Below are 144,179 nucleotides of genomic sequence, written 5' to 3'. Positions count from 1 at the left end.
AAGGTTGCCCCCGACCCAGTGTGATGGTATTGCACGCCGAGGATGCGTAGAGCTCTGACCGTTGGTATGGGCTGGGCGTCGATGGTAACCGTCGGGTCGGGGGTGGGCTGTGGGCGGCGCCCGCTAGTTCTGTCACGTAGTATTAGAAGAGCGGATTTGCTGTGTGAGCAGCAGAGCCCACAGTTCCGTAAGTAGTGCGTGATAGTGTCTGCGGCCTCTTGCAGCCGGTCTTGCTGGTAGCCAGGAGAGCCTTTGCGAATCCAGAGAGTAATGTCATCTGCATAAAATGCATGAGAGACATCTGGTATGGAGAATAGCAGTGGTGGGAGACCTGCCAGGGCAATATTAAAGAGTAGAGGCGATATGACAGAGCCTTGTGGTGTGCCCTGCGCTGACGTGTGAAAGCAGTCACTTTTGTGTGGGCCGATGCTCAGGGTAGCAGTGCGGTTCGAAAGGAACGCTCGGGCATAGTTGTATGTTGCGGCGCCGCATCCGGTGTGTTGGAGCTGAGTTAGAATCGCTGAGTGAGTTACATTATCAAAGCCCCCTTTATGTCTAGTGCTAGAATGGAGCTTGGGTGGTTGGTTGGTTGGTTGCCTCCCACCATGGCACATACCCACGCGGGGGATTGGCCAAGAAGTTTTGTGCCTAATGAGGATGTGACCTATATTAATTTAGATCCCAAAATTTAGAAAAGAAAATACCCAACAGATTTTTTTAAATATGTATAATATGAAAGTAGATTCAGGAAGAAAAATGAGGTATGTGTGAATGTTTAGCTGGCTAGCAGGAAAACCTGCCTGTCGCCACAACATAAGAATGGAGGGCAAACACAACATCCCTGTGGCAGACTCCTAGGGCGGAAGCGCCTAGTGACAGGACCTCGTAACTAGATAGCGGAAGGTTAAGGCCTTGCTCCGTTTGTCGATGACTTCTTCTTTAATTTGGAGGTGTATGTCCTGGGCGGAGAGGTTGGCCCGGAACCCGAACATTGTGTGGGGGAGCTGGGCAGTGCTTTCGAGGTGGGCTGTGAGCCGATGGGTGACCAGGCATTCCAGTAGCTTGCCATGATGTCAGGGCGATGGGCTGAAGATTGTCTAAATTGATCGGCTTGTTGGGTTTTGGGAGAAGGCTGATATCTGCATGGCGCCATTGTGGTGGTAACGTGCCGCGGCTCCAATGGTCATTGTAGTATTTGAGGAGGGCCTCGAGATGTTCGTCGTTGAGATTTCGTAGAAGTTTGTAGGTGACTTGGACATGTCCGGGTGCGGTATTGCGGGTGAGTTTGGCGAGGGCTTGAAGGAGTTCCGTGCTGGTAAAAGGTGCGTCGAGGTCCGGGTTTTGGGCCCCTTGGTAATCCGGGTGATGGGGTGGCTTCACAGGTGTTGGGAAGAGTCGTTGGCGGAGCGTGGAGAGAAGCTGCGCTGGGGGTTTGCGTTGGTTGTGTATCAGACGTGCGATGTCTTGGTTGGTGGCCGTTTTGGAGGAGGATGTGCCCATGAGTTTGCGGAGGATGTGCCAAGCCCGTTTGGTCGTTAGAGCCCCCGCTAGTTGATCACAGAATGAGCGCCAGTTCTGTTGTTGAAGTTCTCTGGCATATTGCTGTGCCGATTCTGTTAATTGAGCGATGCGGCGTTTTAGGTTGCGGTTGTGTCGATTGCGGCGCCAGCGATTCAGGAGGCTTCGTCGTGCTTCCAAGATGTGGTTGATATGGTTGTCAGCTGCTGGGAGATCCTCTGTTAGGTGGATGGTTCTGGTGTGTCGAGCCTGGGTGTCGATTATGCTTCGTGCCCAACGGTCCAGGTCTTCTGCTGGAGTGGTGTGGGGGAGTGAGTCCACGCGGAAGGCCTCCCAATCTGTTAGCTTGGCCACACCTATGCGGTGTTTGTGATGGGGAGAGGGGATGGAAATTTTTATGATTAGGTGGTCGCTACCCAGGGTGTCTAACTGCGTGGTCACTTCTACCGATTTTATCCTCTACTCGCTTATTTTGTCCACCTGAGACGCATGTGCTGCTGCACATATAAACTCTCCATAGCATCATTAATATGTAATATTTTTTTACGAATAGCGTATAACAAACAAAACTAAGATGGTGCAGGCTACCCTTTTCTACTAATGCACTCTTCATTTGTAGAGCATCTAGCTTTCTGCTGCAAACGCGACTGGCCCATCACGCAACATTACATCTAGAAACGCACCTTTCGGTTAAGCAGACCGAAATTTCGGTTAAATATGCTTTAACGAGTAAATGGTCACAAACATAACGCTAAATAATTTATCCGGAAATCATGTATACCGGAGGATAACGGTCCAACTTTATGGGTCGTGTTAACGTCTGGGTCACTGCGTGCTTGAAAAATAAAGGGTAAAAAGAGTTCAAAAACAATAAATTGCGAAAGAATCAACTCCAACTAGTCTCTTGCTCAAAAAGAGGTTGTGCCAAAAAATTTTTTGAATGGCAGACTTAAGAAGTACTATTGGTTGTAGTGATGTTTGCGTTCGAGGGATTATTTGAGGGGTCCTTCGGCTCAGGTGCAGCGGGAGCAGGTACACAAACTTCGTATGTGGGATCGTCGACCAACTTGGAAAGTGTACCCTTTATCACTCTAAGCGCAACATTAGGATCAGTATCGCGTGTTATACTGAGCTTGCGATGCGAATGTAAGCTTTGCAGTTGTGCCGCACTTGTCTAGATCAGCTTCGCAATGCTCGCAGACCTGAGCTCACTTTGCACATGGGGGCTTGAAAGTGCCTTAGCCGGAATTTTCTCTTTTTTCATCTTTTTGCCTTGCGAGGTTCGCATTGAGGCCACGACTGACTTAGTTTAGAACCTAGATAGTAATGGAGCTTGCGACACTGCGCTAATTCAACGCCTGATCGTTGCAGCTGCTGAATTCACCCGTCACTTTCAGAGGGAGGGCTAAATGCCTCTTTTGCCTCTCGAACAAAATCCTCAAAGCTATTATATGATGTTTTCCATGTCAGCTAGGCGAGCTATATGGCCACAAGTAATTGCAAATTATGCTGTGAACATTTGCAATATTACGATGATACGTTTCCATTTGGCTCGTACTGAATGGAAATCTCTTCTTGATCTGTTCATCTCATCTGCCCGTCTAGATCAAGAATTTTCCCGGTCGTAGTTAGCAAACGACCGAAATAATTGGAGATTCAGCCTTCTTTACCCTACAGTGGGCGTAGATAAGATAATGATGATGATGAATTGAAATATTCAAGTTGTGGCGCCATTCCTATGGGAAATTTATTTAAATTGACTTTCAAGAATTGTATGATGGAGTTTTGGCGGATAAGGCATGAAACATATGACAGGGACACAAGTACACATGAACAGCAGGTGCGCCCTCTTGGAAGCAACAGCAGGTCTTCCCGAATTGTTTTGTAGGATCATTTTCTTGATCACTCCTTAAGACAGTCCCGAAGTAAGCAGGCTCTTCCTTTCCTTCCCATGTATTTTAAAAACACTTCACAAGAAAGCTTCTCATATGTTCTTCTTCAACTTAATGAAGTGGCCGTACCCTCAGAGAGGGAGGGGGGGGTTGCCAAGACTTGTAAGCGGCGGCTAATTCGCGAAGTACTAAAATGATAAATATGGGAGTAAAAAAATAGTCGTGACTTAGCTCGGCTATGCCAGGATATCCGTGGCGTGAGCTAAGATTCAGGAATCCAATCCAATCCACTGCAACCCAGTCCAATCCACTCCAATCAAGTCCAGTCCAGTCACTCCTCCTCGCGCATGCTCAGCATGGCTCTCGAGGAGCCACGTGAAACGGCTATCAAGCTGCTCCGGCGCAGCGTCAGACTTGGATACTACGCAGTGGAGGCGCACAGCTAGGCTCGCGCCGACGCAAGTGCGTCTGCCGCGGCTATGATGTCACTCCTCTGGAGTGCGCAGACCGGTGAATCTGTAGGCTTAGTTCTCTACACTCCCCTATTCCAATTGGATTGAATTGCCAGTCCAATCCAATACAATACTGTTTAATTCAATCCAATCCAGTTCAATCCTGTACTATACAATACAATCCACTCCAATCCAATCCGATCTTATCCGGTCCAATCCAATGCTCCTCGCGCTTGCGCAGCACTGCCCTTCAATGTTCACGCGAAACTGCTCAACCTCGGCCAGTGTAGTTTACGCTACAATGAGTAACCTGATTTTCTCCGCGGGTACGGGGAAGACAAGATGAAATTATTGTTTCACGTCTCTGAAATTCGTATCCTTCACTTCTGTTCACTTTGTCGTTGACGTCTTGGGACAGATCTTTCGCTTATCTCTTAAAAGCCATCAGAGTTCATGATAAGCTAGCTTCGGAAAGCAAGAAAGTCTTCTGAAAGTCGCACCAAAAGCAAATTCCCATTGGGCAAATGAATTCGGCTCATTTTGATCCGTACCACAGCAGGATGTAGCTCATTATCGATACGAACAATGAGCTGCGTACACATTATCAGGGTGTTATCTCACCAATTTTCTTGCCACCTCTTTTCTAGGGGAAGTTGCGAGTTTGTCTTGTCACTGCAGTTTTATCTGACTTTGTTTCGGTTTGTGTATTTGGCTCTTTTTGAAAAAAATGCTTTATTTCATACCATCAACAATCGATATGTCGCACTTTTCATACAGTAGTTTCGAAAATAGGATTTCCCGTTCAAAATTCGTAGTAAAAGTGAGTGATTGAAATGTAATATTGAAACCAAATAGGTACGTTATCGGTTATAACGAAAAGGGATATACCGTATTTAGCTTGTCGTAATCTCATAACAACCCGCGCCCCGGTGGCTTAGTGACTAAGGCGTTGCGCTGCTGAACACGAGGTCGCGGTTTCGATTCCCGGCCGCGGCGGCCACTTTTCTGATGGAGGCGAAAAGCAAAAACGCCCGTCTGTACGAGATTTCGGCGCACGTTAAAGATCCAAAGGCGGTCAAAATTAATCCGGAGCCCTCCACTACGGCGGGCCTCATCGCCTACGTTGCGTCGGCGCGTTAAACCCTACAATCAGAATAAATCAGAATCTCATAACAGCTTGTGTAGATAATTTTAAAGGGAAGTGAACATTGACATGGCGTAAAGATAGCTTCTGACATCTTCCCTGTTTCGACTAACACGACGACGACAGGTATTGCTCTATCCGTACGCGCCTCGAACGCGATGCTTGCTCGCCCACTGTTGCAGCTGCCGCAATAAAATTTGGCCTCTATGCAGTAACCATCTAGACATCCTGGTGGGGAATGATTAAAACTTTATAGCGCAGTGATTACATGGAGTGGTGAAACCGATACATTTTTGTATTCACGGGCCGTTCTGCAGGGTTTAACACTGCTCAATTCAAGACCCACCTCGCACTTTCTTTCTGTCTCGGCATACTCTCGCTAAGCAGGCGAGTGGTTATGCGAATGATCAGGCGTTGCCAAGCAACGAAGATGATGGCCCGACATTTATTTAGTTCATGATGGCTTAGTTAGTCAACATGACATGTTTTCCTTATGAGGCTAAGCTTACGCTCGTGTGCTAAAAATATCGTAAAACACCTCAAACAATCTTTTTCGGCACAGAGAGCGACCATGCTTTTTCTTTAAATGCAACCTGCCCAAACGGTCTCAGTTTTAGTTAGGTTTCGGTTTCACAACTTTAGTTATTTCCGACGGCGTTAAAATACAATCAGGTTAATATACGGACGAGGGTACCAAAGTAAAAATACTGCAATGGGATTCTCACTTATTTATTCATTATCATCAACGACACCAGCCTAATCAGGTCCACTGCACGTAGAGGGCTTCTCCAATTCACTTTCAACCACTCCTGTCCTACGCCCCTCGAGTCTACTGTTGGCGACCTAATTTCTCCTATTTCATTCCTCAATCGTGTTATCGGCCTTCCCCTTCTTCTAGACCCATCTTTGGGTATCCAATCTGTTACCCTAATTGTCCACCGGTTGTCGGCTCGACTCACTACATTGCCAGCCAAAGTGCACTTCTTTTTCTTTACTTCAACTATTATATATTCTACTCTAGTTTGTTCCCTGATTCAGGATGCTCGTTTCTTGTCCATAAGTGTCACACCTAACATTATTGGTTCCACGCACTCCTGAGCCGATCTAAGCTTGCTCTCCAGTTGTTAAATTTGGCGCCAAGTCTCAGCTCCGTATACGTCATCACCGGCAGTGGCACTACTTGTACATATTTTTTAGTGATATTGGTAGCTTAGTCTTCATTACTTGAAATTGCACTTGCCGAGTGCACCCCAACTCATACCTATTCTGCGCCGCATTTCTCTCTAGTGGTTGAAATCGACACGAACCATCTGTCCGAAGTAGCTGTATTTTGTTACTTCTAGCATTTTGCTTCATAAGCTCGAGAGGACGTTTTTCGCATGCTTATTCCTCGTTACTTAGATTTATTCACATTTATTTTTGTCTCCAGTACGGTGCTTTTCTGTTGCATAAAGCATTTTTTAGGTGTTTTGCAGTCTCACTCAGCAAGACTATGTCGTCTGCCAACCTCAAATGACTCAAGTATTATCCCTTTATTGTTAATCCTGTGTTTCCCCAGTCAACCTTGCTGAATAACCCCTCCACACATGCGGTTGTTACGCCCCCGATACAGGTACAGCGTCGCGCTAGCAACTAGGTGGGTCCACACGGAGTTGAGGGGAAAATAGAAAACACAGGTTTGGCTGTAGAAACAATTTATTAACAACGAAGTTGGGCTGTTGCCTACGCGTTAACTCGGCGAGATGATATGACTCGTAAGCTGGCGCTGAATATCGGGGGCAGGGCCTCTCGTTCTGAGGCCGGGGTGCACGGGGTGCGCTTGCTATGTAGTTTTGCGAAGGTCGGGACTCTCATTCCGGGGCGTGGTGATATCCAAAGCATGCTGCAGAATCGTGTGGTGGTTCTGCTGCGAGCTCGGGGTCTGCGTAGATAGGTACGAGGGATGACCGTCATCTCGATCTCGGCCGGGATGCGGGAGAGTGCTCTCGGGCGGTTTCTATATGGGCGCCGACGACGGATGGTGGCGAGAGTCATCAGGGGGTGCGCGGGGCTCATTACCCCTCCACTGTTGCGAGGAGGGAAGGCAGAGCGGAGTACTGGTTCGTCGTTGGGCGCTCAGCGCGCATACGCGACGCCTCCAGCGGGAACCTTGCGGTCAGAATGGAAATGTCGCCCAGGGACGGTCATTGCTGAAACGCGAGATGGTACGCGCATTGGCTCTTTCGTATTTCGGTACACGCCGAAACCTGCCGGTATGAATCTCCGAATGTCACATTGTAAACAGCTCTGGTGAGATGGTATCTCCGTGCTTTACTCCCTTTGGAATTAGGACTTTACCACTTTGATTGTGATCCTGCCTGTACATTCCTTATATATTCCGTCTGCAAATCTTATGCAAGTTTCCTCCATTAACTAGTTTGTAGTGCTTTTAGCACGACTGCGGCGTGTACTGTGTCAAACGCTTTCCCATAGTCTATGAATGTCATGCAAAGGGGTTTAGATTATTGTGCTGATTTTTCTATCCCTTTATTGACAACATGGATGTGATCCATGGTTGAGCACCCTTTGCTAAACCCAGCCTGCTCTCTGGGTTGTTCAAATTCCAGGCTGTCACCTATGCGGCTAACTATAACTTTGGTAAGCGGCTCTAGTACAGACTTATACAGATTTATCAGAAAATATAAAAAATCAATAAACTCAGCAAACATGAAAGACACCCAGTTCGAATTTATAATTCTACTGGATGACATTGTGAAGAACACTGTACCTTTACTATTTCCAGATCCTCCTGCTCCAACAGATCTGGATGCAGCCCAACAGTCCCAAGACGCCGTCACTTTGTCTTGGAGGGCCCCCTATCCTCCGTACGGTGTCCTAATCCAATACCAGTTGTACTACAAAATAACAAACGGAAGCCGATACACAGAACGAGTCATCCAGCCCGCCCACTGCAGCAGGAGTGAATTGAAGCATTGCTACACGGTGAATGGCCTCGAACCCAACCAACTCTACGTCTTTAAGGTGAGCATAAAGGGTGAATTCCTCTTGCCTCAACTACTGCTCTATTCTGCTACACCGCAGTTTCAACTTGAGCAACCACTTTGCATTATGCAATATTGTTTTCTTTTTATTAACACAAGAGTAAGCAAGGGGATTGCTTCTCCCTAGCAGCGGTAAATCACCTGTTTATAGCGGCAGATAGAATTGCGATAGGACAAGGGCTGCTAAGAATGTTTTGGTTCGGAGAAGCCGCAACTGGAATTTGAACATCGCTACGCTTAATACCCTAGTTACACGGGCACACTTACCATGGTTAAGCAAACCGCGATCAGACAGAACCGCAGTTTTCTCAGCAGCGTGACACGGTAGACGAAACTGCGGTTATCCCGCTAACCATGGTTAACACAAACCCAGCTTGGCCACCTCAGTTCGGTCACGCTAACCGCTCTTGCATACCGGAAGGCGTCCCCGATCCGAGCTCCATCGTCTCCGTCTTGCCAGTGGTAGCGTGGTGAAGCGAGCGGCCAGCAAGTGTTGCTGCCTTGAAGATGACGGCAAGAACACGAAGGCAAACTTAACTGGATTACTGCATGGCGAGAGATGAGCCGAAGCAAGACAGGAACAATGCCCCGACGGGCGAGGTTACAGTATAGGACGCGAGCGCAGTGAGATCATTGATTCACTGCTCCAACAGAAATTAACTTCTGCTCTTTTGGGCGTCGTATTTATACCCAAAGCGCTAACTGGCAAACAAGCCTTCCCTCTGGTTTTTGCACACGACGAGACATGGTACAGACACACGCAACGCTCTTTCCAGAGTTCGTGAGGGGTCCGTATTACTGGCGCACGCTGCGTCCGAGAGAGGGGAGAGGGGAAGTATCCGCATCGGTGCCCGCGTCTTTGGGGAATGTAGAGACACGACGTGTTTGCCGCTGCGAAGTTTGAATCACGCAGACAGCAAGGCGCGAGCGATCCGGTCTTTCCCAGGAGCGTTGCGGCGTGTTGGGATCCGATGTTTGTTGCGGCAAGCCTGAATTTATGGAAATACAGAATAATAACGAATCAGGATGGGACGACAGAATAAGACACACCACACACAATGATTTGATGAGGCCTGAGTCATCGGCACAGAGGCGGCCACTCGAAAGGCGCGCTTAGTGGAGGCTCCACCACAAAGCAGCAGAGCGCTGCACGAAGATTGAAGCACAGTGGCACGCTGATTCGTAACACCGCAGGCGCCGCAGCCGCAGTGTTAAAAATCGCACAAGTCAGTTCGGACACCAGTGATGGCACAGCAGCGAAGACGAAAAAAGAATCACCTTGCATGCGGAGTATACGCGGGTACCCCTAAAAGCTGTTTCGAACAGGATCTTACGCTCTTTGCGTCACTCTCGCAGTCAGCGCGACTTCCCTTGACAACGACTGCAGCGAAAGCAGCGGCTCGTTTCCCGATCCACCAGATCAACTGTGACAATAGCACTGCTACATTTGCAAATTACGCGCGTCGTTCGCCAAAAAAAAGGATAAAGATAGAAATCACGACGCGTTTTCATCCCTCGGAAACGATTATTAGCGCACGTCGGGCGTGCCTTCGAACACGCCGGCGCGCCTGCCCGCACGGCCATGGCAGTGGCTCCAACCGGCCCAGACCACGACAGCAACAGGCTTTCACCGCTATTCGAAGTCAATCTGTTCGCGAAATAGGAGACCTCCAGTTGGATTTTTGATGCATAAACTATGCCTCGTAGTGGGGCGTAATTTTTATTTATAAACAAAATGGTGGCCGTATTTCTCATCAAGTTGAACAAAAAATAGAGTTTAAGGCAACACAGTTTATCACGCCAACACCCAGCTACGCGGTAGGGTTGTTGACACTTTTAGGAAGATGTTCATTGGCAATGAATCGGACAAAAGTTTAATGTACGATAGCATTGTCGGCTTCATTGCCGAATTGGGCAAAATCAGGACGTGAGGATGCAACTGGAAGCTTCGGTTTTGTTAGTCGATCTTGATTGTCGACTTTGCCATAATAAATGAATGAAAAATATTGAAACCTTTTTCCGCAAACGTAAGAAATATAAAATTGACAAGACAAAGCCCAGTGGTTAAACAAAAAATGATATTGACTTTATCCTAAATGCTAAGCCAAAGTTTCAATAACATTGAGGTACTTGGAAAAGCATTTCACATTGCCTTGCTTCTTTCGAGACATGCAAGTCAATGTCATCAGAAATAGGGATACAATAGTTACTTAGCCAATGAGCTCTATAGAGAACTGTTCAGTAGCCACGACATCCACGATAACACCTTACTAGGAAGAAGTTAAGAGGAGATAGACATCCGACTAGTAACGACACGAGAAGGAAAGAAGGCTTTGAAAGAAATGAAGGGGGCAAAGCACCTGGTGAGGATCAGATAACAGCAGACCTCTTAAAGGATGGCGGAGAAATTGTACGTGAAAAATTGGCAAACCTGTATCCGCTAAGCCAAATGAGCGCAAGTGTACCTGAATCTTGAAAGAACGCGAGCATCATTCTAATTCATAAGAAAGGTGATATGAAGGACGTGAAAAATTACAGGCCGATCAGCTTACTGTCAGTCATCTACAAGGTACTCACCAAAGTAATCGCTAACAGAATTTCTGCGACCTTAGGTTTCAGTAAACCTAATGAACAAGCAGGGTTTCGTAAAGGCTATTCAACAATGGACCATATCAAACGATGAATCAGGTGACATACAAATGCGCAGAGCATACTCGGTACTTAGCCTTCATACATCATGAGAAAGCATTTGGCTCTATCGAAACCTCAGCAGTCATTCAGGCATTGCGGAATTAGAATGTAGACGAGCATTACGTAAGATTGCTAGAGGTTATCTACAATGGGTCCACAGCTGCCATCATCCTTGGTAAGGAGAGCAGTAAAGTGCTTAAAAGGAAGGGGGTTATAGGAGGAGAAAAAATCTCTGCAATGGTATTCACAGTATGTTTACAAAAGGTATTCAGAACATTAAATTCAGATCAGGTGGACATAAAGTTTTACGAAGAATACCTCAGTAACCGGAAATTTGCTGATGGCGTTGCTTCGCTAAGTACCTCGGGGTACAAATTGCAAAGCGTGATTACCGCACTGGACAAGCTGAGTAGAATCGTGAGCCTGAAAGTTAATATTCCAAAAAAAAACATTGGTGCTGAATAATATCCGGAGAGCACACCGGTTTGAAATAGGTGGCGAGGCAGTGGAAGTGGTAAGCGAACTTATCTACTAAGGACAAGTAGTGACCCCGGATCACAACAATAAGGCAGAGATAATTAGAAGGATAAGAATGCGGTGGAGTGCGTTCGACAGACATTCTCAGACACTGAACCTCAACCTGCCATTGTCCCTGAAGAAGAAAGTATACGAGAGCTGCATCTTACCGGTACTCACTTACGGGGCAGAAACTTGGAAGCTCACTAAAAGGGTTGAACTTAAATTGAGGACGACTCAGCGTGCAATGGAACAGAAGATGATAGGTGTAAAATTAAGGGACAAAAAGAGAGTGGAGTGGGTCAGGGAAAAAACGCGTGTTAAATACATACTAGTAAAAACTAAGAAGAAATGGACATGGGCAGGGCATGTTATGCGAAGGCAAGATAACCGTTGGTCATTAAGGGTAACAGAGTGGATCCCTAGAGAAGGCGAGCGGGGCAGACGGGGACAGAAATTTAGATGAGCCGATGAGTTCAAGAAGTGTGCGGGGATAAATTGGTCGCAGTTGCACAGGTCCGCAATAATTGGCGATCCATGCAAGAGTCCCTTCCCCTGCAGTGGGCGTAGATAGGCTGGTGATGATTACTTGGGAAAGCCAAGTGCACAGATTATAAATAGCTAAGGGTCAAAATAGAGAGGGTTCTGAAGTGGAAAGAATGAAAATTATTGTAGGAAAGAAAGAAATTTTCAACTCAATCAAAGAAAGAGAATGAGAATTTAAAATAACGTTTCAGAAAACATTCGGAGTCTTCTCAGTAGACGAAGAAGATACCGTGGATATGTCGAAGGGCAACCTGACGAAGATCACCCCAGAGTGGCGCTGGCTGCGAGAGGGGAAACATTTATTCAAGAAACTAGCAAACTGTCTCAGAAAAAAATGCCCGCATTGAACACCGAAAAACTACGGCAGCAGGAACTGCCAAAGAGCGAGTAGATGGGGCGGAGTTAACTTATCCAATTCAGTAGAATAAAACTGCAAACACTCGAGCAAACAACAGGACACAAAATTGCCGTGGAGTTGGTTGTATCTAAGAAAGCTTAAGCTGGACCAACAAGTCATGTAGCAAAGAATTATAGAGTTAGCTCTCATGCATAAAAAAAACTGTGGAATGAACTAGGCAACGAACTCGCGTCGAAGGCATTTTGTGTAAAAGTGAACATCAAAGGTGGGGCTGGTGGGCCATCCGCTTAACGCAATGGATAACAAGAGACGACAACCGCATCTCGGGACGACCAATGACCTTATGAAGAAATGAATTGCAAAAATTTTGGGACACAGTGTGAACTCGACAATCTCTCGACAGAAGTGGTTGCGAATGTCCGGGAGAGGCTTTTGCCCTGCAGTGGAAACAAATGGGCTGTGAATGATAATGATTACGAGTTTAAAAATACAGCTTACCTTCAAGGTGCGGTTCTTATAATGCTGCCGTTATTAGGCTCATTTTCTGATTTTTCTGTAGAACCTAGCCATTCTTTATCAGTTGTGCTCATGAAGCGTCCGTGGAAATGCGTCATAGCTAGAACCCAGGACTAGAGCCCAGAATCCATACCAGAACCCAAGACTAGTGCAGCCAGATACCATGGCTTGTCGGAATCTGGAGTAAAGAACAGTGGGAAGTGGCTTGTGATTGATGATTGATTGTAGGGTTTAACGCGCCGACGCAACGCACGCGATAAGGCGCGCCGTAGTGGAGGGCCCGGATTAATTTTGACCACCTGGTGTTTTTTAACGTGCGCCGAAATCTCGTGCACACGGGCGATTTTGCTTTTCGCCTCCATCAAAAAAGCGGTCGCCAGGGCCGGGAGTCGAACCCCGGGACCTCGTGCTCAGCAGTGCAACGCCTTAGCCACTGAGCCACCGCGGCGGGTGGTACTGGATTGTGAAACGAAGGACAATAACAATACATCGAAGTCGAACGCAAAGATACGTCATTGCAGCAGGTGCCGCCCCTTCACAGTGAAGTTCGTTCTACGCCTTGATGGTAGTAGCAACGCCCCCACCACACCAAAGCCCCTGTCCCGCGGAAAATATTTCCGGCGCCAACGTTATGTCACCTAGCTAAAAATGCTAGCAAAATTTAAACGCCAGGCCCTCAAACTTCAAGGAAGACCTAGATTATGACCAGAAATAAACTACCGTGTCAATCGCTGTGACTTCATTAACCTCATACATGCAAGAACGGAAGAAGCGGAAATTGAAGCCATCCTCGTGTCGATCCACCTTCATAAAACACTTCATCATAAAACACCCTCAAAGGCCATTAGGCAGTTGGCTGCACGCAGAGTACCAAGAGGCCTGAAAAGGATTCTTCAATCTGCGATGATGAACGTTCACACCACACTACACTAGTACACGTAGGTCTGGAAGCGACCAACGCAGCACACCAAGATTCATGCACGTGAACGGAAATACCGACTTCCCAGCGACCACGACTACCAAATTCCCTTCTTAAAAGTATGACGAACGTTTCCTTATCCTACTCCTAAGAACACCACCCTTCTCAGTGCCACACGGAGATGTCAACGTCATCATCATCATCATCATCATCATCACCAGCCTATCTACGCCCACTGCATGGCAAAGGCCTCTCCCTTTATTCTACAATTACCTCGGCCCTGTGCCCACTAAGACCAATTTATACCCGCAAACTTCTTGATCTCATCTGCCCATCTAACTTTCTGCCGCCCCCTACAACGCTTACCTTCTCTAGGGATCCACTCTGTCACCCTTAAAAACCAGCGGTTATCTTGCCTTCGCATTACATGCCCTGCCCACGTACATTTCTTTTTCTTAATCTCTACTAATAAGTCTTTAACACCAGTTTGCTCCCTGACCCACTCCGCTCTCTTCTTGTGCCTTATGTTACACCTATCATTTTCCGCTCCATTGCCCGCTGAGTCGTTCTCAATTTAAGTTGAACCCTCTTAGTGAGCCTCCAAGTTTCTGCCCCGTAGGTGAGTACCGGTAAGATGCAGCTGTCATACACTTTCTTCTTCAGCGGCAATGGTAGGCTGCTATTCATTATTTGAGAATGTCTGCCATATGCACCCCACCCCATTCTGATCCTTCTAATTATCTCTGCCTCATGGTTGGGATCTGGGGTCACAACTTGGCCTAAGTAGATATATTCGCTTACCACTTCCACTGCCTCGCCACCTATCTCAAGCTGCTGTGCTGTCCCGAGGTTATTGATCATTACTTTAGTTTTCTGCATATTAATTTTTAGGCCCACGGTTCTACTCTGTTCGCCCAGTGTGGAAAGCATGCTTTGCAATTCGCCCCCCGAGTTACTTAGCAAGGCAACGTCATCAGCAAATCTGAGGTTACTGAGGTATTCCCCATTAACCCTTACTCCCACCTGTTCCTAATCCAGCGTTCTGAATACTTCTTGTAAGCATGCTGTGAATAACATTGGATAGATTGTGGCTCCTTGTCTGACACCCTTCCTTATAGGTATTTTACTGCTCTCCCTATGGAGGATGATGGTAGCTGTAGACCCATTGTAGATATCCTCTAGTATTCTTACATAATGCTCATCTACCCCCTGGTTCCGTAATGCCTGAATGACTGCTAGGGTTTCGACCGAGTCAAATGCTTTCTCATATTCTATGAAGGCTATATATAGGGGTTCAGTATACTCAGCGCACTTCTCTATCACCTGATTTATTGTGTAAATATGGTCCATTGTTGAATAACCTTTACGGAACCCTGCTTGTTCTTTAGGTTGGCTGAAATCTAAGGTTGCCGAGATTCGGTTAGCGATTACCTTGATAAATACCTTGTAGACGACTGACAGTAAGCTGATCGGCCTGTAATTTTTCAAGTCCTTCATGTCGCCTTTTTTATGGATTAGGATGATGTTCAGGTTCTTCCAAGATTCCTGTACCATTGCGGTCATTAGGCATTGCGTATACAGGTTTGCCAGTTTTTCAAGTGCAATTTCTCCGCCATCCTTCAAGAGGTCTGCTGTTATCTGATCTTCACCAGGTGCTTTGCCCCCTTTCATTTCTTTCAAAGCCTTCCTTACATCTTCGGTCGTTACTGGTGGGATGTCTATCTCCTCTGAACTACTGTCTCGCTCGGCATTATCCTGTATGTCCCGGCTACTGTGCAGATCTCTATAGAACTCCTCGGCCACTGTGACTATTTTATCCCTATTTGTGATGACATTGCCTTGCTTATCTTTAAGTGCATACATCTGATTTTTCCCCACGCCAAGACGTCCCTTCACTGCTTTCAGGCTACCTCCGTTCTTTACAGCGTATTCGATCCTCTCCATGGGGTGCGGCCGGACCCCGGCGATCATTGCCGGTAATGCACTCCCTCACCAGAGCAGGATTGGCCACCCTGGTGTAGTAATGGCCACAACCTCCCATGAATACGCCAATGTCAACGTCGAAGCATCCCAAACCCTGCGCTGGATAAAAACCAGCGCGTATACCCGCGAATATGAATTGGCGAAAACGCTTGCTAGGCAATGTCCGCTGTTAACTTCAAGATTTGCTGAGATACAAGGAAACGTAAACCTTGTTCCACGCAACCTGCTCGTCTCTAAGGATATTTCCAGGGAAAAAAACTCAAACATTACAAAATTTACTTCTATGGGGACGTGGAAGGCAGCTTTGACGAGATCGTTACCCAAATATCAGCGTGAGATGAATAAAAGTGCAAGGGGAAGACCGGCTCTATCCGAGGCGCTGGACTTTGGGTTCCACTCTTGGGCTCAACCAGCTGTTTATCCGACCTTCCCAAACCTTGACTATATTTTACACAACAAAGCTCTTCTGTCAATCTCCATCTGTCTTTGAAATAAAACCACAAGGTTCATTATGGACACGACGCTAGAGAATAAGCGCTATGAAACACTGGCACTGATGTTTTAACGCTCAAACTGACCAACACTCCACAGCCACAACCTTTCACGCCCCACATTTTAAGCAACAAAAGCGTCGACGGCCTCTGCCTTCCCTTGCAAACAGGCAGGTATCGCTTGGCTTTTCTGCGCAGCGGCGTTTACAAGCCGTTGCGAATGGTCTTGCTCTCTTCGCTGAACTTCACTGCTTGAAAAGCATAAAGGGGAAATGCAGCAACTGCGTTTCAAAACGCTCCTTTGATGTCTCTGTAACGCCGTTGCATTGTACGTCATAAGACAATAATGTAGACGTCATGTCCAGCTTTTCCCATTCTTATGCGTTATACCATCCCCCACAGACTATCGTATGAGCATGCTGCATTCGAATTTTTACCGGCGAAGCACCTTAGAGGCTCGGGCTGTTTTCGGCTCTTGTCCTCGTTGTCTCATGTCGCCATTGCTTGTAGTTACGGTAATAAAACACTGGGACACTCGTTTTCCAACGCCCACGCTGGAACATAACGCGTACTAAAATAACACACCGAGACACTCGCTTGACAACGCCTCGTGCTAGAACGCTTCATGCTTCAACGATACGAGATTTTTACAGCCAACCTGTATACCTCTAACCCCCAACGATTGCATCTCCGCGCGCAGAAACGCCGAGACCTCACACACCACGCACTCTGCATCAAAACCGCATAGCACACTTCATCGTACCTTATAAATGGCATCGTACATCGAAGCCGCATCATGCACTTATTCACTGCATGCTTCGCACATCCCCAGGTTTTCTGTTAGTGAAGACGGCGCGGTTGTTGTCTAGCTAAATTTTTTTTTCGCAGCCGACCTTCACCTACAGGTTTAATAAATGAGTACTTCCGCATTACGGGTTTCAAAAGGGGACGCCGGGATACAACAGTTCACAAACCATGCAAAAATTTCGCTTCAACATAAAAAAATAACCACAGCTTCACTGACTTAACCTCGGGAACGCTGATGTAAACAGCACGGCTGCCTGGCGTTCGCAAGGCTTTATAGAACATCTTGACGGCAGCACCTGGATTCCCGTTCGTGCGGCAATTCTCGCTGGCACTGCCGACGGGCTTCTTCTTACGGAGAGCGCGCAATTTTCCAAACATTCAAGAGTGCACCGCCAAGCGCGGTCGTCTATATATCCGAGCTCTTCCGAACCATCTTTTGGGATCTCGCTCTCCCATTATCTGATTGCGCTCCTCCTCTCGTTGACTCCGTCAACCTGGCCTTTGCTCGGGCTCTCACCCGCGCCTTGGATCCGCCTACCTGCCCTTTGCGCCCGCTCCCCTCTACCCACTATGCTGCACCTGTCCCACTACGCTGCACGAGTGCTTGGCGCTTGTTCTTCCCTCGCTAAGCTATGCCCTCTCTACATCGCTGCATTCGCGTTACCAGCTCTCATCCCATGAAATCCTCGACCAAAACAAGCTTCGCTTTTAAAATTGTTAGACATTCACCTGCTCGTAAAATGTTCCCTCCTAAAACAAACGTCTTGCTTTCGTACAACCGCTGTTCAGAATAATGATCCCACATCAGCAAAAACAGACCCCTACTTTTCCTGAACAATGTGACAGGAGGCGTAACTTTTCAGTCAGGGGCAAGGACCGAACTTAATAAGCAACACACCATTCGTCTTGTGTGTCATAGTCACAGGTGATAGTCACCTACGAACTCACTTCAACAATTGTAACTTCCTGACAATGACTATTACAAAGGTAGTGAAGTATTTTAGCTTCACAATGAAGTTTTTTTTAAACACCGTTTGCCTTTATATCTACAGTGTGGGACACCAAATTACGTGTGTTCAGAATGCGGACATATAAACATTTTTGATGAAAAGCGCCCGTTGTGTGGGATATCTCTTGTTTTTCAGGTTGCACTTTCCCAACATTTAGGCACGTATTGTCTTCAAAAGTACTTTTTTTATTAACCCAACAGGTTCGGGCCCAGAACAACGGAACAGGGTACTCCCCGTATTCACAGGAGCGGCAATTTGAAACGAAGGAAATGTGTAAGTCTTGCTTAAAAAGCATACTTACGCCATCTTAGTACGCTGCAGTGGAGCATAGTTAAAAAACTTTGTGAGGTTATCAATGTTATTAGGTGTCTCCACTCTGCCTTTAAAAACAACCTTTTTGATAACTAACTGTTCTTTATACCACGGAGTTACCATGCAGAAAAAGAAAGTCAGTCAGTTCTTGAAAACACCCCAACATTTCAATTTCGCAGAGATAACATCCTAAGAAGAGTTTGCCTTGAGGCAAATGTGCGTCTTATCGACGTGCGGTACTAATACCGAGAATTTAGTGGCCTACGTCGTGCAGCTTTTTTGATGAGACAGATGGAAAAGCCACATTAATCTGTCGATGAACATGTTGTAATGTGAAATCGTTCTGAGGGTACGTTATCATTGTATTGTTTTTTTTACACAAACACTGGCGCATTTCCTTTACAGCCACAAATTTCAGGCTGTCGACAGAAACGCGGTTATTCAACCTTGCTAGGGTTGCATAATGAAAGCACAAAAATAAGCGAAGTTCTGCATTTTTAACAATAGTTTCATTTCAAGCGCAAACCGCGAGGGAATAAAACGGTTTCTGTGAATGCCGTTTGAGGGAACACTAGGCCTTTATTTTGGGAAAATCCAACATCAGCAAGTCAAAAAAGTTTATTTCATTTCTATCGAAAGGTATTTGAAAATTATGGCGCTTTTATTGCAGTGCTATATGTGGCAAAGCCAAACACGATATTTAGCAATGAGAACCATACATATGGCGGCAATGGGAATGCCACGCTAGAATTAATAGCGTGCGCGGCGCTTGTGCCCCAGTGCTTTAGTCTCTCAGTTCTTTCTCCCTGATTACTTGGTCTAGCGCAGCTTCTAAACCTGTAGCGTCTGCATCTACGCCCCTAGTTCTACAGCTGCCCCTGTCTAAGGAAGTTTGAAAAGGTTCGAAATTGTTTTATGGTTTCAAATCCACGTTGCTTATGCTCCAAAGTATTTTAACAGTGAAGCTGTTTAGCAAATCATAACTTTTCCAGTCCGCAGTTAAAAATACAAAGAAATTGCCGAGCGCGCGCACGTGAGTGCGGGCCTCGCGGCGAACGCGCGGCAGTTAACAAAACCGAAAAGATGCCAAGAGCTCGTGTGCACGTGCCTCGCGACGACCACCCTGCGTCCCCGGTGCACGTTTGTCAAGCCAAGCATACCCACTTAGAGAGACTGGCCAAGACTAGCCATAAAAAGAAACTCTAGTATTTTTCGCAATCACGGTAAGACTTGCTCGGACCGAGAAAGATTCTAATAGTCGCCGTAATCGTGGCAGCACTTGTTCAGAACGTGAAAGACACGTCATAGCGTACGCCCCTCTAAGGTGATGTCCGATGATTATCTCTTCCAAAACAATGAAAGAAGCACGCATTGATGAAGTAAAGTTCGTTGCGGCAGCGAAGAAGAAGCAGGTCGGCTGCAATTGTCGACTTAAACATTCGTGATGGTCGTGAAGGTTGCGTAAACCTTCGCTACCTTCAAGTCTTACATGTTAGTGCGAGCTTCCTTCATTTTCTTGGTAGACTTACTTATGTTTTTTTAAAAATGCTTGTCCTCGAGTGCTTGAAATGATCTTAACAGATTAAGGCAGCTCTCATAACACAGTTCAAACTCGCGTTTTTCGGGGTTCAAAAGCCTGTAAAAAACATTGTCTTTCTTTAATTGTATTAGCGTTCTGAATGGTGCTAGACGAAGTCATTCCTACGTGATTCTTCCTAAAAGCTCCGGGTCCTCCTGCCAATATAACGTCTTCGGGGGAGACAGAAAACAGCCTGAAGATTGAGTGGGCGCCACCAAACCAAAGAAATGGAAAGCTGCTGCAATACAAGGTAAACCTTTCTTGGTGAGGTCGGAACGCCTGGAAGTAGGGAAATTGAAAGAAATGACTATATGGATACCAGAGCAAAGAAGTGCCCATGTCATACGAAAGTGTTAAAACTCTTCTGAAGTTAGCGAATCATCTAAAAAAGGCCGCTTTAAATTGATAAGCAGAATCAGGGGCGTGGCTTTGTGAATGACTATCACCGTTCGTAACGCATTATGATTTGCGCTCTTTTATTCAGCCCGTTCGCTCTCTTAACTCACCAGCGGCCATGAAGCCTGGTTTTATACATACTATATATATATAGTTAAGAGAAAAGGTTCCTGGCTATGAGGTTAGCTGTACGATAGAGAAGTCAAACTGAAAAACATAACAAGATTTATTCTAACGTTTCGACCGGGGGCAAGATCTTTTTCAAAGATCTTTGAAAAAAACCGGCCCCCGGTCGAAACGTTAGAATAAATGTTGTTATGTTTTTCAGTTTGACTTCTCCATCGTATATATATATATATATATAAATATTAAAGATAATTATAATTAAAACGAGCTAAATATATGAAAAAGGTGAATTCCGAAGATTCCTTAGCAGTGCGATGTTGCAGCAAATGTTCTTTGTCCTTCTATTCCTGACATCCAGGTGCACTCCCGGATAGCTCACACGTTCAATGCAATGCTGACCGAATCGTGGAAACCAAACTCCACCACACTGGCTGCTTCCGAAAATACAGAGTTTTATCTCCGAGATCTGTTTCCAGGGTCCACCTATGAGGTCTGCATAGAGGCCAGTACGTCAGCTGGCTTTGGTGAGGCCTTATGTGGCAACTTTAGCACCAAAGCGCCAGGTAGGTGGCCCCTTGTTCTAACAAAGCCACCCGTGCCACCCGTAACAAAGGCACCAGTAACAAAGCCACCACTGCCTTTTTTTAGTTAAAAAAAATACTTGCTTCTGAAGTATTGGCCAGCAAACATGTTAGCGGTTTTATTTGTAGCAGGAAAAATGAAAAAAAAAACGGCTTTCAGTGCAGAAGTCAGCTTTAAATGTTGGAATAGATCTAAAGGTAGAAAAAAGAATAGGTGATTCCGCCGATATGTTATCTATAACGACCGGCAATTATGTGAGCTATGTTAAGTCTAAGACAGGCTGGTAACTGACAGAGTGTCGCGATTCGACCTTTCTACCCCAGTTTGCCTGGCTGCCTTATCAGTGATTACCACATTGGCAGCGTTGAAGCTTAATGCGGATGAAATGCCTGTATAAAAATTCCCGCCCCCGTTGTGCCTGCCCTGATTTGAATTCAGGTTGAGATTCCAGAGAATCATGGACATCGCTGCTATCTTTTGTTATCTTGATACCAAAAGAGTGGTTTGGTATTCAATGCAAAACATTCTGTAGAATGTTTATCAATGCAAAACATTCTGTAGAAACTTCCTCGTGGGTAGTGTCAGATAATGCGCAATTACTCTATGTAATCCCTCCGCACAGAAACTCCTACGTATATTTTCTTGGACGTCCGGGGGGCATTGCGCCCAAGGCTTCGAATAAAGAGCCAAATAGCCTTGTACTAAAAACGTCATTTGCCCATGTGTACTTCACAGAGCGCATCGTGTTACGCTTTTCCAAAGACGGACGAACATGTTTCTTGGAATCACTTCAGAATGTTTCTGCAATATTATACACCGGGCAGGGTCCCTACTTCAAAATCAACACAGAATTTCTCTTGAATTCACTACTGCATCGTTCCGGTTATCTGACCCACCACATTGTTATACAGGCTTCTAAAGAGTGCTAAAAATGTAATGAGGATCATTTTCCTTTGTTCCAGCGCCCGTAGTTCAGATGGCACCCGTTGTAGGGAAGATCATCAACACGGTCAGCATTGTTCTGATGCCAGTTGACTTCGTTAGAGGGCCCATAACGTACGTATTGCTCCGTCAAAATTAATCAATTCATCTTTGTTTATTTAAAATATTCAGTCTATCAAACAACTTTCTAAGATGTAGTCACCATACAAATGATTACTTTTTTGTGCCCAATAGCAGGCTTAAGGCCATAGAGGGGTACACAGATGAATACTAGTTCACGAAAGTACAAGGTAAACAAAGACGTGAAGGTTAGACACAGAAAACCAACAATAAAAAACAGCTCATTCATGAAAATCCGAAAAATGGGATTGATGCTTGGATGCGCAGGAACAAAAAGCAGTACATTGTTTGAGCTGGGAAGGCACATGAAAGGAGACCCGTTTTAAAAGAGTTGATCAGATTAAAGTGATACATCTAACTCAAAACGGAGTAATGAAACTTAAGAAATGCACAATACAATCAATAATATACAAAACGTGTAGTTTCTTTGAACTTTGATGAAGTAAGTCGCTAGTAAAAGCTATGAACAACAGCAGTTTGACATGTGCCCCTTGAAGTGCCTGTATGTTCTGCTTGTATTTGTATTTGCTGTTTTTTGGGATGCGTTGTGTGGTCATTCCCGACATTCTTAATTACCAACCGCTGCCTCAGCGTTGAAGATGTTCCTCATGGCAAGAATGCATTGCTTTTCTTGTTTGAAAAGAAGACAGGCAGTTTTTTTTTCTTTTGCTCTGATTTATTTATTTTTTATTCATTTGCGAATTAGCTTAGCGCCAATACGATAGATTGATTTGAATCTTTGAACGATAATGCAGGAGTTTCGTACGAATGAGAATTAAGAGCGAACACCTATAAACCAACAGCAAAGTACATAAATGTGTCCACGTGAAAAACAGCGAGAATCCATGGAAGAACCAATAAGGAAAACTGTAGCACTTAACAAATATTCTACCGAGATAATAAAGACAATTCATTTTATCCAGAAACAAAATGCAAGTGGCTGACCCTGAGATAAAAAAAGAGTTACGAAAAAGGTGTCCACAAACCCTGCACAGAGTTAGGAGCAAGCGAAATTTGAGCTACAAGACTAAATTGCCGTAAAGGAAGACCGAACGCGCGGGAAAGGTGTTTCTGAATAAACATGCTTGAAGGGACTCAGCAATTGGGATTTCCAAAAGATCAGCTGCCAAACGATTCCACAAGCGATTAGCCGTATGGAACGATGATTTCTTTAAAAGAGCCTGTTTTGGTCGCCCGTATAATACGTAATATATGTTGTCTTACCTCTGCTCTATTTATTCTGGCAAAGAAAGTACGCATAATAAACTCATACAACTCCTACAACACCCAGTTTCCAGCTACATAAGGAAGCCAGTTTCTCAGAAATCAACTGGTGAACTGTTTTACTTCTTAAGCGAAAATGAGCCCCTTTTATTGGACGCACCAACTCGACAAAATAAGGTTCTAGCATTTCCTGCGAACCCTACTTACCTCGTCATCGATTGCGTCATTTCCATGCGGTGTGAAACTACAGGGAAAAACATTGTTTACTTCACAGCTTTCCTTTTTTGGGGACGTAGAACACCAAATCATTAGTCTTTAAGTATTTCAAAGCACATTTACTTCTGCTGTACTGCAATTTTATCTGTGTTTGCTAGAGGGTCCGGAAAGTACAGCTTTAACGGTTCATAAAAGCTTGCGCTTTACCTTCTAGCGTTAAAGAGAGGCCCCTGAGAGCGCGCTCACCTGCGGGCACACTCGCAACAGATTCTCGACGGAGACTGGCTCTCCTTGAGTGACGATCAGGCGTTAGGTCCTCAATTGTCTCAGCAAAAGGAGTTTGCAATTCTCCCCCACATTCCAGAAACAGCAATTCCGACTGGTACAACGCAAGTGACGCTGGCAACAGAGTAGCTTTCCTGTTGTTGCTGTTGCGGTTATAGACACATTCGCGCTTACGGTTACGTGCACTTCATGACCAATTGAGACTGTTCGTCTTTTTGGTCAGGAACAAAAAATTGGTCGTCGTAAGAGTAATCACTTGTATTGAGCTTAGCACAAACTCACTTTGTTCTCGGAAAGTTGGTCTGCCTGTTCCCACTGACTCTCCGACTCAATTCACGCCATCGTCACAACAAAATATACACTCCGAAGTCACCAATTTGCATACCGTGCCCTTTTCTCAATCCGTCCCTCCGTATCACGTGATGAGGGCGAAAGATCTACCCCGATGCGACGTAAGAAGGTCGCTGTAAAGTCCACATCCGGAAGCAGGCAATTTCCGGCTCTACATCTAAGAAACCAATGGAACTAAGTATTTGTTGACTAAAAGTAGGAATGATAAACATCCGTGATCAAGGGCAGGCCGAAGATGAGGGAAATCATCCTCCGTCTCTCTTAGAGCTTTGGAAAATAAAACTACCAAGCGTACACTGCAGCTCATTTTGTACTTGTACTGGCTGAGCTGGTGCAAGCAGTACAGCGCATTCATTTTTTCACTAACATATGGTTCCAGTAGCACTCTTGGCTGGTCTGCACTCATCCGAACGTATGTGCACTCACCTGAGCCAGTTCATTTTAAAAGTATCTCTCGGGAACGCTACCTCGCCTTCTTGGCCAAGCACCAATTTACGCGCTGCGCCATTCTTTTCCTTCTTACCTTTCTTCCCGCAACAGGGCACTCTGAATCACGAACGCCTTTACAGATAGTGACCCACCCAGGCTTGGCCGAAGTCCCTGTATAATGTGAGGGGCTTTCTCTCCATCAGCCCAGCACGGTCAGATTTTCTTTGCTTGTTCGGCTTATCTTAGCTCTCACGTACGTTACTGCAGAGGCCGGTGCTAGCGTTCATGTTTCCTTTTTGTCTACTCTTCGTAGGCTCCGTGAGCTTGTCCGTCCTTCTATTGTGAATGTATTGCTTTGTACTTTATTCGTCGGCTTTTCGGTTAGCAATATGGGGTGGACCGAAGTGCGCCGCACGTTACTGCATGTCTGAATGAAGGGTTTTGCTCGCCGCCGAGCTTTCAGTGAGCCGTGCATACCATTGTAAGAGATGGTGCTTTGTTGCGGTCTCAGCCATTGAAGAAGTTTGCATTTCCGTGGCTCTTTCGACGGCAAGAAGCACGTTTGTGAAAATGACCGAGTTATACGGAACGGCCTGCTTGCAAAGCTCCCTGTTTACAAGGTCCCGAGGCTCCTCCTATGAAAGGTTGCACGTGAACTGACGGATCTTCACGCCAAACAAAAGCCCCTCGACGTGATGCCAAATTCTAGAAAGGTTTAATGATTGAATGAGTGGAAATGGCCAACCTTAAAAAACACATTGGACATTCCTAGGCCTTCATGAAGTGTACGGGACATTTACGCCTAAAACTATAGGTCGACTTTTCGACATAACCCTTTCCACCCCTTATGAAGTTCTACTGTTTTATTCTCTGCGTTTTATTCTCTTTTATTATCTAGGCCAGTGCGTATTCCTAAGCCTGTTCACCAATCAGCGCCACGAGTTTAGGCGACATGGTTTTAATGCATGCAAACTGAGTGCTTCATTGCGAAAAATGACCAGTGTCTTGTACAGAAGATCGCTATTGTCGTAAAGAGGAAAGAAGCTCCGAAAAATTGCGATATCTGTGCCACACTGCGCATGTAGAAAGGTTTTAGAAAAATAAATCAATTAAAGTAAAATTCGCCACATTGAAGTCCGTTTGGGAATGGAGTCCTGGTCTGTGAGTAGGAACCGAGGCCGCTACCACCGTGCTACATCAGCACGTTGCCAGCGTCGGAATGCGGGTAAGCCTAATGTGTGCGGCAGTGATGTCATATCGCGTCACAAGTGAACGTGACTGCAGAGGAGTATTACAGGCGCACCCCAGCAGCGGCGAGCTCTGACTCGGGTGAAGCTATGTCAGGAAGTACGAATTGGTGGTGAGCGCGACCCAGGCCGGCGCTGCCCAGCGTGTCTCTGTGACGTCAGCTTAGTAATTCTCGCATTTGTCACCTACTTCACTGGGGCTCGCTCTCCTTGCTGTTTCTTCATGCTCCGCTGATCTTCGATGCCTGTCCACAACATAATTTGCTTTTGCGGAACTTTTTATCACAATAAAAGGGTTAAAATCGCGTATACCCGCTCACGGTGTCATTTAAAGTATAGTTTTGATACCGCTCCGGAAGAAACATTGCCGGCGTCGCGCCATTCCTGCGAAACTGTACTGTGCGGAGCGCGAAGCGTCGGAGCTAGGTGTCTGCTTCTGTATTCAGGAATCTTTCGAACAAAGGAAAAAGTCATAGTCTAGTAGCCGAAAACCGCGAAAATACAAGTCCAAAACAAATTCCAGGCTTTCGGGACTGCCGGCTTTGGTAGGAGACATTACGACTTCCGGAAACTGTATGTAAGGTAAAACCGTTTTTGCAACCTTGCCGAACGCTCAAAATCATTCTATCACCTCACCTTGTAATGGCATGAAAGTATACCGCCATGCACAATGGAGCTCACAAAATATAGGTTGAGGTCCAAATAATGTACTGTCTGTAAAATGTAGGTTGAGATCCAAATAATCTACTGTCTGTGTAGGCACCCGCTCGGTTTATACCACGAAGCACCAGTATCGACGCCTATTGGGCAAAACGAGTTACGCGTATGGTAAAAATACAGTAACCCTATGTTTGTTTCAACCTGGAGGGACATTTCGTACAGTGCTCGCAGACTTATTTTTGATAATATTCAGTTCGGTATATTCCTAACACAGACCTAATCGGTACGTTTGAGATGTACTGATGGATACGATTGGAATGGTTTGTGCAAGCAGTCATAGGAAGCATAGTGATCCAAGCCAAGCTGGCTAAGTTGTGGAATTATTTTAACCCGATATGATGGCGACAGTTGTCCTTTCCCAGCTATTAATTGAGTCACTGTCCTCCACTATAAACAGTCGTTGCATGAGCAGGTCTTCATATATAAAACCGGTCGAGAGTCTGGATCTGCCTATGTGCGCAATAAGCACCCATTACTGGTAGAAGTGAGTGTTAAGTAGAGCCAGTTAAATAAAAAAATCGGACTCGGCACAGAATTTGATATATTGCAGACACACATTGACAAAAGATGCGTAACCGGAAGTTGCTGCATGCTTTAAAATTTATGGAAAGAAAAATAACGCACACGTTTAAACCCCCTGGCCAGTTCCTGTGGTCACGATACGCATTGATGTATTCATAGAAAGCACCCTACACAGCTTATACAATTGACAAAAAAGTTTTAACCTATCGATTCTACCTAATTGGGGCCCGATCCAAAATAATTTCTAAATAATATTGTTTTGTTAATCTTATTACCAAGGCACCATCATTACTTTTACGCTGTCTTTCTCTTTCGTAATGGTTTCCATGTTCATTTCAGACTGTATTCCTTCGCTGTTGGTTTGGAGTGGCGAAAGAAACACGTGTGACGGGACTTTGTCTCATGTTAAAGATTCCCGGGTGGTTTATATTAGTGCATACCTTTCCCCTACGGCGCACTTTAAAGACCACATGCAGCTTCGATACGTACACCATTTCTATATTTCATCCCGCACTCGCGCAGCTATATCTTTCTCTAAGCACATGTCTGAAGTGCTCAAAGCATTGCTATTTTCAGGTAATTTAATCTCTCGTTGATTTGTTCCAAAAGTTGTCCCTTACATTATGCATGCATCTGAATGTCATCAGCAACTGGGGTTTCAATTGTGCAGGTGCCGTGATAAGTAATTTTCACTAGGATTTGTGAACATCTCAAAATATTTGTCTTTCTGGCTTAATAACAGCCACTACAGTTGTGCAGGATCTTTTTCTATAAAAGAGGACTCTTCTAACTGCATACCAATGCAGTCAGGCAGATGTGGGAACAAGATATTTACGTAAATGCACGAGACCGTGCTCTAATTACGTCTGGGAACACTTGCATGTGAGGCTCACGTATAAAAAAAGTCTGGACGGGCTTTTTTTCTGTTCCCTCAGTGTGGTTGTGTTGCGCTGCAATAAACATGCGCGGCGTCAACAATTCCCTTCACGAAGAAGAGCAGCGGTCAGAGAGGCGACTCAATGAGCGAAGAAAACGCAAAAGCAACAAGTGTAATAACAAAGCTTTGTTTTCCTTTTTGATCTCTCACGATCGAGCAGTGGTTACTTCCTGCTGGTGGTACGAGAAGGTGCGAGCATCGATGAACCACCCAAGCTCGTCAACTTCAGTAGCGCCCAAGAGCAGCGGCTGGGGTACTACGTGGCCGCCCACTTTGCCCCCCACCAACTGGACAAAGGCCCCATCAATTTTCTAGTCGGCGAAGGTAGCGTGATGGGAAACTTCGAAAATGCGCCCCTCACGGACACAACGCCGTACCGGTTCGCACTGGTCGCCGAGAGTAACTATTCGGGGGTGAGTGCCTACCGACATTTTATGATGGAACACGATGCGTATACATATCTAGCGTCCACGTTAATAGTGTCTGCTTGTACGTTCCTTGGAACGTAGGCCACTGCGCCCATCTTGATATCCACATCATGGTTCAACTTACTCTAAACGGGGGACAAGTAAAATAGCTGATAAAGTGGTGATAAATCTTTTTTTACCCGGCGGCTCCTGGCAAATGGCTCCTCGGTAAAAAAAAAGTGGAGACTGGATCCAATTTACTCCTCATCTTAAGTGAATGTGTGGATTCACTCACTCGTAGTTTCACGTAAGTACAGAACCACAAACCGCATCGCGTACTGCATCAGAAAGCGGAGCGGATAAGTTGGCAGTACAATATAATTACAGGATGTTATTCCTTCCTTGGGAGCAGGACGATAAGTGGATCGCGAAAGAACATATGTGTGCGTGCGCTCGCACTTATCAGAAATCCTGGCATTTCATGTTCTCAATAATTGCCCTGCCCGCAATATCACCCTGTAGTTTGAAGTGGAGGCAATGATTTATAAGTTCAACATAACTTGGACTTATTTCCAGTGTCCACTCTGAATGTCACCACAGGCACGAGCTGGTGCTTTCTCATTATTGAGGACCCGTCGGCATTGTAGTGGAGGGCAAATTTGTCAACTTCATTGGTTGTGTTCGTTTCGCAGGATGTGCGCTACGGGTACCGCGTTTCAGGTCCGGTTGTAGGTAAGTGAATATGCTACCGTGAAGGCGCACCTAATTTCGTTTATTTCACTCATGCAAAGCCGGTGCGATGGACGTCACGAATGCAACAAACTCCACCTTCACGCTCTATGCAGTGAATAGCAGCGGCGGCGCAGCGGGAGTTGGCGCCATCATAGGAGTGATAGCAGTGGTTCTATGTCTGATCATCATGGCCGTTTCTGCAACATACTACTATCGCCGGTGAGTTCGACATTCCTTGGCTTAATAACGTGTTTTCACGTTGAATGTGACACAAACGTTGAGTAATAATATTATTAATAATAAATTAATCAATCAATTCATCAGTCATGTTTAATTACGTACCCAGGAACAGCAAAAGGCTTGAGTGGTGGCGCATGCATAGTTACATAAATACAAAATACAAGAAACATATTGGAAGAAACGAACTAACAACAAGACACAGAAATTCAAGTAGGAAAATGACATAAATAAAACACAGGATGAGCGAAGGGAGGGTACGTTTAAAAAAAGCATTCGTGGCTCTGCATGCTAAAAAGACCGCACAACAAGCAGAGAAACAATGTTTGACAGTAATTTGACCAAACAACCGAAAGCGTATAGAGACAATTGATAAGATGGACCAATCACAGAAAGCAGTTTCATCATCATAATAATAATAACAATAATTATAATTGTTTATTAGTGTGGCTAGGAACAACCGGAGGACCTTTTAGCTTGCGTACGAGAAAAAAACAAGAACAAAACTGAACAGGCGACGCAAGATGTGCACATCACACTAGAAAACGAAAATAGCATTGGTCACACCGAACAAAAATTACACTTTCACATACATACATATACACAGGGACACACGCACACACATATAGTGGTGGGGAAACAGCCCCGCCGGTAGCGTAGTGGTCATCGCACCAGACCGGTGTTCTTGAGGTCGTGGGTTCGGGTCGCGCCCGGCGGGCATTTTTTCACCACTTTCTTACTGACTCAAAAAAATATTCATCTGTTTTTATGAGCAACCACTTTCTCCGCTTTGCTTTCCGAGGTTTTCTTGACTGCCAACACTTATTCTGTCTTAATTGACCAAGGTCCTCATTTCCCATTTTCTGCTTCGCTACATGCATAGCGAGGGCCTCTCTTCTGACAGTCTTGGTGCTGAAGGTAGCTTAAGAGGGTTCAACGCTAGTCGGCCACTCTTGACATGTCGTAGACACTCGAGTCACGGCCAGCAGGTTAATAAATTACACCATCTTCCCACGTGGGAAGCCTCAGGAGATGCAAAGCCGTGCAAACTCGCGCAAACTAGAGACACTGTGCATATCGTCAACGCTCCCACGTGGGAAGATGGTATAATTTTTTGCTTTTCGCCTCCATCAGAAAAGCGGCCGCCGCGGCGGGGAATCGAACCCGCGAACTCCTGCTCCACAGCGCAACGCCTTAGCCACTGAGCCACCGCGGCGGGTCACTTCCAGAATCGTTGGCGTCCATTGTCAGCTCATCGACTGAAGCAGCAACTAAAGGGAGCAGCGGCGCGGACCTGATTTATCTGAAGTGGCTAGGAGGAGGGGAACGAGGAGCAGCGCGCACAGCTGGTGTGGAGAGGGGGAGAGAAGGAGCAGCGCACACAGGTGGTGTGGAGAGGAGGAGTGGAGAGAGTGACGTTATCACAACTGGCATGGAGAGGAGGAGACGTTGGACGGACGCCAGAAGGACAATGGACATAGCCCCGAGCAAGAGATGCTTTGCATCTAAAAGAAGGTCCCTTTCACCCCGAGTAGTCCGAGTGTTTCTGGCTACCACCCACAAGCGCAGGAAACAAAAAAAAATCTTTACATAAATACCCGAGAAAGTGGTGGGGAATCAGCCCCGCCGATAGCGTAGGGGTCGAGTCCATAGCAGGAGCTCGTCACCGGGGTGAAGGCGAACCTCTCTGTGGGAAGCATCATAGCGGTGCTTGCGGTCTTGTTGGCAAGCTTGGGTGCGCAGACGAGCTTGGTGACGGCAGTGATCTGATCCACACGGGCGACGAACTGTTCAGGTAACGAGTTTGAAGTAGGGGGGGGCCGCAAGGAAGACGCTTGAATCGAGTATAAGTGACGGTTCGCGGCCGAATACAAGGAAAAATGGAGAGTAACCGGTGGTGCTTTGAAAAGCAGTAATATAGGAAACATTACGAATGGCAGAATGGTATCCCAATGGCTGTTGTCAGGTTGAATGTACATAGAAAGCATGTGTGATAGGGTGCGATGAAAGGGCTCGGTGAGACCGTTTGTTTGCGGATGATAGCTAGAGGTCGTCTTGTGAACAGTACTGGCGGCTTTTAGGACGTCGGCGACAATTTGGGCGAGAAATGTCTTCCTCCGATCACTTAAAAGGTTATGAGGGGCGCCATGACGCAGAAGGACCGCTTGTAAAAACAATTCTGCGATCTCTGAAGCGCAGCCGGTACGGACAGATGCCGTTTCCGCATATCGCGTTAAGTGACCCACGGCAGTTACAATCCAACGGTACCCTCGGGAGGTAGCAGGGAAGGGTCCATACAACTCAATTCCGATTGTATGAAAAGGGGCTTCAGGGCTGGCAAGCGGCTGCAGAGGTCCAACAGGGGGCAACGTAGAACGTTTTCGCTGCTGGCAAAGGACGCATGAAGCGACGTATCGAGCGACAGCAGAAGACAGGCCAGGCCAGAAAAAACGCGTGAGGACACGATCGTAAGTCTTCTGGAAGCCCAATGACCGGCGGTAGCGTCATCATGCAGAGCAGCCAAAATCTGCGAGCGAAGTGATCGGGGCACGACGGGAACCCATTTTGGACCATATGGTTGATGAGTTTACCGGTATAATGTGCCATCGATCAGCTTAAAGTGGCTCAACTGGCGGCGCAAGTGACTGTTGGGAGGGTGTGAGGTTCCGGTGATGCGGTCCATTAGTGTGCGGCAGTAGGTGTCTGAGCGCTGATGGTCCACCAAATCGGAGCGGCTCTGGACATCCACGGCGTCGATGGCTGCTATGGTGGGATGTGCGCGTAGCGAAGACACGCTTCCGGAACATGGGAGCAATGGGCAGCGTGAAAGGGCATCTGCGTCTAGGTGCTTCCTTCCGGACTTGTACGTGATGGTGAAGTCATACTCCTGTATGCGATGAATCCAGCAGCCGAGACGGCCGGAGAGGTTCTTTAGGGACGACAATCAGTAGAGTGCATGGTGATCCGTCACAATACTGAAAGGGCGGCCGTATAGGTACGGGCGAAATTTCTGTATTGACCAAACAATGGCAAGACACTCCTGCTCAGTGATAGAATAGTTTTTTTCAGCAGGTGTCAGTGAGCGACTGGCATATGCGACCACCCGTTCTCGATTTTGGGAACTGGATTGCAAAAGTACAGCCCCAATTCCGTGCCCACTGGCGTCTGTGTGAAGAATGCAGGGTTTTTGCTCGTTGAAGTGGCTGAGCACCGGTCCAGAAGTGAAAACGGCTTTGAGCCGTTCAAATGCCTCTTCGCATTCGCAGACCACTTGAAAGGGGTGCCACATTTGAAAAGCTTGTTGAGGGGAAAGGCTATGGTCGCGAAGTCCTTAACAAAGCGACGAAAATATGACGCCAGTCCAAGAAAACTCCGGAATGCTTTCTGATATAATGGGCGGGAAAGATAAGTACAGCAGCAATCTTGGCCGAGTCGGGCCGAATACCACCCTTGTTGACAACGTGGCCCAAAACTTTGATAATTTTGAAAGCAAAATGACATTTCTTCGTGTTGAGCTGCAGACCTGCCGTCGCAAGGCATGCGAGGACTTGGTCGAGGCGCTTAGGATGTTCAGTAAAACTCGTAGAAAAAATGATGATATCGTCCAGATAGCACAAGCATATTTTCCATTTTAAACCACGGAGCACGTTGTCTATTATTCGCTCGAATGTAGCCGGAGCGTTACACAATCCAAAGGGCATCATGTTAAACTCATACAGGCCATCCAGAGTTGCAAATGCTGTCTTCTCTTTGTCGTCATCATGCATGGGAATCTGCCAATAACCGGAGCGGAGATCAAGGCTTGAAAAATACTCCGCTCCTTGCAAACAGTCCAACGCGTCGTCGATTCGGTGCATCGAATACACGTCCTTGCGGGTGATCTTGTTGAGGGCACGATAGACTACGCAAAAACGCACCGATCCATCTTTCTTGCGCACGAAAACGACTGGGGAGGACCAGGGGCTAGAAGACGGGCGATTTATATCGCGGCTAAGCATGTCCTTAATTTTTTCACTCATAATCTGACGTTCAGAGGAGGACACACGGTAGGGACGACAGTGAACAATGCTGTTGCCATCTGTGTGGATCCGGTGAGTGGCTGTTGAAGTAGTTCCCAGCGAAGTAGCATAGCAATGAAAGGACGATTTGTGTTTGCTCAATAGGTCGAGTAAAGAGTTACCCGTTGGTAAGAGATTGGAGCTGATTGTGCCTTCAAGAGCGTTGAGAGGCGCTACTGTACTGCCAGGACGGGACCCTGATGGTAGGCAGGAGAATGGGACAACAGAGAGATTAGCCGGGTCTACAACAGTCACTACAGTGGCGCCTTCGGGAATGAGGATTGCCTCGGAAGAGGTATTGGTTGCAGCTAGTAGGGCCGTCCCGTGTGAGAAGCGGACCAGAAAACTAGGAATGAGGACACCCTTGGGAAGAAACCTTGGGATTGGACTAGTAAGGACGTCCCCTTCACGAATGGTGTCGGAACGAACCGAAAAAAATTTCTCTTCACCAGGGGCGATGTCAATTGCAAAACACTAGCAACAAGGCGATGCGGCGTGATCTCCTCAACGCTGGAATACCCTGTCTCTGAAAGATGTATTTCCGGTCGATGACACGATATTACAGCACCCGCTGAGCTGAGAAAGTCCCACCCTAAAATGAGTTTGTGGGCGCAGGGAAAGAAACTGCACACTGAATGTGATGCCAAATACCGTCTATAAAAACACGCGCAGTGCAGGTCCCGGATGGCTGAATCATATCGTCGTTGGCCCCACACAATAAAGGTCCGATGTACGGAGTTCGAACTTTTCGGAGACGCGCACACAAATCTTCGTTTATAACTGATACAGCAGCTCCGGTATCGACGAGGGCAGTGACATTAATACCTTCTACAACCACTGACAACATGTTGCATGGACGTTGCGGGAAATTTTCAAATTTTTCGTGTAAAGCAGTTTTCCCCCGAAAAACTGCATGACTTACTTTTCCGGCGGGTGGTTGGGATCATGCGATACCGGGCGAAGGGGTGACGCTGCCCGGCGGAATGGTCATGGGGAACGGCGCCGCGGATTTCGAGAGTTGCGAGTAGGGTCAGCCGAGTCAGGTGGATAAGACGGACGACGTGTTGGAGGCGAATAATCGCGTTGGCGGTACCCATAACTAAAACGCGTGTTATTACGCTCATAAGTGTCATATCCACGTCGTTCGTCTTGTTGACGCCGGCGGCAGAAGCGGGAGATATGGCCGCGGATGCCGCAGTAATAGCAAACCGGGCAACCAAAAGGTGCGTCTTGGCGGGGTGATCGCCACATGGGGTAGGGAGAGCCCGGTCCCAGCGCCGGAGGAACGGCTGTGACGCAGCCAGCAGCATGTGGAGACATGACCGGCGCCGGAGGCAGGGGTGGTCGTGCCGCTACGTCAGAGTACGATGGCATCATTACTGGAGAAGGAGAAGGAGGAGAAGAGGGAACAGGCATTGCCGCAAGTTCTTATCTAACGATCTCTAGGAGGCAGGTCGCAGGTGGACCGGAATGGACACCAGGGGCAAAAGCAGCTCCATAATCGTGGAGCTCTTCCCGGATAATAGAGCGTATAAGTGTCCGCAGGTTATCGTCTCCAAGGTATTGCGGTAGAGCGGTCTCCTGCTGCAGACGGATAGACTGCATCTCATCCAGCCTCCGGCAAATTGTTGTCACATCAGCCACGGTAGAGGGGTTTTGAAGGTCCAAAGCCGTGAAAGCGAAATGGCCGATGCCCTTGATGATGTGACGCACCTGATCCGCTTCCGGCATGTCCTGGTCAACCCGGCGGCATAAGGCAAGGACGTCCTGGATATACGTGGTGTACGTTTCCTGAGCGTGCTGGACGCGGGTCTCAAGAGCCTTCTTTGCGCCGTCGGAGCGAGCTGCAGGAGTGCCGAAACTGCGGCGCAGTTGTGCGGTGAAATCAGCCCAGTCGGTGACAGAGGCTTTGTTGTTAAAACATTCTGCGTGTATTTGATGGTCGCTTATCTGGCGTAGATAAGAAATTGGTGACGGGCTCTAAGGTTGGTTACTTAGGATTGAATTTAAGACATTCGCGAGAATTGCGTTCAATGCGTGTTGGTTCAGAGACTAGTTCAGTGAGATTATAAGTGAGACGCACTTCTACAAATTCCCTTTCGTCCTCTCGATAAACAACTGAAAGATTTTCCCTGGTCAAATTGATACGAGGAAAATTAAGATCACCAAATATCAGGATTTTAGCATTGGGGTTGCGGAATAAAGAATATTTAGCATGTTATTAAGTTGCCGGGAACAGTTTCGGTTACTATGCGGCAGTCTGCAGCAAACTCCTAGAAGGACGAACTGAGCTGAGGCATGCACAAGTAGCCATAGTATGTCAAGACTGGGTACAATGCTCACGACAGAACAAATTAACTGGTATTCTTCCGGTACACAAGGAAGTTTGGCAGGTCATTCAGCAGTTCTTCAACTCATGTGTCATTAGAGAGCCATGTTTCCGTAAGGATCAATGGGTTACTATTGAATAACAAGACAAGTTTAGATACGAGTTCCCACTTGGGAAGAAAACTCCGTATATTGGTGAACACTGCGGAAAAAGATTTCTCAGTTCTTCTGGAGCGGGGAGCCCTGAGAACAGTTTGGGGGCGGATCTTTTTTTTATTGCGTTGTCGTTGCTACGACAGTGATTTCACTTCCTCAGAAGCTTAGTCAAAAAAGCCGTAAAACATCCCCCTCGCGAGGGGCACGAGCAAATGCAGAGCATTTCCGGGGGCGCACGACGTTAAGTGCTTTGCGTTACGTTTTTCTTCCACTGCGTAGCAACACTGGTTGAAGGTCTTGATTCCATCTCGTGCAACGGAGACACGATGACGGCAACTGCTGACGAGAGAGCGCGGCGATGAGTGCGTTCCAGCCTCGCCGACACCCGCCTTTATCACGCCACGATCGCGCCACGCACGCGCGATGCTGACGTCACGATCACGCCACAGATGTTGTTGATCCCGCGACGCGCGCGCTCCCACCTGTTGGGCGCGAACCGACCGCGGAGAGAGCGCGCGATGCGAGCGGAGAGTAGGCGAGGAAGAGCGGGGGAGAGGGCGCACCTGCGAGCGATGCGGACTACTACGGACGCCTAGAACGGGTGACATCGTGAGGTAAAGAAATGCTCTGCATTTAAAACCACGTTTTGGCCACTTTATCCAGATAGAAATTCACATTTTCCAGCTTGGCCCTGTTGTCCCAGCGATTATACGTGCTAACTCGGTTGTAATCATCCAGCCATTCCTCGACGTCCTCGCCGCGAACCCCGGCAAAGAAGGGGGGGGGGGTCGCGCTGGCGGATGTCCACGAAGCACGGTGGAACGGCCGAACCCGCAGCGTTGGATGGTTCCGCTGTCATTGGCATGGCCTCCTGCTGTAGGCGACCACCCGAACGAAGTTCCAGGGGTGCACTCAGAGAGGTAGCCCAAGGCATCCAGTCGCACACTCCACCACTTGAAAGGCGAAGATTCGAGGCAGCCTTTTATTCAGGCGATCGGGGCCGAAGAACACCAGATCACACGATGATGATGATAATCTACAAAATGAAGTAGTGGCGGAGGCCACTGTGTGATGATGGGGATTTACAGGTGATGCATAGAAAGGCGCCCTTGTGAGGGGACTGGCCCTCACACTAGTTCGTCCCTCCAAGCGATGCAGCCACCTGACTCAATCCGTCCCAACACTATTTTCCCCCTCTTCGCGAAGGCAGGCGCCCCTCGCCATCAGTCCTCACAATATATATATATATATATATATATATATATATATATATATATATATATATATATATATATATATATATATATATATATATATATATATATATATATATATATATATATATATATATCAAAAAGTAGAGTCCGACGCAAGTCTCAAAAAACAAAAACAAACATGTTTACTAACGTTTCGACTGGTGGTCCAGTCTTCATCGGAGTAACATTTACAGTACACTGCACAACGCTTTTATAGGTGCGTGTGGAGAGAGGAGGAAGTTGCGCTACAGTGCGCCCTCTTTGAATGAAATCATACGTCATCATTCAGCAAAACAAGAAAAAACGCAAGACATACACATGAGAGGGAATGCACTGCCCTCCCTCTTTTTTGGGAGAAAAGGCGCGCTACAATGCGCCCTGTTTAGAAGTAGTTATTGGCAAGTGGTACAACAAAGAGAAAAGAAAAATGCAAAGGGGCGTCTAGGAAGGAGGTAAATTGGCGCCTCTCCTCATAGGAATTAACAGAAGAAGCGGGGGCGGGGAAGAGAAAGGAGTAAAGGCGGCAGAACGAGATAAGGAAGTGGGGAACGCGCGTCAGCACGTCATCGCTTTTCGTCTTAGGAATGTGTCAACAGAAGAAGCGGGGTGAAAGCGGCCGAACGAGATAAGGAACTGGGGAGCACGCGTCAGCGCGCCCTCGCTTTTCGTCTTAGGAATGTGTCACGTGAAGCCGGCGCTATGTGGCTAAGCCGGCGCTAAGAGGCTAATTGAGTGAACCTGGAGGGATAAAGCCGGCGCTGGTATGCCTAAAAAGAGGATTGGTCACGCAGGAAGCGAACGGAAGAAAGGCGAGTAATTATTGTGGCAAACATGTCAACGCGCCCACGCCTTCGTTCAGCCCAGAGGATGCGGTTTTGAACTTAAATATGAGATATGATTCGCGAACTTCGCGTGCGTGGTTGCTGTTGAAATTGGATTCAATTATTGTTACCTTCAAATTATTAAATGAATGACCCGGGATTCCGACGTGACGGGACAAAGGAAGGTTAGGAAGAGACTTGGCGTGTGCCCTATGATTGTTGAACCTTAATCTAAAAGCGTTCGCCGTCTGGCCCATATATTGCAGGTGGCAGGTATTGCACTCGAGCAGGTAAACTACGTTGGCGCTGTCACAGTTAAAATTTCCCTTCAGTTTTACAGAGAAGTGCGAGGCGGTGCTAGAGGCGGTTTTTGTTTTCGTGATGTGGGGGCATACCTGACAACGAGGCTTGTTGCAGGGCCCACAACCGGTCACTGGTGAATGGCTGAGCCTCGAAGATGTCAGAATGTCGCGCAGGTTTTTGTTTCGCCTATAGACAACACGTGGTGGTTCTTTGCATTTGGTGGTGGTGGTCCTTTGCATTTTTCTTTTCTCTTTGTTGTACCACTTGCCAATAACTACTTCTAAACAGGGCGCATTGTAGCGCAGGGCGCATTGTAAACAGGGCGCATTGTAGCGCACCTTTTCTCCCTAAAAAGAGGGAGGGCAGTGCATTCCCTCTCATGTGTATGTCTTGCGTTTTTTCTTCTTTTGCTGAATGATGACGTATCATTCCTTTCAAAGAGGGCGCACTGTAGCGCAACTTCCTCCTCTCTCTACACGCACCTATAAAAGCGTTCTGCAGTGTACTGTAAATGTTACTCCGATGAAGACTGGACCACCAGTCGAAACGTTAGTAAACATGTTTGTTTTTGTTTTTTGAGACTTGCGTCGGACTCTACTTTTTGATATTTTTTCTGGACCATTGGAAACTTCTTTTGTTCGACCGTATATATATATATATATATATATATATATATATATATATATATATATATATATATATATATATATATATATAATATTGATATATAAGACAGAAAATAAGGGTTGGCAGTCAAGAAAACCTCGGAAAGCAAAGGGGACGTTCTGGTTGGTCATAGAAAGAGAGGAAGAATTTTTTGAGTCGAAAAGTGGTGAAAAAATGCCCGCCGGGTGGGATCCGAACCCACGATCTCCAGAATAGCGGTCTGGTATATTTTTATATATACATATATAGAGAGAGAGCGAGAAATATGCAGAGGGAAGAATGTAAGCATTATAAAAACAAAGTGAATTTAGCATGGTTTTACTTGAGATAAACAGCACAAATAAAATGTTTACATGAAACGATAGAAGAAAAGAGAAAACGATAAGATAGAAGGAAAAACTATTGTGTTGCTCCCACTTCACAGCGATGTGACAGCATAAATGACAGTACATCATTAAAATAAGAATGAAAAAGCATACATTTATGGGATGACAAGCTCACGGACATACTTGCGAAAGAGAGTTGGGAAATTATAAAATGTATTTCGGTATATATTCAGAGCCCTGCCAGGGCACCTTGAGTAAGCTTGGTGATGGGAAGGGCACAACCGCGGACCCCGAGCGTGCATACCCACGCTTTATCGTATACCATGGCCAGGAGTTTTAAGGTGAAGGGCATAAACTACAAGCAGTAACCATCGTAGCCGTGGTCAAGCCCCTGCGGATGTGCTCCTTGTCTGTTTACCAGGCCGGGAGCTCTGGTACCTCTCTTGGAATCAATGTTAACAGAGTAAAGTAAAAAAAGTACCCCCGTCCCCTGCTTTTTTTTATGCTGTATGCTTTTCTCAAAATTTTGCAAGCCATATGATGGGCCCCCGGAAAGGGGCCCCACCGAAGTGTACTTTCCTCCTTTACCTGCCCTGTCATTCTAAATACCTGAAAACGTCCCCGGTTCTTGATCACGGCAAACCGACGACAATATAAAGCCAGGGACATCTAAATCCGTTTTTCTTCATAGCAAAGTTCTTTGAAAGTGTTTTGGGGAAGCACTACAAAGCAAAAAAACTGACTTCCAGAGAAATCCCTGTAGACATAAACGCAGAACAATCAAAAAAGCTCCTTGAAGCAACCGTTATCGGCGACCTTGTGGGGACCAGGGTTCTGCGGCGACCAAGCTCGACCCTCGAGACTCGGCCGCAAGGCTAGCTCGGCTGAACTCCGTCAGGGACCACCGGCCGGCATATCGGCAGAGATCAGCAAGGAACACACAAGACACAACGAAAAGGCCAAACTCACGTTTATTGGCCTCCACCAATAACGTGGGGGACTCCTCGAACGTCCTCACCCAGCCGTCCGGCGAGAATCAGTAGGCATGCGCAACGGGGAAGACAAAGGAAGGGGAAAGCCGGACCTCCAGTACTCACGCCTGTCTTCGTCGCTTGCTCCAACCCAAGAGACCCTTGCTTCGTTCCGTGCCCCCAGACCGGCTCTCGGGGGCTCCCGACAAGCTGGTCACGTGAAGAGCGACCGCCGGGCACCGCCGCGCCACGCCGAGAGACGCAGCCATAGAGGGGAGAGAGGGAGCCTTCCTCCCTCGCCTCTGCAGTGGGCCGCGAGGAATGGGGAAAGCGCCAGGACTCTGGGTTTCCCACATCCTTAAAATCGAAGTCACTCCCCACGGAACGCCAAATACCTCGCAAGGTGTCATATCCGAATCTGATCTGAGCAACGGAACTGATTCTGACCTCCTCGAGGGCCTCCTGTACAGGTTGTCATTGCACTAAAGAGGATTACGATGCGCCGAAACAATCAGGACATCAAAACGAAACACGTAGTGCACACGTTTGATCCCAGCCTTCTACCTCAATTTGTCAATGCAGGCTTCCTTCGATGCATTGCCCAAACATGCCTTCCTAACCCGCGATGGTTTAATAAGTGCCAACGGTTTGGGCATGGAACTTCCAACAGCCGCGGGCAACCAACATGTGCTAAATGGTCTCAGTGTGACCACCTTACCGATAGTTGCAATAGCGAAGACTTCAAGTGCCCAAACTGCAGTGGCTCTGATGTAGCTTACCGAAAGACATGTGCGAAATTTAAACTTGAGAAAAAAATCATTACCCTGAAAGTAAAAGAAAATATCTCCTTCCCCTTGGCTCGAAAAAAGGCTGAGTGCCTTGACTATTGCAAAGTATCTCGACGCAGCTCACCGGGGGGCTTAGCGGCGTCTGGTTTTGATAGGGACTCATTGCCAGGATTCCAACTTTTTCCCGCCGCCGCCCTCCCTGCAGCCCAACCCGTCACTACACCAATTGCTGAGCCAGCAGTGGTTGTGGTGGCAACAATCACAATCGGGACCAATGTCCTCCGCCTCCTGCTTCTTCGCCCTCTCTGCTTCTGGTGGAGGCTACCGAGGCGATAACACTGGGGGTCCGGTATCGGCACCAACCCGCCGCACCGCCCTGCCACCTGTGGCGCCCCCGACAACTTTGGCGGTAGCGGCTCAAACAAAGGCCGCCGAACGGATGCCAAGTCCAGGGGGCCCGGTCCTCTGCACACCCGCTGGACATCCGATGATCAGATGAATGTCGGGCCGTTCCTCCTTGCAACACACCGCAAGGAGCGCCCTCCCACGTACAAGTCAATAGAAAGGACCAAAAAGCTCCCTCCGAGAGCACAATCCCCGAAAGAGAAAACAAGACAACACGCACACACTGCAATAGCTCTCAATGGATGATAATGGGAAAGAAAATGTCATACAATAGAACTCCAGAGGCGTCATTACAAATGTTCATGAGGTATATTCGTGATTCAATTCAAATCGGCCAAGTGTGGTGTTTCTCCAAGAAACACAAAAATATCATGAATAGTTACATGGTATTTACGAAGCACAGGGATGGTGGCTCTACATCCTCAGGCGGTGTAGCCAATCATTGCCCGAAACCGTTATGGCGTGCCGCGCTATCCCACTACAGATCATGCTTGAGGCTGTTACCATTCGAACCATATTCTTCAAAGGATTATAACACTATACTCTCTGAAAATCCCTGCTTTCCTTCAGCTCTCGAGCTCAGATTTCAAAGGCCTCGAAGATCAGTTACGCGAACGTCTCATTCCTATAGCCGAGAGAAGTTTCTAGCATCCTCGGCAGCATGCCTGTTCCACAAAAAACAGCTTGCATACCATAACGTAAGACACAACACATACTCATGTGTTGGCGTGGCTATTGGTTTCGCAGTTCTCATTCCTTGGCTTTAGTTGGGCACGGGCGCGAACTTATATGGTATTGACCACTTCCCCGCCTCACTAACATATATAGGTAAAGGCACAAGCAGCCCATCTTGTCAGTCCAAGTTCAATAAAGCGAGATCCAACTGCAATACAATTACAGAGACATCTCAACTACACTACACGTCCGTAGGACACCTACACGTTGAAGAAGCAACCAACCTCTCGCGGCGCACAACCTCGATGCCGCCGCAAAGTCCATTCCCCTCGCCTCTGGTGCCCCGCGCAACCCAAGGACCCTGACGCCTGGATGAAAGGAGTGCTGCAGAGACCGGCGGAGACTGTCAACGGGCACGCCAAGTGCCGCGGACTGACCTGCGCCCCGCAGAAGTCGGAACTGCTCATCGTCCAACAGGGCAGGCCAAAGAAGCATGCACACTCAAGCGTAACCGTAACTATTGACGGCACGCAAATCACACCGACAGAACAGATCCGGATCCTGGGCCTGCAACTCTGGAGAGATGGAAAGGCCTCCGCCACCGTCACCAAGATCAAAAACTCGACGGAATGGATAGGAAGAATGATACGTAGAGTTGCGAACCACAACCGGGGACTGAAAGATGGAGACGCCCTGAGGCTAGTGCAGGCATTCGTCGTGTCCCTCGTAACCTACGCCGCCCGTACCTCCAGCTAGCGAAGGCGGACAGGGAAGCGCTGGGCACGGATATGCATTAGGCCTCCAAGATAGCCATACGTCTGCAAAAGTACTCCTTAACGAAAGGACTAATGGACATGGGCACCCTCAACACCACGAACGATCTCATCTAAGCACACTTGTCAAATCAGAGTTGACAGGACAGAACAAGGGAGAGCAGTCCTACACAAGATTGGATGGCAGGTTTGACCAGAGACGGAAGAGGCACCAATCCCGTGGGAATGGCGCGACACCATCCCAACCAAACCATTACGGCGCAACATGACAGCGGAACGGCATGAAGGCAGGCGCACGGCGCAGGCCGAATCCTTGGCCCGGAAGCTAGAGGAGGACTTCCGCGTCCCTACATGAACGCCTCGCTCCGAAAACACGAAACAAACGCCGTGGTGGCCGTAATCGAGATCGATGAGCTGAATACGTGTGCGTCGGTGAAGACGGCGTACCAGAACGTGGCAGAAAACGTTGCCATAGCGCTGGCCCAAGGCGTACTAGAGGTCAGCCCGGTAGTTTCCGACTCCAAGAAAGCGTACGCGAGCAATCGGAAGGGAATCGTCTCCTCCGCGGCAGTAACTATACTCATGAAACATACCCCAACAGTGGAATGAGTCACCGAGCTTGTGTGGGTACCAGGTGACTCGCTCGTGCAAGGCAACGCCACCGCCGACCCTTACGCCCGAGAACTAGCAATCCCAAAAGAGGAAGAGCAGCCGCACCCCGTCACGAGTTATGAGGAGATCGTCCACCTATACAAAGAAAGGTGAACGAGGGTTCCCTAACCCTACAAGCAATGAAGCACACCGCAGCAGACGATACTGCGGCGCTTACTAGTAGGGTAATTGGCAAACCCAGCGCTTCTGCACAAATATACCCGGTAGAACACGAGAACACATGTCCGTTTTTAAGGGAGACGGCCCTGTCGCAAACATAATTGGGGAATGCACAAAACTGGAGGCCCCCTACACCCTTCCTCCACCCCAAACCCAACCCGCCATTGAGCAACAGCTGGTGGCTCGAGGAGGAGAATTAGTTGACACATATTGGTTCCGCGATTACGGAACCACACCATCTGGTGCCTGCGTACACAATTCGTTATTTTAATCTCAATAAAAGTTTTTGAATCAATAAATCAACCACAGGAGGACGTGCTAGAATGAGGAGTTTCGCCGGGCGCGAAAGGCCCAGAACAAAGCGTGGGGTATCCTTCGTCAGTACACCACTTCGTAATCTCCTTCTGCTCAAAAGGGCAAAGGCGATGGAAACTTGTGTGCGCCATGAGGCAAAACGAGGGAGTCGGCGCTCATTCATAACATCAGCAAACTCCTAAACAGACACATGGAAGGTATTGACTCGAATACAAAAGCTCAAAGGACAACAAACTCAAGGCCTACCCCTAGTTAACACAATAGGGGACACACTCGAATACCAGGGCAACACACTTGCACAACACTTCCAACACGTGTCCAGTTCAGCACACTACACAAACACCCTTATGAAACACAAATGGCCCGCATTTGTGGGATAATCACAAGTCAACCACGTCTTATAGCTCAGAGGTTTTGCTTCATGAGCGGAGGGCTGCTCTAAGTACTTGTAAACCCTCCGCTCCAGGCCCAGACAACATAATTATAGACCACATAATGACACATCACTTGCACGCAGACACTCTTGAAACACTCCTCCACCAATTTAAAAAGGTATGGCTTTCGGGGCACAATTCAAAGCATAGGAGGAGGCTATAGTTGTAGCTTTCTTGAAAGAGGGGAAGGACCCTTCTTCTCCCGCTAGCTATTGACCCGTTGCCCTGACATCTGCCTGTGCAAGCTTCTCGAGAAGATGATATACCGGAGGCTAGTAAACTTCCTGGAGTACAATGGACTTCTCGAGAGGTGCCAGTCAGGCTTCAAGGCAGCGCGCTGCACGAATGACCAACTCATGGCGCCTGAATCGTATATTACGGGCACCTTCGTACATAAACAGTTTTGCATTACGGTGGTTTTCGACATCTGGAAGGCCTACGACACCGCTTGGCTTTACGGGATCCTCAGTGAGCTCAAGTCCTTCAGTGTTACGGGTATTATGTTACACGGCCTCACTAGTCACTTGCCAGAGAGAAACTTCGGCGTGAGAGTTGGTTGCGCACTTCCAAACGTTCACGTGCGAGAAAATGGCCCGCCCCAATTTTGAGTGTTGAGCTGCATATTTATCACAGTTACGATGAACTCTATTGGAACGGAATTTCCACCTACAATCTCATACTATGTATGTAGACGACGTCCAGATATTCTATAAATTATGTGATATGTCAATCTGTGAACGTCATGTTTGCAGATTGACATATCACATGATATGTCTGCCTTCGCGTCAAGAAAGTCCAGATAGTGCAGCTTCGCTTCAAGAAACTTGCTGGCTGGGGAGACCAGAGTCGCTTTAAACTTAATAATGAAGCAAGCTATAGCTTGTTCTGCAGGAAACACGGGGTCCATCCGGACCGAGACATTGCTATGAGCGGCATGTCGATTCCTGTGACAAGAAGCACAAGTTTTAAGGTGTTGTGTTGGACCACAAACTCACATTCATTCCTCACATCAAGCAACTTATCCATAAATGTCTAAAAATGAATATTCTTGTTTCTCTCCCTGCAATCTGGTGGTGCCGACAAAGAACTGCTGCTGCGCCTCTGCAGTGCCTTGGTTGGCTCTCGTTTGGGCTATGACAGTGTGGTCTATGGTGCGGAGATTAGAGGGACCATGCAACACTCTTTGTTCAGTGCAAGTAAACCTGCGCGACGTTTAGAGTACACATCCAGGAACACCCGAGCCAAATATTACACGTGCACATGAAGCGGCAAGCGCGCAAATCGCCGTGAAATACGCGGAAAAACCAACCGCGCTCTCTTCAATTCTCATTATGCACCCATGGCATGGCCTCTGCGAAGTCAATCGGGACAAGGCTGTCTTGGCTGTCCCATTTGCTCTCGCTGGTAAACTTCGCGGCTAAATTATGGCATTTCCTGTGACCATCAGCCACCGTCGGCGCTGTGTATGAACCTCTCCTATGTCTGAACCTGTCCGCATGCTGTTGGTGTTTCCTTCGGTTTGAGTGCGCTCGGAGTTTGAGTAACGAACTAAATATTCTACTTTCAACGAGCCCCCTCGACAACAAACGTTTATTGCTCCAAAAACGCCCTACCAGCCTGAGCGCTTGCTGGCGAGCAGGCCACCCTGCCTGATTTTTGGTGCACGAGACCGGAAACAGACCCGTCCACGTTGCAGGGAAAAGGACGAAACTCCCTGGCCTATGACATATCAAAGGCCGCTGAACAGAACGGCGGGCGCCGCCCCCCTCCCCGGGGGAGAGCGCGCAGCTTTCGTCGCGTTTTCCGCGGTTGAGTTGAGATGGAACAATTATGCGCAATTTGTCATCGCGCGTAGTTTTGTTGATGGTGAACGGATTTTCATAATTCTTGCGGGAGGAGATTGCTGGGGCAATAGACTTTACCTCAAAATACATTCCTAGTAGTCGAGGGTAAGTGTTGCAGGGTCCCTTACAAGCAGCATTGTGAACGCTCGACCCAGGGCTTTACTTGGGGCTTCGCCTCGCGTCGACTGCTTTCCGCACTAGCCCGTTCCAAAGACATTACCTTGAATGATAATCTTGAATGGTGACTTGAGCACCAACGGACGTACATGGAGCTTCTATATGCTTTTAGTATCTCATCTATATCTGGCCATCCTTTTAAGTCTGCTTTTCACGATACATCCACATCCCAAGTCCTGATAAATCTTCCATTCTTCTGTGTACCATTCCCTTCCAGAATTATAGGGGAAGCATCAGTGATTGCTGTCTCCTTTTTCGATACCGTCTATACGCAATAACGAATTTTACAGCACCATAGAATGTCCACCCTGGATCATGCGACATAACCGAGCACCCAGGTGATTGAAGATAGATATAAACCTATTTTGGACCCTGTAATTAACACGTTTGTTGAGCATGTGCTATCTCAAACAACACAAGCATACTCAAGCTGCGGGCGAAAATAGCAGCGTATATCCGGGACACAACACCAAGGGTTGGAACAGCCCTACGAATACTTAACCCGATATGCGACGAGAAGCAGACCTTGCTGTCAAAGTTGACACCGAGGTCATTAACCTCTGCCGTAGGGGGTAGCACTTCATCAGTAATGTTATAGGGGAACAAGATGTCAGTTTTTCTTGTGTACGTCATTACCCCAGTTTTAGAAGTAATGATGACATGTTTGTTGTAAGCGCATCAGTGCGAAAGGGACGAGATTGCTCTCTGGAGAACAGCAGACCTTGCAGAGTTCGAAACAAAATTAAATATTTTGCGGTCTTCAGCATATGAGAGGAAATTTCACACCGTAAATACTGATGAAACATCATTTATACAGATTGAAAAGAGAAGTGGCCCAAGAAAATATTTCCGAGAACACCACTGGTGGCCTCATAGCAAAGTGAGGACTGCCCTTTTACACTCACAAAACATGACCTTTCACATAAATAACTGCATAAGAAGAAGATAGGATGGGTGTATATCGAGTTGAGGCAGTTTGTTAAATAACAGATCATGGCAGACGATATCAACAGCCTTACTTAAATCAAAGTCAACGACATACAGTTGTCCTTTCCCCTTCGCAGCTGCCAAAGCGTGCAGCATGAAATTAACAATATTGGAGGTGGTCGATCGCGCAGCAAAAAAATTCATGCTGCTCAGGTATCAATATGTGTTTTATACTGAACGTGAGTAGCATATGCAATACTGTCTCAAGTAGCTTAGAAGCAGCGCATAAAATAGACGTTGGCCAGTAGTTCATGGGGTCCAGTTTTGACCCTGACGTGAAAACAGGAACAACTCGGGTAGTCTTACGAGTAGTGGGGAATCGGCCAGTTTTGAGATAAGTTTGAAATATATACGTTCACACAGGTGCAAGGATATCACTGAAAGGCTCAAGTACTGCTGAGGGAATGCCGTCAGTGCCACGCGAAAATGACGCCTTCTTATGCTTTAGAGCTTTCGAGGCAAGACTTGCTGAGATTAACATTTCTGAGCATTTATATAGCCCCAGAGCTAGTTTAGGGGGGCAAGCTACATTTTTCTTGCCGTGTGAGGGACGCAATCGCTCTGTAAAGAATCATAAACGTCAGATATGCTCTCTCCCTTCTTATCGAGTAGTTTAATGTTTCTTGAAGTATTTTTAGATGTGTGCGAACGGACGTAGCCCAAAAAGCTTTAGCATCACATGTTTGGTTAGCTTCAACTGAGGGGATGTTATTAGCCCTATCACGTTAAAGCAGTTATTCACAGTGACGCCTGAGTTAACGAAACTCACTCGTACACCTTTCCTTCCCCGTATTCTTAGCCTGTTCGCAAGCTCGATCCTTCCTTCCAAGGGCCTGTTGTAGTTCAGATGAAAACCAGTATGAAAAATTGCTTTTGGTCTGTTATTTTGGGTACAAATCTGCTGAAGCAGTCGTGGAGAACTTCAGTAAAAAAATCGGTCTGCTCTAAAGCGTCATTGAGGCTGGCTACCGGTGCCCAGTCAGTGTCATTGATAAAATGAAAAAAAAAACAATGTAGTCTTCGCGACAAAGTTTTAACCACTGCTTCGTGATGTGCTAACAGAGGTACGCGGCACACAGAAATGATTGCAGGGGGATGAAACTCGTTACGCTTTACCAGTGAACTAAAGCTGCGCGAAACATCGGCGGCATCTAAGTTAGTCATATAGTCAGACACAGGTCTAAAATCTTCCAACATCAATTCCTAATGGAGTTACACTTCAGTAGTGAGGTAAACGAAGCAAAATCTAGTGAAATGTGTCACTTTTGAAGTATAAGATAGTATGCCTGAATAATTATCTGAGTGTCCCATGAAATCACAGGAACGATGAAGTTCACAATGATCAGAAATTTGTGATTACTGTGAGATGTTGCAACAGTCACATCACCACCACTTAGTTTGCTGTGCCAAGGATCACGGTCATGCCAGAAAAATGGATAATTATAAGGGAAAAGGGAAGTCGAAATATTACGAGGGCAGAGCTAAGTCTGTCAGAATGATAACAGGAAAACAAGATAAAACAACATTAGAAAAAACTTAGCTGACTTAGTTCGAAGCCCAAAGGCAGTTTGGTAAAAAGTCCTAATACAAATACAACTAATCTTTATCAAACAGAAATCAAGTACATAATGTGGCCTACCTAAGCCACATCGGGCTTGTCAGGCAAAGCGTGTCAGCTGACACGCGTTCTTGTAAGCTCTAGCAAAACATTCTACAGCACAGTGTATCAAGCAACAACAGATAACCATCCTGTATTCACGGAATCTGTGTAAAGCTCTTACACCTATGCCATAAAGGCTTTTCAGTTTATATTTGAAGCCATTCTGAAGAAAAATTGTTAAGTATTGCTATCACATATCAACGGCATGTTCTTTTCCCTTAACGTGTGGAACCTCGAGGAATTGCGTAGCCTTGCTTGGGCCTGAAGGATCTGACAGTAACGTAAAAAAGTTTTAAACGTATTAATCGAAAAGTACTTTAAGATAAAAGTTTCATTTCGGAGCAAGGTAAAATCCGGCACCGTCAACGTTTTGAATACATTGTGCTCTTGGTCAGTACTAGGTCAGTTGCAATGGTGCGCAGCAAAAACTGTAAAATAGAATTGACTCGCTCTATCCAATCTATCCTCTATACAGTGACTATATTACTGTAATACCGTACCTGGCCCCCCTATAACAAGGGTAATGTACAGGTGCCGTCATAAGTAATTGGAACATGGGAGCTGTGAGCGAACAAGCGTACTATGATACCAGCGCCGGGCGCACGCGGATCAAGACACCCTAGGGCGGACCTAATAAAAGCGTCATGTAGCTGCACCGGTAGTAAATAAAAGGAGCAGAAAGCACATGCGTGCCTGCCGATGGCGATAGCCCATCTGCACCTCTCAAACCCTTTCTTTTGACCTTGCTTTGAGCATTGTTCGCAGCATGGCGCTGACAGCAGACACACCTAAAAGTATTTTAAAAGAAAAAATGGCGTTTCAGGTATACTTGTCGTTGCGCCACTTTTATAGCAATTCGGAAGCATTGAACGCTGCCAGATGTGTCTCTGTTACTAGCGACATTGCTGGGACCTTTATGCTGCGAAGAATGCTCTTAGCCACGTTCGAAGAACTGGTTTGGGAGGTTTAGATGGCACACCGTCGTCTGGCGCGTATGCGTGTTCTGTGCCTTTCGTTTACCGCCGTTGGAGCTACATGGCGCTCCTGTGAGTTTCCCCCGTTGCTTCCGTGTTCCAATTACGTATGATGGCACCTGTACAATGACTTTTCCGAACAAAAACAATTCACATTTTTAACAAAGATCATACAACACGCATTTTCTGACGCACATAAGCCAGGTGGGAATTCCAAGACAGCTTGTTGCAAGTTTGTATAGTCTCAAAACAGTTTTTCTTTGTAAAATAGCGAAATTATTGATTGATTGATTGATTGATTGATTGATTGATTGATTGATTGATTGATTGATTGATTGATTGATTGATTGATTGATTGATTTATTGATTGATTGATTGATGGATTTATTGATTGACTGATTGATTATGGGGTTAAACGCGCGGAGCTACAAGGGTGATAGGCCGCGCCGATCTAGAGGGCTCCGGACTAATTTTGACTACCCGGGGATCTTTAACGTGCGCCGAAATCTCGAACATACGGGCCTCTTTGCTTATTCGCCTTCATCAGAAAAGCGGCCACCGCGAGTGGAAAATTTATGATTTAACATTGAAAATATTCACTCAATGCTGAATTGGCAACTTCGTTTGGTGTCTATGTTGGTAGCCAAAGATAACTGCGCGCAGTGGAATGCAGCGCTTTTGTGTATGATTGTTGCGAGGAGGCAAGGCATAGGTTTCTTTTTTGAGACAGCATAATTCTGGTGCGATAAGAATACTTTTCTTGCGTAGGATACTCCTATGCAATGGGGAAAAAAAGGAAGTATGGGCGATTTCGTAAACAGCTATGCTTTCAGACCGCAGAAAAACAATAACGGACTTCAAGAATAGAAGCGCTGACTTTGGACTTGTTTATATACTTTTTCAAACAAATATCAAGCACGAACGTTTTCTGGGGGAGGTCTGAAGGGAACATTAAACTTGTGCACTGCCTAGCAGTCGAGCTGCCGCTACTCCTTCAAGGAGTCCCCTTCTGTGTTTTGTGTTGCTCCAGAACACAAACTATCTTTCGTGGCATGAGGCAAGAAGAGACTCCGCTTTGCCTCCTCAACCGCGCCTCACGAGTTCATGTTTGTTATGTCGAAATTGCTCCCACAGAATTGCAAATTTCAGCAGTGACAGCCATTATTCATGAGTCTACCCAAAATTTATTCTGAAAATATTCGTGCATGTGTATTACCGATACGAAGCCATACTCAATTCTTCAATACGGCGGGACTCGCAGGCGTAAGGACTTTTATGATATATCTGTATGTAGGCGTAGTAGAGATCGAGGGAAAAGTTTTTGTTTAAAAGGCTTTGCCCAAGTTGAACATACAGGGCATCCTATTCAAACGCTTACCATGGTGGCCCAATGCATGTTTTGATTCATCTTCCATTCGATATTTTCTGCGCCATATTTTAAGGGTTAATTGCTCACCGCACCACGTGTTGGTTTGTAACAATTCTTCCAAGGTCGTCAAGATGAGAATTCTTTTTCATTACCATAACAAACATTTAGCTGCATAGTCTCAAATTCATTTCTCCTTCCAGTAGCCTAAGTACAAAAAAAGAAATATTCGTATGGTTCCGTTTTTGTTACACGCACTCGTAACCGACTTCGGGTGAGATACCCCGGTTGGTGGCATTCCATTTCATGTTTGTCATACCGTTTTGTTCATATACGCGCTTATGGAGAAGCTCCGCAGAGTCTTGGATATCTAACTGAGAAAACTATTTAGACGTACTATTAAAGATGTTTCTCACTTTATAGATAACATTATATGGTAGGGGTGATGTAATGGTTCACCTTTATTCCACTCAGGACAAAGAGAACACGCACTGTAGATGCGACTTCCAGTTAAGCAATTCTTGCATTGTGCTTAGGAACAGATGTCTTCAAAATTTTCGCTCTTATTATGTTTGCTTCCTGGGATGTTGTACCATGTAATATTTTTTCGCTTCGTTGCAGCAAGAAACACGCTGTAGCCTACCGGTCGAAAACTCCCTCGATGTCAGCCCACAAGGAGCGCCTATCCCGGCTGTCCAAGTGTAAGCGCAAATTTTTCTCTGTGCTGAACCTGCTGTCAGTATATATGTTGTAACAAAAGTGTAACATTGAAGTAGTCAAAATTAAAAACTGGTTCTATTTAAAAGGTATTTCAAAACGCAATAATCGTTTTAGAGTGTAGTGGCCAAAAATCATCGTGCGCAGTAACAACGACGGAGTCCACGCAGATTAGGGAATCGACGTAATACGAAGCTATCTTCATTGCATACCTAGGTTGAAATCAACTTGTCTGATGCGTTTTTCGTGAGTGTCTTTGTGCTTGGCGTAGAAAAACAAGATATAGCGGCCAACTTCCAATGACTCAACCATCCTGGCGAAGGCGATGCGAGATTCAAGCGCAGAAAACGAGATGCACAAATGAAACGGGTTTATACATAATTTATTATTTATAATCTAATTTTGGGGCATATTATTTACATTAGTTAGATTCCACAAAAACTATTGTGTTTAAATCGTTCGAAATAATGGCCCCTAAACACCATGCCCAATGAAGCATGATATATTCACTGTTTCGCGAAAGGCGAACTCAAATTTTGTGCCACCTAGGATGAGAAGGAATCCCACGCGTCGAGTATGCATCGAGCTCCGAACTTTACCTGACATATGCGGCGGGTTGCCGTATGGTTTGTTGAAGGAGCATGGGTGTTTTGTCACCAAAATTCCTGATGCATAAATTTTATGTGTAGCAAGCTTACAGATGCCGCTTAGTTAAAGGATTGAAACCACCAAATCCACCACATCGCAGGTTTTAACCAGAATTCCTGTTTCCCTATATCGAGATATTGCATGATGCTCTCCATCTGTATCTTCGCTTAACTTCAACATCCAAGATTTCTACTTCCACATTGTGACACTGGGCAATGAGGTAGATAAATGCAGCCGCAATGGTTAAAGCTGAGAAGAATGAATTAACGAGACACGGGCGATGCAATCGCTATGCACGGCGCAACTGCTCGCTAAAAAACAGCGCAAACGTCAGGACGAAGAAAGGGAAGACAAAAGCACACGCGCTGAAACATGAACGTAGGGAACGACCGCTGTTTTTTGCCTCTCGTGCTGAGGGAACATTCAGAAGGTCTTGAGGAAAGTTCACGCATCAACCTTGAAGCCAAACTGCACATAAGGTTCTCGGGTAGGGAGCGGACTTCAGGTGGTGGGCCTGGGCATCAAAACCTTTTGACGCTACCTCTTGCAAGACCGAGTGCAACCGCCGAAAACAAGGTCCCACGAGCGGCGCGCGCTCCGTGGACTGGTGGCACCATCTGGCAGCTGCGACGCGAACTACCATCAAGGCAGTCAGAAAACCGAACGCGCGAAATACAAACTGGGCTTTAACAAAAGAACGCTTTTTGTACAGTGCAGACGGTAAAACCGCGAATCTTCCCTCTTTTTCCGACTGTGTCAACCTCAGTCCGGCTTCTCGGAGCAATGACACGGTTCTGCCTGACGTGGTAGCACACTGGGTATTTACTTCCCTTCGTAAAACATCACTTCCGGCGCTGACACACCTGTTTACGTCCTCTGACGAAGCCTTCGAAGAGCTGCACCCTACCAGTGAGAGCATCTCGGTCATGTCGAGCCTTGGATGCTAGTAGAACTTGGGCCCGAGGCTGAGCACCTTCTCGGCTGGTCTTAGCAGGTCTGGGGTGCCCACAAGGTGCACATTTTGGGACGGACATACAGGATGAGACTTCCGAGGTAGGGAAGCCAGAACCTTTAACTAAACGAACTCATCCACATGGGATGCAGTAGAAAGCGCTGAGGTCTTTTTCAAGGAGGAGCCTCACGGAAGCAGGCAACACGAAAGCAGTCCTTGAAGAAGGTGAATTGGTGCCACGCCTCAGAGCGTAAGATGCGGCACAACCGCATTCCGTGTCCTCATAAAGGGGCCAGTGGTCAAACGAGACAGGCAACTTCACGTGGGATGATTTCATTCTTGATTGAGCAGGTGTACAAGTCAGCGCGGCACGTCGGAAGGGCGAAAAGGTTGATGCACATCGAAGAGTTTTGCAGAGTAAAAGGAGTGAAAGAGGCCGATGTCCGAGAAATAAATTCCAGAATATTTTGCTGATGGTCCAGTCGGTACATTGTTACACTAAGAAAAACAGGACGATGATTACGAGGACAATGATAACGGGAGTGCCAGACCCATATTGTGTTTGCCGCGCAGGAAACGTCGATAACCAAAATTTGCGTGCTTCAACACCACCAAAAAGGGGGTTCACAGGCGAACCGACGAAGACAAATAGCTCGGTCATAAATTGTTCCCTCCATTTGTGTTCTGACTCCGCCCCTTTATATGGGCTACTTTTTCTTTCAGTCTCCCGCAACAAACAACGAATGTTCCAGAACCTATTCCCTTCACCCCCTCACCGCAGAGTAGCAAGTAGGCCAATACATGCCTGAAAATTATCTGCTTTCTTCTGATAAAAAGCTCTCTATCTCAAAACAGGAACTTTATTAACAACCAAAGTGCCAATCCACGAAGAAAACGCTGCAGCCAGCATCAAGGCGATCGTTGCAAAACAAGAAGCGTAGCGTTCAAAGGAATAATTTTGTTTAAATGCTACATTTTGAACCCGATAAAATCTAATGCACTTACAATACCTACAGCAAAAAGATTTTATTCTGATGTTCAGATTTACAATATGCATTTCTGCAAGTTATGTACGGCATGCTTGAACAAAAACCGGAGTGGTAAAACCACCATGCGCGGCTCCGCTATCTACGACGGCGACTAAAACGAGAAAGTCCCCAAAGAAAGCAAGGCGAAAGGGAGGGAAAAAAGGAGTATGTAAAAACTATTGTAACATGGAGTGTTCCGTGGGTCACGTAAAAGTCCATGCGGGTCTCAAAGGATGACGACGCATAGTTCTACATTGTCTCTGCGACGCCGATGTCGTGTAAATTGTCAAACAGTGCATCTAACACTTTTTGCTGGGAAGATGGAGATTGCCATGGTCTAAGAAGAGCTTTCAATGATAAAAGTCCGTTGTTGAGGCACTTGATCATCTTGGCGAGGTGGTTCCTTTCCTGTTTCTACACCAGACACTCTAATAAAATGTGCTCGACAGTTTCTGGCAAACCACAGTTATCACAGTAAGGGTTTGTGGTTTGACCGAAGCGATGTCGGTAGGAGTTCGTAAGTACTGCGTTGAGGCGCAACCCATGGTAGAGCGTCTCAACTCGATGTGGAATCCGCTCTGGGAGCCTCATTTTCAGGTCAGAGTCTATATAATACAGAAAAGGCTGATGAGTTTCGGGGGAAGATCAGAGGCGTTTTTGTTAATGTAAGGCAAGCTGCTTCGCTAGCGCTGCAGCCTCGTGCTTTGTGAAGAATATTTTCCTTACATTGCCCTGTTCTATCCCTCTGCTAGCCGCCTTATCTGCTGTTTTAATTATTGCAAGCGCGCTTTGAAAAGTGCTATTTTTATGTGGTAGATTCTGCGGCGCTATTTTTTTACCCGCTGTAGTGGCTCAGTGGCTATGGCGTTTTGCCGCTGTACACAAGGATCCGGGTTCGATTCCTAGCCGCGTCAACCGCTTTTCTGATGGACGCCAAAAGCTAGAACGCCTGTGTGTACGAGATTTCGGCGCACGTTAATGGTCCCCGGGTGCGCAAAATTAATCCAGAGCTCTCAACTACGGCGCTCCTCATCACATGCGCTTCGAAGGCGCGTTAAACCCTGGAATCAATCAATCACCGCTAATAAAGACGATAGTCTTTATTGGGCTACTTCAACGCAAACTTTTGGTCTGTCTGTCTGTCTGTTTGTGACTACATTCAGCCTCCCGCCTAAATTGAAACAGATGCTGCGCAATAGTCTCATGCACTCACTGCCAAATCTATACGTGTAAGTCGGGTGTTAATGTTCATACTTGCCAACATTGTTGACCAAGAGCAAGATATTACGCAAATATTAGGCACAAAATTATTAAATCAGTAATATTTGCAGTGCTACTTTGTAAAACAATTCGCGTATGCTTGGTTTTTACGACAGCAAATAAAAAACCATATCAACTGCAGAAAACCGTCGCCAGACACGCTGCGTTAGCTTAGGGACTAAGGCGTTGCGGTACTGATCATGAAAAAGCGGGTTCGATTCCCGGCCGCGGCGGCCACTTTTCTGATGGAGGCGACAAGCGAAAACGCCAGTGTGTACAAGATGTCAGCGCACGTCAAAGATTCCCGGGTGGTTAAATTTAATCCGGAGCAATCCACTACGACGCGCCTTATTGTATGCGTTGAGTCGGCGCGTTAAACCCTACAATCAATCAATCAAAAATCAATCAAACGGCAACAGCAACGAAAAGTTCCACTAGATTGTTTTTACGCTTCTCTGGGAACGTGCGTGAAGCAGGGCAACGTGGTTCTGTAAACATCGTAGATATTGTAGTAGGGTGCCTGTAATCACTCGCGTCTCCGCCCTGCGGCAGCGCTGGTATCGAGGCACTCGGCGTGGGGCAGTGGAACGCGGTAAATATAAGCTGCATTGAGAATAGCTGTAGCGTGTTTACTTTGGAGGACGAGGACCCAGACGGCCGAGGAACAGCATGAGAAGTGAGCGGGAAAGAAAAGGAATACATATGCTTGCCGGGGACGGCAGTCGACTATCGTCTTCCGTCGACATTTGCAAGTAAGGAGAAGAAACGCGGCCATTTTTTTTTTGTTCATGTTGAGTGAGAAGGGTGCTTTTTTTGCTATAGCTACTTCTGTCTGTTATATTGATTTCCTTTGATGTATTCTGCTCCTTTTTTGAAGTGAAGTGAAGGTTATTTTTTTTCATAGAAAAGAGACAGAAAAAAACTTTATTATTTTTTTCTATTATCGCGGTAGGGGGGGTGGCATCTGCAAGTCGCCTCCGTCCGGGCAGCTCCTGGTAGCACTGCGGAGGAAGGTCACCATGTCCCGTTGATCTTAGTAATGGAAGGCTGTAGCCAGACACTCCGTAGTAGGGTGTGTTCTGAGTGCTAAGGTGTGTGTGCGTTCTAACGGTATATGTTCTTGCTTATGTATGCCGTTGCAGCGGCTGCACTGGGGGGGGTGTGGGTGTCGTGGTCCCATGTTGTAGGCGGTGTATTTATGCCGGTGTTTGTAGTGTGTTTGTGCTTCTCTGAGTAGTGTTTATTCTTCTCTGTCCAACAAAAGATGGGGGAGGGGTGGATACTCCATCCAGTAGTGAAGGTACTGTCTCAATTTAATATTACGATGGGCGTGAGGTTTGAGGGTTCATCCATGGTCAGCGGAAGCCCGGATGAGCGCTTCACGGGCGAAGTGGATTGGCTCGTTTGTTTCCTGCGAATCCCATGTGCCCAGGCACCCAAAAAAGATCTGGCCTGTCCTCTTACTGTGGGTAAAAGTTGCAGTGCAGATGGGAACGTGTTTCCGCTTGCAAAAAGGTGGCATGCCTACTTGGAGTCCGTATAAATATTTGTAAGAGAGCTGAGGGTCGTTGTTCGGCCTATTGCGAGTGCTATGGCTAGCATTTCAGCGTATTCCTGAGTGGTACAGGTTCGTGTGTATTGAGCTTTTGTCGTCATGGAGGTTCATATACGCTTTTGCACACATAGGTTCTTTCTTGGCTGCATCCGTGAATATGTGTTTTTTACTGGGGATGTCTGATTGCCTTCTTTGGATAAAATGCCGCTCTAATTTGTCCTCAAGATGGAGCCGACGCAAAAGGCGGTTAATCCTAAAGAGGAGCAGTAACAATTACAAAAATACAAAGCAAGTGCACAATAATACGTAAATACAGGTTGATACATGTACAAGTACAATTTCGTACATACGGGTGAAATAAAGTAAATCATTCGAAACAAGTATTTGTGTAAAAAAGATCGAAATATTTACCTTGGTGACGTTTATTGGCAGGGCCGCCTGCAAACGGTTACGTCGTCTAGCTAGGCCGGTGTCCGATCGAGCGTAGCTAACCGGGGCTGAGGTCCAAGCTGAGTGAGCACACATTGTCTTCTTCACAAAGCACCGCATAAAAAACACCCTTCTTGGAATACTGTCCACCGACTACTATCCTATGTTAGGACATAGCCGCTCGGAAAGTGTCCGTTTTCTGGTGTTTATAATCTTCACTGCAATCACCCCCGGCGAGACGACGGAGCAATACTGTCCACTCATGGTGACGTCAGATCAAGCGGATAATAATAGGGCTTGAGTCGCAGCACGTGCAGAGTGTCACGGCCACGGCGTCGAAGATCCGATGAAAGCCTAACTGACTCGACGACTTCATTAACGGGCGAAGTGCTTTTGATAACACGGTAAGGACCGTGGTATTTTGCGATGAGCTTCGAAGGGAGACTTGTAGTGGGACATGGCACCCAAAGCCTAACAAGGGAGCCCGGCGAGAGATGGCGTGGTGCACTGGACGTGTCGTGGCAAGATTTCTGTAGCTGCTGGGGTGCAGAAGTAACTAAACGAGCGACCTGCCGGCATTCCTGGACAAACTGCGAAATCTGGGACATCGGTGCGCACTCGGAGGGGTCAGGGCGGTGTGAAAGTACCGTGTCCTGCGTGCAGGTTGGTTCTAGTCCGTAGAGCAGAAAAAACAGTAAAATATCAGTAATTGTCTGCCTCGCCGTATAGTACGCATATGTGATGATCGGAAGAATCTGATCTTAGTTGGAAAGACGAGATGAAATATTCATATACAGCATGTCTCCAAGAGTGCGCTTGAGACGTTCTCCTAGGCCGTTGATTTTCGGGTGGTACGCTCTGGTAGTGCGAAAAACTACGTTGCACTCTACCGAGAGCACTTTGACAACTTCAGATAAAAAAAACCTCTGTTGCTCAGCAGCTCTCGTGGCGCTCCGGAGTGAAGGATGAAGCGACGAAGAAGAAAGGATGCCACCTCCCGCGTTATGGCGGCTGACAGGGCTGCTATCTCGGCGTATTGCGTGAGATGGTCGGCCGCAACGATAATCTAGCGGTGTGGTCTAGATGTGCACGGTAGTGGCCAGTAGAGATTGTTGCTCACTCTATCGAAGGGGCGCGCAGGGCGCGGCAGAGGCTTTAGTTCGCTCGTCGTTGGTCGCGGAGGAAACTTACGACGCTGGCAGTCTCTACAGGAATGAACATATTTGGTGACGAACGTGTACATTTCTCGACAGTAAAAGCGACGACCAAATCTTTGCTATGTTTTCGGGACACGTCCGTCAACACACTGAGCGTCCCCAGGGAACAAAGAGCAGATGTGCAACCGTAAATGGCGAGTGATGACAACGAGCCATTTGCGACCCTCGCTCAAAAAGATTTAGCGGTACAGGAGTTGGTCACGGACAGTGAAATAAACGGCTTGATGGTTAAGAGAGCGTTGCGCGGCTTCTGGCGACGGTCGTGACAAAAATTCCACAATGAATTGGATCCACGGATTCTTTTGCTGTTCATCAGCCCTGTAGATGATATCAAGGGGTGACAAAGCACACCCCACAGGAGATACATCGTCAGCGTCGGACAATAGAGGAGACCGAGAAAGGGCGTCTGCGTGTGTGTTTTTGCGGTCGGAACGTTATACAACTGGTATATCGTGTTCTTGCAGTCGTAGAGCCCAGCGACCGAGGCGGCAACAGATATCTTTTAGAGAAGAGAGCCAAGAAAGGGCGTTGTTGTCCGCCACTACGTCGAATGAACGTGCGTAGACGTACGCGCGAAATTTTGTAATAGCGAAAACGATCGACAAACATTACTTCTCGGTGACGGAGTAGTTGACTTCTGCTTTAGTTAGGGTACGGCTGGCGTAATTGAGGACGTACTCCTCGAATCAAGTCTTCCCTTGTGCTAGTACTTCGCCCAGGCCAACACCGGCATATATTTCCGTGGGAGCGTTTGGATCGAAATGTCGTAGTACAGGTGGCGAGGTAAGAAGGTGGCGCAATATATCGAAGGCTTTGTCGCAGGCAGGGGACCAATCGCCGATCTCGTTCTTACCACCAAGGAGCGTCGTCAAAGGCGCAATGATGGTGGCGAAACTGCGGACAAAGCGCCGGAAGTAAGAGCAAAGTCTGACAAAGCTGAGAAGTTGTTTCATTGTCGTCGGCTTGGGAAACTCCGGCGCGGCTCCACGTTATGCTGGGTCTAGAAGGACACCGTCTTTTTGCACCACGTGGCCTAACATAGCAAGTTTTCGAGCACCAAACCGGCATTTCTTCAAGTTTAACTGTAGTCCCGCCGTGTCAAGGCAGGTCAACACTGGTTCGACTCGGGTAAGATGCATCTCAAAATCAGGGCAGAACACGTCAATGTCATCTAAGTAACGCAAGCATGTTTTCCACTTCAGGCCACGCCATCTGTTGCCCATCATCCTTTCAAAGGTCGCTGGCGCGTTGCACACCCCAAACGCCATGACGTTGAATTTGAACAGCCCGTCATGTGTGACGAAGGCAGTTTCTAGACGATCCGCTTCTGCCATGGGGACTTGCCAATAGCCGGGTCTTAAACCAAGCGAAGAGAAATACTCCGCTTCTTGCAAGCAATCGAGGGTGTCATCTATGCGAGGAAGCGGATATACGTCTTTTCGAGTGATCGTGTTAAGCGCCGGTAGCCCATGAAGAAGCGAACTGAGCCGCCTTTTCTGTCACGAGTACCACGAGAGATGCCCAGGGGCATGTCGTAGGGCGTACAACATCGCACTTGAGCGTGTCCACGACGTGGTCATCAATGAGTTGGCGCTCCGTGGGCGACACGCGGTATGGTCGCTGCCTCACGAATGCGTGGAAACCGGTGTCAATATTGTACGAAAGAGTGGATGCCCGACCTAAAGGGGCTTGTTGTGCATCGAGATAGTCTCGGAATCGGTGTAGAAGGGTCAGAAGCTGGTGTTTATCTACAGGCGCTAAATCGTTGTCGATGGAACGTAAAAACACATCGGAGTCACAATTCACGGTAGGACCAAACTCGGCGCGGTGCAGAGATGCAGAGTTCTCAGATGCATCGACGATGATATGATCTGATTGTCAAAGGGCTCGACGTGGCCAAGACATTTACTGCAAACCAATGGGGCGGCGTATGATGACGGGTTTGAAACGAGTGTCGTACCGAGACCAGAGCGAATTTGAAGGACGGCGAAAGGTAGAAGCCAACGTTTGCGGGCTCTGAAGAGTGTCGACGGCGTCAAGAAATCCTTGGTGTCCGACAGACAGCCCCAAGACACGGAAACAAGTACAAAGTTGCCGGGCGGAATGTCGATATAATAGCTAGCCATCAATTTGGCGGTTCGTTCGGGTATATCAGTGTCGTATATGGGAACAGTTAAGCCTCACCGAATGACAGCGTGATGTCACTACAAAAAGTCCCAACTGAGAATGATAACGTGCGAGCACAAAGGCCAAACGGTGAAGTGGATGATATAGACGCCCTCCTGGATTGTACGTCGGGCGGTGCACGTGACCAATGTTTTTTTCTTCTTAAGCATTCGCGGTGCGGAGGGTGAGGCCAGAAACAGTGGTACAAATGTTTCTCAAAGAACGACAAAGTTTTTCACGTATTACGGACACAGCGGCACCAGTATCAATACGAGCAAAACAAGAAAACCTTCTACGGTAGCGGCAATCAAGTTGTTAGGCCTTGGGAGGATCGCGATCCCACAACCCACGCCAAAAATGTGGTGACGTTTATTGAAAGAACCGCCTGCAAACCGTCACGTCGTCTAGCTAGGCCAGAGTCCGTGCGGGCGTACAGGGCGTACTAAATTCATTCTTCTGCGATGCAGCCGAAGAATCAATTTAGTGCGTAGATTCAAGAGAGAAAGCGAAAAAAGAAAGAGGAACGGGACATCCTGATCGGAATTAATTCAGCACGGCCGACGAGCCGTTTATGAAATTTAGGAATAGATGGCGTGACACCCTTCCCTATTGCAGTGGCCTAGCTTCGTGCCCCCAAAAGGCAAAAGCACTAGCAGGGTTCATGGCAGTCCAAGATGCTGCACGGGAGCCTGCAGCAACTTTCTCCAGTGATTGGAGAATCGGTGGCAAGAAATTAAGAAATGTTTATCCGTTTAAATTTCATGACAGAACTGACACAAGGGTGAGGTTGTCAGATCTGCCCGATAGAGGTACCGTTTAAGTGGAGGGACATCACAATAAAACAATAAAACTTCGCACGAGCAGGTTTGGCAGAGGCTTCGTTTCCAACGGAACTAGGATGTTCGAGTGAAGGAGAAATGGGTAGCCCGTGATCAGACACGTCCTGGGCCAACACATATTGGCGATAACGGGCTAGCAACACTCACGTGAACGGAGAAGCACGTCCAGAATCGGTAAAGCCAATGACATTTTTGGAAACGGATCAGGGCCTTCATTAAGGGCTAATCCACAGTGTCCTGGCAATCAAACAAACCTAATATCCCGCACATGAGTAGGAAGACGGGAATTTTCAGCATGGAAGTGACAGTTTGCGAGGAAATAGCTATGCACACGTAAACAAAGTCAGTGAGCATGAAGATTTTACCAGATTTTACCAGATAGAGTTTCAGGACGGCAAGAAGAATAGCAAACAATTCTGCATAAAATATGGGAATATACTTAGGTAAACGCAATGAAAAAGACCAATTCAATGCCGGACAGAAGACACCCACCCCAAATTTCTCATTTTCCCCTGAACCGTCGGTTGCAATAACAACGTGGGATGAGAACTCAGTTTGGTAAGCCAGGAGATTGTTTTTCATAAAGTTAGTAGAAAAAACATCATTTTTGTGAAAGCTATTAGCAAAAGAAATCTTCAGTACTGTGGGTTGAGACTGCAAAACTGTAACTGAAAGGAGGGAGACCAATAAGAACCGAAAAACGCGATTGCATGTTATATAAAAACCGGAGTTGCGGTCTGAGCTGAGCGAGCACACACTTGGTCTTCTTCATAAAGGACCGCATGGAACATGACCTCCTAGAAAGACCGTCCACGAACTGCTACCCTATGTTAGGACATAGCCACTAAAAAAATGTCCATCTTCTGGTGATCAGAATGTTCGCTAGAATTTATTATTTATTTATTTATTTATTTATTTATTTATTTGTTTGTTTGTTTGTTTGTTTGTTTATTTATTTATTTATTTATTTTGTTATACATACATAGGGCCAATTTGATCAGGGATTTCAGTAGGAAGAGCGGGACCATAAAAGTTTGAATAAGTACACAATCCAGACACACATCGAAATGGCTTTTGGACCGAGGAAAGGATAAAAACACGAGTCAACAAAAGTTGCTGGTAGAAAATAAGTACAGTGACTTTGATAGGGTGTGACCCATTGACATATGCATCATGTAACTCAACAATAAGAAAGCAGAATACGGTTAAGTAATTTGTGAGGGCAAATTTATACAAACACAAAGAAAACATGATCAAGAATCACCAACGTATTTTACGTTCTCTTTAATTCAGTAGTAAATATTGCTTGAGCGGAGCTATACTCAGAAGAAAGAATATGATGACATCACACTTCGCTGGGTTCAATACACGCACAAACACACAAAGGAGAATCAACAAAAGTTTTCCGGTTGCATATTACAAGGTAGTTTACGACCAGTGTTAGAAGCTTGGCTAATTCTGTGTTGCTAGAAATATTCGGGTTTAGTTTATTCTACTAGTGGCCAACGGAAAAAGTGGGTACTTGAAGAAGTTTGAGTTGAATGAGTATTCGTTAATCATCATTGCATGTTTTTCGCGTGTTTTTCAAATCAACTCAAAGCAAATCATCTTTATTTTTCCAAAGAACATTAGGAAGGACACTGGTCCACTTGACAAGGGTTGGGCCTACCTTTAGAAGTCATGTTTAACATGTTGTACATGTTCAATCATGTTACATAAATAAAAAATCAACAAGGAAACATAAAGCAGAATCAAGTACACAGAGCAAGATAGCAGGCACAACCGCGGAATCAATGTCACCGAGCAGAATGATAGCTTATTCACGATTACACTGCCATACAAATGAGAAGGAAACGTTTCATCAACATATGAATAAATTCAATATTTCTCTCAAGATATCACTCATCATGTAGCAAAGGTTTTGCTCTACTAGTATTTTTTATTGTTTTTTCTGTTTGAGCAGGTAATTTATGAGCGTAGGGAGAGAACAGCGAAGCATTAGTCCCCCATAGCACGTTCTCAAAAAAGGTATTAGCCAAGGTTCTCTGGTTGGGTTTTGTATATGGGCATTTGCTCTGTCAAATCTGGAAGGGAGGTTAATAAATTTTCAGGGTTAATTATGCTTTCTTTGTATCTCATCGCTAGATGATTTGAGTAAATTTGAGATAGAAACTAAATTAAAGCGATGGAAAAGCGGTTTCGTGCGTGCGTGGTAGTCTTCATTGGCTACATATCGAAGAGCTTTCTTTTGGAGTTCGAGTAGGCGATTTAAGTTCGTTATCGTGGTTTCCCCAAAAAAAGGACACAGTAATTTATATGAGAGAGGAAAATGGCATTGTAAATTTTTAGTTGGATGAGATGAGGTAAAAAGAAACAAACTTCGCTAAAATGCTCACAGCTCTTGCAATACGGGACAGAACATGATTGATATGTAGAGCCCAACACGTTTTTATGAAAATGGACCCCAAGAGCTTTAATGGAGTCGACTACTTGCCCATTGTTGTTACGAAGGACAAGACTTCCTTTTTACACAGTGCATAATTGTTTGGCCGAAAATAGAGTTGCCTTCGTTTTTGTTAACGGTTATCTCCAATGAATTTTACTTGCTCCAAGAGTTCAATTTGCAAGACAATAAATGGTTTATTTCCAAGTGAACTGTCGTTGTGCTAGAATTTGGGAACAGTATTGTCGTGTCATCCGCAAATATAAGAAATGTTGGTTTCGCACTAATCTTAATTATGTCATTGATGTAAATGTTAAAATGCAGGCGGCCAAGGGTGCTCCTTTGGGGCACATCTGCATTTACACTTTTAAACGAAGAGAGGGAATAACCTATCACTATGGCTTGTTTACGAACGTTTAGGTAGGGGCTGAGGAGCTGAAGAGGTCTACCCCGTATTTCATGCAGCTCTAGATTTTTATACAGCTCTAGTATACCGCTCTAGTTTGATCAATCGTGACAAAGGTGGACACATAAATGTTTAAATGGCCACGAACAATTCATACATATATTTTGCACGTCCTAACCTGCATCTATCATTATAGTAATAACGCCAGCCTTTTTTAATAGTTCAGTTGGAGAATCTCGAAGTTTGAACCGGTTGTAGATGAGCTTTAAGGCTTTCCTTTGTATTCCTTCCAATTTAGTTTTTTGATGTTTTCTGAATGGTAACCAAATATTGTTTCCATATTCAAGTAAGGATCGCACAAGGAAACTGTATGCAATGAGCTTCAGAGGAGGAGGGGCATGCCGGAGCCGGTATCTCAGTGTATGAGTGTAATCAAGCGGTGTAGGGCAGCTGATAAAACCTAACTTATGTGTGCGTCCCATATCAGTTTTTCAGTTATGATAATTCAAAGATATTTATGCTGGTTTACTCTCGTTATGGGAATGTCAATATGTGTAGTAAAAATTTGACCTAGCTTTTTTCGGCTTGCCGACAAGAATGTACGCGTTTTTGCATTGAGGGACATCTGCCATTTACGGCACCGGCGGACATTTTTAAAGCAATATTTGAAGGTACATGGTCGTTGGATGTGTTTATTTTTCGATAGAGCACACATTGGTCAGCGAACAATTTGATTTTCACATTATTATTTGTATGCAGCTCTATATTAGAGAAGAAATAAAATTGGTGCAAGCACGCAGCCTTACCAGACTACAGATGTAACGGAGGGGGTAGCCGAAGTCACATTGTTGAATTCAACATACTGTCTACGTTGAGTCAGATCATTTTTGATAAATTTAAGAACAGTAAAATTTTCTATGGTGCTCTGAGGATTTTTGGTACATTACTGCGTGATACCATGTCGAATGCTTTGGGAAAATCGAGGAAGATTGGGTCAGTTTGTTTTTGAATTTGAAAAGTTCATATAAAACAGGCATTATTTGGTCTTGTTTGCAGCTGAAAATTTTTACTATGTTCAAAAAATAGCATATAACAAAGCGTTATTTTGGCTGCATGTGTTTTCTCATTTGGGCGTGTGTGCTGACCGCAATGCTGGTTTTAGTGCTTGTTTTCATTTTGTTACTGAACTCTTACCTAATTGCTTAAATCTTAAAGTCTTAAGTTTACTGTTTTCCTTTAATTAGCTGTTTACCGCTTTTTAAGGCCTTATAAGATGCTTGTATTGTGAAGTACTTTTTAAGTCATTTTGTGCAGAATATTATGTACATTTTCCTTTCTGCGCTGCCTTTAATAACACCTTGCAACGCCCCACGGCTATTTTCCTGCTGTTCCTCAAGCTGAATGTTATGAAGAAATCCAGAGAAATAATTTCTACGAAATAAGCAGCTTTGAAGGTGTTTTAAGAATACACAATCATTTGACGGCAACATATTTTTACCGAGCACGAAAAATCATCTTCTCTATTTTCAACCCCTACTGCACAGCAACAGAGCTTTACCGAGCACCTCAAGTTCGATGGTTTAGTTCCAAGCGCATCGTGGAACGTTTTCTCTTCGGTAGTTCTACACATGTCTATTTTGCTGTAATTAATATACAAATGTTATGTTGATAATAAACAACTACTCTTTTGTTCATGTAGCCTGGTGCAGCATACGTACTGAATGTGTGCATGTATAAAATGACGAGAAATAATTTATTCATTTTTCAGTGAAGGAAAGCATGCCATATTCCCCTTGTGTACCTGAGGACAGCAGCGAATATGTAGACATGGCATGCATTTCCAACCGATGTCTTCAATCTCTGCCAGTGTCCCTACAGCGCCTTCAACAACACCTATCAAGGGGCCAGACTGAAGGCTTTCTTCGAGAAGAATACATGGTCAGTACGAACGGCACCATGGTCGTTTTTATGATGATGGTTTTGTGGCTTCTCCGGGGAGTGAAAAACCTGGCCGAGTCTAATAACATGTTGTGCTGTACAAAAGATAGTTAAATACTAGTTTCCCAGTAACCGAGTACGTTAAAAGCCTCCCGTCTCTAGACAAAGCTCAACGCTCCACATTTTGCGACAGCTGTTGTACTTAGAGCTCAGAAAGATGAAAAGCTGGTCGTCGAATACGATATTTGCGGATTAACATTCACGAGATGTGATGTTTCCTCAGATGGCTTAACAAAACAATACTCTCAAGAATCATGTGGACCATTATACACTGTTTTCGCCTTCAAGGCCTTGTATAACCGATTGAGGATTATGCGGGCTGTCCCTGGGATGAAGTTTGCTACGAAGTTTCATACTGCTTTTGCAAAGAATGAAATTAAGCGCTACAGAAGCTTTTATGAGTAATATCCGAGCGAAAGTTCTTCAAATAATAGAATTGCCATAAGAATGAGCACTCGTTTAAACGCCTTCAGCTGTTTCAAAATTTCACGTGCGTTATTTTCTTTAGGGGTCCAGAAAATGCAAATTGAGCACTGCCTACTTCCCGTAAAACGAGTCTTGTGGGAAGTTTTATCCACGTTTTTTAAAGTATGTGTTGAAGTGCCTAAAGCTGAAGCCTTAAGCTGAGTTTATATTAAAAAAATTGTTGTACCTTATCGCTGATGCATTATAACAACTCCTGAGTGGCGTCTCGCTCAGTATGGTAATTGAAAACACCCTGAACGCAAGGTCACGTAAGATTTCAAGAATATTGGCAATCACACCTTGAAACCTTTATTCATGCTGTGATAATCCGCAAAAAATGTCGCGGTGTTGATGGCATACTCTCTACAACTTGAATCAACTCACACGCGGGTGGGCATCGGTACTACTCCATAAATCACACCTGGCAACAAAGTAGGCTTCACCCTCCTACCGATGGACTGCCTTTGTTTGCAATCTGTGGGGGCGTACTGTCTCTTCAACTAAAAGTCAAAGCAACATCACAGTTCCGCTTTAGATAGGAAACATCACAGTTCCGCTTTCGCTGTTTTAGTGTGTTTCTTTCCCTCACTACAATTTCAGATTGCTCTTACGGAAACCACTTAGATAACAGTAAAATTTAAAAATCACTTTTTCCGTATTTATTCAAAAGAACTTACCGACAGAATTCTTACGTTGCCGTAAGATGATCAAGCTCTGTAGTGCACATGCAGCTAAAGGGTCTTCGGATGAGAATCAGTCCCACAACAATTGCGTCAACTTTCAACAACCACACCCTTTCGGCTCTTGCGACAAAAGCTTGCGTTCGTAAAACTGAAGCCACATTGACAATGTTTTATTACACAACTCCTTCAGACATACCTTGAGCCTGCTACTCAGATCGCCGCATTTTTATTCCCCCTAATTTATGGTTTATACTTAGGTGTCTGGTTGCACCTAGTCTGCTGCCATCAATACATAAGAATGGCTAAAAGCTATCTGAGTCTGCAGCAACCGCGGGTATAACGCTTTCCGTAAGGTTTCCCTTCCTTATTAAGGTTTTATTTAAAAAACTCTTTTGTTGTCTCTGCAAAACAACAAATCTATAAATTTTGATGTTAAGTTCATATACGCATAAAACTTATTTAAAAGAAAAAAGGTGCACGCTTGTGGGTTGTTCTCGATTGGCCTTTTTGACGTAATAATGATCTGCGTTCTTTCAACGGTCCTCAAAAGCACCAGAACAAAGGCGCTATTGCAAACCTAATAATTATTTCGAAATAGCGATTTTTCATGTACAGCACAACAACACTTTCCTATGGGACAAATAAACAAGAAAATATTTACATTTATCTGAGGCACACCAGAGACCCTAACACGTGTTGCAGTACTTGTGTAGCTCGGCGAACACATTTCTTGTGTGAGTAGCGACGCCGGTTTTGTGGTTACAGCTTGCCGTCTTCTCCCCTAGCACTGTACGTGTGCCTTCGGTATTACCGTCGCATAACAATTGAGCCTTCGCTTTGCCTTACGCTATCTTCTTCTAGCCAAACAAAGCGTGGGGAAGTTTTACCCCTTGCAGCAAAAATACAACCATGCGTTGTCCAGAACAGGTGATTTTTCGCACTGAATTTTCGCAAAGTGTGACCGCTGGTGGAACTGGTGTAGCCAGAAATAGTTTCGAGGAGGAGGTGTAAAACCCCTCCAGTCAAGACATTAGAAATGGTCGCCTGTACCAGAACAATACTTCATTTTCTGGTTATTCTTATTTCAATTTATAGATTCATGGTGTGAAAAGCCTGGGCCAAAAAATCCCGAAGGTATGGGGGGATGCGCCATGTTTAATATTTCGGTGTGCGTTCTGACACCGAGACACCCTACCCCCCTCGCTACCCCGTTGGGTGATGTTATTCGTAGGTGTTTCTGCATGACTACACTTGTTGTTGTTTTTTTAGTGGAGCAGGACCTTGATTTTCTCTTAAGGTGGCTGTTTAATTACAACGGGAATTGTTGTCAACGATGCAATGAATACAATGTGTTGATGTACACAGAATCCCCATGGCAGGATCAATAACGGCCGAAAGTAATTTCTTCAAACGAAAGAAAATTGCGTCTTACATTACGGGTAATCTGCACTTATGGGGTTAATTTTATCCGTTTGCAGCACCCTGTGTCTTGTGTTACATTTCAAAACAAATTATCGTTTCGGTTGTATACCGAGTCATTGTTGAGGTATTTGTGCTAGTAGTATAACATTCCTTCCTAAGCACCTGTTTATTTATTCAGTCCATGCGAAAAGGACAACTGCATCCCTGGAACATCGCCGCGAAGCCACAAAACAGACCGAAGAATCGTGAAGAGCATGTGCTTCCATGTAAGGCCACCTTTACACATGCTGATTTCTGCGCTTTAGGTTGTGTAGAGCATAACAACAGCTCCATTTTTTTCTGGCTTATCCCTGTATGGTTAAAAGCTATAAAGGAATTGTTTTGGCCCATGATACTGGTTAACGTAAGGAAAAAAGTCGCGATGTATGACCTACAAGGTTAAGAAGGCTCATCCCACTCCCTAAACCCACAGCTTGAATTATTACAAAACAGTGAGTGCATACGGCTTCATTCCCTTTTTTGTGTTTTATCACGGAGCTTGTCAAGACATTACTTCAGTAATTTTTATGGGATACTTCCGTCAGCAAAATGTCTCTCGTACAGAAATAAGTTTTACTGGATAAGTTATATGTAATAAATTATATTTATTGAATAAAAGCTATTTGATAATTTTTTAACTTGAACCCTGCGTAAGCATCTAATTGTGCTTAGCGCATTCGAGCACCGAATAACGATTCAACTGTTTCTTGTGAAGCGGCTGTAAATGACGTTTATTTATCCCTCGTTTTTACCCTGCCATCAAGTCCCATTTACTCAGCGTTTTATGTGGCTTCAACAACTCACACGAAAACATGCCTGTTAAAAGAAAAGGTTTTATTTGTCGAGACTACTTCGAACAGGAAGATGCATACGCCTCCAGTGAGCGACAGTCGAAAAAGTTATTTGTATTCATACAACGCTAGTATAACTGCTAATCACTTCTGCATTAAAAAAAAGGTCGGCTGATTGGCCAACTTCCCACCCCGGTGGCGAATGGTTTAATTCGTTGTTCTGGGGAACCCAAGGACACGGTTTTTTATCCAAGGCACGACGTCAACTTTGTAGATCGACGTGAGAAACTAAAACGACCATCTGCGAATATTTGGGCACGCAATAAGGATCCTCAGGTGGTCAAAATTAATTCAGAGCCTTCACAACGTAGCGTCCCATAATAAAGGAGTAGTTTACGCACGTTAATTCCTAAAACATAAAACAAATGATGGTTGTATTACACGCTGACACATGAAATGAGCTTCCTTCTGTAATTTACAGATGACCACTCCCGAGTGATTCTGGCTCCATTGTCCGCGGGTGACAGTACCGACTACATCAACGCGAACTACGTGCAGGTCAGCGCACCTTACTTGTTCAAAAAATACATTTTGAGTAGCTTATCCACAAACAAGTCTTTGTAAAAACTACATCTAACCAGACTGGGTAAATCCGCACTGCATGGCAAAGCCAGCGCAGCCCATATTGCATGTCTGTGGTAAGCGCATTTTATCTCCAGGACGCGATATTCTATGGCGGCCTATCGGAACATTGTTGTGTTTCCATTTTTGTGTATACCAAGCCCGGCAGGGTAACTTGTTAGGTTCTATAAATGTAAAAATATCTATGGTCAAAAAAGAAATAAATGGGCAAACGTACTTGTTTGCGACCTTATTGCGTTGTTGACCATGCACTTTTTGTATTCGTGTCAAGCACAAATCCAAAGACTTTACATGAAGAGCTTTAAGACGAACATCAATGCGGCGTTTATAGTTGCAACAGGAACCACTGCAGTGGCGTCAAACTGATTTCGTATGTGGTGTTCCTGTAGCAATACTTTACTATATTTCTATTTACTTTTTTCTCAAACACTGCCTAAGAGTGCACCGAGGCTAAAGGCAAGAAATGCCTGACGGGCCTCGGTGCCTTTACACGATACATTACATACATTCAGAACATAATGAACTGTTCAGCTTTGCGGTTCTTTACATCAAAATTAGGCTCATAAAAATAATGCAATAATAGGCAAATAGAATGCATATATAGTGCAGATTGTACATAAACTGAGAAATCACTTGATGTCCACTCAATCCTTGTACGACAGTTATTTTGTCGCGAACAGAGTACCTCGTTTAAACACGCCCACATATTGTTAACCACCTGCCTAAGCAGGCTTCATATTTCTTCACAGGCGAAGAAACAATATCGGTGGCTAAAATGGATCACTGGGTATTGTTCGTAGCAGAACATTTTGCTCTAAATCGAGTGGGCAAACCCGGAATATACACTACACATTCTAGAGCTCAAGTTATCAATTAGGAGAAGTTTGTACGCGCCTTTGGTGTACCGCTGAGCTCGCTCCCTATTCAGTTCGCTGTCCTTCTCATGTTGGTCTGAAAAACACTTTATACCTTTTTGGTCAGCGTTATGCCAAGTATCATTCATAAATCACTCAGCACTTTCATGTATTTTATACCCCTCACGATAAAGGCAATCTGCAACAGCTGTACACTTCAATTTATGGACTGGTTTAAATGGTTTAATGAGGAAATAACTACGAAAAAAGTCATCTTGTTTGGACTTCACCCGATGTGTTACATGTCAAACTGAGCAATTCGTTATCTCGCTTTCGTTTCAACTTTCGCTTGCAGGGGTACAAGTTTCCGGGGAAGTACATCGCCACACAAGGTAACAATGTATTGACCCCTACGACCTCCTAACCCTTGCACTTGTCTTTAATTTGTTTTGTTTAGTTTATTGAAGGACCGCCAAGGAAACGGAAATTACATTAGGAGTGGGGATATCCACTACCGAAAAATTCGGGAACGCCAAGAAAGCCCGGGACCCTTACCTTCGCCACTTACCTTAAAGCCAAAAGCATGGCGGTGGTTAGTGGCAGCTTCTTTATAGCTTTTAACTTGTTCACTCGTATTATCACATTTTTTCTTTCGTTTCTTTGCAAATCGCTAGGTAATACTTACACTGGCCTATTTTTGCTACATCATCTTTCTTTTTTGTGGGGGGGAAATAAAAGTCTTTCTAAAGAAGTGAGCACTGGTAACATGGTTCCTCCTCTCTTATCACGCTAAGTATGTCAGCAAGCGGACGGGCACACGCCACAGCTTAATACAATCACGTTTCTGCACAGCTGGTATGCCGTTTTCTACACATGTGTAATCACGTTGTTGTGTTGTGCGGCATGCACTATACGAGGACTTTTATGGTCCTAATTCAGAGTTTTGTAAACTGGCCACATTATATTCTCCAAGATCCAGTTTCCTAGCCCATCCCCTAAGAAATCGAGTGCCACCAAGAAAGGCCGAACAAAACCGTTAGTGCCCTTCCACTCTCTGGAGAAGGATGACCTGTGAAGCAGAACGCAGTTGACGGAGTGCACGAAGCAAAACACGTTTTTTTGTGATTTACAATTGAACATGCGTACTAGCCAATTATCTGAATGCATCATGGAAGGACCCGAGCTGCTAGCAGACAAACATGGAGCTGTTTGATCCGCTCTTGCGTTGTAGGCATCTTACTCTTTGTATACCACACCAACCCAGTCCGCTCGAACACTGAAAAAAACATGAAAGCTCGCACTGGGCCGTTACGTAAACATTTAAACTTTCCTCATCCACAACGAAATATCAGTGATGGCATGAATCCCATAGTAGCGCATGCACGCCCCTCCGTCCACTCTTAAAGCGTACACGCATAAACCGGCTTCCGGTTATGTCCCCTTGCTTGAACGTGAAATACATCGTCGAAAATCTCCCTCTGGAAGCATTTTAGTCGGAACAAGTTAAAATGGCTTACGTCGCCATTAGAAGTGGGCAATTTGGTTTTCTTACAGGAAAAATTCGCAACTTCTCGAGGAGCTGTACCTAGAGGTGGCAATGGCAGCGGCCGCGGCTTTCAGTTGTTTTCGTGCCCATTCGCTGTTTTCTTTGGGCCGACGCTTTTACAATTCCTGCTGTTTTTCCTCTAGGCGAGCGACATGCGTCTGTCCCATAGCGTAATAAACATGGCAGGCCTCGAGCATTATTGAAGCGGACAAACATGTGACTGTCCGTCTCCATCACAGTAGAAGACATCGTTCTATCTGTGTAACAACTTAATGATACCCAAACCGCTCGCTTTCGGGGGACGGCTGACAGGGCGCATTGAGCCATCAGAGTTCCGCGTTTAAATCTTCCAGCAGCACAACGGGCATGTCATCGATAGCGGGCTGAAACCCACCTGCGAGTGCTCGCACCTTCCTTCCACCCCAGACCCGCGCACGCGTAAGCCGGCAAGCGGTGATTGGCGCATACTTACGCGTGAAATAGACCAGCGAAAATGTCACATGGAAAGCCTTTCAAGCTGAACAAGAATGATGGGCACACGCCGGTGTTCAAACAGGAAAGCTTCTCTCCACACGGGAAGATTTCGCTGTTACTGCGAGAGATAGAATTCCAGGCCGCAACGACTAGGGCTACAGGTTCGGCGGCGGCGGCTTTCGGACGTTTTTACCATAGAGTTTCTTAGAAAAGTATACTATAGAAGAAACTGTTCCTGGTAATTCATGTCGTCGTGGGGGTTTATGGGAAGACCCCAGTTTTCGCTTGGGTTTGGCGTGACAAATGGATGTTTAGCGGTCTTTTATTTGTTTTCATCCCTATTCGTTAACACGCCTACGAGCTACGTGGAAGCCGAAATCCTTCCTGCTCTGTGGTAGCCGCGTTCGGGGAACCACCGGCAGTGCGTCATCATACCTGACGTTGGTTATGCTGCAGTCAAAGGACGTATGACAAAGCGGGTAATATGCTACCACGAAATTTCTAGCTGACTATAAAAAAAACGCACTTCGACGAAGACAAGATACGACAGATACCGGCGCCTGTATCCGTCCTATCTTGTCATCGTGCACGACTGTTTACCGCCATGTTTTCTTTTTGTTGTTAAACTGTAGCTGACGGTCGATGCAGCGGTTCACCACGAAGGAGTCGTTTTTATAGGCACGCTGAAAATTTTTTTTAAAGTCTTCAAACAAGTTATTATTTCGAATAATGGTAAAATTAAAAAATTAGAGTTTCTAATGAGTTTCCACCCACCCCTCCCCCTCAAACATTAACATTGTTCGTAACAACCACCTAGGCCTGCAGAATTGCAGGCACAACCGTTCCTGCAAAAATACGATTTACTTCTATTTTCCTTATTTTAAAACAGCCCGTTTTATTTTCCACACGCATAATTGCATATTATTCATCGCCATTTTGTGGCTGTTTAAAATGGGGGTGAATGAAACGTTTCAATCCAAGCCAAGGATGAAACTAAGGCGCGCGCATGATGTAATGGCGGCCCATGACGACACAGACAGCCTTCTTGTGAGCCGCGCAGACGCTACCGCCAGATTGCTCTTTAGTGTATATTGTTAGAAACTCTATGGTTTTTGTGCTGATTCACGCTTCTCTTGATTCTGCGCAGTCACTGATAACGGCACTACCGCCATTGTCAGAGCATTGTGCAACTTGTGAAATAGGCTTCTGTGGGGACGAGTGGGAGTAACAGTTGTGAAAGAGGGCTTTGGGGCGGCGAGGAGGAGCCGTTGAGCTTTGCCGTGTACAGAAGCTTCACGGGAATGAAAACTGGGTGGGTTAGACATATACTGCTTTCAAGTAAAATGACAACGTTTGCTTTGCTGCTGGCCTCTAATAACAACAACAAGAGCGCAAAGGACGCTTACAAAAAGACCGAGTAGACTGGACGAGCTCTTATCAGGTGTACTCGTGTTTCTTATGCATGACCGTGGAGCTCTTTTTATTTTTGAAACCATGAACCAACTGTCGCAACACAGCATTTTTGTAGCGTGAGCAACACTGGCCGAGGTTGAGCCGTTTCGCGTGGCTCCTGGAGAGCCGTGCTGCTCAACCGTGACACGTGGCATCCCTGTCCACTTGATAATCGTGCAATGGGTGGCCGGGTGTGGAACCGATGGTTCGTGTGCCGCAGCAACACCGGCGTGCGCCTGTGGGACCAGCTTAGCTACACGTGTCACATAATGCGTATACCGTGTGTGCGTCATTGAACCAGCATTAAGCATGATAATCGAGCTAATCCAAGACAACCATGAAAGCTGAGAATAACCAGCGGAACCATACCTCACGCCACGTATGTCCTGGCATATCGGCGCTAAGTCACTGCTTTTTTTTTTGTACTAGCAAGTCGATGTGCTTCTATTGACTGCGAAGCAGTATACGATGCGTTTTTTTTAAATAAGCCAAATCCACCTTAGATGAGTTTGAGAAATATGTGGAAGTTTGTTACAGGACCTAAATGGAACGCTGTGAAAGCAATTATAAGATATGTTCGACTTGTCATCTCGAAGAAGCTTATGGCCATAACAATTTAAAAATTATGCATTGAAATTCAGCAATATTAGGGTGAAAAATTTGCCTTTGGCTCGTAGTTGTTTGAAAAACTCAAGTTGATGCGGCATTCAAATGAACACAATATTTAAATTGGCTTTCAAATGGGTGCGTTAGAGTTTTCAAGGAAAAGACATTAAAAATGCGCAACAGGCCTTCACGAACAGTGGAATTATACGGAAGGGAAGATGAGTTATCTTGTCAGCATTAGCAGCCCTTTTCCAAATCTTCCGTAGGATATTTGTTTTCGGGTACGCCTGAAGGCACTCATGAAATAAGCAAGCTCTTCATTGCCTTGCCATGAATTTTCAGAACGCTCCTCAAGAAGGCTGCTCATATCTTCTTTTTCACCCTAAAGTATTGGTTCGTACCAAAAGAAACGGAAGATGGATTTTCCACCGTTGTAAGCGGCGGCTGTTTAGTTGATGATTAAAATGCTAAATGTAGGATTAACAATATAAGCATAACTGGAGTTACTACGTAGATATGGGGGAGACGAGATGAAATGATTGTTTCGCATCGCTCAATTTTATTCTTTTACATATTTTTCCGTTCCCTTTGTCGCGACGTCAGGGGACCGGTCTTTCTCCGACCTCCTAATTGCCATACGAATTTCATGCCGTCCGGAAAGTAAAAAAAATATTCTGACAACACTCACGAAACGGTGCGAACAGTCAAGCCAAAATATAACTCCGATTGGGCGGACGGATTTGGCTTATTTGGACCCGTGATATAGCGAGATCTGACTCGTTTTATACGACCTAAGATCTGCGTACGCGCTACAAGGGCGTAAACTCACCTATTTTCGTGCAACCTCGTTTTTAGTGGAAAGTTGCCGAGTGTTTCTGGTCGCTGCAGTTTTCAGTTTTATCTGCTTTTGTTTCACTTTTTGTATATGGCCCATCTTGAAAAAGAACGCCTCATATTTCTAACCCCCTCGCCCCCCCCCCCCCCCCCAACATTCCGGTGAAGCCGCTTTCTCGGTGCCGCTCTGTGTCTCCACCTCGCCACCACCGACTCTTCTTTTGGAAAATGCGCAGTCGGCTGACAACGGCGGTAGCGCCGTTATCAGGTGATTGCGGAGATTCAACAGAAGTACAAATGGGATTAAAACCGACCGGAAGTCTCCACCGTCGCCGCCCTCACTACAAATCATGTAGCCGTAGCTGTTGCCGACTCAAATTATACCCTACCGAGTAGCTGCGAAATCCTTCTGCTTGAAGGGAAGCTTCCCCGTTTGGAGCGCCAGTGTGGGCACATACTGTTGTTGAGCTCGAACGGCTTTCCGAGTGACATTTTCGCTGGTGTATTTCATGCGAACGTATGCGCCAATCACCGCTTGCCGGCTTACGCGTGTGCGGGTCTGAGGTGGAAGAAGAGGGGCGTGCACGCGCAGCTGATTTTCATGCCGCTAGAGCGGCCTAGTACGGGCAATATAGCAGTGGTCTGCACGACTCCTGAAGAGAACCCTTGAAGCCGGCATTATAAGAACAGTGCTCCGTCCTCCCTTCCCTTCCCCCCCCCCACCCCCACCTGGCCTTTGGCCATCCTATCTAATACAGTTTCAAAAACAACAACTACGAACGAGAGAGAGAGAGATTTGATCGATTGTGTTGTTTAACGCGCCGACGCAACGCAGGCGATGAGGCGCGCTGGAGTGGAGGGCTCCGGAATAATTTTACCACCTGAGGATCTTTAACGTGAGCCGAAATCTCTCACACACGGGCTTTTGTGGCTTTTCGCCTCATCGGAAAGGCGGCTGCCGCGGCGGCAATCTTACCAGCGACCTGGTGCGCAGCAGCGCAACGCCTTAGCCGCTGAGCTACGGCAGCGGGTATGAGAGAGAGAGAGTGAATAACTTTAATGAAGACCAGCGATGTTAGCCGAGTTGTCGGGCTGGCTTGCTAGGTTAGAGAAGAGAAAAAAACAAAAAAGGCAAAAAATTTCAAAACAAAAAGATGTCATTTGATGCGCCCAAAATTTTCAGTCACAAAACTCGGTCCCGTTCTGTGCTATGAAGAAACTCCACGAGAGCCTTCATTGTTTGTGTAGTATGACTTGGATTTGACCAAAGATCTAAAACAGTCCTCAGCTCAAGTCCCGCACGAAGTTGCCTTCGCTAAGAAAATATGAGTTTCTGTTTGTGCACGGTGTCCTTAGTACACACGCATATCAAATTATGAATGTCTTTCCGTGAGTCACATGGGGAACAATGAGGTGAAGATACCTGTTGGATTTTGTATATGTGATGTCCCGTGTAGGCCAAATTCCAGCGCAGCCTATGCAGAATCGATTCCTCGCGCGTGCTAAGCCCAGGTAGCATTCCGAAGGAGCACTAGGGATTAGTCCCGTGAAGAGATGCGTATTGCTGCCTTGTATCAGTCCAGATAGACATCTGCGCTTTTGATGCAGTTGATGAGGCGAGTGTTGCCACATCCTTTCTCGTGAATGGGATCGGCAGAGGATGAGTGCAGAGACTGTGGGCAGATGAGGCGGCTTTGTCAGCTGCGTCGTTGCCGGAAACTCCGGAGTGGGCGGAAGGCCGTGAAGACCTGCGCTGTGTCTCCTTTGCATGGCTTTTGAGTCGAAATGATTGATTTCCCAGGCCACCTGTTATTGTGGAAGCGACATTAAGATTTGGAGGGCTGACCTGGAGTCTGTACAAACCGTCCACGGACTGGCCGGCTGCTTTCGAATATACTGAAAAGCAGCGCGCTGTCCGGCCAACTCAGTGACTTTCGTGGAAGACTTACGGCTCAATAGGCGGCTGATGGTAGTGAGCAGCGAAGGAATCGATATCCCTATCACCGATGATCTAGCCGTCTCTGAACCATCAGTGTGAACGGGAGTGTGGCCTCGGTATTTGTTGTAATATGCTCCAAGGGGAAGAACTTTAGAGCCGGGGCTGGTATGTCCGTCTTCCGCTTAAATCCAGGTGTCGTGGGGACCATTTTTATTGTCGAAAATAGCCACAAAGGGTGAGAAGAAGCTGAAGGCTGACACTAGGATGGCAGAGCGTGCTGTATTTAGGAGACCCATACGGCATGTAACCAGAGGATGCCTATATTGCCTTGCCACAACTCGCAGGCGCGTCGAACTTGTTCCATTGCCTGCAAAGCAGTGGGCGGAAGCCGTCGGCTCTATTTCATGGTTCTCACTGTGAAGTAGTCATCGATACAAGAAGACATACCCTCAGTATTCAAGCCTTGAACCACTGTAGTATTCTCAAATTCCCTTTGGCGAGAAAAGTCAAGGCTGGGAGGCTATGGCGAAGTAAGCCTTCGCAGAGGGCATCGTATAGCCATAGAAGAGAGCTAGCAATGCATTCATCATTAATGTTGAAAAACATGTCGAAAGTCTGCGTGAATGACGTCAACATCTCTTTTAGGTTGAGGATGTGCGTCGTCCATGTCGAATGGAGGTCGAAGGTAACACCCAGAAACCTATGATAGGTGACCTACGGTATCGGTATACGCCTGGGCCAATTAACTGGTAGTTTGAGAAGTCCCGCTTTGTAAACGCTATGGCGGCACACTTGGCCGCTGACATCTCAAGGCCACGTGTCAGGAGAAAGTTTTTCATCCAGCTTACTGCACGCTGAAGTCTCGACTAACATGGCCATTGTGCTGGTGGGAGATTTAAACACGGAAGTCTCATGGCTCAATGCACCCTGTCTCCGTAATCGATCCCCCGTAATCGAGTGGTTCGGACCTCATTAGGGTGTTACACAGAGAGTACGATGCCTACGACTGCGCCTGGAAACGGACAGCCACATGTTTGTCTTCTTAAATAAAGCTCGAGGCCTACCATGTTTTATTACACGTTGGGACGGGCGCATGTCGCTCTCCTGGAGGAGGAGGAGAAGGAGGAGGAGCAGGAACTCAACAAGCATCGGGCCGAACAAAAGAGCGAATGGGCTCGAAAACAGCCAGCCGCTGCCACCGCCGTCGCCTCCTCTAGTTCCAGCTCGTCGAGAAGCTGGGAATTCCTCCCGGATGAACATCAGCTTTCGCGCTTCTTACGGCGACGCCAGCCGATTTTACTGGTTCAGCCTAAACAGCTTTAACAGTGACATTTTTGACGATGTCTTTCACTCTTGAGCAAGTGGAAATAACCAGCTGCCGGTTTATGCGTGTACGCGGAAGAGTGGAGGGACGGGGCTGCATGCGCAACTATATGTTTTATGCCATCACTGATGACATGTCCGTTGTGCTGGAGGAAGGTTCAAATGTTGGCGCCAAACAGCCAAAGCTACCTGTCCAATGTTTTCAGTGGTCGAGCGTACTGGGTTGGTGTGTTATACAAAGAGTAAGATGCCCACGTCGCGGGAGCAGAACAAACAGCTCCATTTGGTTCGTTAGAATAAAGCTCTGGTCCTTCCATCATTCATTCAACTAATTGGATAAGTATGCTCAATTGCGAATGACAAACAAACGTGTTTGGCTTTGTGCACTCTGTGGACTGCCTCCTGCTTGGCAGGTCGTCTGTAGACACAAATTTGTGGGGCACTAATTTTTTTATTACATTTAACTTTTTTACCTTTAAGGCTTAAGATTTTTTTACCTTTAAGGTTTAAGATTAAACGTGCTGTGTTATCACAGTGACAGTGAATCAGGCTTACCAGACTCTGGTTCAAATCCCACTAGGAGAGCTATCGGATGTTTTGCTGGTTTCGTGTCCGTTTCAATGTATGCGTTTCGAGCGATCCCTGGTTTACTAAAAGCGAACAGGATGTGATGTGACGCAAGCAAGCACGGCTTGTTGGAGCAGACGGCCTTGGCATGTCTCACATGAATGTTAAGGTCATCGTCTGTTTTTTGTCTCGCGGGAGGAACAAAACGGCCACAAGTAATGCTGGTTCATTCGAAATGCCTGCAGAATCATTGCGGTGCCATTTCCGCCTCTCTAGAAGGACTGTGGGGTAGCTATGCGACGAGTTGCGAGCCGTACTTGGCTGGCGCAGCGCGGGCTCAGCGTCTACGACCCAATGATAAGCACTGTTCTTTTCTTCGCTACGGCTGGCTTTCAGTCAGCGATCGGCGCGAAGACGCGATATCACCGTTGCAGCCTTCCGTTATCCGTTTCATCCACGCCGTCACCGTCACGCGGTAAAATAAAACATCACTTGCGAGTTTTGCAGGTGTTGAGCCGATGACCAACGTTCTATAAGTGCGCGGTATAAAATTTATAAGCTTTTGTTGGCACTTCACGAATACACATATCAGCTTAACGTTCGTACGCTTGCCGCGAGAAGCAGACACATATGTATTAAACAAAACTTCTGACCCCTCAAAATTTCCTATACTGTAGGAGTGCCACAGAAATTCCAACGCCGTAACCACCCAATCGAGCAAGCTCGTAGCAACTGCGTCGATTCCTAAAAACGCAACGGAAGGTTATTGTATTTATTCTCTTCATTGTCACCGGCATTACAATTGTGGTAGAAGAGACAAAAAAACTGGCATCCGTAGCATTGTGTACGCTTCATTACCCCAGGAAACGGCAGGCTGCTGCTACCACATTTTGACAATCGTCCATTTGTTGTGAAAGCATTGAACTTTTTCCAAAAAATCTCATCATTCATATGTTTTAAAAACACGTTCAAGCAAACACTTATTAGATAGTTTACGATTTTTTTGCAGAAACAGTTGCTCAAAAGTCAAACCAAACCAGGCCTACAACCGAAAGTGTGTCAGGATGAAACGGGCGCGAAATTATCGTTTTCAATACGGACAAACTGCAGAATACCACCCCACAAAATGTTCTTGTTTGTTATTTTTTAGCATTTGCAGTGGCGGCCATTTTCTTGACCTGCACCACAAACAAAAAGGATGGTTATTCTAGGATCAGGCCATTTAGACTTTCGCATAAAATCAAAATAAATACCGTGTTAGTATATATCTCAAGTTGAGGGTCACACAAGCAAGTGGGCGAACAAAGAGTCCCTGAGAATACGGCAACAAAAAGTTCTTGAATATTGAAAACGCATCATTGAGATGTAAAAAGAATTGGCGATATTGCCAGTACAATTGTTTAGCAAATACCCCTGTAGTTAGTGTTATAAAGTACCTTCGCAGTAGACGAGAAAATAAGTAAAATCGTTAGGTTTTTAACGGCTCAATGAAGGTTCAATATTTAGGTTTATAAATTTAAAATTTTAAAATTTAGGCACGGTTACGAAAAACATCAGACTATTAGATAGCTGTTTAAAGCCATTCCTTTTTTATCGCTCCGATAACCGGAGGAGATAATTGACCAAACGATTCAGCGATACACATCGCATGTTGGTGTAGAGAAAAAAAGACGTACTCATTTATTGCGTTTTGAGGGATTCTTTTTATTATTCGGGAGATAAGTATTGGGCCAAGGGCATAGTACAGAGAAAAAAAAGACGCAAAGAAACAAGGGTAACGATTTTTTTTATATGTGGGCGTGAAATTTCAACAACCACCCCGCACGCCAAGGTGTTACTCAGCTGTAATGCTATCAACCGACAAACAGCCTGCTATGCTTTTGACTAAAATACAGACATAGTTTCGGCAATTTCGGAATATGCTATCACGTTCAGTATAGTATAAGGAGTGCGCGCAGGTTTTCGTAGCTTTTGCTGGTGTTCTTACTAATTTTGTTTGGTGGTTATAAGCTATATGCTAACGGATCGCATTGTTTTATGGTTATGGCAATTTCATAAAGGATAAGGTTGCAGCGACAAGACATGTCTTCTGATTCATTTAGGCCTCTTCACGAGCAGATATGTGTGGCGTTGTGAGGATTAGCCATTTCTCCAGACCATGTAAAGAATTTCCACTGCACCCGAGCCCATTTTCTTGGTGTCTGTGATGCGAGTAATTCGATTCTTCGACAGTTTTTTTAGTTCCAGGTAGTCAGGCAATCATTCCCTTTATAAAAAAAAGATCGGAGCCGGACTTGCCTTGATGTTTTTTAATAGTACATGAAGTGTATGGCCAGTTTGAAAGCTTGAAATACGCGTGGTTTGACCTACGTTCTCTTCTCTATCTGTTGATAAGTGCAATTGTCGAAAAATATCTTCCAAAACCCAGAGACAAACAACAGGGTACTGTGGGTATGCCAGTGGGGCAGCGACCCTTTCTAGCTTTTACGGCTTTGAAAAAAACTACTGCACGTTGTTGAGTACTAAACGCAAAGGGGGCGATGGAATCCACCAAACCGGCAGAACCACCCAACCCACGAAGTAGAACATGGAGAAAAGGGCACTGTGTTCGAGCAAATGATATAAATCATAGTGTGTATCTACAATATTAAAAGAGCACTGAGAAGTGGTAGATACAGGGGTAATTTCGAGGTGTAAGTTGGGCTTCATTCGGCATGCAGAAGCGAGATAATTCAGGCGAAATGTCTGACGATTGACCAATTGCAGCGCCACGACATAGACGCTACATTATACAAAGAAATAAAACTAATAAAGCGATTGGCAAGGAATAAATAAATGTGAATGTATGTTTACTTTAACCTGTACTTATTACTGCTATTGCAAACATTTGAACAATGCTGTATTATATTTTCTGCTTGCAGGTCCAAAGGCGTCCACACTTACAGATTTTTGGCACATGGTTTGGCAGGAAGGTGCTTGCAAAGTGGTGATGCTTACCAACCTGACTGAACACGGAGTGGTGCGTTTATGCTTTTATATCTCTCTTATTACCTGAAGCCAATCTCCGCCATTAAAATGTATGGTCTTACTTTTGCAAAATGTATTTCGCCCTTAGCAGGTACAGTGTGGAACAGTTTCTTGTTCGGTAACTTACATAATGTGTTTGAAAAAATATATATGATATAGTTCTCTCATCCTGGTAAGTTCACTGTTCTCCTTTTCGGTTATACCTCATGTTTCCGCATAAACGACCTCAGTGAAACCTTTTCAAGGCTACTCAGTCACTCTGAATTTCAACAACACTCAGCTGGCCGGACTCTATCAGTGGCATATGTTCTGCTTAAGCTTTACTTCTACTGGCGATATGACGGTATAAGTTTGTATGAGTCTCCGAAACAAATGGCAACGTACTGGCAATGTGAATAAACCAGAATTTGCGTAAACAGAAAGTGTAGTCCTAGTAGGTCATAGCTAGAACAGGAAGCATTACTTTTTCGTATCTCTGTCGGTTTTTTGTTCAATATCAAAAATTACCTTGCTACCCAAGAAATAAAAAAATTAAAAGCTGCCTTGCTGCTTTCACGTTTTCATCCAATGCTTTTGTTACGTTAAGCACTACTCTACGAAGTTCCAAGAGGGGGTACAGCATAAAGGTTGCCCGTCCAACCCCGTCTAAGAAAGTTAGGAAGTGCCTTTGCAGTTTGACATCAATACTGCTCACTGCGGCACAAAGAGCACGCTGGCCTCACTGAGGAAACAAATTCGGCCGCTTGCATAGACGCATCTGTTCCTTCTTCTCAGAGACAGGTCTCTCTTGTTTTCTTGAAAGATTAAGTTTTTAAGGCTTTGAAAATATTAGAATAAAAATAGGCTCATAAGTGAGCTCTCCAGGATACGATGATATTAAACGCCGCCGTCTCCTATGCTATCGCAAATAACCCTCTTTAATGATGAAGAAAAGAGCATAATAACGCATCCTCCCGCTTTTCGGGCACCGGAGCTTGGATATGTCATAAGCATGCGTTGTCTTTACATATGCATATCGTTCGGGGTTTGGACTTCTACATTGTTAAAGGCGTGACATTTGCTTGGTATGGGTGGGAGAATGTTTCACGTAGAATGAAGATATTACAAATTTATGACCTGGCAACTTTCTTTATTTTTTTTTATTTTTACTTTTTGTGCTGTAGTTGGTATGTGGCTGCGTATTCTGGTAGGTCATAGATTTTAAGTATATTGTGTCGGTCTCTGAGGTGCAGGTCCACTATGCATGGCACCATTCGAAGGGGCTGTGAGCTGACAGAATTGACCAGATGCTTTCTGAGAACATAAAAACTTCCGTTAAGGGGTGCCGCCAGTTTTGTGAGTTCTGAAAGGACTACACGTTTGTTTTGTGGCCATTCCTCAGAGTCTTCTTTTCTTTCGTGGTAATACCAGCCTGCTTCGCGTTAAAAAGAGGATTTCCTTAATTAATGCGCGATCGCGATACCACCCGTAATCAGCTGGTGTGGCAAATAACTTCAAGAAGAATCAAGACTGGTATTTCGTATTTCTGCTTGGCACCGTTTCCAGGGTGTCCACCGAGAAGAATAAGTCGTGATTTCTGGGAACAGGGTGTGTTACATTGCAGGGTGTCAGCCGAGACGTCGCAAGAATAAGCTCCATACATCGATAGTGACGAGGGCGTGAATGTCTGGCGCGGAGCTTATGCCGGCAGCAGCACGCAAAACGAGACAGTGCCTTAAATTCAAAAACATAACCAAGAAAGATAGAAATGTGTAAAGCACGATGCGAGGTACTATACGTGTACTAATACAAACATATGGGAGAGGCAATTCAAAGAATACAAACAGAAGTGGTGGAAATGTTAAATAATAAAATCTAGGAGTGTTTCAGATATTATATTCTAGAGAGGTTAGCAAAAATAGAAACAAATCGGCGCCTATACAAGACACAAAATTCCTACAATATTCATCGGCCGCGGAATGCGCCAGTGCCAAGCAGTGAGCCAACAACATCCTAAATCCAGCTTCCCAGTACCGTACCTTCGGTGAAGAATGCGGCGATTCAGGATCCCGGGAGAACAAAAGTGCCATTTCGAACGCGGGTGGCTAACGACTACCAATAGCTTAATGTGGGATGGTTGGTTCGACATGATCACGGGTTTTAAAGGCGCTTCGTTTGTCTTGGTTGTTCTTTCTCGTCTAGTGTCCGCGTTTTTTCTTGCCCCTTTAAACCCTGTGATCTAACGACTACATACGATGATGTGCGACAAAATCCTCCTTCGCTTCACGACATTCCAAAAACCTGGGGGCCTCGGCTAAACGCGAGCTTTTACACACTAGCTTATAATGCAAACAACACAACCGAACGAAGACTTCACACCTGTTGGGCTGTGTACCTTCCTCATCTGCACATTCTAGTACCTTCCCCTTTTTTAGTCCAGTAAAAGTTCCTCAATGCTTTGAAGCATTGAAGAACTCTGTCACAGTGCACGGTTGCATATTATGGTGAAAACCAACACCACCTGTATAGCATTGCCTGTCGCGTCAGCTGAAAATTGACAAGCAGCCGTGTTTCTGTTGCTCTTTCCTTCCCTCTTCCACTCGCTTGCCTTCCCGCGTGCCTCCGCCCTGACTTCCGAACGTACGGTAGTGCCGCTCCACGGAAAATATACAAAACGATCTATAGGGTTTGTGGAGCCTACGAAAAACGGCGGTCGTACACCATCATGTTAGGGCCGTCAGGGCGCGTAGTTTCCCCGCTGAACCGAGGTGTGGCGCACACCTGCACCCCCACATCGCATGTCCCTTCTGCTTCCATTCGGAGGTGGCTGGCGAGTAAGGCAATGTTATACAGGTGGCGTTGTCGGAAACACTCCACTCTTGGCGGTGACATGAAGCGGGGATAGGTTTCTCTCGTCATTTTGTTTGTTGCGTGGCCGCGTTAAAGATAAGTGGTGAGACCGTGATTCCACTAGAATGAATCTGTGCGTATTTTTTGTAATTTGGTTTAGTATCGTGGGCTATCGAATGTTACTTACACTTATGCCAGCGTTGGGCCAGTTTTCTGCGTGCATTGAAACAAAACTCGCCACAAATGCAAGCTCTTTTGCTTATTCACAATTAGTGAACTGCGAAGTTTTGTTCGTACCATTGCTGTTCCGTCATCCCTGCACCAACGTGCACTGGTAAAACCTTCATACCCTGGACAGGCGTTCATATGTCTGCAGGCTCGTCCTAACAGGCTGAAGGATAGCGGGGCATTTCCTTATGCCATCTTTCGGGACGCACATGCTAAAAAAGTCACCCTCCTGATTCTTATGACAAACCCCTGTGTATTTTTTGGCTTCAAAGCAGGTGTTATGTGTGTGCGAAAGCATAGGCCGGCTAGAAAAAAATGTCAAAGTGTAGCACACCCTGCTGTTGAAAAGGAAAGTTAAGGCCCAAAATAATAGCTGGGAAAACTTCTATGTTCTAACATTTTCCTTTTTTACAGTCGCCTGAGACGTCTTAGCTTTACAGAATGGACAATGACATGGCTTCACTGAGGGAAAGAGAGAAGGAGATCCTTTAATTGGAGTAACAGAACTCCAGCTCAAGTGCGGATCCCTGCAGGACATCCCCTACACCGCTGGTCTTAAGTGCCTAATTTGGCACTTTTCAAACTCCACGCGGCTTAACAAGGCTTGTCAATGTTCATCGTCTTCACATTGATGCGATGACTGTCCTTTTCTATAACTGGGATAGCCGGAAAGAAGTGTTGGGGAAATTCCAATATATGCGTTATTCCGCGGAAAGTTTCCTCAGGCGAAAAAGAATTGAGGGAGGCCTATTTTACACGTACAAACGTTAACGCTCAAAAGGGATTGTTCCCAAAATATGTAAGGGAGCAGCAATGCCTTCATTCCCAGCGAACCCATTTCATTGGCTATATTGGTTATTTCCGGCATATACGCCTAATGTATGGTGCACTTTAAATTACATATGCAAAAGTGTGCAGACTGCTTCGCCTTACATTGCCCAATACCCGAATATTCATTCATGTTTGTTCATTTGCAGACAAAGTGTGAGCAGTATTGGCCAGAGACTTCGCAGAAGTACGGGAACTTTATGGTTACCTTGATGAACACAGACACGCAAGTCGACTTTGTCGTACGAGAGTTCCAGCTCACCTTGGTAACTATACCCTGCTTTACTTGACAGCGCAATAATCAATATATTTCAATGAAGCCCTTGCAAGTAATTTAATTGTAGTCTTACCTGCTCCACGACAGGAGAAAACAGTGGGATGAAGCGTCAGTTGGTAGAGTTATAGGAGTTCGTACTCACATTCAAGGGCAACTCAGTAAAAACAAATCACGATTTACGAAGATGGCCGGAAAGTTTTTTCACGTAGAAATTAGCGAACATATATGCCCGGAAGCAATAATACATACGCGCGAAATCAAAACGATATATTGTCAAAGGCCTTGTGCTAAATATTATGTCGATCTGCGTTGAACACATACCTATTCCCGGCGATGGTATGAAAGGGCCATTAAAATTTATTTCTCTTATCTTTTGCGTGCACTACCTCCAAGGCTTTATTTGTGTTCACTACCATATACGGGTTCAAAATGATCATATGATCATTTGAAAGTTCTTTATTGCATAGCATTCTTTACCGGGTACCACCACAGCCCCCCCTCCCCATTTCTACAAAAATGCAGATTTGGCGGAAGTAACACCTTCAATCATTATAATAACCTAAATATACTTAATTAATAGGACAGAATTTTGAAAAACCAGAAAAAAACAGAAAAACGAAATTTTCGCAATAATATGACGAAAGATACGCATCTTATACATCTCTCCACAAAACCTGGGTGCACATTGCGTACTTCCTGTTATTGCAAAAACTGCTGGTGTTTGTTTGCCTCTTATTTGTGATGTTCTTCCTCTTACTTGTGCTGCTTCGTGTTTGCCGTGTAAGGTGATTAAAACTTGAACTTGTCATATTGAACTCCACTTTGGGGAAGGGGTATAGAGCTAGCCAAGCTGTTCGTACAGCTTCTTTTTCTTGCCTCCCTATTCTCGAAGGATGAAAAAAAATTAGTATGAACGTAGTTTCGTGTTGCTGCGCATTGTTTCCTAAACAATGGCCGGCGGAATCATTTCACTGACACGATAAGCAAAGGAAGATTATTGCTTTTAACTTTCAATTTTTTTTCACCAGGACGACGAGACTCGCACAATTGTTCAGTTCCATTTCACTGCGTGGCCGGACCATGGAGTTCCCCAGTACCCAGATGCTTTGTGGCCTTTTCTGAAAAGAATACGGGATTTCCAACCACTGGAACACCAACCTGTAATCGTCCATTGCAGGTATCAAAATGCCATCTGAAACAACAGCCCGTGGCTTGTGTGAAACGAGGAAATATTGCATATTCGCCTGCATACTGTATTTTATATGAAGAAAAACGATAGTAAACAGCGCTTAAATGATGATTGTAAGAGAAAGGTTAAAACAACAATATTTGCTTCTTGCCTGTAGTAGTGAAGATTAGCAATGGCGCAAAATTTTAAACACACTAGTTATAACTGCATAATTTTCGGCTCAATGCATGAGCTACGTCTAAACAAATTAAACGTCATAAATTGCACAAGGAATGTCAAACGGCAAATATAATTCTGCCCAGTTATTTCCCATATTTTTAAAAGCGTTGCTTCAACGTTGAAATAGCAGCAAACTTTTCCAGTTATTTTATGAAAAAAAAGACAACTTCGTACCTGAAGGCAGATTACCAGTGAAAAAACGTAAAGCAAATTACATACAAACTTACGATACCGAGGCGAGGATAGATTTTTCCTGCTACCTAAATGGCAGTCCTGCAGCGACCAGAACTTCTATAATTTTACGTTAACACTTTTAGTGCCATATGACCAATACCCTAGACCACAGCCGTACTGTGGTGTACATTTAGCCATGATGGAACGCCAGTAGTGCGGCACTCCTGAAGCATGCAGAGCCTGCATGCCCGAGCGGACGCCCGAGCGGACGCTGTCGGGCTACGGCGGAAGCGCCTAAAAAACAATAAAACGCACACAACAGTACCTCGCGCCTAGGAATGCCCAAAGCCTCAAAGGCACTTGGTGCGTAGAGATTGTGCGATAGCGTGACGACTGATTTTGACCCCCTTCCCCTTACTGGAGGCGCAGGACAAGCCTGGACCACCAAGTTTTTCTTGATTCAGAATGGTTCTGGCATGCCAAAAATATACGGAACACTGACGTTACGTCCTTGCTCCAAACATATAAAACTGTTGTGTTGGAGGGCCAGCATGTAGGCTTCAAACACAGAGGAGTTGTTCAGTCGTGCACCAGCCCTTCAACTTCTCGTAGAACATTCAAGACTATTGTATTCTATAAACATTTCATGCAGTGCCACCAATCAAACCTGAGCCTTTGCATACTGAATGGCCGAATTCAGATAGGAGCGAAGATTGTAGGGGCCCAATAAAATTTACAAATATAGTTGCATCCTTCGAATGGAGTGAACAAAATCTTTCAAATCAAGTGCTTGACGACTAAGAAGACCCCCAATTGCCATTATTCCCGAACGACTATAAAAACGAACTTTTTTTACCTTTTTGGAGAGTGTCAGTTTGTTCCCAGAAATGTTATACCCTCGCCAGACAAGTTTTCGCTGTGCTGTTCTAGGGCTATAGATCCTTACATTAGTTTTCTGCATAATATATTTTTAGGCCCACGGTTCTACTCTGTTCGTCCAGTGTGGTAAGCATGCTTTGTAATTCGTCCTCCGAGTTACTTAGCAAGGCAACGTCATCAGCAAATCTGAGGGTACTGAGATATTGTCCATTAAACATCACTCCCACCTGTTCCCAATCCAACGTTCTGAATACTTCTTTTAAACATGCTGCGAATAACATTGGAGAGATCGTGTCTCCTTGCCTGACGCCCGTCCTTTTAGGTATTCTACTGCTTTCCTTACGGATGGTGATGGCAGCTGTGGACCCATTGTAGATATCTTCTAGTATTCTTACGTAATGCTCACCAACCCCCTGGTTCCGTATTGCCTCAATGACTGCTGAGGCTTCTACCAAATCAAATGCTTTCTTATAGTCTACCAGGGCTGTATATAGGGGTTCAGTGTACTCAGCGCACTTCTCTATCACCTCATTGATCGTGTGAATATGGTCCATTGTTGAATAGCCTAATTTACGGAACCCTGCTTGTTCTTTAGGTTGACGGAAGTCTAAGGTTGCAGAAATTCTGTTAGCTAATACCTTAGCAAGTGCCTTGTAGACGACTGACACTAAGCTGATCGGCCCTTAATTTTTCAAGTCCTTCATGTTACCTTTCTTATAGACTAGGATGATGTTGGCGTTCTTCCAAGAAAACTGTACGCTTGCAGCCATTAAGAATAGCGTATACATGTTTGCCAGTTTTCGAAGTACAAGTTCTGCGACAAGCTTCAAGAGGTCTGCTGTTATCTGATCCTCACCATGTGCTTGGCCCCCTTTCATTTCTGTCAAAGCCTTCCTTACTTCTTCGGTCGTTACTGGTGGGGTATCTATCTCCTCTGAACAACTTTCTCGTTCGGCATTATCCTGGATGTCCCGGCGAATGTACAAATCCCTATAGAACTCCTCGGCTACTGTGACTATTTTATCCCTATTTGTGATGACATTGCTTTGCTTGTCTTTAAGTGCATACATCTGATTTTTGCCCACGCCAACGCGCCTCTTCACTGCTTTCAGGCTACATCCGTTCTTTATAGCGTATTCTATCTTCTCCATATTATTCGAACTTGTTTATGGCATTTCACGGACAAGTGACAGCGATTGGGCTCTAGGAAAGATAGTAGCTTAGTGAAGTTACAAGTAGCAGTAATGATCACTCGTAGAGAGAGAGAAAATGAACTTTAAATAAACTGAGAAAACCTTCAGAGAAGCGTCCTTATTCAAGGCGGACGAGTCGAATGCCGTTTCCATGCAGAGGAGCTGATCTTCCAGGCGGGAGTTAGGCAAGGCTCTCCCAAATCTTAATGGAAACGCGTGGTTTGGGTGGATCCAGGATAGACTTGTTTTAGGCACCTACTATGTGTATGGGGTTCCCAGGCTGTCTGCAGGAGCGACGGAATGAATAGAACTGTGTTCGGTCAAAAAGGTGAAGTCTGGTGGGATCTGGGAAGGTGTTAACCCGTAGATCGCGGAATACACTTCCTGGTTTATTGGTAGCAATTTGCGCTGGGAGGAATACATTCTACGGAAGAGCATATAGTGCTAAGTAATTTCCTGGTATGTGACTGCAGAATGCATGCACTTGGGTTCGGCTTCAACAGCGCTGGCTGAGCGGTTCAAATCTCGAGCCACAAGGTTGGTCATCTTGTATTGCCGGGGCTTCCAGTATGAGCTGGTGCTTATAAAATCCTGGCTGGTCTAGTTAATGGTCTCTGATTCATCATTCGAAATGTTGTAACATACAATCGACGTTCGCAAAGTTGCGCCACGGCTGCTAAGAGTCTATTATGAGAAATTTTGTGCCCGTTTGGATAAGCCCAGGTGTTATGGCCGATTTCTCAGCTTGGAAGAGGCTGTGTTCGGCGGTTGAGATGCTACCCCTGTGGAAGCCTGCAGAACATTAGCACAGACAAAGACAAATCATTAAAGAATGCTGTCGGGTGTATTTCAAATCAAACCAGTTGATCGTTCCTCCATTTTGATATTAACGCTTAGTTGCTTTCAAAAGTCGTACCTGATATATATACACGTTTTGAAAACCCTTTGATAAATATAAAGTATGCATTAGGCAGTTAGTATTACTTCACTGGGAGCTATAAATCTTACATAAGAAACACTACAACAGCACAGGACATGCATAAAGAAAGATCTTATACAGCATTCAGGTGGTTGTCACGTTAATTTCGGGCTATTTTGATCATAATTACATTTATAATTGCTCGAGAAGCAGAACGAGGCAAAATTTTCAAATGCCAAGGACCCCAAAGATAACACGTTTGGTCCAACCCACTAATCCACCTTAACTGACAGGCTAATTCGTCTAATACAAAATAATCAAATCACCAATACATTCCAGTCTAAGCGCTAATGCACATTAATCGAATTTATTTCATGCGCCCATACATTTTAAACTTCAGCACATACAATACAACATAAAAATGCTATCGCGTTAACCATAAAAGAGCAAATGAGAAGGTCCCATGTTTTTTCTTCAATTCTCATGTTCTCTTAGATAATCACAGGACACAACAGTACTCTAGGAGAAAAAGTGAAGGTGACTTAGAGAACTTTGAGTTTTGTATCTCAATGCTGTTTGTATATAACTGCCAATTCAAACTCAATTTAGTGAAGTAATAGATTTATTGTTGATGGTGCCTCTGTAGGCCTTCACAAGGGGGTAGGGATGCATTCGAATTAACAACACATTGAAAACTGTACACGATATCAAAAACCATGCAGACAGAAACCATAAAGAATATTCCATGATGTGGTGCCTCGCAATAGGAGTTGTAACTTAAGTTAGTCTAAATGTAAAATATGCTTTGGGCAGATGGGCAGTACCTAACGCAAACTGATTGTATATACGGAAACGTGACGTTCAATTGAGAGTGGTATAAATAAGAGAACGTGATTGGCCTTGGGAACTGCAGACTATTCAAAATATTTCGAGGTGCTGCCTGCCGAAGGGTAAAAATATCTTCAGGCGTATGGTAGGGTACCGAAATGGAAAACTAGAAATGACAGTTTTGAGCCCCCGGAACTGGTTCGGAACGGTTTCTAACATTCCTTACAGTTCGGGTTCCGCTCCAACATGGCAGAAAAAGTACCGTACCGGTTAAGCCCGGTTACGGGCAAAAATTCGGTTTCGGTTCCTGCTTTCGGTTCGGTCCCGGTTCCGGTTCCACACCCTGTCTCCAATTACCCTGGCGCTCTCCGCAACGGGCAGCCCACCGCCGGCGCGGGTCTGCTTGTACTGCTCTGGCGTTCCCATAATACTGGCATGATTTTTGATGAGGTGAAACACGAAATTCAAACGGCGCAGATGTTAGGTGTAGGGAACACGGGTGCGCGCTCACCCAGTGGTTCAGCATTTACCAGTTACCCAGGGTACTCTCCACAACGTCCCTCTGCCTCAACTGCTGGCGTGTGTCCGCTTGCGCTGCCCTGGGAGCCCCACAAAACCGGCATAATATTGTGTTAGAAAAAATGCGTAATACCAACAGTCCAGAGGTTGGGGGTCGAGTTACAGTTGTCGCTGGCCTTACTCAAGGACCGAGCATTCCCCTGTTAAATTGGGTGTTCTCCCCAACGTGCGTGTGCACCCACTACCCGCACGTGTCTGCGTAAGCCAGTACAGCGGCCCCATAATACTGGCATGATTTTTGAAAAGGCAAAATGCGAGATTCTAATGGCGTAGAAGTTAGGGGCAGGGGACACGGGTACACGTTTGACTCACGAGTGCCCCAGGTACGAACAGTAAACGAGGGCCCTCTCCTCAACGTGCCGCTTCAGCAACTGCCAGCGGCGAGTCCGATTGCGCGGCTTTGGCGGCCACATAATACTAGCATGAATTTTGATAAGGAGAAACGCGAAACAATAAAGGTGCAGAGCGTGGGGGTAGGGGACACGGGTCCGCTGTGGTCTCACGGATGGGCTCATTATTCACTAGTTTTTCCGGGTACTCCCCACAACATGGCGTCTCACCCACTGCCGCGCGTGTCCCCTTGCGCTGCTCTAATGACCCTGCAATACAGGTAGTGATTTTTGATGAGCAGAAACACGAAATTCCAACTGCGCAGAGGTTGGGGGTAGGGGACAAGGGTACGCGCAAGCCACCCCCAATGGCCAAGCTATCACCAATTAACGAGGGCGGTCTCCTCAACGTGCCAATCCACGCAAGTGTCGGCGGTATCTCCGCTTGCGCTTCTCTGGCAGCCCAACAATACCGGCATACCCCTTCCGCGTAAGGGCCCCTACCGAGCTTTAGATTGAACACAAACTTTGCACATGAACAACTAAGAAGAAAAGCAGTTTTCTTGGCCTATGAAATGTCAGGCATGCAGTTAGGGTTGTATTTAATGGTGAGTACCTAAATTTCTGGTGAACATATATATGGCACCGCAGTTGACCGGGTTGAGGTGGTAACATCCACAAACCACCGTTATTCACACTGATGCTTTCACTGGCCCAGAATTTCTAGGAAAAATCGCACCTTTTAGAGAAAATGTGAAACAGATGTCATTGTTTTAAATATGCTTTTAAAATAATCTAGGACCTATTTGTAATGGGAAGGTTGTCCAATTCCCAGTTATGTAGTTATGTGTTGCTTGAAATTTGCCTGAAGTTTTTTTGGCACTGAACACTGATGAAATTTCACACCATACCACTAATAGAAAGTGTGAAACACATTTATTCTATGTACCACAAGGATCTTTCGGCTGTCGTTGCCATTGTTTAATATTGTTTTTTTCAATGATCATTGCCAATTATAACCATAAAAGGTAAATTACGTTTCTTGTATTTCTTCCGGAGCAAGGCAAAAGTGACCAATTAAAATTGGGTAACACATGAAATATGAGTCTAAAAGCGTTAATAAGGTGGCATCATCGCAGTCGAGCAGTTCTTCAAGTTCTCTCCTATTCTTTTATCTTTCCTTTCGCCTATTGTTCCTTTTAAACTTTTTTCCTTATTCCTGCTATTCTTTAACTCCATAATTGAGTTTCACTGCTCCTTTCAATCAGTTTAGTTTCTCTTTCACTGCGACTCAAAGATACGCTGATTTATTTTACGCTAAGCCTTTACTTGATAATAGGTTCTCAACGCTGTAGCTTCTATCAACGAGTTACCCGCCGCGGTGGTAAGTGGTAAAATGTTCTGCTGATCCTAGGGACGCGTGTTCGATTCCATGCAGGGGCTGCCGCTTTTGCGATAGAGGAAAAACTGAAAGCGCGAGTGTGCTCAGATTTCGGCGCAGAAATAAAGGTCCCCAGGTGGTCAAAATTAATCCGGAGCCCTCCACCTTGGCACACCTCATCGCCTGTGTAGAGTCGGCGTGTTAACTCTACTACTCAATCAAGTCCATTCGCGTGTTCCTGATTGATTTGATTGTAGGGTTTAACGCGCCGACGCAACGCTGACGATAAGGTGCGCCGTGGTTTAGGGCTCCGAAATAATTTTGACCACCTGGGGATCTTTGACGTGCGCCGAAATATCGCACACACGGGTGTTTTGGCTTTTCGCCTCCATCAGAAAAGCGCCCGGAAATCGAACCCTCGACCTCGTGATTGGCGTGTTCCTGCTAGTACACATTAGAGTTTAATCTTGTAAACCAACGACTCGATTATATGTGCACATGTTAACTAAAACAGAGTCTAGCATAGCTTGCTAAAATGAAGCCTATTAAGGGCATTTATTTATTAGGAATAATTTTAGTGCCAAATAGCCCATTTCAGCAACGAGTTCCCCTGAGCTCATCTTTTTGAGTTTTTAAGCCTCTGACTCTGTGTCTTCATTGACACCCTGAGCCTTTCAATTTTCTTTTCAGTGACGGCATCGGTCGAACGGGTGCCTTCCTCCTCGTGGACAGCATGCTATCCCAAGCAGAAGCTGAGGGCGAAGTCAACCTTGTCGCTCATCTGTATGCCATGCGGCAGAACAGAGTTGACCTCGTAGAGTCACCGGTGAAAATATTTGGACTTCTTTCTACATCAGTGCTAATCAGATAAATATGGTAGCCTGTAATAACAATGTAATGCTGCTGTGCATCTCTCCGGAATATGGAGACAACTTCGACGAACATAAACTCAATCATGAAAACGTAATTATGGTAACTGTCGTTCGCCGCTCTGGTGTTTTTGTCTACGCTCTGCCGGTACAAGTTTTACTCGTTGCCGAAACGTTACGAAGAATCAGCTCTACGCATGCTGATTTTAATAACAAAGGAAAGTCCAAGCAGCTATGCGTGAGATTCCACGGTTGCATGTAGAAACAAAAACATCTATAAATGTGTCCTTCAAGTAGGAAGGTTCTTTAAACAAGAATATATTTATAAAAAATATACAGTTTAAACCTGGACAAAACAAAGTTGCGCAAATTCGCAATTTCGATTACATGTAGGTTTCGAGGTAAGGCATTCGGGAAAGAAGAAGAAACGAAACCAAAATGTGAGGCATCCGCGAAGGTTAATTCACACTTCAAGGATTTATCCCACAAAAAAAGGCGGGATTGACGCGTGCTACTTTCCCACATGCTCAGTCACAAGACGGTGCTCCAAAGAAGCAATCGCACTTACCCGCGTATTCACAAATGTAACCTAAGCATCACTTTTGCCTTTTGACACTTTTAGGTGCCTTAACGCGTTTCAAGGACCAAACATGCTGAAAAGGCACCTTTTCAAGACCTTGATGGTATCCTCGCACTTAAAATTGGTAATAGGGTGCTTATTGGTATACTGTACCGGGCGTGTACGTTCTTGTTTCTAGCCGGCGGAGACGGCATTTAAAATTTCGAGCGCGTTTCGGCAAGGCAAATCTTTTTTGTTTTCTGGCAGCAAAACTTACCACCGACGAGCCGACTCCACAGATAGCGTGGGACGGCCGCGGAACGACACGCCTACAGGCAGGCGTAGCATCTAATCGACACTACACTCGCACGTAGAAACGACCGGTAGTTTGCGGTGCGGACGAAATTCGCTATATTAGTGTGGTTCTCCACCTGATTTTTTAGAAAAGTCACAAAAACAATAGCGTATCAGCGCGGAGAATTCGTTACATTAAGGTAAAGGGTTACAGCGCCTTTGCTACTTAGAGGTCGCAAACACATGTGCTCCAATAGGGCTGGCAATGGAAATTTAAAAATTTTAAATCAAGAAATCTTTATATAGAGGTTGTTAAATCCAGGATTAGCTGTATTGTGATTCAGTTATTTGTAGAAAAATTGTTCACTTTTACTTCCAAACGTTTAAACCACCTTCAAAAGCAGACACTGGTCGCCAGAAAAGTAACGCTCCATTCCCCGTCCGCAAGATTGGCTTGAGCAATATTGTAATACTAGCAGCAACATTTACAGGAACTCCTTGAAGTAGTTCGTAAGAGTGAAGTATACTGAGAACTGTACGCGTGCCGGCCAAGCTACCCATATTTTGAGTGTATTGTAAAGCTTTTGTTGTCGTTATCTAACCTCGCAGGAACAATACATCTTTGCCTACAAAGTTCTGGTGGAAATACTTTGCTCCAAGAAGCACAACCTGTCGATCGGAGAATTCTTCAAGCTCTACCCGAAGCTTAAAGCCAAGTTTGCTGCAACTGGAAAGAGCGTGATTGAACTGGAGTTTGAGGTAAACGCTAACATTATGACCTAGGCGAAACTTTCTTTCTAGTGTGCCTAACTGGTTTAGTACGGAAATGCAGCCTGTGCTTAGATGGAGCTGTCTTTGGACTATGAACAGGACAATGGTGGGAAGTCATTCACATGTTCTGGAACATCATGCAAGAGTTAAAATCTTTTTTCTTCATAAAAACGTTTCGTGGTGAAGTGATGATAGTCTGTTGACTATTTACCTTATTGATAGTGCCTGTATAGGTGTTCATGTGGCTCAGCAGGAGTTCGGTACATACTGTTCATGATATGTAAAAGAATAATTTTGTCGAAGGAGAAACGTCAAGTTGAAAAGGGGGGTAGTAAGAGGGGGGAAACATTTATTGCTTTTAGCAGCTTCTGGAACTAGTTTCTGTGTACACGCAGCGCGAAATAAAATATAAGATAATAATTCAACAACCTCAAGAACAGTGGCACAAAACGGAAGAAACTCCCAAGAAGTCTATAGTTTTCCAACCACATGATAGTCAATTTTAGTAAGATGCGCAGTAAAAGAGAAATGCCGAAGTTGAAAGGAGGATATACCCTTTGCATGCATGTACAGTTCTGCAGATTTGCGCTTTGGTTCGTAGCCTCCACCAAAGGGAAGACCGAGAAAGAGAGAAAGAACCGCCGAGTCCCACTTCCAAAACCCGCGTGCCGGTAGTCGCCAAAATCCACGTGATCCTCAGTGCAACGGCGGCAGCAGATGACATATCTTGGAAGATGTTTGCTACATTGTTTGGGAAGCGTTTTTCGCAAAACGCACATGAAGGCGTTCATTGAGGCCTTCTTAACAGAACCCTAAAAAAGTAGGACTCAATTGAAAAGTTAACCTGTCCTATTGATTAAACTGAAGAAATTGTTATGTGCAAATGCCTAATAAAATCACGGTAGTCTTTTTTACATGGTTGCACAATAACCTGACACGAGTGTTTCTACATTTGTTGCCCATTTCGAGTCAATCATAGCCGCTTCAAAACAAACATTATCTCACTCACTTTGAGTATTCGAAAAGCATTGGGGAGATGACGCAATATGGTTCAAAATGCTCCTGTTTTTTCTGTATCGGGTTCTAGTAATCAAAAAAATAAATAGTTGTCACAGACTGTTATAAGGAGGTTGAAATGTCTTTGTGTGGACTGTAACGTACCTAAATATACAACATTTGTACGCCATAACATCAAATATTTATGTTACAGTCAAACCCGACTATATCGAACCCGTTTACATCGAATTATCCTATATATCGAACTGTTTCTGCGCACGGAATGTATTCTAGGAGAATGTATAGCAAAAAGTACGCTTACATCGAACAGAAATAGCAGCAACTACCGATATATCGAACGCCAGCGGCGCAAAAGTGCCCCCCCCCCCATAAGTTGGCTTTCCCTCGCGAAGGAGGATAAACCCGCCGACACACCCTCGAAAAGTGGTTTAGCCCGGCGGTTCCTGTGCAGCTCCTTCACCTCGCTCTCTCTTCCTCTCTCTCTCGGGCTGTTTCCGCGTCGGGAAGCCGCCGTCGACCCCCAAAATAACAAAGATCCTGGCCCTCCCGCCTCATTTGCTCAGACAGCCAATCACAGGTTGTTGTCACTCCAGTTCTCTGGTCGCTGGAGAGCCGCGCGTTGTTCTTTTTGCTGTTTTTGCGTTCGAAGTGTTCGAATTGCCGGCATGTGTTGGACTTGTTCTGTGTAGCCGTGATGGCTAGCGCGAAGCGACAGAACCTGCCTTTCGCCGTGAAGCTGGAAATTATAAACAGAGTGGGACATGGTGAGAAGTAGTCCGTCATCGCCGCGGCTTCGCGGCGACGACGCGCTTCGCAGTCGACGACATGCTTCGACGACGAGCTTCGCTGCCAGCTTCGCAGGCAGCCAAGCTGCTTAATAGAAGAAAATTAATGTCTACTTCGTGCGGAAGTGAGTTTGTTTCATTAATAAAGAGCTTTCATAAACGGTAGGTGCTTTTATGCTGTCCAATTCTTAAGCATGCATATATCGAATTATGCCATATATCGAATTCGCGGGCAGTTTTTTTCGAGCAGTTCGATATAACCGGGTTTGACTGCACTTGTTTAACATCAGAAAAATAAGCCTCTTATGACGTTATATCCTGCAAAAAGATATCTTTCTTTTTCCTTTTCTCTTCGTTTTTCCAGTGCGCCTAAAAGAGAAATCACCTAAAAGTTACTCCATCGCACTCTGTTCTCCTATCTTCGCTCCTGCGTTCTAAGAATGCGGAAATAACACGTTTTGCTTGTATTATTGATAGTTTCTCATTGAGAAATAGCATAATGCCAGGGAAGTGCGGTTAGTTTAAAACTAAATCAAAACAAAAATTGCACTCTCCTATTCTTCGTCTACGATACTTCCACAAGCTACGCTGCACTGTGCATTTGTGATCACAACATGGCATGGTTACGTCAGTAACAGCTACAGGATCAACCAGTTTTGTACAAACGAGAATTTCTTTCAAAAGCAAAGCTGTTTAAGCTTTTAGTTTCGACGCGCATCTGTGACAGATGAAAATATCAAGAACAGATACCAAGCGCACGTGAGCGCCCGTCGTAAAGAAAGTTTGCACGTGGGCTTGCACCACGTCATGGCTCGAAAACACCAAGAAGAATACCTAGAACACGTAAGCTTGCGCCTCGTGAGGAACGCCCGGCGTTGGCCAGCTCCATCTTCGGGAACACTCTGTCCAACGTTCGTGGTGTGATCTCTCGCGTGCTGCTGTACTCACCAGTTCACGTGCGTTCACACTTGATGTGTTTGGCAGAGACGCCGAGTTCGCGCTAACGACGCCGAGTTCGTAAAGTTGGTTTTCACGGGTTATTATGCGTGCGAGCGCGGTCCACTGTGGGAGAGGTGAAAACTTGCGGTCTCCGACGAAGGGAGAGGGGCCGCCGGATCTCGTGTTTCTCCCGCCTTGCGTCGCTAGTGCCAGCAGTAGATATTTCTAAAGCAAAGCCTTCTACATCTGCCAGCCAACGGTTCTTCTGTGCCTTGCAGAAGAACAAACTCCCAACGCGGCGGAGCAGGTTGTTAGAGGGGGGGTGGAGGAAGGTTTCAATCATGGAGCCCACTGTAGATGGCGGGACGAATTTCCACAGCGTTCCCCATGCGGAAGCGCCTGCTCACAGGCGGCGGCGTCGTCTGCTTTGTTGTCTGCTGTAGCTACGGTTGATTTGGGCCTGTTTTGGCGCTGCTGCGGGTCTATTTCGCCTGCCTTTGCACGGCTTGATTAACTTGTTGGACAGTTCCTCCAGGGTAACTCGCACAAGACGGTATTAAGTGGTGTTTCCGCAGACATGTTAAGGGTTGTTTTGCAGGAACGAAATATACAACCCACATACAGACATGTAGCCGCTAGAGAAACACTACCTTTTCCGCACTATTTGCCGAATGTCTCTCCCTTTTCTAAATTGTTGAATACCAATTCGGTTGTGTTTTGAGACGTATTACAAAACACGAAAGGAGCAAGTGGGTCTGACAAATAGCGATTATAAAACTTTCCTCAGCTTTCTTGCAATTCTCAAACTTATTAAACTAACTTGTTTCAATCGGTATAAATGGGAATCACTAATCTCACTTGCCGATTTCTTTCGGTGTCTGCGCTTGTGAGCCCCAAGCTTGCACATCAGAATGGCGAGCTTTCGCTGTCTCACCCTTCGAAAGACGCTCCTCTCCGTTTTTTTCTCCCGACTCACAACCGGGATACAGTGACGGCGTCCGCCGCTCTACATTGGCGTGGCCGACGCTGCTGCGGCTTTTGGGACGCCGCCCCCACGATTTTCTGGTAACGGCTGGCAGAATCTCAGGTTTCGCTCTTTCTAACCCACGTGTGGTAATTCAAGGGACGGCGCATGGGCAATTGTTGGGGGTGTTCTTGAATGTTTGCTTTCCAACCACCTTCACAGCGTGGATTGGAGCCAATTCTTTTTTTCCCACTTATCAAATGTGAGCTAATATTTATTGACTGCATTTCACTACCAAAAAAAGCGACGAGGCCGAAGAAGAAGAGACAAACAAGACACTCGCAAACAAGAGACAAACAAGTTTAAGTCTATCGAGTGTTCTGTATGCTATCTCTTCTTCGTCCTCGACCCTTTTTCGCTTTTAAAACACTGTCCGTATATACCAAGTAGCCCAAATTGCTGTCTTAAGCAATTTGGCCGGATTACGCAATCATTCTTAATACGTCTGCCTGATGGTTTGGTTCGGGTTTCACTACTTGGTCTAAGTACATATATCCGCTGACCGTTTCCAATCCCTCTCCATCTTTTTCACACCGCTCTGCTCTCCCGAGGCTATTGAGAATTACTTTAGTTTTGTGCACATAATTGTCAGGCCCACGATTCTACTCTGCTTTTCAATTCGTGCTTTGCGATTGGTGTTCCGAGTTACTTGGCAAGGAAAAGTTATCAGGAAATCTGGGGATACTGAGGTATTCTCCATTACCCTTACGCCCGCCTGTTCCCAAGCCAATGTTCTGAAAGCCTCTTGTAAACACGCTGTGAATCCCCTTGGAGAGATTGCGTCTCCTGGAGTGACGCCCTTTCTTGTAGGTATTTTACTGCTCTCCTTATGGATTACTATGGTACCTGCGGACCCATTGTAGATTTCCTCTTTTATTCTGACGTAATGCTCGTCAATACCCTACTTCCACGATTCCGGCATGAGTGCCGAGGTCTCGACCGAGTCAAATGCTTTCTCATAGCCTATGAAGGCTCTATATAGGGGTTGAGTATACTCCGCGAATTGCTTACTGCCTCATTGATCGTGTGAATATGTACCATTGTTTCATAGCCATTACGAAACCCTGCTTGTTTATTAGGTTGACTGAAGTTTATGGTGGCAGAAATTTAGTTAGCGATTACCGTGGTAAGTACCTTGTAGGCGGCTGACAGTAAGCTGATCAGCCTGTAATTTTTTGAGTTCTTCATGTCACCTTTCATATCTTTAAGGATGATGTTTGCTTTTGCACAAGAATCCGGTAAACTTGAGCTGATTAGGCATTGTGTATACAGATGTGCCAGTTTTCTTGTACACTTTTCCCGCCATAATTCAAGAGGTGTAGTGTAGTGTAATGCAATCCCCACCACGTGATTTGCCCCCTTGAATTTCTTTCAGAACATTTTTTTGTTTTTTCTACCTCATCTGAAGTACTCCCCCTTCGCTGTTATCAAGGATGTCGCCTCTGCTGTACAGATCTCAAGCAATCCTGGGCTACTTTAGCTATTTTATTCCTATGTGGGATGACATTGCCTTCCTGTCTTTATGTGCACACATCTAATTTTTCCCTATGCCTAGACCCCTCTTCACTGCTTTCAGGCTGACTCGTTTCTTAACAGCATGCTCAATCCTCTCCATATTCATACTTCGGTGTGTCAGCTGTCTTACACTTATTGAGAAAATTAGAATGCTCCGACATTCTATTCTGTCAGCTGGGGTGGAGACTGCCATGCTTTGCGGTTTCCTAATTTAACATTTCCTCCTCTGGAAAAGTTTACCACTGTCCTGCCAAGCGATCGTACCTCCGACTACTTCTATACACTCCGTAATATTGCATGTAAGCATGTTGTTAACTTCGCGTGTCGTAAACTCTGCTTCGTGGGTTAAAGCTGAATATCAGTTCTGCAGCGCGATCTTGAATTCTGCGACTTTCCTGCTTACTGTTACCTCATTGATCGGCTTCTTTCGGACTATCTTGTTACGTTCTCTTTTAAATTCTACCCTAATTCGAGATCCTACTATACGGTGGTCAGTCGACCTCACCCATCTCAGCACTTCCACATCCTGCACGACGCCAGAATTATCGCACTGTATGAAGTCTACGTCATTGTTACTCTTCCCATTTGGTGTCCTCCACGTCCACTTCCGGCTCTCCCGTTAGTGGAACAAGGTTTTTATAATGCGTAGATTACGCCGTTCTACAAACTCGACAAATAAGACACCCCTGTTATTCTTACAACCCAGATCATAGTTCCTAAATGCCTTCTCAACTGCCTACCTTAGCATTCAAATCTCCAATAACTACGGTATACCGTGCAAATACAGTATACTGTATAGATACAGTATACGATACTGCGGTATAGGGTTTACATAGTGGAGTAAAGGAACTAGTACGGCTAGAAACCACGCCGGTGACGCACAGTTCAGCGCCTTTAATATATTACTGACAAGGAATCTTACCGAGGCATTATGGAATTTTGTTTACTATATATTTATTTGTTAATATTTTTATTTATTTAGTATACGTCAAAGGCCCCTGTCGGGGTATTACATGAGGGATGGGCATATTTAGCAACAGATTATTGATTCACAACAGTCTTAAATACATGTGGGTCAGACTGGGCATGGCGAAGGCAGGCAAGTTGTTCCAGTCTTGGGCGGTTGCAGCAAAAAGGAGCAAAGATGAGCAGCAGTTTGTACTGGCGGAAGATAAACGGCTCGGTGATGGTTTGTACGGCTGGATAATCGATCAGCAGGCAAGATGGCTGGAACGTAAAAGAAGCGTGATAAAATTTGTAAAAAAGACAGAGTCGAGATATATGACGACGTGATTCTAGGTTCTTGAGGTGGCGACGAGCTTTAAGTTGGGAAACGCTGGAATGATAAGAGTACACAGAGTAGATGAACCGGGCTGCGCGATTTTGTACAGGAGCGAGTAAGTTAGCTATATGCCAGATGCCTTCTGGTAGCTGTAATAAAACCCACAGACATGTGTTGTTCCGATAAGCCCAAGGCCTCTTCATGCTATTAAATGATCGTCGCTTCTAGTTTATGTATTGGCCACCTCCCTGAATTTTCGTACTACATCTGAGCCACCATAAAAGAGATCCGATTATTTAAAACATCTTTGTGATCCCAATCTTTATTCCCGCAGGACCTCAAGCGGATATGTCTCCTTCCAGGTACGGAGGACTTCAGAAGCGCTCGCGACGCTGAAAACACTTCCAAGAATCGCTCGTCCGAAATACTGGCCCGTACGTTGCACAAACCTAGACATTCATCTACGTTCTGGTGCTGGCAACTGTTTTGCCGAGTCATATTTCAAATTCTACGCCGTCTTTCCAGGTGACAGTCGGAGGCCCCTTTTGAGGGCAACATCTGACGGTTCGAAGACGGACTACATCAACGCCGTATACGTTGATGTAAGCAACCATCGCTTCCAGCAAAATGACTTCCATATTGATGCGAAAATGGCAGCCGTTTCTCAAGGAGGTCGTAGCTCCCGCATATTTTCAGATGTTTTCTTAAAGCATGATACTAAAGCCTGATAATCGTGCTTCAAATTTTCAAACCTCTTTGGGTCACATATTTTTATCAAGCGTATGCGTATGGCAACCCAACGCCGAACAATGCAGAGTCGAGATAAATGTAGTCACATCGTCAGAAATAAGCGTTTTGTTTTGAGAAAACATTTCCGGTGATATTTTTTAGCCCAGTGTTTCTACCATGTTACCCCTCCTATGTTTTGTTGGGGATCTTCCAGGTGCGTTAACCGGTATTTTTTCTCTGAAAAATTAGCAACTACATCGCTGCTTCTATATCGTGCACTGCTTGTATACTTTTCTAATAGACAGTATTAAAAGTGTTTTAAATTTTATGGTTACATTTCCCCTTAACATCCCTTTCGAAATCAGAAAAGTAATCAAATGGCATCGCACAAAACACACTGCTGGTTTCATCCCGCTTCTCAACGTGATTAGGTAGTTAAACAATTTAGTTAAACAAGGTAGTTAAACAATTTTACAAAATACCGGGGCAGGAAACATTCACATCCATGTCAATGCAGCCGAGCGGCTACACAGTAAAGCTGTACGGCTTCCTCAGAAATTCCCCAGGTGAGTTCGTCCTGTCCATGACTTCGAGTTGTCGATCAATCCGCTCTCGCGCTACAAGCGGCTAGCCTCCTCGTTAGCTGACTTGGCAGAGGGACTGGCCTGGATAGGCGGTGGTCCCGGGTTCGAATCATCGACCAGGAGAAATTTTTCTTCAACTGCGAAGCTTCCGAAGTTTACCTTTGTACGGCTTACCTTTGTAGCCGTATTGCTCCTTTGAGGTAAACGTCAAATTCTTCTTCACGGAAAGTTACCCCACTTTGGGGATTTCCCCTAAACCTAGTCGCTCAAAATAGCGTTGCGCATTAAAATCGAGGCCTCGACGGACGCACGTCTGGTCGGGAAAGACATTAAAATACACAATAAAGAAGATGCCGACAACAAGAGAAAATAAAGCAATGACGGTTTGGCACCCCGACTGCGAGCCTTGTTCACACTAAAGCCAGAGAAAGAAAGCTAAGAGTTTAGGAAGGCTGAAGCGCGTCACCTAAACACCTTGCCTAGGCGGGGGGAAGATTGCCGTCTTTGTGGTTCAGAGTGTTTTTGTTCCTTTGTATCAATATAAATTCAACATACAGCCTAGAGGTGTAGTCCGTCTCGGTGGCGACAGCACGTGCCTAACCCCAGTCTATCTCATGGTATGGACGTGTTACAGTCTATCTCAAGGTATCTTATCGCATATTCCATGAAATAGACTGGGGCAAGGCGCGTGTTGTTGCAACCGAGAAGGACTTCCCCTCAAGGCTGTCTTTAATATACAATGATACAGACGAACAAAAACACTCTCAACACCAAAGGCGGCAATGTTCCCCTGCCTACGCAAGGTGTTTAGGTCACGGGCTTCAGCCTACTTAAACGCTTAGCTGTCTTTCTTTGCATTTAGTGTGAACAAGGCTCCCGTTAGGGTGGTCGAAAAGTCAATGTTTTATTCTCCCTTGGGGTCGGTGTCTTGGTCATTATGTACTTTATGTTGTGCCTTATATGTATTTGGGAAAATATTGTCACAGGGTGGTTATCAGTGTGGAGTGACTCAGGTACGAAAGGTGCAATCCACCCAAAGTGGGTAGGTGCCATTGGTGAGGGGGAGGCGGGCAGCCCAACCAGCTGTAACAGAAGACACCGCTCTGGCGGACTAGAGAAAGCACAAGCTGAACGACCTAGAGGTCTTCCTGAATCCGCCTTCTAGATTATCTGTATATATATAACTTGTACTGTACTCTTCACTCTCTACTTGTACTCTGTACTTGTACTCTGTACTTGTACTTTGTACTCTGTAACTTGTACTCTGTACATAACTTTTGGTTAGGTCCTTTCCCTGCTCCACAATATATGCCAATGTTTCGAGCATTCTACAAAAAAAACGTTTTCAGCAGTAGTAAAAAAACAGTGCAAAGAGGAACGACAGAAGAAGCATTGCAGAGAAACGGAGCTTCGCTGCAATACTTCCTATGTCGTGTGAACGCAATTTTGTAGAACTGCCAAAAAAATCACTTTGAATTGTGACACCTTGTAAAACACGATAATGCGGCTAAAAAAACGTACTTTGTAGAAGGCCCAAGCTGGTTCTACAATCGTGGATGATTAAAATGGGAACAAGAAAATATGACGCAGAACACGTAGAAATGAAAAAGAGACCGTGGAGGTCCAACAACGGCGTTCAATTGGCATATTTGAATATCCAGCTTTCGAAACTTTGTAACTGTAATTAGGCCATAGTTTAATTGACGTGAATGGGGAGAAAACACCCTATTTTTGTGTTCCGGTGGATATTTTCGGGATCGCCTTTGACACAGAGAGACAACTCTTTTATGTGGGCTGAAGAGGTCAGCTCTGATAGCGGCATTGCTTGCTGCGCAAGATGGGGATTATTACAATGCAGTGAGGTGTGTCAATGACTGCATAAATTTCTCCTATCTGAATTTCACTCATCGTAATTTGTGACATACCGGTATTTAATTTAGCTTGCTATTTCTTTCATTTTTGGCCTTAAGAAGTCAGTTGTGTTTTTTTTTCCGCAGGGATTCAAGAGGAGGAACGCATACTTGGTTACACAAATGCCGCTGCAGGAAACCATCGACGACTTCTGGGAGATGATAGCAGGCAGCAGAGCCGACACCCTCGTCACGCTTGGGCCCCTTGAAAATGAGGTATGCATGCCGCGAGCACAGCTATTGGGTGAAAACTGGTCTATTAAAGCTCTAATTCAATTTTATGTGTAATTCGAACTGCACCATTTTGTGCGGCCATGCTGTATAGAAGTACGTAAATAACAGATTCTGTTTTCAACGGGATTGGCTAACGGCACGGGATATTCGAACTGCAACCAACCGCACCGCCACCTTAGGGCCTGGTAAACAGCCAGGAACACGCACTCGTTGCCTGCCCATGAGACCGTGTCGACTTCGAAACGGGGAAAAGAACAGAGGCAGGAAGTAAAATCGGCTTACCCAATTTGAAAGCTACATGGCGGAAGTTCTGTAAGACGTGTTCTTTGCACAATACGTCGATGTGGTTCATTGGTATATGGTGCATTGTCAGATGCGCTCATATCTCAGGGCACAAGTGCATAACCTGCCGCTCGCAGTCACTGCGAGGACAATAAAGACTGAACCCCCATGCTTCTGTGCGCTGGTAAGTCATGACTGAGTTGAATGACGACGGTGTCTTCCCTTTTGAATAAAGCGATAAGAGTCTTTTCGCTTTATTCGAGCGAAACGGGCTGGTAGTATTCTTGAAGGAAAAAAGCAAACTGAAATATGGGTGTTTTTCGAGTAACAAATTTTCGTCATGCTTTGTTTTTTTTCACTTTCTTTAGTTCAAACTATAAATTACTTAAGCTGAGATGGCATCCCATTTGGTTAGGATTAACAAGCTTTCTCTGTATATTCGCTTTAAAGGCCTGCTGAGTGAGTTACACATATGCAACATAACCTATTTTAACATCAATCGAAGAAACCCATTCTTACCCAAAGAAACCTAATATAACCTAATAATAGTGAAACCAAGTAATCGAAGTGGCGTGTCCTTATTTTTTTTTTATTCGGTCTGTGTCAGGTTCGAGCTGCTTTTCCACAAGGATGTACTAACTAGACGGATCAGAGCCATTCGAATAAAACATTGTTGTGCTACATGTTCCGAAATTTGCTCCGTATGAAGACTATTGGAGTCCTGCGGACATTACCGCTTGGGCTTCTCGAACAAATACTTCTCGGTTGCTTCGGTGTGATTGTGTGAGTTGTAGCAAAAGGCCGCAATTACCAAAGGCTTTGTTACTGTCGCATCATGTGGCGTCACGTTATCCATTCCAATGGCATTTTGACGCATATTACACCGACCGGCCGACTGGCTGCAAATAAAGAAGCAGCTTCCGCACAGAGAGAGGTCTCCTTCGCGTGCAGATATTCTAACCGCGTGCCATCGCATTCACTTATCATGGGGCAGGAATCAGGTCATTTCTTGTTTCACTTTTAGTGGGCCGAGTTAACGTTCTGGTTAGAACAATTGGCTACTCCACTCGCGGCCCGACCCCCACACCAAACGAACCAAATATATCTTTTCTTAACAGCTGCAGCCATTTTGGTACTGTTAGTGTTAACGTCGACGAGAGCTTCAGCTGTTTCTTCTCTTTGATGAGGCATCTATTTCTTTCGCCCTAGTAAAGCTATCTAGGTTGTTGCATCGACGTCCATGTGGTTACTTTCTAAAAATTAAAGCAGTTCCACTCAACGGGAAAATGGTCGGAAGTGCAGAACTGTGATTATTCCACCATTGGGGCTGCGTTGCCATTGACCGCTCATTGCTACCAGATCTCACGCTCTTCTGCTCCCTATCTCACTGCTCAATTGAATAAGTGAACAGAGGTGTTGTCCACTGCAATTCAAATTTCTCCTCCTTTCCGTGCAAGCGCGCCCTCTGCCTGAAGCAGCACGCGCGGCAGTTGTGTTCGTGTTGTGATTTATTTCATCTCGCATGTGCCGGAGCTTTACGGCGGAGGTTTGAACACGTCGTTTCAAGTGCACAGTACTTAAGGTTCCTGCCTTGTCATTATAGTTCGTTCGCTGTCACGCTCTCGAGCCAGCGGTACAATCAGGTGGCGTAGCCACATACCTGATCGAAGCAAAGCCCCACGGCGTAACGGGATAACGTACCCAAAACAGAGGCATCGAAAAACAACCGCTTTGTAACATCATAACCACTCGAAACTCCTCAAACGCTGGCACTGGTCAACGTCTCCCCTTGGTTTAGAGGAAAGAAAACAACAGGAGCATTTGATGCAACATCTGTGTAATTACCCGGCAGCCCCCGCGTCCCCCGCTACAAAATTAGGAAAGCCCGTTGGGTTGGTTTTACGACAGCAAGCAAAAATAAGTGGCAGCTTAACACGACATGTTCAAAACTTCGCAGTAAGGCACTCGCACATGCAAGATGAAAGAAACAGAAGAAGAACAGAACTCCGGTTCCCGCTCTTGCATGCAGTATGCGGGCGATCACTGTGAAGGCAGGGAATTTGAATTCTATTGGACAACCCTCTGCTGAAATTACCAAGAAAGGATTGAGGCAGGGTGGCGAAGAGCATGAGGGTAGGTAGCAGTGAGTGGATAACGGAGCCACAGTCTATTATGGTGATTCACTGCTCTGCACTTCTGACAGCTTCCTCCTGAGTGGAACGGCTTTATATTTAAGTTGCGGCGCACTTTAAGGTCCCGCATTCTTGTCGTAGCTCGTTCGCTGTCATGACGCCTCGCCACCGCCGCACTCATGCAAAGTAGCGACACGACGGACCCAGACAGAGCCACGTGGCGTGAAGGCGTAACACAGAAGCTTCGAAGAGCAAGCGGTTTATATATTGAAAACCGTTCGAAACCCCACAACCGCTGGCGCTTGTTGTGTATCCCCCTGTGTTTGTCGCAAGAAAGCTGCAGGTGCATTTGAAGCAAAATGTATTATCTTAACCGGCAGCCTTCTTGTCCGTTTAGTTATGAACGCCCGTTGGGTTGGTTTTTATGATAGTAAGCGAAAAAAATGAAAGGTCGCACTAATTCGTACGACTTGAAGGTAGCAAATCTGCACGCAACCTTCATGACTATGACGTCACGAAGGTTTAAGCCCACGATTGCAGCCTAATTGCTATTTCTTCACAGCCACAATTACCTTCAATCCATCATTATTTCTATAAGTGTGCGCTTCTTCATTTTCGTGGAAGAGATAATTATGGAGATCACATGGAGTGGCGTACACTATAACGCGTCTTTCTTGTTCCAAGCAAGCGTTGCCACGATTACGGCGAACGCCGGTATTTTCTTTGCCAATCTCGGCCAGACTCCTTAAGTGGCTCTATTCCTGGCTTGATAAACGTGCGCTGGGGACGGTGGGCGGTCCTCGCGGTGTAGGCGTACACTAACGCTGGACAATATCTTGTTTTTTTTTTACCTGCCGCGCGGTCGCCTCAATCAAGGCCCATCTCCCTAAGTGGTTCTGCTTGGCTTGACGAACGTGTGCATGGCACGTTGCACGGTCGTCGCAAGGAATGCACACACAAGTGCTAGAGATTTTCTTGGTTTTGCTGACTGCGGAGCGGTCGCCGCGATGCCCGCGCTCACGTGCACGCGCTGACCTGAGCGTTCGTGGCAATTTCTTGGTGTTTTTAACTGCGGACAAAACCAAACTTTTACTTGCGCTGTTTTAGGTGGTAAGCGTGCCAGCACTTCGAAGGAGGGAAATTTAAATTTCTTTTGGAAAGCCTGCGTTAAATTCGTCACTAGAAGAATAAAACAGGGAGCGGGAAGAGCGCAAACTGTGGTAGAAATAAACGGATAACGGCGCCACCGCCTCTCTGACAAAGCACTGCTCTGCAATGTAGACAGCTTTCAGATTGAGTGGAACGGCTTTATTTTTGCCTTCAACGGTCACTTTTTTTTGCTTACTTTCGTGAAAAACAACTCAACAAGTGCTGTTAACTAAATCGACGCGGGGCTGCGAGTAATTACATATATATTACCTCAAATGTACCTGCAGTTTTATTTGCGCTAAGTAATGGGTCCATCACGACATGCACCAGCAGTTCAGGAGTTTCTAACAGTTATGACTATATAATTTGCTGGTTCAACTATGGTGTTAACTCGTTCGTTTTGTTTTAAGGGCAGAGCCCTTTAGGGATCCTCCTTACCGTCGTAGCTCCTTCCCTGTCACGCGGTCTAGTCACCGCAGCAATGAGGCAGCGTAGCGACGTAACGGACCACAATAGAGACTTCGTAAAGCCAGCGGTTTATATAGGCATAACAGTTAAAAACTCCTCAACCGCTGGCGATTGTCATAAATCTCCACCTTCTTTATAGAAGATAAATCTGCAAGTACCTTTGAGGCAAAATCTGTGAACATAACCGGTAACACCCGCGCTCGTTTAAATAGGAACGCTTTTTTGTTGGTTGGTACGGTAGTACGCGAAAAAAGTGGTCGTCAAAACCGACGCGCTCCAAACTGTACAGAAAGGCTCCGGCACGTGCGAGATGAAAGCAAGCACAAAAACAACAGAACTCCAGTTCGCGCTGTTCAGGCAGGGGCGCTCGAGGACTGCGAAGGCAGGAAAATTGAATTGTATTCTACAAACCTTCGTTCAATTTATGGATAGAGAGGTGAGGCAGGGAGGCAGAGAGAGTGAGAGAGAGAGGGGCTACTTTATTACGCAATATTATTAGTGGTTTCCCAGTCCAGGAGCCCATGTGCTCTCAAGGCTGCGTAGCCCTGGTCACACGCAGGAGCTGGTGCTCAGGTAGACAGCTGGACGGCAGTAGCTCCCACTGCTCAAGGGAAGGGGGCGGGTTCAGAGGCGTAAGGACTGAGTTTTTTGGGGCAGTCGAATAATATGTTTGTTCGAGTTCCCGGTTCCGGGCAGAATTTGCACTTATCAGAGTACTGTGCACGAAAGAGAAAAGGCATAGGATGGGGTGCGGAAGAATGTCTCCTTGAATTTTGACTCAGTGTGATTTCATTGCTTTTGGTCAAAGATGTGTGAGAACGGGGGAGGTCTGTCTCGTAGTTCGGTAATATTGGTTGGTTTCTTGAAAGGTGAACATAGGTGCAGAAGCACCCCCAGTGTGAGCGGCTCGGTGAGTGAGGTCTCGATCCTGTCGATGAGCCCAAATGCTGCCCGTGAATGCTGAATGGGCGGGAATCCACAATGTCCACGCGATGGGCACTTGGATGTTCTTTCAGCAGTAGGCAGTGAGCAATGGCGCCAGAACTTAATATGGCGAATCAGGCTTGCTTGCCTTCGTCAGGACCCTGACAAAGGCAAGCAAGGTAGAAGCACGATTGTTGCCAAAGTTTTAGCAAAGAGACTTGCGTTCGTCAGGCCCTTCACGAAGGCAAGTCTTTTTGCTGAAACGTTGGGAACAATAGTGTTTCTATCTTGTTCGAAGTTTTCTTACATACATACATACATACATACATACATACATACATACATACATACATACATAAAGCGAGTCAGAATAAGAAATGATGGGCTCGTTGAAATAAGACAGAAATAAGGGTTGGCCATCAAGAAAACCTCGAAAAGCAAAGGGGAGGATGTGGTAGGTCATTGAAACAGACAAAGAATTTGGAAAGAAAGAAAGTGGAGAAAAAAAAATTCCCACTGGGTGGATCTGTACCTACGACCTCAAGAATACGCGTATTGTGCCATGACCACTACGCTACCGGCCGGGCTGTTTTCCCCTCCGCTTTCTGGGGTATTTATTTACGGTATTTTTGTTTCCTGCGTTTGGAAGTGGTAGCCAGCGCCAGTCGGACTACTCGGGGTGAAGGGTTCCTTCTTTTTAACCCCTGCGCCGTGACTCGAGTGTTTAGGGCAAGTCGAGAGTGGTCGACCAGCGTTGAAACCTCCTAAGCTCCCTATGGCACCAAGACAGCCAGAAGAGAGGCCATCTCTTTTTATGTAGCGACCGCTGAGAGCAAAGCAGAGAATGTGGTAGTCATTGAAACAGAGAAATAATTTGGAAATACACAAAAAAGTGGAGAACAAACGCCGACCGGGTTGGATCCGAACCGACGACCTCCAGAAAACGCGTCTGCTGCGATGACCACAACGCTACCGTCGGGGCCATTTTCCCCTCCACATTCGGGGGTATGTATGTTACGGTATTTTTGTTTCTTGCGGATAGGGGTGTAGCCAGCGCCACTCGAACTACTCAGGGTGAAGATTTTTTTTAAACCCCTGTGCCGTGACTCGAGTGTCTACGACAAGTCGAGTGGCGCTGGCTACCACCCCCAACAACAGGAAACAAAAATACCGTAAAAAATACCCCTGAAAGTGGAGGGGAAAATATCCCCGCGAGTAGAGTAGTGGTCATCGCAAAAGACGCGTATTCTGGAGGACGTGGGTTCGGATACCACACGGCTGGCATTTCTTCTCCACTTTCTGTCTTTTGGAATCCTTTATCGGTTTCAATGACCTGCCACATTCTCCTTTTTGCTTTCCGCGTTTTTTTTACTGATAACCATTATTTCTGTCTACATACATACATACATACGTACGTGCATCCATACGCTTACCCATAGATGGGAGGTACATACATACATACATACATACATACATACATACGTACGTACGTGCATGCATATGCTCACCCATTGATCGGAGGAGGAATCTTTGTCGAAGAGTGTGGCTACTTTGCATTGGCTGCGTTTTATGCTCCTACACTTTCATCTCATGTACGTTTCCTTCCACAGACGGTGACACCAAAATTCTGGCCTGATCTCAAGTGCACAAAGAAGTACGGGGAAGTGACTGTGGAGCAGAAGAACGCCAAAAACTTCCAGGGACTTGTCTTCCGAACCTTCATGGTGACCCAAACCACGGTGCGAAAGATTTGTTTTTTGCTTTGCAAACCACACCTCAACAAGGCTGCTCTAAACTCTTTATTAAAATCAGGTAGAGATCCAATGTCGTTCGCAATGGCCAGAAAAAAATATTGTTGGGAGAATCACTATAAAGTCCGAGCTTTAATTTTTTCAGCGGCTCATGTTATCTCAGAACCCATAACCTTACTTTGTACGGGAACACTCTTTCCAGTATTTCAGTTCATTGAATTGCTGCTTTCATTGCCGGCATCGAAAATACTTGCCCAGCAGTGAACAATGGTAACCACTGAACTTAACTGCCCGCATATAGACAAGAGGATAACAAACAGAAAATAGCATTCACCTATCAAGTTGATCTAACATCTACGAGCACCGATGCAAATTACTACAACTTGGCAGGGGTATGTTCAAAGTTATGTTAATAACTGTTAAATGTGAATTGGTAGTTGTCTTTACTAAATACTTCTAACCAAAATATGTTTGTGAAGTTTGGCTTCATAGGAGTACCAATCTCAGCGGAAGCCCAGTGGGATGCAGGAAATAAAAAGAAAGCTAGAGAAATAGTTATAAGCAGTGCCCTTCCATTAAACTGTCTGCAACTACTTAAAAATGTTGAAAAAAAAACTAAACCCTGCTTTAATTCTATAAACTAGAACAGCGCAACTCACTCAGTTTCACTCCTGGCAAGAATTCCCGTAGTTCATACAAAATCTTCGAAAAAAGCTGCGAATCTATCGCTTCACTGCTGACACGACCTAAGCAGCGACGCCATTAAGCCAACAATAAAATCGTCATTTTCCCGATGTTACCTGGCAGTAACCCAATGTCACATGATTAAACAGCCCTAGAGAAAGCACTACAATTTTAAAGTCACGTTCTGTGCATGGAGCTTAGTTAGGTAACGGCCAAACACACAAACAAAGCCCTGTGACGTTATAAATATCTGGCCCAAAGGCGGCTGGAGAGTTGTCACTGCTTAGTCTGTTTTACTTACTGTTCAACTTACTTTTTTCGAGTATGCGACCAAATTTTATCCCCGATGTTAGACGAAAGTGTGCAAGATTGGTCTTCCGCAACTGTACAATTCTCTCTCATACCCTTCATTGTTTTAGTAACGTCTTCTGCTATAGTTTCTAAGAAAATTACGCTAACCACCAGCTCTCTTTCTGTACACTAATTCATAATGGTACACGTTCCTAAAATATTGTTACGCGGTGGCCGGATGCATGACATCCATAATGGAAGAAACGAACGAATATTGAATGGGCAGCTATGACTGCTCGAATACCGGGTCTACACCGCTTGCCGTCTTTTTTTTCGGAGTCGAGTCGGCATAACGCAGGGCGCCCCTGTAGATTCACGTAGCCACCTATGAAAGAGAACAAACTCAATATACGTGATTTCTAATTTTCAGCAAAGCTTTTAGGGGCGAAGCACGAGTTTTGTCCGCCCGGCGTCCGGCGCCCGCGCTCACGGCGCCACAGCGTGTAAATAGAAACATCTGTGGACAAAAGGTTCACGAACGATTTACAAGAACAAAATAAAAGTTTCACAAAAGGTGACAAAGAGAGAGAGAGAGAGAGAGAGAGAGAGATAGATAGAGAGAGAGAGAGAGAGAGAGAGAGAGAGAGAGAGAGAGAGAGAGAGAGAGAGAGCTCCTGTAGAACCATGCTGCGCATGCGCGACGAGAATTGAATTGGATCGGAATAAATGGAATTGTATTGGATTGAATTGGAAATCAATTTAGCGGCAGTAAGATCTCTCACGCGTGGTTTACGGTAAGAACGATCCCTAGTGCTTCGTCCATTCATCATGATTCATGATTTTTTTACTTTAGGTCAGACCTTCAGAATGCATTGTTTCATAAATCGGACCTTCCATGAATACGCCGAGGCCAAGCCTCATTTTATCTATCAAGCCGAGGTCAAGCCACTGCGTTGTGCGCTAGCGCAGTGGAAACTTCAAATCTGTGGCTCGTTCTTATGGAGGGTGCAGAGAGGGGGATTGGAGAAATAGTAAGTGCCAGCTCCGACAAATTCAGGTCGGCGGCTCTTACATTTGCGCAATAAAAACGTCTAACCAATCTTTTTCTGGGAGCGGTGTGGAGCAGACGATAATTGAAAGAGCAACAGTCAGCTCAACCAGGTCAATGTGGCGCCTTGTGCACGAATGCTTTCAAAAGCGGGCCAATGCTGGTACCTGTCAAATATAGGAAGGTGGAAAGGGTGACCGGACAACACGATTAATCGTGCGTACTCTGTGAATGAATTGTGCTGATATATTTCCCTATTTTTCTGTCACTTCTATGCCGAGTGCTAAAAAAGCTTTCTTGTGATCATCTTTCCCAAAGTGGCTGCGAATTATTTTTTTGTTGCTGTAAGCAGTATACCAAAATTGCAGTGCTTTGGTTCAATTCTCTTTTTTCGTGCGGGTGTTCCTTTTTTGAAGAGGCTTCATAATGAATTTACAATGACCAGGACTATTTATTGCGTTTTTCTAGGGGCCACCCCGTATAGTCAAGCAGTTTCACTCCGAGTTCTGGCAGAGGCATCGGAGCGTACCCAGCTCAGCGAATATCATCTTGGAGATCCTGCATCGTGTGGAACACTGGCAGACGGAGGCAGAAGGAGGACCTGTCGTAGTTCAGTGTCTGTAAGTTCACAAACTCTTCTACGTACTGAAGTTTGTCGGCGTTATTTACGTGACTGGTGTGCGGTACGCACACCAGTAATTCCTAGGGCTAACTTCCTCGGTACTTTTTAAAACATACCGTAGAGTGCTTTGCTTTGCAGAAAAGTAAAAATTGAGTAGAAGTTCACTTTTGTACTGACTTCAATCCTTTAAACCGCAAAAAAACTCTTAGCCTACATTGAAGGCTGTCAGGTGATTTGGCTAATTGTTTACGTTAAACAAGAAAGACATGACCGAGAAAAAATCACAAGTAGACGGGAGAACTGCCCAGACATAGCGCTTAGTTAATTTTCGTACTACGGGCCGCGATTTTTGTGTGAGCGCGATTTTCTCTTCTAATAAAGAGAGAGCTTTCTTAACGGGACCGACCGCGTCTTTCCAAGAAACAATGCATTACCCTCTACATCTGATGCTCGACCACAAAGGTATGATTAGATCTCCGGACACACGGTGCGTCCGAGAATCCGGGGTTCCATTGGGTCAAAAAATTACTTGGAAATAATGAAAAGCGACACCTCTGGGTAAGGCAATAACGGGCAACGAATGTGAAAAACAAGTACAAACGTATGCATTTAGATTGTTTCTAGATTTTTTCACTAAGCCCTAAAAAAATCGTCGCATTCATCCGATCTACGTTTGCGATATCGGTCTTTGAAGGTGTGATAATGTTACGCACTTTCCGCAAATGTTGGACGCACTTTCAGCATTTGCGTTCTTCTGCATTTTCTTTAGGAAGGAATGGAGGGTTTTTTGCGACTATATCGATTTCGTTTTCTTGGTTAAGTTATGATTCTCAGTCAAACGCCACATGGCATACACTAGGCCAAACTTTGCTGACCTAGAGCCATCGAGCCTCCTTGCGTTTGCTATTCGTGCTCGCCTCGTATTCCGGATGCCGTCGGTTTTACTATAATCATGACGTCAACTCAGCCTATTCTCTTTTTAGCTCAATCAAATACACCTTCATAAAACGGTAAAAAATTCCTTCAAGAAACGGTAATAGCATGTCCAAAGACAGAAAGCACGGTCTTACCTTGAAGTAAAATTTTAAGAATGTCATCTGGACACGTATTGAGAGACGCCAGAAACTGATTACTATAACATTGAACTCAGATCTCTCGGCAGCAGCCACAGAAGCAAAAGGTCGCTACTTGGCGGTTAACTAATTGGCCTAATTTTCACCCCACAGTACTTCCTGATAATAGATATGACCTCAGAAACTTTTACCATAAAACTTCAAAGGTTTACAGCTTACATCAAGAACGTTGAGAGCATAAAACCTAAATATCTTCTTGTTTAAATGAATCTCCCCTGAAAAGTGACACTTTAGTTTCCCGTACGTGAAAACACGCAGTTGTACCCCTTATACATTATACCAGAGAAACTATTGATTCGTAAAAGCCTCCGCGCATCCTCCATCGGCTCCTTCTTCCCGTACTTGAACGCATGATTTGCAATGGCCTTGTCCCCACGTTACAAATAAAATGTGTCGCAGTCTCCTTTGCTTCCTTGCACAGGATATTCTGTTGCAAAATAACGAAGAATTGCCGGGTAAAATCAGTAACCTTAGGACAGAAGCGCTCCGCACCCTGGACATCAAGGGGACTTTAGATAATGTCACGAACTAAGATACATCCCGAGGCCTCGCTTCTACAACCTTTAAAAGGAGCTCCTTTCTGAACGACCGCAATGCCTGAGCCAACGTTGGACACCTTACCTGTAGTACTTTCTAGAAAGAAAAACGGAAAGGGCCAACTACGTCCTCTCGACGATTTAATGTTGTAATCAAAGACAGACTACTCCTGTTGCCGCAGATTCCACTTCTCAAACTTTCAATATACGCCAATGATTTCCCTCTGTGGGAACTTACCGGGTCCACAGGAGAGCAACAGCACATCATTTAAGAGACGATACCAGTAGAATGTAAAGGCTTACAACCCCGCGCTCTTCCATGTGCTCTTGAGAATCCACCCAACTAACACTATGCAAACCTACTCAATAAAAAATGCTCAGACAATTCAGGACCCAGAAGTCTGAAGTGATGCCAAGCCGGTCCCGCCAGTTCCTCACCAAACATCCCAGCAGAGGGAGCGTTTGCACAAACTGCGTTAAAATTGCAACAAACAGTCGCCCTATTACCTGAGCTAACCAATCGACCCCATCACCGAAAGTGCAAGATAGGTCAATTGGACAGTAGCGGCAAATCATGCGGGGCGTCATGGCTGACACAGCAACAAACGGAGAAAAGCAGCTGAACATACGGACACGCCAGAAAGCATATCATAACTTTGGTTAGCTGTAAAAATATTCACAAAAAGACCGGGGCTTTTCCGACAAAAAAAAATCATCACGGGCAGAGTGTATCTACCGTTACGCTCAATTGGATTTTCTTTGGCGAAATTTGCTTCGATTTTTGTGTTGACCTATTAGCTTTTCTCTTCCCTTTTCTCACTAAACGTTGTTTTGATGAATCGATCGATTAACCAATATCAAATGCTTCACTTTGTTTGCCGGCGCTTCCGGAGATAGGTTGTTTAGAGCCTTTGTTGACTCTCTTTCTGTTCTTTCTGCAGACATTTTGTACACAACTTCTTGAACACGAAGAAGCCGGATTTTTGTGTTACTTAATTTCTTTACCGTTTCAAATTAAACAGCCTCATCGCTTTTCGTGCGAGAGACTATGGCGGCGTTTAATTATGCGCAGAATTCCTTTTGTTTCTCGAACAAAATATCAGTGCAGAACTGCTTCAACGCGCATCCCATAACTTTGCAAGTTCACAGGACCACGACCAGCTTTATAGATTGCGACGTGCCCAAATGCAGCAGGCGACGATGGGCGTAAGCATGCCGAAAAATTGCTGTGTAGAGATGGTGAATTCCGTCAGGTGGTGCTATACTTAACCCCACAACCTCGCAGGCTTTGCTTGATTGCATCGGCGCCTGCGACTGGTCGAATAACCTGTAGCCATCGTACAAATCAATACCTATTGTATCGATTAGTACCTATAATTTTAGACAGCACCGAGAACTTATGGTACAACCGAGACCCGCTTCTTAGCTATGCAACCTTCGACGTAGACGAGTAAACCACATTTTACCATACCCGCCTGCACAAACAGCAGTTTTTATTCTTGAGTATTTCAATTGATTTAAACATTTGAAAAGTTCATCGACTTTAGATTACGTCCCAAAACTGTGTTTTTACGTCGCGCTTTTGTATACACATGAAAAAGCTTACAAGCAGTGCCTAAATTTGTGTAGAGGGCCTCCAACCGAGTCATTGTGTGCGTGGATTCACCGTCATTCTTACGTGAAAACATAGTGTTTTTTTTAGCGAACGGAGCACTAATCGACGGGAACTGTTTCAACGGTTGCTGCGTTTTTACCATAACTTGAGCCACTCTCGTAGGAGCTTCCTTGGGGTGGCTTAGAAGCCCCACAAATGGCAAAGTTGACATGACAGCCGGCCCCGGTTTATGCCTGCTGTGAAAATCGCAGTAACCGTCTGGATATCCTTTTAAACCAATCCCCAGTAACAAATCAATAAAAACATGGTAAAAAATTGTCTTTGCTTGTCTTTCCGGATAATTTCTGCTGTACGCAACAATAACATCAGCTGGGACTTAGTAACAGTAACAGTTCATTTTATCTCATGAAATGTACAAATCAACATCGGATAAGCCCGAGCAATGCAAAGCTTGCCGGCAGTAACCAGGGTGGCTAAATGGTATTAGTGAGCGTCAGTCAAAACAGAAAACTTCACTTCACTTCACTTTATTTCCTTAAGGACCCCACAAGGGGGGGGGGGTGTTACATAAGGGGTGGGTTGTTCAACATAGATGCAAAAGCCCCAGGTTAACATTGCAGATGCATAGACAAACATTGAATAAAACGTGATGGGCAGGTGATTGAAACTACATCGTGGGGAAGGTCATTCCATTCTTTGGCGGCGCGGCAGAGAAAAGATGCAGAAAAAGTTGAGGTGCCACATCGGGGTCGGAAGACTTGAAGTGGATGGCCAGTGTGGGGGGAAATGCGTGCGGCGGGAGCGATGTAAGGTGGTTGGCGGAGTGAGCTGCGGTACAACTTGTGGTACAGTGACAAAGTAGCAATTCTGCGTCGAAGGGAAAGACTTGACAGGCCGGATTCATTTTTAAGGGATGAAACACTGACATCGTAAGAATAAGAAGAATGAATGAAGCGAGCGGCGCGATTTTGCACTGCTTCGATGGCGTTGATCAAATAAACTTGGTGAGGGCTCCAGATGGGTGATGCGTATTCTAGTTTGGACCGGATTAGCGACTGGTAGGCCACAAGACGCACGTTATACGGTGAGTGACGTAGGTGAAGTTTTAGAAATCCTAATGATCGGTTGGCTGATGAAATCATGTTAGTGATATGAGTTCGCCAGGAAAGATCAGGGGTTAATGTTACACCAAGATACTTATAGGATACGGGTGTTTCGACTGGTACGTTAGCAATTTCATAGGAAAATCGGAGTGGAGTTTTGCGGCGGTGGAAGGAAACTAATTTGCATTTGTTAGGATTAAGGGTCATAAGCCAACGGTCACACCAGTTTAACACTTCATAAAGGTAATTCTGTAGTGCTGCTTGATCAAATGTGTTGGTTATTTTGCGGTAGATAACACAATCATCTGCGAACATGCGAAGGTTGCAGGATAAATTGTTAGGCAAGAAGTTAATGTAGATTAGGAACAAAAGCGGGCCAAGGACAGATCCCTGTGGCACTCCAGACTTAACGGGAAGAGAGTTAGATTTGACGTTGTTAACGAAAACAAACTGAGAGCGGTTAGTCAGAAATTGAGTAATCCAATTAAGAAGCTCAGCTGGTAGATTTATTTGAGAAAGTTTCTTTAGTAGGCGCTGGTGTGGAACTTTATCGAAAGCTTTAGTGAAATCAAGAAAAATAGCATCAGTTTGGAGGTTACCATCGAGGTTAGCATGCAGGTCGTGAAGGAAAAGGGCTAGTTGGGTTTCGCATTAGCGGCCTTTTCGAAATCCGTGTTGAGAGGAATGAAAGAAATTGTTAGAATCAAGAAAATGCATGATATGAGTGTATATGACATGTTCCATGAGTTTGCAACAAACACTGGTTAATGATATGGGGCGATAATTTAACGGGCAGTCTCTTTTACCTGTCTTGTGAACCGGAATGACCTTCCCACACTTCCAGTCGAAAGGCAGGATACCTGAGGAAAGCGACTGGGAGAACAGCAAAAGTAAAAACTCGGCTGATATGTGTTTAGTGTTCTTTAACAGCTTGGATGTAATTTCATCGGTACCCGCCGAGGATGACAGTTTCATTTTTTCTATTAAAGACAGGATACCATTCAAACCTATGTTAAAGGGTGGCATTTCAGGCAGATTAACAGGGACTAATTCTGTTTCAACGGGGTTAGATTCATTCGTAAACACAGACGAAAAAGCGGCATTGAATATATTGGCACATTCTGAACAACTTGATTCTTGACCAGAATCATTAGTAAGGGCGATGGGGGGCGTGTTATGTGGGTTTATTATTTGCCAGAAACGCTTCGGTGAATCAGTAAGTATTTTCGGTAGTTCCGTATGGAAAAATGTGTGTTTGGCGTTGCGCACTTCACTTGAATATGCTTTCTCGGCAACCTTGTATTTTTCCCATGCAGAGTCAGTGTTTTTATTCTTCGCAGCCCGAAAGAGGCGTTTCTTCTTATTTTCAAGCCTTTTTAATGTTTTAGTATACCAAGGTTTTTGGCGGGTGGGACGGAAAGTAAATTGATCAGCCAGCTGGTTTATTTTTGTTTTGAAGATTAACCAGTTATCGTTAATGGGTCGCTCCCAAAAACCATCTCGAAACGTCGGAAGAAAGGCTTCAAGTTCACGAGTGATGGCCCCGTAGTTACCCTTGTCATATAGCCTAATAGTTTTACTGCAGGCTTGGCGCATTTGAGAAATGAAGGTAAAATTAGCGTGAATGACCTTATGGTCACTTATTTCATCAAGATATGTTATAGAAGACAGGCTCTCAGGATCAGTTGTTAAGATTAGGTCAAGAATGTTAGCGGTCTCTTCAGTAACACGTGTAGGTTGTGTTATCAGCTGAGTGAGATTAAAGTTGAGGCAAACATTAAGGAAATCGTTGGCTTCCTTTGCATTGGGTGCAGATGAAGTTAGGTTAAGCCAATCAATGTTAGGAAAATTGAAGTCCCCCAGGAGGAGGACGCGAGCATTTGGGTATTTGGCCGTAAGTTCAGCTAAAATACCATTAAGCTGGCGCGCGAAATCCGGACTACTTTTGGGAGGCCTATAACAAACTCGTAATAGTACGGACTGTGGTACGGAACGAAAGAGTAACCACAATATTTCGAGATCGGAGGCAATGTTTATAAGGGAGCATGAAAGTTGTTCGTTTGTAGCAATCAGGACGCCGCCGCCACGGGTGCCGGGACCATCTTTTCGAAAAAGATTAAAGTGAGCCAAGTCGGTCAAAATTTCGCAGTCGGTGACGTCAGAGGTCTACCACGTTTCAGTTAGTATGAGTAGGCTACTACTAGATGAAGATACAAGGGCGGACACGTGGTCGCGTTTGGAAAGATAGCTACGTATGTTGGTGAAAATGACCGAAAAAGAAAGATTAGCTTTGTGACCAAAAACGGGACTATTAGAAGATCTGGGGCGTGAAGGCAATTGCTACGAGCTTTCTTCTACATTTTCAGTTGCCTCGTTAAATACGTATCGTTTGGAGCCCATAAAAAGGGTCTTATACCGTAAAAAGAAGGGACCTGATTTTTCTTTAGCAAAAGTAAGAAGATGCTTCCGTGCGTTCCGGACCCCATGCTAGAAATCATCCCCGATGATAAAATCGGTGTTCTTAAGCTGGGGACCATTAGCAAGGACAGCTTCCTTGGTTTTGAAGGATGTAAACTGCACAATAATAGGCCGACACCGGTCTTGCGAGTGGCGGCCAAGACGGTGGGCACGCTCGACATCCCTGGATTCGACCGTTATTTTTGGGTGGTCCCTGCAAAACCCAGTAATACGCTCCTCAGACTCCGCATACGTTTCGGATGGCTTGTCATCCGCTATGCCGTAAAACAACAAGTTGTTCCGTCTGGAACGATTCTCCGCATCGTTCAGTCGAGCCTCAAATACAGAGACATGGGTAGCTGTCTGGGAGGTGGCGGCGGCCATGGCGTCAAGATCGGTTCGGAGTGTGTCGACACTACTGTAGTGGGATTCTAGACTGTCAATTCTCTTGCCTAGTTCGGAAATGGCTTTATCAGTGGTAAATAGCTGGTTTTTTAGGAGTTGTACATCGCCAATGAGCTGGGATTGACCGGAAGACAGGCTTTTAAGTTCACTCATTATTTCCTCTAGGGTGGTTGGACCAGGGTTAGTTTCAATATCTCCACCCAACAGTAACCGCAGAGAGAACACAATGTTCATACAATCAGAAATAATGCAAACACAGCACTGGGGGCTCGGTAGCTGAACAAGGCATCGGTTGCTTGTTTTTTTAGCAAAGATACCGTGTTGATTACTGACCTGCATCATGAACAGAAGTGGTTTAGACTGCGTCGGGGCACAGCCACCGAGCCCACAGAGCGCGGCCGGCTGGTGGGGGGGATTTATACGCTGTGCGCTTGCTGAAGTCGATGACGGTGTAGCTGTTAGAGCACTTCCGAGCGTCCAGTTTCCGGGCTGCAGCGTCGATAGGGCAGTGGTGGCCAATTCTGGAAGTTGGCGCCAGTCATCTGCGTTGACGGGCCTTGGCGGGAGAGGGTTGCTCGCATCTATGCATGATACCGGGGCCAAAAGAACGGGTACCAGCACGCAGAAGATAGCGCGTACGAAATCCTGCATCATGAACAGAAGTGGTTCAGACTGCGTCGTGGCACAGCCACCGTTTTTTTATTCCAGTACGTTTTTAGGCCACGAAGACAGGAAACCGAAAATATTTCTTTAGTTAAGGAGATAGCAAATTTTAGGAAATAATGAGCTCTAACATAGGAACCAAAATGTGTGTAGCATCGCGGTATACCAAATCAAGGACTCTGTCTGAACATTCAAACCAGCACATGAAGGGACAAAAAAGGGCTGAAGCAGAAGGTTTTTAAAGATAATCGTTTGAAAAAAGCGGGCATCAAATGCGCGCAGCTTGAAATAAGTGAAGAAATCGCCGTTAACGGAGATATCTGCATTGTAGGCAACGATGAGGACAATATTTGTTTTATATGCAGTTAACTTTGGAAAGCCAGGTGAAAGAACGATGACAGAACAAAGATATCCCATATCTAAGAAAGTTGTATGGAAGTGAGCGCACAATAACTTTGCGCGCGGGAACAGGCATGAGGGAACGTACATTATATAAAACACAATACACTCCCCGAATCTGGGTACAAACATAGGACATCCGAGTGTTTCAAGTTAAGTGGCTTCCAAAATATACACCTGGATATTTCACACTTGTCGAAATGGGAAGTGGAACAGAGTGAACCCGCCCCGGTGGCTCAGTGGCTAAGGCGTTGCGCTGCTGAGCACGAGGTCGCGGGTTCGATTCCCGGCCGCGGCGGCCGCTTTTCTGAGGGAGGCGAAAAGTAAAAACGCCCGTGTGTGCGAGATTTCGGCGCATGTTAAAGATCCCCAGGTGGTCAAAATTAATCCGGAGCCCTCCACTACGGCGCGTCTCATCGCCTGCGTTGCGTCGGCGCGTTAAACCCCACAATCAATCAATCAACAGAGTGGTAATCCTTGCATTTTGAGTTATGAAGTAGAATCGGCGTTCTGCCAGTTTGCAATTCAATTCGATTTACTTTTATTCTGCAAAAATTACGCCCACCGCCCCTCGCGGGAACCCCGGTGTGATGCAACGCATCTCATCGGGGGTTCCATTGCCGTTTTCCATCATATTGATTACGCGTATAGCAGGGATCCTCACGCGAAGCGGAGGTGGGCGGACGACCGTCGACTGAGACCGCCGGAGCGGGGCATGCCGCTTTATATTCACAGCGCCCGAAGGAGAGGACAGCGCGGAGAGAGATAGAGTACTGCACATGCGCAGCGCGCGAAGCGCCGAGCGCAGCGCCGCCCAGCAGCGCCTAGCAACGGAGTGAGAGTGCGCTGCGCCAACCCGCAGCTGTTTGGGAGAGAGTGTTCGCTATCCGAGAGAGGAGAGGAAGAGAGGCGCAGCTGTGCGGACGACGCCGGACAGACGCAGGAAGGACAGAGGGGCGAGCATGAGATCCGTTACATTTAAAAGTAACAAAAACATTCGCATAACACTGCGCGGACCCATAGCTAAAGGCTTGTCGCGGGTCCGAACGAAGTAAATACATAGTTGTGTGATTTTTAACACACAGTTAACATATTGCTGAATATTAAAATATTAGCAATATATAACTTAAGATAGTACAGCATAAAACGTGGTACACGTGCATGGGAATACGTATGGAACAATACCAACAAGTTCACAAAGTCAAAACATGTTGCTTAGGCAATAGCACACTTATATATCAAATTGTGGAGAAACAGACAATAACATTCAAACAGTCCCCAGGCTTGAACTAACAAATGCTTTTTCAGTGTTCGAGAAAAATGAGGAGACTGTTTGATAAAGTACGGTGCATCATGTTTTAACGCCGCTAAACTGCAGTAGCCGCTCTCAATAGACATTAAAAACTGGTGCAAGGTTCAAGTTCTCCAGCGAGAGGCTTCTGGTGCTACGCAACGGGTGATGAAACAAACACACATCAAAGGGCCGAGTGTACCTTAAAACTATGTGCACACAGATAGATATTTTCAAACACAACAAGCGTTCGAAAGACAGGACATTCATTTTTCGGAAGAGTGGCCTGCAAGATTCGTAGAAATCGGAATGTTTTATGATTTTCAACGATCGTTTCTGAAGTTGCCTTATGGGATCCAAGTATGTTTTGTACGTTCTTCCCTAGATTCAATATAATAAGAAATATGGCTGTGAATAAAGGCGAAGTACAACATACGCAGTATATTTTGGTCAAAATAATCTCGCGCCTGTAGCAGGGCGTGGATACCTGAAGAGAGTTTCTGACAGATGAAATGAATGTGATCCTGCCAGTTGAAATGGCTGTCAAGAGTTACTCCGAGATATTTAAATGATTCAGCTTGTTGTAGCTCTTGGTTATTTATATAGAAATTAATACAATTGGCGGCAACCGGTATTTGTCGGGAGTGAAAGGTGATGAACTTGGTTTTCTTGGCAATAATAGTCAACCTGTTAGTTATCATCCACTTGAACACTGAGTCCAATTCTTTGTTCGCTATGGTTTTTAGTGCCATATGTTTGCCAGCAGTAATTATCATACAGGTGTCGTCACCATACATCAGTACTTCCGCAGTGTGAAGCGCTAATGGTAAATCATTTACGTATAATGAGAATTGCAAAGGCCCGAAAACTGATCTCTGTGGGACCCCTGCTTTTAGGTACTGCGATGGAGATGAAACGTTGTTCATTATTACTATCTGTTTGCGTTCACTGAGGTAATCTAGTAGAATTTGAGTTGCACAGTTACAGAATCCATATTGCTGAAGTTTTTTAATTAGAATATTGTGAATCACCGTATCAAATGCTTTTGATAAATGCAGGAATATGACGCACACAAGCTTATGTTTATTTAGTGCGGTATTATTAACCTGCGTTAGGGCAAGGACTGCGGTTAAAGTGGAGCGGTGTCGAAAGCCATGTTGTTGTGGGCAATGTATATTGTATTTATTTATAAACTTGTTTTACCGGTTGGCAAGAACTCTTTCCAAAATGTTGTTAATTATACTAAGAATTGAAAGTGGCCTTGAATTTAGAAGGTCCGAAGGGTCCCCTTCTTTATATACTGGCACAACCTTTGCAATCTTCAATGACGATGGGTATATGGAAGATTTCACGGAGTGATTGAAGAAGTGACATAATATGGGACCCAAAATGTCAAAATGTTCGTTGATCTTCCTTCGAGTAATGCCATCTATACCAGCATATTTGTTAGACCTCATATATGAAACGACGTGATGTATTTCTTTTACATCTATATCGAACATTGCAAAGGAATTCGGTAGGCAAGTTGCCAGACTAAGTTCATCTGATGCAGGTGGAATTTTCTGTGCTAGCGACATGCCCACGGAAGCAAAAGTGTAATTAAATGGGCCAACCGTATTGATTTTGACAATGTCAGGAAGTACACGCGGAGTGGGTGGTTTGCCTGCGACTTCCTTGACGATATCCCAAATTTTTTTTAGTCTTACCGTTAGCTTGCTGTATGCGACTTGCATAATACTCTTTTTAGCGGGTTCTTTACATTGCCACCAATTGATTCCCCATAGCCTTAACCTAATAAAATATGATTTATTTCTTCTGTTGTGTCGCCATTCATTATACCAATCGTCCTTTGCTCTAATTGTTTCAAGAGTGGCCCTGTTCATCCAAGGGCAGACCGGCACATCGCGGAAGCGCGGAGAAATGTTGTGGCTGCTTTTTGCTCACGCGCCAGTAAGAGCATTTATGAAATTAGGAAATTCAATATTGACGTCATTGTGATAAATTTTACCAAGATTGAGCAATAAAATATTGTCTCGTAAAAGATCGTATTTGATCTTGCTCACAAGTCTGGGACTTCTATGCCGTGGTTTCGGGAAAGAATTAACTTTTACGAAAATGGGTAGGTGGTCGCAGATCGCCTAACTATAAACTCCGGCCGTTACACCAGTCATTCGATCTGAAAGAGCATAGTCGAGTAGTGTAGCGGATGAAGCAGTCACTCGCGTACGCTGAGTGATTAAATTGTGAAGGTCGAATGATCTCAAGGGTATTCGTAATTTCTTTGCATGGCTCTATGTGTGTCAATATTTATGTCTCCAACTATTGCGATCACCACTTTGTGATCGTGTGTTACTGAAGAAAACATCGTTTCAAATTTTTCCAAAAAGGAATTGACACAAGAATAAGAAGCCAATAAACAACGCCTTCTATAAGGGACAATTTCAGCACAACAAAACGAGATTCGATAAACGGTGTGCTACAAGTAACACCTGATAAAATTGAAATCGAACGTTTACTTTTCATAAATAGCGCAACAACACCACCCCGCGAAGGGGATACACTCGTATTTGAAACCACAGTACACCCAGGAATTGTTATGTTTTACCCACGTTTAGCCATAGTTCTGTTGTTGCTACTATGCCGAACATTTGTGTTTGCTGAGCTAAAAATGAAACAAGCAGATTTACGTTTTTTGTTATGCTGTGCACATTGCAGTGAAAAATGGACGTGCAAGTTGTGACTTCCTTGTTGGTGAGAGGCATTGGCATGAACGCAAGTTACCCACGGGGGACCAATATACATCTTTACACAACCTTGTCGCGATCCTCCTCGCGCGCCACGTGAACAGCTCGTGAATTTTCAGTTTTCCTGAAGAGACTTTTTTCTTCAGATACCCAAGCAAATGTTCAATTTTTTCTCGCTTGACTTGAATTGCCTTTCCCAGCAAAATCTTGTTTTCCGGGCAAAGGTGCTCATTCACGAAGACTGGCTCACTGGTATCGAAACCAAGGGCTTGTGCGTTTAACCTATGCTTTTTTGCAGAATGCAAGAATTTGTCGCGTCTGCATTTGGACACAAATTTGATGATCACATTAGGTAGACCACGTTTGCGCGTAGTGACTCGGTGAATTACATCTTCATCAGTAACAGACACGTCGGTCTTGAGGCAGGATGCCTTTGTAGTGAAGATTGTGTCAAGGTAGTCTTTGTCATTTATCGGAATTCCTTTCACTTCTAGGTTCGCCCGCCTGTACTGTACTGTTTCAGTTCCACTAGCTCCATTTTTACTTCGTTAGGTTGTCTAGCAACGCTTGTGATTTCTTTCTGCAACTCTAGAGTCTCTTTTTTTGCTTCCGTGAGTTTCTGGCGGACGCCCTTGATGTCTGCCCTAAATTCTTCAAAACGTTCGTTTATGAACCGCATGGAAGCTTTCACAGACGTAATTTCGTCCTGGATGAAAGTGCCCGACGAGTCAACCTTCTTTAGCTCACATCTTAGGTCAATCAATGCATCGACGAACTTTGTAGTCGTCTCAACTAGTATCTTGGTTTTTTTCTTTTATACTGCCAGGGGCTTTTTTCCCAAAGCCCTTAACCACATCAGACGGAACATCACACTTTCTCGTAGCCATTTGAATAGCAAAATGCACAAAAATCGATCAGAGCATCATACAAGTCCGGCAGCCGCCACAACAGTATCAAATAGAAAGACGAGTAGCAACCCTAAACCCATCTACGGTGCGTTCAAATTGTGATCAGGGCATGTCTCGACACGGCTGCCTGAACCAGTCTGAGGTGTCTACTTTTTTCGCTGTTCGGTTTATGTAGGCGACGGTGACGCCTCACCCGCAGTGATGCCAAAGTGGTCGTCACGTTCTCAGCTGCAGCTTCCACTGTCGGTGCGTGTGAGCATCGTTCCTCCGGCAAAATGATGACGGGCCGAAGTGTCTGTGGTGCGTTTAAATTGTGATTAGGGCAAGTGTCGACACGGCTGCCTGGACCAGTCTTTTGCCTTTGTTTTTGTGAGGATTCCAGAAATATAAATATTTTGTCGTTTGTTGGTTTGTGCAAATAGAGTTATAAGAATACCAGTCCCTAACCACGATTTGCATCTGCTTGAAGGTAGTGCATCACTGAATTTTAAAGAGAGTGAATAAACACAAGAACGGTGTCACTTGCATATTCCAACAGGCGACTCTTTGTTGTGACAAAACACAAACCTTTAAAAGACAGGTTAATTAGCAATGGCGATAAAATAGACCCCTTTGTAGCACTCCTGATTTCAAAAAAAACTTGGAAAGTCTACACATTGTTCACACGCACTATTTCCGTCCGTATATGGATGTAGTTCATTAAAAGCTGAAGAAATGGCCCCGAAAACCTAAAAGTGGAACTTTTTGAATTAAAATTACACCATCTTCCCGCGGGGAACCGTGAGGAGGATGCGAAGCACCATGGGAGTTCCGTGTAGGTTCCATTGTGTTTCCGTTATGTTGTTTCATTTATTGGAGACGAATGGAAACGTAGTGTGAGGCCCCTTGTAGAGACAGAGAAATGTAGAGAAACGTAGAGACAGCGAAGAAACCGACACCCGCTTTACCTGATCGAACAACTCCTGGTTCTCGCCTTTCTTTATTGCGTGCTTACGCTCCTATTCCGCTGCCCGCCCTCTTCTTCATCTTATCTGGTTAGGTGCAAGGCGCGAGGCGCTTCCGGCCACGGCTTTCCACGGGAAATTCAACATCCTCCTTTAAATTTTCAGTTCGTCGTTTCCGTTGACGTTCAGCTTTGCGTGCCTTCGTTGTATCAGTAGCTTCTTCACGTAGTTTGAATGAATGAAGGACATAAGAAGCGTTCGTAGCACATGCTCCCATCTCGGTTTGTAGCGAAGCGGGAAGAGCGGCAGGTACCTTCCGTTGCGGCCACACAATCGTGGGATCGAAACCCTCCGCCGCCTAACTATTTTTTTTGATAGTGTACTGCGCTCACGTCAGGACAAACTCAGACGGGGCTGAAGATACGCGCATGCGCAGTATAGTGCGGAGGGCGGACAACAACAAGGGAGGGAGGGCACTGCCCCGAGCATGAGATGCTTCGCATATAATATTGGGTGATAAACACAGTCGAATGTTTTGCTGCCATCTAGGAAAAGAGGACAAGAGACGTCATTATTATCGAAGGCAGAATATATGATCTCACACAAATCTTCTAAAAGCGTTGTAGTACTGTCTCCTGCCCTAAAGCCGAACTGAGATTCGGAAACAACGTTATTATTTTCATAAATATTGCTCATTGGACTAGATAGGTGGTTTTCTAAGTTTGGTGCAATACAACACATGATAGCTATTGGCATGTATTCGCAATCGCTTGAAAGCCTCACCTTTATGAAGCCGGTTCACCAAGGCCATCTGAAGCTCATCATGTAAGAAACCATGCTGCATAAAAGAATTGCACATTAAGATTTACTTCGCTTCTGGACTAGCACGGTTTTTTTCCTCTTGTATTAGTTATTTAAATATTTCCAAGAACTTTTTTTAGGCGTCTTTGAGGGTAACGCTCTGTAAAGACCTTCCCAGTCATAATCAACTACAGATTTATCAAATTTTTCAAAATCAAGGATACCCAGCTGCTGCGCACTAACATGTGTCCTTTAGACTCTAGTAAAAAAGCATGACAACAAACTAAATATTATTAGGCCAGTTTTTGCTCGATAACCGAGGCAGGGACGTCAGATACTGGTGCTCTAATGGTCACATGGTCAAGACATGACGTTACAAATTTGTCACCCCGTACTCTTCCCTTGTTGACAGGGATATCGTAGGTTTCATACGCCATTTTGCTTAAATATTCAGATAATCGACCACGATCTGCCTCGAGGACGCCAGTCAAGATTAAAATTGTCGACTAAACAAATAAAAGACTTCATCAGAACTGTTTGGATAAATCTTTCACGTTCAAATAAACAAACATCGGTATTTTGGGATGCAGGTCTGTTCATAGCTGAAAGCATAATTTCAAGTGTTTTCAAGTGGTTTGGCCTATTTCAAGTGGCTAAACCACAAAAATTTCAACTGGTTTAGCCGATGCATTCAGCTGCGCTAAATGCAAGCCCCAAGGAGACCACCGGCATTCCTTTGCGTACATAAACGAGTACACATCTACCGCTTACTTTATATTTCAATAAATATGAATATTTATTCTGTGCGAGCAGTGAAAGAAGCGCTGAGTGTATATTTATTTCTGTTAGCAATATTACATCTACGACACCCCCTGCATTTTGCACAATCGCCAAAAGTTCGTCCCAGTGATTTCTGATACTACGAATGTGTGCAAACAAAACGAAAAAGGGGTGTTCTCTGGTTTGAGTTTTAAACTACAAAACTCTTCAATGTTACTGCACGGAAAGAAAAAGGTATTCATATTTAATTCAGATGGTCTTCATAGAGGCTAACGTAGACACCAACAGGGGAAGTGGGTTCGGATGTCTTCGCGAATATTTTCTATGCTTCACCCAGCAATACTTTGTTTTCCTTTCCCCTTTGCCGAGCATCCCGAAAAAGCTTCTTTTTCCGGCGGGTCTAGTTGTCGTTCAGAAAAATCACGGCAATCACCATATGTTCGGCGAGTGATCTGGTCTATTTGAAACAAGGTATTCATTTTGCTTTAATTGCTAACGATGCAAAACGAACAAGAACAACCGGTATGATGTCGCACTTAGCCGGAAGCGGGTGGATAGATTCGACATCAGCGTCTTTGGGTACAATTTTCTGCTTATCAGCCAAGTCACGAATGAGAGCAGTCAGGCCCTCACCTGGACACATGGGCAAACCTTGAATCCCCAGTTCGCACAGTGTACTGAATTGCTCGTTTCATTTAAGCTGGCCTGAAGAAACAAACTCTTCCGTTTGCTGTGAGGCAGTTGTGTCCAGAGTTTGCACTTTAAACTCCAGAGATGTAAATGTCACCCTGCTGGCAGCTTCAGAAGTGAGGGCCTTGTCATATTTTTTTTAAAGACGGATACCGAGCCCTCCACAGCTTCCACTGTCTCTGTATGGTATCAACGGTCCCTTTCCAACCCAGCAGCTCGTCAACCTTCGCAATAAGTGATACAATTCCATCATTCAAGGGTAACAGCAACTCCACCTTCTTTCGCAACTATGAAAAGGACTAAAAACTCGATGCGGAATTGTCTCCGCTCGGCTCCCTCGCTTCCTACACGCGCAGACGACAGACACAGATACCTCGCTTTTCAACTGTTTTGCCGGACATAGTTTTATGCGAAATAACAGCACGGCGTTTACTAAACTGATAACCGTGCTTACACTTGAACAAGTTACGAACCTTCCATCAACAGGCGATGCCTTCTGGCACTGGGTTTCCTCCATCGTTTTTTTTGTTCGACCACAAGAAACCATGCGCGCCAAGTATAATTCTTGCTAAAGAACAAAACGTTCTGAATATTTGTATGATATTAATTTCTACTTACGCGTGTTAATAAAAGCGTGGAACCGTAGGGAACCCGTTAGGAAAGGGTTATCAGGTGTAGCCACTTCAAGCGAACTTTATCCCGGTGGGTGCGCGCGGTGGACGCCAGTCATCTGCGTGCTTTCGGCATTCTAGCCAAATAATGATTTCGCGTCACTAAAACTTGTAATTACGCACACTTTCGAACAACACATAAGATGCACACTTCCCCCAGGGTGAATCGGCGAACAGTTTCTTTTTGTTTGTTTATTTCGGCAGAGTACAAGTGCACCGCGAAAATCAGAATAATTTTCAATCTTCTGCCGAGGTGAAAGGGGCAATAGGCGTTTGAGCCCGTGTGATCGAACCCGATAATTCGAGTGAGCGCAATAAACCGAAAAAATGACGAAATAACAACGACACCCGACCAAGCAAACGAGCACACAGTAGAGAAATGGGGAAGAAAACACAGCGCAAGCCGACGTAGTCGCGTAAAAAAAAAAACTAAAAAGCCAAACAAGCGATAGAAAATCGGCATGCGGGATCTCCGAGTATGGGTGGGTCGCTATCTATGAAGCCCGTCGTGCACAGGACGAGCGCCACATCTCAGGGTTGAATGGGGGCAAGGAGTTTAGAGTTGATCATCTCATGTAATCAATTTTCAAAAACCGATAACTCACGAGACAGTGTGCATATATTCACTTTCACTTGAGGACTTCTCATTGGTTCTTATAGTATTGTATTGTTGTGTAAGTCACTAGTTCTTTGTTATTTCGGGCGTTCCAGTGACGGATGCCAAGAGTCTGGGCTCTACTGCGTCTCGGCGACAATCTACGATCAGCTCAAACTCGAGAAGGAGCTGGACGTCTTCCGTGCTGTGGAGAACGTGCGTGCCAGTCGTGCTCAATTCATCGTCGACTCGGTAAGCGAGGCACCAAGAACATGCTTTTGGGATCGTGCTGTGACCGTCAATCACTTCCTTGCCACTCCACTTTGGGTGTCGAATAATATACTCGTGATATATTTTTTTCTGAAAGCCCTTCAAAATGGCGTCTTTCGAGATAAAATAGTTGACCGGTGGCGTTAGGTTGTACAAGAAATGAAAATTGTACAGCTGTCCCTTTTTAAGAGCAAGGCTGTGCTTCGTCGGGACGAGGCGTGGTAACGCGGGCGCAGCGTTTTGGAGGGGGTATAGCCTAGTGAGGGAAAGAGGAAGCGCAAAGTACCACAACGCAGTTCAAGCTACGCAAATATTCCCCAGCAAAAGACAAGCACATCTCACCCCTCATCCTCGCGTCGAGGCTCAGATTCACGCGCTGGGGAAAAGCACCTACATGGCTGAAACGAAAGGCAGGAATGGCGAAACCATTCGCCTCGTCCGATCAAACTTCAGGTGCGCTCGTCTCGGAGTATTCTGGTTAAACATATGGCCGCATCGCTTAGTTCCTCTTGCAATAAGCGTACATTAACTTTGTCTGTCTAGACAACGCTCGAAAATAATAATTATAGAAATTGCATTCCCACTATGGGGAAGTGTATGGTATTGAGCAGCCTTGCGCGCTACTTTCCTCGTCCCAGGAAGCGCCAAATCACCCTTTCTAGCCTTGCCAACGTTCTACGGTATTTATAAAACGAAGTATAGATAATTGCGCTCGGTGAACTTTTCTGGAATACTTGGACGCACCCTTGGACGCACTGGAACGCGCTCTCCAGACGAAGACGCCGCTCGTCGGAGTGCCAGTGAGAGTTGTCACGCCAATAGAAACGGTGTCGTTAGGCGAATCCAGAAGCCCCCACGAGGGATAGCGTAGCATGCACACGAGAGGGCGGAAAATCCCCATTTCCAAGCGGGAGAGGCCAAAGCCGAGCGCGCAATTCATTGGCGAGGAATGAATCCAAACGACGACGACAGAACGCGAACCTGGGTCTCCGAATGGTCGAATTTTTTCAGTTTCGCCAGCGAGGCTCTGGCAGCAGTGCCGACGGATGGTTTAAGCGCGAGCTCTTTGGCATTGAATATCAGAACAGTTGGGAAATATGTGATAGACTGTGTTTAAGCAACAACCTGTCATGGGTGAGTAGTGTGCGCAATGAAGGAAAGGGCGTGCGATGGATACATTACAACTACCCCAGTCTTAGCTCGTGCAATTCAGTCTTCTGGCTGTGAGAAATTCTATGAATCTTATCCTGACAAGTCTGCAGGTTAGTGAAGCGGGGGTAGTTTCTTGTTTTGTATTGTCGACCTAAGACGTTTGGGCATTGTCTTAAACCCAGTGTTGACATTTTTTACAACACTTTTATCTAGGATACTTTTCAACGTGCTTTGAAACTGACGTCAATATCAGTGAAAGGCCTGACTCCTGCTTTGTGAACGACGTACCGTACATTCTCTACTGATAGCCCTCACTCTCTTCAAACTTGTTATTAAGCCGTCCTCTCTTCCAAGCAACCCAAATACTTAGAAAAATAAATGTTTAATGTCTGGTGTGCTTAACCTTTATGCAGCCATCCCTCTTCAAAAATAACCGGTAGCTTAAAAATCATACAATGCCATCCCCTAGTTTCCGTATCAATACTGGCCCATTCTGACTTTTCTGATTTTTTACAGGAGCAATATGCCTTCTGCTACGAAGTCGCGCTCGCCTGTGTGGACTCTTTGCACACGTACGGTAACCTCGCGTGACACCGCTGGATGCACTCCTCACTCAAACAAGACATTTTCTGCTCTGATAGATGAGAAAAAATGCTACCTACTAGTCTACCACTCAAGGAGAATAAAGTGAATTACCTTTGCGTGTGTTGCGCGTGTGTTATCGTCTTTTATTCGTAGCACATGATCTGCTCTCGCCCCAGAAGTGTATTTGCATTCTGTATGATGCGTACTGCGTGTTCTTGTTGGTGTTGTGCGGAGATTTTGAGGTGAATCTTAGCCCTACGGTTGAAGACATGCTGGAATCACTCCTTTCGTGCCAAAACAACAACACTTCGGAAATCGCGGCACTTAGAGCTCAACAGGAAGACATGCAAAAGCTTATGAGTGAGTGGGCTTTGCGTTTCGCGAAAATGGAAGAATGGTCAGCTCGGATAGATCATTTGGAAAAGAAAATCATTTCCCTCCAGGCCAAAATACCTGACCTCGAAAATAGAAGCAGACGCGCAAACTTGGTCGTTTGTGGAGTGAACGAGGATTCAGGAGAAACCGAGCCCGATTGGAAACGCAAAGTTCTGACTGAAATCTTTGAGGAGAAGCTAAATGACCCTTGCAGGTCCGTTGGCAGGATACAAAGGATTGTAAAACCCAGAAAAAAAGGCCAGTGATTATATTTTTCAGGATTTCAATGAAAGCGCCACGTTTTAATGAATGCTAACAAACATAAGGGTACCGAGGTGTCTATCCAAAATGGTAACTCGAAAAAACCACTGCGCAAGTGCAAGCTGCTCTGGCAGAGCACAAAAAATTAAAAAAAAAATGCAAGGACAAAAAATATCCCTTTTACACAACAAACTTTAAGTAGACAAGCAAACATTCGCATGGGTTGATCCCACAAGCCATCGAATTAAACTCGGCGGTTCTCAGAACAGCCAAGTCAGCGCATTCCCAAGTTCCCCTGAGGATAAGCAGCTCCAACTTTTAAACATAAACACTCGCAGTGTTGCATATAAATCGGAACAACTTCAGGGTATCGTATTGGGCCTGACGCACATGCTGTAGTTATTACAAAGACTTGGTTACGGGGTGCTATCGAAGATGATTCTGTTTTCCCCCTTCTTATCAAGTGTGCCGCCATGACAGAACGTGTAGGGAGGGCGGTGTTGCGGTTCTGGTAAAACTTGTAATTAACTGCACTGCTTTGCATCAGATAAGTAATTATGAGAGCCTTACTTTGCAAGCATCTTGTTGGGGGCGATGTTTTCTTATTTTGCGGTTTATAGTCCACCCGATTTCTCACCTGAGTACTTAAGGCTTTGTATAACCGTATGAGGATATTTCGGCGCGACAGAATTTTTCTGGCAGGCAATTTTAACTTACCTGGCGTTGATTGGGAAAATCCTATTTGCAATCCAGGATTAAGCGCTCACGCGTCTTACTTTTTTATATAATGTAAAGCCATGACATGCACCAAATCATAAAGCAACCAACACGTGTTCCCCGATCAAGCAATGCTATTGCTCGACCTAGCCTTTCTAAACTGTGTCATTTTCAATGTTACCGTGAATGTTAAAATTGGCATTTATGATCATTTACTGGTCGAGCTTTCCTGTGTTTTTGAAAATGTGCACTCCCCTAGGCCTTGGCCCAAGTCTGTATCTGTCAAAAATATTTCGATGGCGCAGGATGAAAGTGTTAGGCCATCTCGATTTTTGTGGTTCTGATGCCGTCGAACTACGGGACAAATTCAAAAACATTTGCGTATACAACCTTGAACATTTTATCCCAAACAAAATAAGGCATCTACGCAAATGAACTCCTTGGATAACACGCGTGAACTTGTGCATATCAAAACAAAAATCAAAACGCTAAAACGAGGAGCGGCTGACCGTGGTACCAATAGTGCCAGCCAAATCGCTCTTAATTCTGCAGTACCGAACTCAAAGCGTCTGTACTTTGAAACGTCTTTGCCAGATTTCATCAATAATGCCCCACAGACGTTTTGGCGTATCCTTCCCAGTAAAAAAAATTCTGCCATCTCCACGAAGTGAATGTTGATGAGAGGAGCGAGCTCCAATGCTTATCGGTAAAAGGGTGAAACATTCGCCCGCACATCATTTAAAGACTCGACACGTTGTTGTAGGGGTATTTTATGTACACTTATATACATGATGTTACATATTTACATATTGATGCAATTATATACACGTGCGCTGTGGCAAGACGTTCGTCCTACGCCTGGTCATGGACGTTTACAACCGCTACAACAACGCGAGCCCCACATTGCGTTCGTCATCTGTGCGAGCACGGGAAAGGCGGCAGGTGGCAGTGGGATGAACCACCCTGCATTCAGCTTTCAAGCTCTCCAGGAGCAAGGCCAGGGACGTGTAATCCCGGTACGTGTCTTGAGCTGATGATGATGATGATGATGTCCTCAAATTTTTTGGCACGTACCCACAAGGGGGGATTGGCCAGGGCTAAACCGGTTAAAAACGTGGGGACTTCAAAATTTCCGGAAAGAGGCTGTAAAAGGAAACTTAGTTGTGAATTAAACCCGAATTATCCATCAATCAGCACCGCTTAGCAATTCAAACGACCTCAGGCAGAGAGAAAATTTTGAATGCAAATATATATATCCCTTCTTGCAAACCCCAGCTTTGATGCGCCAATAGATAATATAAGTGTTATCGATAAAGTCAACCCCAACCGCTCAATCGGCTCCTTCAGAAACAGTTGTCTAGCTGTTGAGAAACGGCGACAGTTGAGGAAAAAATGTTCGATTGTTTCGGGGACCTGGCACCGCACACATAGTTCTGTAGGTGAAAGTTCCGATCTGAACAGATAGAAATTAAGCCTTGGAACCCTGCAGCGCAGCTCGGTGAAGGTCACCTCGCATTGCCGAGAGCCACAAAAATGAACATTCCACCCGTACTTTAAATGTTGGAACTCTTCAAATGATAAGAGTGAATCGGAACGGGTGGCGTCTAAATGCCAATATCGTCTTAGTCTCGCTGATGCAAATAGAGCCAGATTAGGAATTCTGAATTGAATGGGAGCTGTGACGGCGAGATTAGCTAATAGGTCCGCTTGCTCGTTGCCCCTGATGTCCGTATGGCCAGGGACCCAACACAAGCGTACCTCCTTCACGTGCCTGGGAACAAAAAATAATAGTGTGCGGTACAATGGAGAGTCCGAAGAGGAAGTTAACGCCGATATAACTGCCATCGAATCAAATAATATGATGATTTTTGATACATGCTGCGGTACTTTGCCTAGACCGAGAGCTATTGCTAAACATTCGGCCATTAAAATGGGTGTGTAATCCGGGATTTGCAGCGAATAACTCCAGTCTAAAGATTGTGAAGAAATGCCAATTCCAGCTTTCTCGCCATTTTGAGATACATCGGTATAAATCACAGAAGAAGCAGGATACTGGGATAAATATTCATTTAAAATAGCGGCTAATAGCGAGCGTGGTAGAAGTTTTGCAGCGGAAGGGAAGGGGTTTTGAAAGTAAAACTCAGTTTCTTGCTCGATTGTGGATACCGGAATGACGTCATATAACTTAACAGAAATACAATCCAGGCATGATTGAACGAATAGCACTTGGGGGGAGATACGTCTTGAGCTCATAGGCGACGAACGACAACCTCTTTTTCTTCCTCTTCCCCTTGTTGGGTAGCAACGAACGTGTTGAACGTTTTGACCTCTTCGGCCAATCTTTGGTTGGCCAATCCCTAGGGAGATCCTGCCACAATCATCAATAATGTGCCATGTCGTATACAGCTGCAACGAGAGACGGGACAGGGCCCGAGCAAGAGGAGCTTCGCCCCTGAAAAGCCCATAAATTACTTAGCCAAAGCGGCATGTTCCTAGTTGAACTTCTCCATATTGCTGAACATTTCATTGCTTATTTCCAAAGTGTTTTTGCTAACTCGAGTCATCCCATGCCTACAATCTGTCTCCCTTCAGCTCCCTATCATGACCCTAAATATTTACCTGGTGCTGTTTCTTTGCTTCTTAAACTTAAAACAAAAGCTTCCCCTTGCCCGGACAAATTGTCCAATACTTTTCTTCGTCACTATGCCGACATGTTGGCTTAATTTCTGGTTGTAATTTTTCAGGCATCTCTTTCAACCAGAATTGCACCTCTTGACTGGAAAATAGCCCGCTTGGTACCCGTCCTTAAAACAGGTGACCCTGCAACCCCTGGTAATTACAGGCCAATTTAGATGAGGTCATTAGGTTGTACACATATTGAGCACATTATAGCTAACTGCATTCACAAATTTTTAAATGACCGTCATTTGATTTCTTTTGTTCAACATGGTTTTAGAAAAGGTTTCTCTAGAGTAACGCAATTCGCATCGGTTGTTCACAGTTTGGCCGCGATTCTGGACAAAGTCGGGCCAAGTAAATGCAATTTTTCTACATTTCTCTAAAGCTTTTGATGGCGTTTCTCAAGTTAAACTTATCAATAGATTACAATCAACTGTTTTTGCTGCATTTAGAATTAACTGGATACCTTCTGAGTAACAACTAGCAATTCGTTCGCATTGAGAAGGACTGTTCACAATCCCTCCCCGTGTCATCTGGTGTTCCGCAGGAAAGTGTCTCAGGTCGTTTGTTGTTTCTCCTATATGTTAACAATATTGTGGATGTAATTACTGGCCCAGTTAAAATAAGGCCGTTTGAAGATAATTGTGCAATATTTAATAGAATAACATGCCGCAAGACAAAACAGTATTGAATTTCAATCTTTGTAACATAGATGGCTGATGTACTTAGTGGAAATTGAACCTAAATGCCAACAAATAGGTTTTAATGGAAATAACCAATAACAAGTTTCTTTACCCTTCCCTTACAACCTTTCAGGATAACATTTGAACGAAGTTTCTGATCAAGTACCTGAGTCTTACCATTACAAATACTTTTAGTTGGAACAAACACACTTGAAACATAAGTGAGTCATCTTTTCTTCAACTGAGTCTTTGAGACATCAGCTTATACATGCTCATGCAAGGTAAGAATGCAAGTCTATACATCTACTGTAAGACCTAAATTGGAGTATGCCGGCACAAACTGGGATCCTTACACAAAAACTACCATTCATGCACTTCAGATGATTCAGCCGAAAGCTGTTCGGTTCATTTACTCGAAATACCGTTCGAGTGACTCGCCAACCCAACTCCTGAGAGATCATGACAACCTAACTTTAGATTTCAGACGGAAAAATCCAAAAAATAAAATTTATTTATCTCTTCAAGAATAATAAATTGTCAATGATACCAGAACAATAAATCCAACCACTCACGCCTTGCAGAACACGACACCGGCACGCCGAATCCCTTCAATCCTAGAACTAAGATTTTCAAATTCTCCTTTTCCCTGGGCACTGTAACCGAATGGAATAAATTACCAGCATTATTCGTAAATAGCAGAGACTCAATTGACCATGTATTGTGACGTCTATTGTTAATGCGTTAACTTTCTTTGTGATTCGTAGTTTGAGTTATGTGCTTCATTTTTGCGCTTTTTATGTTCTTGAACTTCTTTGGTTCATATAACTAGCTTTGTAATTACGTCCCTCCAGCTTGGGCCCTTCACTGGGCGTGCAGTATTGATTAAGTAAAAAACAATAACAATAATACTTATATTAAGTGATCTCCACAGATAAAAACCGCAAAGCAGCATTCGGAGTTTCCTAATATTGTGCACTTTATAGATGGATCTCCTCCATAGGCAACTCTAAAAAAAGACGGTCCCGAGCCCCTACCTAAAGCACAAGATGTACCCGGAGACATACCCTGATGGCACCTATCGGGTGTGTCTCAAAGCTCCAGCAAGACTCGAGAACATCTTCGTGGAATCCTCGCATACCGAGACGAATCAAACAAAAGAAGGATGCCACCTGCCTTCGAGGAGGCGGTGCGGACTGATACTGATCAGTCCGCACTCCAGGCTGTCCAGCGAGTCATCGTGGCACTTGCCAGGCAGGAGGAACTCGGCGACCCTGTGACGGGGAGCGGAGGACCCCTAGTTGGGTTGGCTACATCTGTGGTGACGACTCCGGCCAAGTCATAAGGACCAAGCAATAGAACTTCATTTGCAGGCCCCAAAGACGTTATTCCAGTCCAATCCGCTCTGAAACACCCATAAGTAGTTATTTGCTGTGCCCTTGATTTTTTTGCCAACAATGAAATAAATATTTTTGAGATAAATTAAGGCACGACCACATGTATAGCTCATCAGTACCAGTTATAATATAGGACACCAAAAAACTATACAGCGCCCCCTTTTTGTGGACTACAAGCAAGAAGAGTCGTAATAAAGTCTGCATGTCTAACGCGCTTAATCATGACTTCATCTTTGTAATGACAAGGCTTATACATAGGGAACATAAGTCGCCAATTATAATGGAATTGGGCTCGTTCTACCGAAACATTACTTAAGTTTCACGTTGTGCGATGTCTCCCGTAGATAGCCTGCTACTGATTTGATAGTCTGACAGATAGCCTGCTACTGATTTGAGATTAGCCCTTCAATACCTACTTTCATCTCAGACCCCACGTTTTCCAATTAACCGCACATCACAGGTGCAACTACGCGACGTATTAATGCGACACGTGCCAGTAATTTCTATATATACATACATATATAATGTAAGTAAAGAGTCGGATACAGAGCAAGAACAATAACAAACAAGGTTTACTTACGTAGCGGTAACGGGACGTGCCTTCATTAGAGTACAGTTACATGATTTTGCAGTACAATTACGTAACTGTACTCTCTGATGAAGGCAAGCCCCGTTGCCGCTATGTAAGTTAACCTTCCTCTCTCTCTCTCTCTCTATATATATATATATATATATATATATATAAATATATATATATATATATATTTATATATATATATACATATATATTTATATATATATATATATATATATATATATATATATATATATATATATATATAAAGGTTAGTAGAGACAGAGACAAACGAGAAAGACGTAGAAAATAAAAAAAAAGTTTACTGACCTTTCAGGGAGAAGACTCCCTTTCT

General features: G+C 45.3%; 1 protein-coding gene and 1 pseudogene across 1 annotated transcript; one reads left to right on the top strand and one right to left on the bottom strand.

Moving 5' to 3' along the window:
- The first annotated feature begins 28,168 nt into the window (after nucleotides 1-28,168).
- On the top strand, nucleotides 28,169-137,252 carry LOC144162555 (receptor-type tyrosine-protein phosphatase kappa-like). Its single transcript, XM_077693144.1, has 19 exons — nucleotides 28,169-28,285; nucleotides 29,125-29,230; nucleotides 51,984-52,063; nucleotides 66,791-66,960; nucleotides 69,769-69,856; nucleotides 70,902-70,978; nucleotides 72,272-72,308; nucleotides 83,579-83,676; nucleotides 87,719-87,835; nucleotides 88,875-89,023; nucleotides 96,227-96,362; nucleotides 97,868-98,017; nucleotides 104,926-105,025; nucleotides 105,117-105,193; nucleotides 107,902-108,030; nucleotides 114,614-114,742; nucleotides 117,246-117,397; nucleotides 135,251-135,386; nucleotides 137,073-137,252. The coding sequence occupies exons 2-19, from the start codon at nucleotides 29,199-29,201 to the stop codon at nucleotides 137,145-137,147; spliced, it is 1,932 nt and encodes a 643-aa protein (XP_077549270.1). The 5' UTR covers nucleotides 28,169-28,285; nucleotides 29,125-29,198; the 3' UTR covers nucleotides 137,148-137,252.
- LOC144161914 (uncharacterized) lies at nucleotides 123,865-125,682 on the bottom strand (annotated as a pseudogene).
- Nucleotides 137,253-144,179: the final 6,927 nt, after the last annotated feature.

Source organism: Haemaphysalis longicornis, unplaced genomic scaffold (assembly GCF_048455015.1).
Source record: "Haemaphysalis longicornis isolate Haplotype H1 unplaced genomic scaffold, Haemaphysalis longicornis Haplotype H1 scaffold_12, whole genome shotgun sequence".
NCBI classification, from domain to species: domain Eukaryota; kingdom Metazoa; phylum Arthropoda; class Arachnida; order Ixodida; family Ixodidae; genus Haemaphysalis; species Haemaphysalis longicornis.
The sequence above is the reverse complement of the archived record's forward strand: the minus strand, read 5'-3'. Positions and strand labels throughout refer to the sequence as shown.

Coding starts and splice junctions, on each gene's coding strand:
- LOC144162555 (XM_077693144.1), top strand. CDS start 29,199: ATGGCCGTTTCTGCAACATACTACTATCGCCG. Junction 105,026..105,116: donor CTCGTCCGAAATACTGGCCC/GTACGTTGCACA, acceptor CCGTCTTTCCAG/GTGACAGTCGGAGGCCCCTT. Junction 135,387..137,072: donor CTCAATTCATCGTCGACTCG/GTAAGCGAGGCA, acceptor GATTTTTTACAG/GAGCAATATGCCTTCTGCTA.